Source organism: Haliotis cracherodii, unplaced genomic scaffold (assembly GCF_022045235.1).
Source record: "Haliotis cracherodii isolate W230 unplaced genomic scaffold, xgHalCrac1.p SCAF_14, whole genome shotgun sequence".
Taxonomy (NCBI): Eukaryota; Metazoa; Mollusca; class Gastropoda; order Lepetellida; family Haliotidae; genus Haliotis; species Haliotis cracherodii.
The window spans coordinates 1,075,369-1,219,547 of NW_027266269.1; the positions used below are offsets into that span (position 1 = coordinate 1,075,369).

Below are 144,179 nucleotides of genomic sequence, written 5' to 3' on the forward strand. Positions count from 1 at the left end.
AATTCAGAGTTGGTCAAACATGCTTTTTACTTAACCATGGAACTAAACGTAATACGCTTTTGTTTATATGAACAATTTACAAGGAACAAAACGGTATTCTCTTAAGTATGCGGATACTTTTAACAAGAAGATCAAACGTGTTCAAAGAGCAATGCAGCTCTGGTCATCTACCACCTATCTGATCTTGACTGGGAATAAACGAATTCAAGTGAATGAGGTAGCAGTGTCCCGATGGGAGAAACCAGACATTCACTTTACACATCGGGATTCGAACTGAAACCTAGCGTGACGAGTGAGTATGTGAGTATGGCTTTACGCCGCTTATAGCGATATACCAGCAATATCACGTCGTAGGACACCAGCAATGGGCTTCAAACATTGTACCCATGTCGGGAATCGAGCCCGTGTCTTCAGCGTGACGAGCAAACGCTTAAAGCACTAGGCTGCCCGACCGCCCCGAGTGACAAGTGAACGGCATAGACGTATATCCAACTATGAAACGCAAGTGGAAATGTATTCAAGTTTCCGATTATTTATTGCTAATTGTAAAGCATACACAAACTATTTTAACCAAGACATAAAAAAGATGATAACATTCTGGTCCTTGCTCTGGCATTTTTTAACGAGTCCATAACATACAGCATGTGGCAAAACTAAAATAAAAATATAGCCTTACAAATCCCTATCGTATAAAACACCATCTGCTGTGAAATATACTACTCAAAATTTGATAAGGATCGTAGATATTTTTCTTAATAAAAAAACAAAATAACTGCATAACTGGCAATATTGTGTTCAAGTGAAATCAAAAACGTCTCCAACACACGTGCACGTGCATTTCATGCCATGGGAAATGCGTTTCACATCACAGTTCATGCTTTTGCTACCATTGCACGATTTCCAATCAGGCAACGGTGTCTGATTCATTCTGAAACTGTAAACTCAATTGAGTGTTTACACTACGTTTATCTACGCAATGCCCCCTCAACGTGTAAGGCGTCGCCTGACGACAGAACAACTTGGCAGATGTATTGGAATGCTTGATGCTGGCTATTCACAACGTGACGTTGCCAATGCACTAAACGTCAGCCAGAGACTTGTAAGCAGGGCCTGGTCCCGACAGCAAAATTTTGGTACAGCAGCACACCGACATGGGGGTGGTCGTCAGAGGTCGACAACCCAACAACAAGATCATTTTGTGGCTCTTCAGGCACGACGTCATCCCTTCTGGACAGCAACCAGCCTATGTAACGACCTCCTGAACGCCTCGGGGGTGAATGTGTCCACTCAGACGATACGGAATCGTCTTCACAATGCAGGTCTCTACTCGAGAAGGGCATGTGTCCGAATCCCCCTGACTGTTCGACACCGGCGGGAGCGATTGGAATGGGCTGAAGATCATGTCACTTGGACACGGAACGATTGGGTTCCAGTTCTGTTCACCGATGAGTCCAGGTATTGTTTGGAATTTACAGACAGGAGGCAGCGGGTGTGGCGACGACAACGTGAACGTTTCCATGATGCCAACATAAGTGAACATGACCGTTATGGTGGTGGTTCCATCATGGTCTGGGGTGGAATCAACAGAGATGGAAGGACAGATCTTCATGTCCTGGAGAGAGGAACAATGACGGGGGTGAGGTACCGGGATGAGATCCTCGATGTGTACGTCAGACCCTACGCTGGTGCTGTTGGCCCTGAGTTCATCCTGATGGATGATAACGCCCGTCCTCATCGCGCCAGGGTGGTTGAGCAGTACCTTGAGCAGGAGACAATTGTCCGCATGGATTGGCCAGTGCGCTCGCCGGACTTGAACCTGATTGAGCATGTCTGGAACATGCTGCAGGTTGCCCTTTCACGCCGTAGAGCACAACCCACGACTTTGGCAGAGCTCGGACATGCCCTCGTGGAAGAGTGGAACAACCTTCCCATTGGGAACATCCGGGTGCTTATTGACAGCATATCTCGACGTTGTCAGGCCATCATTGATGCAGGGGGAGGTCATACTCGATATTGACACTTCATCGACTAAGTGTAATGATGGACTATCCCTCATAACTGTGTAATTCTTTCTCTTGTTTGCTGTTAACATACTTTAATGAAATGCCTTTTGGTGTTTACAGATTTCAAACATTCCATATTGATACAAGTTCATGCCGTTCATGAATTTTCATTCATAACATGATTAAACACGTTTCTGAGTCAGATTCATGTCTTTTGTTATGTTTGTGGTAACTTACACATATATCACCTAGTGATCCTTATCAAATTTTGAGTAGTATATATGACATATAGTAAATTGTTTAGTGTTGGTAATGTTACCTTGTATAAACACACAATCAGGGTTAGTTACCCTCAACAGCTATCTCACACACATATTACAAATATAAATGCAAAATTGTAACATAATATGGTAAAGTTCATGTTTGAAACAACCGGGTCTTTGTTCGATGCTGACTCCTCATATATCTGGAAGAATGGATTCAAGGATATTTGTATGTGCTGGCTCAGAGACTGTTATTGAAGTTAATCACTAAATCAATTCCTTGTCATATACCACATACACTTTTGATGGTGAACAAATTGGACAAGTTTGAGTGTTTATGTTCCATGGTCAAATATAAACAGGGATAGTCGGGAAAGAGGGAAATAAATGTGTATGCTAGTGAGTCTACAAACAGTAGGTCTAAGACATGAAACCACGCAATTCACATCAAATGTAGAGCTAATTCTCCAATTAAACATATAATCTGGTGTGTTTGGTAAGTATTAAATGAACATATAATAACACTGTATTAATAATAAATACAATCTTCGAATAGCATCTGGTGACAGTTCAATAACATTGCAGCATATACAGTATGTGGCAAAATCACGTGAAACAAATAATGTTTTATCCTTACAAATCCCTACTTATTAAACATCATATACTGTACAAATAAAACACATAGTAAAGTGTTTAGTAATCGTCCTGTTACATTGGTATGCACAAAAACAGGGTTGATTACCCTGCATATAAATCTAAAACCCTCGGAGAAGCACATCAATTATTTACAAAATATGCATAGCGTAATAAAATTTGGTAAAAAAATTGTTTACATCCGAGTCCTTGCTCGATGGTGAATGCTTATGTATAGTAAAGATTAGCATCATTTGCATGTGTTGAGGTTTTTAACGTTATTGCAATTAATAAACAAAATAACGTATTCTTGTGACAAGAATTTTGGGTGTGTATCGTGGGTGTGTATTTTGGGTGTGTATTGTGCTTGGTAACTAATTGTACGACATTCCTTCATGTCACAAAGTCATCCAATAAAGGTGGTTTACACCGCATAGCTAACTATCCAATTGAAAGTGCCATTACTTGTATGTTGGTAAGCATGAGTAGAACATACAGTGAAAGGATAAATACAGTTGTCCAGTGGTAACAATTAAAAAAAAATGCAGCATAGACAGCACAGTCATCGTTTGTATGTTTTTTTGTCGTTTAACGCTGCTTTTAATAATAGTCCAGTTATATCACAGCGTGTCAGCTTAATGTGTGAGGAGAGCCCGAAGTAATGCACGTCTTAGACGAGAAACCAACAAGCACGTGTACGGTGCTGACAAACCTGGAAACATAAGGTATACATCCGGGATACATCAAGTTGGTAGAATGATGGACAAGTAATTGTAAAACAAACATAATCTCTGGCACAAACGATATAAATACAGGTTTTTTACTACGCATGGCTAATTATCTCATTAAAGGTATTATTTTGTTTGTTGTGGGAGGCATTAGAAGAATGTATTATGAAATAGTAAACACAATTTCAAAATAACACCTGGTGACAGTCCAATAGCATTGCAGTTTATATACAGCATATGACAAAATCACATGACATTAATAAAGACAAATGATTTTTTGACAATCAGGTTCTAGTTCCGTTATTTTATGAACACTTATCGTCATGGCCACACGCAGCCGCCATCATCACCCGTGTCCAGTCACTCCGACCTCGGACGTTGATGTCAAAGGATGGGAGCAGATACTCCACACATAGCTGGAACACATCATCATGGCCACACGCACCCGCCATCATCACCGGTGTCCAGTCACACCGACCTCGGACATTGATGTCAAAGGATGGGAGCAGATACTCCACACATAGCTGGAACACATCATCATGGCCACACACAGCCGCCATCATCACCGGTGTCCAGTCACACCAACCTCGGACACAAACACAGACAACTTGAAATTGTTCAAACTATGTACAATATGTACAATCCATTGTCACTTACGTAATTCAATTCTACTACTACTTCAGAACTATAGAGGGTATGACAATAACACAACTAGTACATCCAGAAGCATTAAGAATCCGATTTTCACAAGAGTAGTCCTTGTTAGAATCTACGATGGTATTCAGTGTTCAGTGTTTTTTTCTAGCATATGCGTTGTATTCTTTTTACCCATTTTGTCATTTGTCTTAGCAACTAAATGTAGGACGACCTTGCATGTTATTAACTGTCTCAAACAGTTATGTACACCTGCATAACCTGCTATTCATTTAGGAATATAATTCCATTGCAGCTACTTTATGCTTATATTGTATTGAACTATATTCGACAAAGTAAACAAAGCAATTATTATGGCAAAACAAATACACCAACGGCAAAGAAGTGACTGTGCTTCACATAAAGTTAAATGAATACATATTTATTGTGAAACTAAATAATGAACAGTTTACACGTGCACACACTTTGAATGAGTTCGTGTTTGTTGGGCCGAGGAGTGATACACAAGTTAGTGTTTTTGTTCATTGAGTGAGTGAGTGAGTATGGTTTTACGCCACTTACAGCAATATACCAGCAATATCACGGCGGGGGACATCAGCAATGGGCTTCACTGTTGTTGTCTTCAAATGTGAACAGCACACAATGCTATTAGGTGCTCATGACATACTTTTGTTATCTGTAAATGAAGGTCTTTCAAGTGTGACCTCACGTCAACAAGGCAACCGTATTCGGTTGGTGCATCTACGTAATCGATACCAAACTGCCAGATTAACAGCTCAAACCGTTCCCAACCGACTGAGGGAGCACAACATCCGCTCCCGACGTCCCAGCGATGCGCCCAATGTTGCTTCCTTACGTCCGAAAGGACAGTATACTGTTCTCAAGTGAGTCCAGGTGTCATATGAACGTCTCTGATGGTCGTACTCGGGTCTACATTCGTCCAGGTGAATGTGCTAGCGACGCTTGCTTTGCTCAATATCATTAGTTTAGGTGTGCAAGTTTAATGGGATGTCCACGCATCACAACTCATGGGGGAACGCAACTCATCAGTATTACTGCCAATTGGAACAGCGTACGCTACCGGGACGACATCATTATGTTCTACCACTTGTGCAAAAACAGGGACGTAACGCCACGGTGCAGCAGGAGAGTGCCGGTCCACATATTGCACGTGTTGTAACATACTTTTTGAGACGGTGAACTATTGACACTGTCATGGCCGTCTGTTTCTGCAGACCTCTGCAACACTGGGCCCAGCTTAGTTGGGCCAATCTTTGGTTGACATTTAGGACAGAATTTCCCAAGGTTGTTTTAAATCATCGGGTCTTTAACGCGCCGCCGCTGCCTCCTCTGTATCAACGCAAATGATATTTATGTGGATTCTGTTGAGGGCGTGTCGCTCTGACTCGTGTTACCAGGTATGGATTTTGTCAATGAATTTGTCATCATAAAACATTGATCAGACGGATGACTTAATAGTGTGCTGTTATTTTCAAAAGCATAACATCTACACCACTTTATATGAAGCACAGTTACTTTTCCCCATTAGTACACATACATGTAGGTGAACTCTTACTTACAGCTAGGTATTGTCCATGAATGACTGTTAAGGGGAAAAAATATCTCAGTGATTCACTCGAGACATAACAGATCTGATACTGTCTCTAATATATTTTAGAAAAAGTGAGCGCAAATTATATTTATGTGGATTCTGTCAAGGGCGTGTCGCTCTTTCTCATTTTATGAGGTATGGGTTTTGTCTATGAATTTGTCGTGATAAAACATTGATGAGACGGATGACTTAATAGTGTGCTGTTATTTTCTATAGCATAACATCTTCACCACTTTAAAAGAAGCACAGTAACTTTTCCCTGTTAGTACACATGCATGTAGGTGAACTCTTACATACAGCTAGGTATTGTCTATGAATGACTGTTAGGGGTAAAAATAACTCAGTGAAACTGTGGATTCACTCAGGACAACGTTCAAAACATAATAGATCGGATATTGTCTTTAATATATTTTAGAAAAAGGGACCAAACCAAATGTTATTACAAGAGTGAATAAATCAATCAAAATAACATTCAAACACAAGTATTATCTAGGAATTAGAGTCGAGGGCACTACTACTTGCAAACAAGCTTCATTACGTGTATTTCAAGACTTCTCCAATAAATACTTGAGAATGTCGTCGTTTTTGCCCCGACGAGCCAGGGTGGTAATACCCTCTCCTGTGTTTGAGACCAGAGACAGATCTGCCTTGTGAAACACCAGTAGCTGGAAGACATCCTCATGTCCACACACAGCCGCCATCATCGCCGGTGTCCAGTTATACCGACCTCGGACATTGACGTCATAGGATGGGAGCAGATACTCCACACACTGTATGTTGCCTCCTCGACAGGCCAGATGTAGTAAACTGTCTCCATATTGGTCTCTCTGAACAAGATCAGGCCTTTGTTGAGAATGTGTATTTAAGTAGAACATTTGTGATGTCACCAGTGAATTCATCAGCTGATTCCATGGTGTGATGCTCTTGCAAGAATGTTCCTCTCGTCCTAACTCCTTGATGATTTCCCTGCATCCTCCCTGAAGAGCCAGAGTATAAACATCATCTCCTGCCCTGTCTGTCAGTGTCACATCTGCTCCTAGGCCTTTAAGATATTTAAAAACAGCAAATTTCCCCTCCACAGCTGCCATTGCCAACGGTGTCCAACCAAAGTTATCTCTCAGGTTAATATCAGAATATGACATGACATGCTTCACCATCTTCAAGTTTCCTTTCTCACAAGCCAGATGGAGGAGACTATCTCCATCATTGTCCACCATGTGGACGTCAGCACCATGGTCCACCAGGAAGTTAACTACATCAGTGTGACCTCCACACACAGCTAGCATCAGTGGCGTGTGACCATTCCCTCCTCGTGTGTTGATATTAAAGTCACCTATAACATGTCTAACAATGTCAATGTTTCCACCTCTACTGGCTGCATGGAGTAAAGTATCATTATCGTAACTAGTGAGTGATGGGTTAGCTCCTTTTGACAGGAGGAGATCTAGTGTATCTTTTTTCCCACTGTAAACTCCTTTCATAACTGGTGTCCAACCTTTGTATCCCCGACAGTTGATGTCACACATTGGCAGTAGATGTTCTACAATGAGAATATTTCCACATTTACATGCCAGGTGAAGTACAGTGTCATTGTAGTCATCAGTCAGTGTGAGATCAGCTCCTTTTGACACAAGCAGGTCGAAAACATCTTTCTTTGCATAGAGAGCCGCCATCATCACTGCTGTCTGGCCATGTTGTCCCCGACTATTAATGTCAAATAATTGCAGTAGCTGTTCTACAATGGACCTATTTCCACCTCCACATGCCAGATGAAGTACAGTGTCGTTGTAGTCATCAGTCAGTGTGAGATCAGCTCCTTTTGACACAAGAAGGTCGAAAACATCCTTCTTTGCATAGAGAGCCGCCATCATCTCTGCTGTCTGGCCATGTTGTCCCCGACTATTGATGTCAAATAATTGCAGTAGCTGTTCTACAATGGACCTATTTCCAACTCCACATGCCAGATGAAGTACAGTGTCGTTGTAGTCATCAGTCAGTGTGAGATCAGCTCCTTTTGACACCAGCAAGTCGACAACATCCTTCTTTGCACACATAGCTGCAACCATTAACGCTGTTCTGTCATACTGTCCCCGACTATTGATGTCAAATAATGTCAGTACATTTTCTAAAATGGACCTGTTTCCACCTTGACATGCCAGATGAAGTACAGTGTCATTGTAGTCATCAGTCAGTGTGAGATCAGCTCCTTTTGACACAAGCAGGTCGAAAACATCTTTCTTTGCATAGAGAGCCGCCATCATCACTGCTGTCTGGCCATGTTGTCCCCGACTATTAATGTCAACTAATTGCAGTAGCTGTTCTACAATGGACCTATTTCCACCTCCACATGCCAGATGAAGTACAGTGTCGTTGTAGTCATCAGTCAGTGTGAGATCAGCTCCTTTTGACACAAGCAGGTCGAAAACATCCTTCTTTGCATAGAGAGCCGCCATCATCACTGCTGTCTGGCCATGTTGTCCCCGACTATTGATGTCAAATAATTGCAGTAGCTGTTCTACAATGGACCTATTTCCACCTCCACATGCCAGATGAAGTACAGTGTCGTTGTAGTCATCAGTCAGTGTGAGATCAGCTCCTTTTGACACCAGCAAGTCGACAACATCCTTCTTTGCACACATAGCTGCAACCATTAACGCTGTTCTGTCATACTGTCCCCGACTATTAATGTCAAATAATTGCAGTAGCTGTTCTACAATGGACCTATTTCCACCTCCACATGCCAGATGAAGCACAGTGTCGTTGTAGTCAGAAGTCAGTGTGAGATCAGCTCCTTTTGACACCAGCAAGTCAACAACATCCTTCTTTGCACACATAGCTGCAACCATTAACGCTGTTCTGTCATACTGTCCCCGACTATTGATGTCAAATAATGTCAGTACATGTTCTAAAATGGACCTGTTTCCACCTTGACATGCCAGATGAAGTACAGTGTCATTGTAGTCATCAGTCAGTGTGAGATCAGCTCCTTTTGACACAAGCAGGTCGAAAATATCCATTTTTGCGAAGAGAGCTGCCCTCATCACTGCTGTCCTGCCATGTTGTCCCCGATTATTAATGTCAAATAATGGCAGTAGATGTTCTACAATGGACCTATTTCCACCTTTACATGCCAGCTGAAGAACACTGTTGTTGTAGTCATCAGTCAGTGTGATATCAGCTTCCTTTGACACAAGCAAGTCAACAACATCCTTCTTTCCATAGAGAGCTGCCCTCATCACTGCTGTACGGCCATGTTGTCCCCGACTATTAATGTCAAACAATGGCAGTAGATGTTCTACAATGGACCTATTTCCACCTCGACATGCCAGGTGAAGTACATTGTCATTGTGGTCATCAGACAGTGTGAGATCAGCTCCCTTTGACACAAGCAGTTTAAGTAAATCCTCCCGTCCATGCAGCACGGATATTATTGTTGGTGTGAAACCCTCTGCTCCTTTACTGTTGATGTCACAAAAAGGAATGAGTTGACGCACAAGGTATATATTTCCCGAGTAGCAGGCATAATGAAACATGTTGTTGCCATGCTCATCTGTCACTGATGTATCAGTCAGGAAGGGTTTGAGTTCAGCAAGGATCGTATCCACTACATCCTGTCTTTCCAAAATAGGATGCATGATAGACATCCGATAGTTCCCCTCCCTCACAGCCCCTGCCAGTCTTGAAGCAATGATGTCATTGTAGGCATCTGATACATAGATGACATGTCTATCCTCATCAGCCTCGCATGCAGGTACTGATTGGGCCTGAACACGTTCGTACAGGAAGTGTATGCTGCAGTGTTGTAATACAAAAGCACAATTGATTTTGCAATAGACAAAGGCACAGGCATCATAGATTGCTGGGTGTGAAAAACTGGTAATGTCTGCTTTGGTAAAAAATGTACCGAAAAATCCCTTCACGCAACTGATAATCTCTGCACGGCCAACACCACTAACTACACTTGAAACTGTGGAGAGATGTTTCTCCAGAGATTGACTGCCTGATTCCAGATGGCAAAGGTTCAGGTTACCTTCACAAAGCAACATCAGGATCAGTGCTGCTGACGTGTTATTCCTTTTTTTTAGCAGATATTCCAGTTCTGCCCTCAGATAGGTTAAAGGTGCCGTAAAAAAACATTCATATTGATCATGTGATTTTGGAAAACTGAAGAACAGTTTGCATGTGAGCGGGTAGCCAAACAGTTGATCCTCAATGCCACATATTTTGTCTAAATCAAAATAACTACTGTTACTGTTATAAGTTTTATGTTTTATAAACATCCGTTTCTTTTCTTGGACTGTGTAGCGACACTCAGTCTGTGTAAGATCAATGACCGAATCTCCTTTGAAAAACACACACTCATTTTCTCCAAAGTGTAATTTTCCAAGCTCAAGATTGTATGATTTTGTGGTAAATATGACACGAACGTTTCCCATGTTTTTCTCTCTATGAGCTGAATGCGAGTTAAGCTTTCCATTAGATTGGAATGGTTTAGAAAAGTTAGATGCCACCTGCTCAAGGTAAGAGTTGAGAATATCTAAAATCCGTCTGAGGTGAGGTGAATCCGTTGATATTCCTACTGTTCCAAATATGTCATCAAATATGAAACACAGAAATTTACCTTGTCTTTCACTACATAACTCGAATTCTGAAATGTTGTTGACAAAATATAGTTCATATCCTTTCTTCTGGTATTCTGACCCCAACATCAGCGCCATTGACGTCTTTCCGTCCCCTGAAGCTCCAGATATTGTCACATATCTAAAGTTCTCTAAACGTTCTTGGACTTTATTGTAGATAGCAGTCTCTTCAAACAATTCTTCTGTCTTCTGGATCTCCCACTCCAGCATACCTGGAAGACAATATGAAGACATTCAGAAAACAAAATAGATAGACAAGGTAATCATAATCTGCACGGTACATTCAACCCCTAGGCTTCCGATCGACACTACTGTCTTTCACAAAACACCAGAGATACATAGAAACAATTACGTTTGAAGTAAAGATAGGGTACTGACTCTCACTTTGCATTGTCCACGTGCGGGTGTCGTGGAATTATTAAAGTTCAGGGCATCAGAAAAATCAAAACATTATGTCAAAAAATCCTCACAACAGACCAACAGTCATCACCGACTCTACTTACGACCTAGTACCACGTGCCTTTAATGCGAGTAACGCCCTTGGACCAAGTGGACAGTCGTCAGTAATATCGTGTTCCTAAATTGAACGGTAATTACCACCGATTTCACAACAGATAAATAACATAATGGTTTGTATGAACTCCCGATCGACACAACTGACTTTTTCACAACACCAGAGAGGCATAGAAACACTATGCACGCATCTCGAAACTCTATTATTGACATGTTTTACTTGAATAAGTCAAGTCCGTGTTTTTTGCAGTTGCCTACAGCAGAACTCGCGAACAAATAGGTTTGAAACAAAGATAGTGTACTGACTTTCACTTTGCATTTTTGTCGTAGTGTGAGTGTCGTGGAGTCATTCAGAGCTTCAGTAATCAACAAAACATTATGTCAAAAGATCGTTACAACAGACTAACAGTCATCGCCGCGTCTAATTACGACCATGCACTTAGTGCTATAAACGCGAGTAGCGCCCTTTGATCAAGTGGACAGTCGTTAGTAATGTCGTCCTCATGTCAACCGTTGCAATATTTTGCCGTTAATCGTTTGTGCTCCGAAAATGAACAAATGGTGTAGCTTAACGGTAATTACAACCAATTTTATAACAGATAAACAACATGCTGACTCGCATGATATTATCACACAGCCAACATGACGAGATGAGTCGATCGTCTCGCGGGCTACCCTCACCTGATCACCTACACCTGACCGTATTTGAAGCTACATGTTCTGTGGAATGAATTTTAGAATCGGCATCTTATCGTTTCTTATAGATAATCTTGGAGAAAGCTGCGAACTTTATTTCCAGGGTGCGCCTCATTGAGAGACCATTCAGAGCTGCGAATGATGTATTCATACGCCACACTTATAACAACATCTTTTCTCAATGAGAAATTCATATAACGAAGATTGAGTGAGTTGTAAATCAGTCACACTCAATGCCGTCAGATACCGTTTTAATTGTAACACATGTATTTCAAAGCGCATTTAACGAACGAAAGCACATGCACAAATATTGTGACGCGGCGTAGTCATAACGTCACATCAGCGGCTTTACAATGACTATGACAATGGTAACTTTCACAATAAATGCAAATATTAATCACATCGATTGCTTATCTATTTAAAGGGGTTCATGACGTTTCAATGATGTTTATGTGTTTAGATTTCCACTTTACTCTGCATGGCACCAGCAGCATTCATTTTAAGAAAAGGGATATCTTAGATCGTTTTTCCTGGTCGGCTGCGTATTTGTTGATGTAAATGCACAAGAGGACGTTTTTTCGCTGTCTCATGGCGTGCGGCCTCAGGCAATAAATACTTAGATTACGTACATTGTGTGAATTGGCGGGTGCTACCGGTAAGGCAGGACGTTGTTACCCTGGTGCTATCACTGATTTTCTGTGGTCCATTCATATGCTTTCAACATCTGGTTGCCCTGTACGCCAAATCGACTCTTTCGGCGGATAATCTAGATTAGTTATTCTTTGGCATTGACAATTTATATTTATCTTTTGTTTATGGAGGCACATTCTGTCCCTCAAACCCCCCGTTTGTGTAATGTAGCGTACATGAACTATATAGCTAGTTGTTTCCTTCATCATATTGTGTGCATGAATTTTCAACTATATATTCACAAGTTCCACAATTTTATCTTTTTCATTTTGATACACTTAATTCCGTTGATTTAAATGAGTCGAATTTGGCGAGTGTTAATATTTTCTTTAAAGTTTTGGTCTTTACTTTTGATCCTTGAATCAGTTTAATATCAGCAGTTTTAATTGGATAGTTTTGTCTAAATGTTATGAACAAAATCCGGATTTTGGGGTCGTGCGTTTGTACGTAGGCAAGACTGATACTGTTTATTTATTGTCTTAACACATACTTTAAGCAGTGTCTTTCTGTCTGTGGTTGTAGCATTCTTTCTTCCATTTTCCACAAGTTGAAGCTGGTATCCACGGAATTGTAAATATGGTAAGTCCTGCAAGCCGTTGGTTGCTTGCAGATATATTTTACCCAAGCATGCCGATATGCCTTGCTAAATTATGTTGAATGCTCATTTTTTTATGACTCGGGTGGGAATATGCATATAAGCATATTGTTTTGTATATGTTAGTTTATAGTATATATTTGTTTCAAGATCACGTCTATGTAATTCACGTCCCTATAGCTTTGAATTATATATATTTATATAACTATATATATAAATCTTACCTCTCTTCATGACACCTTTGCACTCACTTTTCGTTTGATCATTGCTGTTGTAATGTACATTTCCTGAAAAAAATACATGTACAAATAAAAACATGATTCATGTAAATTCCTTGTGAAAAGGAACATTCTTTTGCCTACACTGTTTCATAGTATTGATTGAATTCCCATTTAAATGGCTACAATTATTAACGTAAAAATGAACATGATACATACACGTCACTCCGTGGCCTAGTTATCAACATAGTCATATAATAGTTATTGCGAATTACATAAATGTATTTGTTACACTTACAACAAACAATGTAAGAAGACAATTGTCATTGTAGAAGAGTTGTAATTCTACAGGAATGGATATCAATCCTAACAAAGCTTATTGAATTCTGAACCACTGAAACGTTATGAAAAATTAGACTTTAAAGGGAAACAGATAGAACCTGTGAATAACTACAAATAGTTTGGCACTTTTTCACTCTCAAACTCTCGTGGTTAAAATCACAAATATGTTTTGCAACAAAACCCACAAACCCCTTTGCAGTATCATCCCATGTCAAAAGCATTCAGCTACTGGTGTAGGCTCATTCATATGGGGAGTCACAGGCTAGTACAACATTTACATGTAAGGCTTAAGTCACTGAGTGAGTGTGGTAAAAAAACATTGGGAACCCACTCCACGACCTTACCTTTTCTGATATGTATTAGGTTTCGCATAGTTAAGTCAAGAGATCGATCGTATCAAATTGTTCCTTAGTATTTTAAACAAAGATCTGTGACTGTCTCAACCAAACTGGACACCTATCCCTGGACACTTCACCTAAATGTCAATAGCACTGACATTACAAGTCCTTACTCAATGTCGAGAGATACTTATTATGAATGTGGAATGCCTGTCTGCCTGAATTACGATCACATTTATGCAAGGACATATTGCCGTCGAAATTCTCAATTGCCCAAAACATTCATGACACAACCATGCCTCATGTACCGTCTGGCTTTACCAAGTGTGGAGGAAGAGGACCTCATCGAAATCCTGAGGTGCAATACCTCAAGCCACCCCAAACACAAGAAATAATCATTACCGATTTTGTAACATTTTTTTCTGGTTTCAATAAGTACATCTGAAGCTGTACAGTTTTCAAATGAGAAAGTATGTTCCTTGCAGCTAACAATATGCCAAAGTTCTCAGCAGTCCCGGTTGAATGACAAAGTTCAATTCCAATATCTACCTCAAGAACAAAGGTATAAAAACTTCTGCCTCCCCAATGAATGCACAATACAAATACTACAACTTCGATAGTTGCCCTAAAAGCAATTTTATGTTGGTTCAATGTCATCACTTCCGGTTTATTATTATTTACACGCAACTGTCAAATAGCTGGAACATTGACGATTGAGGCGTTAACAAACATTCAAATAAAACACAAAGAGCTGTAATTGTTACACCCTCAAAACAATTCACATTTACTTCTGATTGATGTCACAATAACTTATAATTACTGAGTAATCCTTCACCTTTGCTAATTGCATGCATTGTCATTTCTAGTTGTAACAAATAACTGGTGTTAAACTAATATTTCAAGTTATCTGGAAGTGACCTTTACATTTGACACAGACATATAGCAAATGACTTGTGTTGATTTATTTTGTAAAAGCATGTATTCAGCAATTGAGAAAGGGTGAGTGAGTAATTTGAGTTTAATGCTGATGTGAGCAGTATTTCATTTGTCACATCATGTAGGTTTGATGGCGGAGGAACGACCGAAGTCTAAGATGTCAGCCTTTTTGTTTAAAGCCCACGAGCATCACAGAAGTGTGCCAGTTCGAAGGACATATATTTATGCAAGTGTAAGTGAGTTAGGGAGTTTGGTTTAATGTTGTATTGAACCGTAACATAAATCATAGGTTTCTGCCGTGCCCAAGGGACTCAACGCTACATTGCAAATTATCGCGCCTCAGACGTTTGTGCCACCCGCGCTCCACCAGTGGTGGTCGAAGATATCTCAAAGCATACTGTCAAATTGAAAGCTATTGATTGTTTGCTTGCGCAGAACAATAGGGATATAATCATTAGCATTGTAACATGTTACTCTCCTGATTACAGTAACGCTAATGCTTTGATTTTGAAGCCAAGAACACATAAAGAAATTATCAATGTCAGCAGAGTTTGTACTCCCATGACATCAATGTGTCTCCTTGTGTTCCCGCGGAATTAAATATTCAGATACATCGTGATTTCATTTCAGCTAACGTGGGATAGGACATTTAGGCAAAAAAAGTAGACAACCAATTGTCCTGCCATCCATGCATATGTATTACTCTATCCCTATGAGTCAGAAGTTCTGCTCGGATTGGCTATCTCAAAAGGTACATAGTAAAGATTCAAATAATTTATCCAAAAGACTGAGAGCACATATGATTCAAGGCAAAATAAGAAATAACATCAGATGTAATATTTGTTGCCGATTCGTCAAATTTAGAAATGTCCTCGCAAGGTCTACAATAACATTTCTAGAAAAAGGCTTGAATGTTGAAACTTTGATTAAACTCATTCTGAGCAAGAGTCGTATGATGCTCTTTGAAATCTTGAAAGAAAGAGTATGTTCTATTGCACCTCAACAGTTGTGAAATGTAAACACCAAACCCTGGAGCGAAAGGAATATTTGTCAGACATAAAGGGAAAGTTGACTGTTAGAACGTTGAGGACATCGCTATTGTCATACAGTTTCGTGGATAGTGTTTATGACACAAATAAGGCGGTCTCACTTGCCTTTTATCAATGGAATGGACCCCACAATAAATATTTTTTCTTTTTCAGAATTTTGTGGCGCTTTTGAATCGAATACCTCAAATACTGTATGTCCTTCCTCGGTTGAACCAAGAAATATGTCTATGCTTGAGGTATTGAGTTTTATGGAGCTTATGCGCCGAAAGTGTATGCATCATTTGTTTGTACATTTAATGTTATTTACCTTTATTGCATCCAACATCTCCGTGAACACGTTCCGCAACATTCATAGTAGATGCACACGGGGCGTTTACATTAAGAGTGTGACGTCCCTCTGTGGTGATCTCGCAGGTCCTCACATTAGCGTCCTCTCTGATAGTTTGCCCTGGAAAAGTCAATGTTACTACCTAATCACCAGGTATACTCACCGCAAAAAGAAACGCGAACATAAAAGATGCGTACGTAAGTTATTAAAAGCTGTGTCAAATGTGTACCAATCAATGACAAAACTAACAGTCAAATCTTACCACAACGTGTTTTTATATTCATCACTATATTCTGCACGTGATTTCCAAACTTTCTATGTTAATCCTGCATGAGGCAGGACGTTACATGTCATGTGTTCATGAGCATCGGTTCACACAAGATACCAATGTGTTCGTTTGAGAATCGAACCAGTCTAATACCTCTTGAATATGAGTAAGTCTTCACATATAAACGAACATCTATGGTATTCGTATTTGTTTTGGCAGTGAGTATATATTGTAATACATGTTTTAACAATCAGTCAGTTAAGACAAATGTTTTATGTTAACACCTCGACATCACAAGCACGGCTAATATACAACGAAGTATGACATAAAAATGACCCCCTTAAATACATATGACACCTTGTACAACACGGGAGTCTTTATGATGCCTAGCTTTAAGAGGTCAGAGCAAAACATCAGAAAACTACAAGTTATATATTTAAATAGAGTCACCTGTTGTGATGTTGGTGAAGGTAGCTTGGGTTTCTTTCATATCAGCTGCTGCCATGTGTTGAAGGTCATGTGTAGACACTGTAAGATCCGCTGCACATTCCGCGCCCTCCTGTCCCTGACATATGTTGCTCGTGTCAGTCTTCCTTCTCTTAACTCCAGTACTGTCTTGTTTATAAGTGCCTTCTTCTTGACTCGAATTCCCTGCCTTTTCAGCAACGCACAATTCGTCTCTGTCGCCGTTTCCAGTAATAGCTGTATGATAATAATAAACAAATAGGGAACACGTTACAACCGGTGGCGAATTATGACAGTCGATGATTTTGACGAAAGATCGGAGTAAAATGGGAAGTTCAAAAGTTGTCGTTTTTAGTGCCGCGATATATCTAATCCTCATTTAACAACTACAGTACTGAAGGTAAACTTTCATTAGGCATTGACAAGGTGAAAGTCAAGTCAAATTCTATTGATGTTAGTTTTCCCTCCACAATGTTACGAAATACATGTGTGAATACATATTATGTCATTGTTACAACATCACTCTGTTGTTATGGTTACCTACTTCGCAGTAAAGCCTCGTCTTCAGGGTTCTCAGGGTCAGTACCAGCTGGAAAAAAAGGAGGAAAATCACATAAGGGCATAACATGCGATAATATTATTAGGAAGTTACTCTAAAAATAATTTTAAAATTTAACGTAACCTATTTTGTGATTCAGTGGAATTAGAGAAAAAAAGGTTTCCAGATTGTGCTGAGTCAGTGGGTAGGCTCATCAAAATAACATCAATTGACAATGGAAGATATCAATGCGCCTAGATTTTCTGTTAAAACAGATTCAATTTGGCGCAAAGGGCGAATAGATGTTGAAATTGTGTGAATGAACCACTGAAAATCAGTGATGACACCAGATGTTCGCAAAAAGGGTGAGGATGTCCTGCCCTACCGGTAGAACCCGTCATTCCATACGAATTGCATAACAAAAGTAAGTATGTGTTTTCTGACGCAACACAGCAGTGCCTCTGCCATGCGACGTCATCCTGTAAACAAACCAGACAATCAAGTGATCGATGAACCAGAAGATCTAGTGACACGAGAGCACCATTACTGATCTTGGTGAAACTAAAGAGTTTTTTAGTGTTCCGTTCTTTTTGCGAGTTTGTGTTCATGGTAGTTGAAAACATACTTAATGCAACTGCTACGACTGTGATGACTGAATGATTTAGCAAGGATAAGAAGTTATGGATGAACAAATTCTTTGTTACAACATAGAGCGACGTAAAATCACAAAAGGAATTTGTTCAACCCTTGCAGGACGAGCTCCCAACATCTGTTCTACGAAGCTGCATCTAACCACTTACACAGTATAACCTCTACCCTGAGCAACTAATACATCAGACGATACAGAACATTACCAAGAAATCTCATAAATCTCCCTGTCAACAGTCTGCACCCTTTGTGATCAGCCTCCTCTACTTTGGAACGGCTAGCCACAAAATCCAGGGACTCTTAAAGAAACAGGCCCACATCTGAGTTTTCAAGATAAGTCATATCAGTCAGAAAACAATAAAAGCCACAGGGAAACCACCATCCAGACACAAGCAAGAACGATCAGGAGCAGTGTACCACATTAATTGCAATTTTTGACAAGCTTACATAGGAAAAACATCTAGGCCTTTCAAAACCCGAATTAAAGAACATCAAAGCTCAGTCTCCAAAGATAACTCTAAATCAGCTCTATCAGACCACATCCGTGACAACTCAAGCCTCAGCATTAAGTGGGATAAAGTCAAAGTCCTCACCACCAACTTTAAAGACTTCAAAATCAGAAACCTACAACAAGCCATCAAGATCAAAAGACTCAAACCGTCAATCAACCGTGACCAAGTCTTTTACGTATCCCCGGTGTACCATCAACTCATCAAAGACCCCAATCAGCCATAATCCTGTGGTTAATAATACTGGCTTCATTCTTTGTTTATGTCACTGACTTCCCCGATATATATATACTGAACAACAAAAGTTCCTGTGACATTGAATAAGATTTAATCCAAAGTTTTTTACCAAATTTGAAACAATTTCGGTTGACAACATATAAAAGACTCCTGTAAGTGTTCAAATGGTTTAATTTGCCAAACATGCCAAAATGTCAATTTACAAATCAATAGCGTGTGTGTCCACCTTTAGTTGCGATGCAAGGAACACATCTTCGTCTCATGGAATGAACCAGGTGTCGCACAAAGTCCTGTGGGATATCTGACCACATCTGCTGGAGCAAGTTTCGAAGTTCCTTGAGTGTCTGTGGAACACGAAGGTTGACGTCGAAGGCGCCGATCCATCTCATCACACATGTGCTTGATTGGTGAGAGATCAGGGGAGCGAGCCGGCCAGTTGATGACATTCGCGTTGTTTTGTTGAAAAGAATCCTGGACAAGTCGATCAATATGAGGCCGGGCCATAATGACGCAAAAAACGGTAGAACAACAGGGCCGATGATCTCTTCGTCCATTTAGATTTCCTTCTACCACTATCAAACGGGTCCTCTCTCTTGCTGTAATCCCACCCCATACCATAACGCTGCCGTCCCCGAACCGATTTTCTTCCATGACACAATGATTGACGTAACGTTCACCTCGACGTCGTTACACTCGAATCCATCCATCGCTGTGGCTGAATTGAAAACGAGACTTGTCAGTAAATAGAACTTGTCCCCACTGCATGGCCGTCCAGCATAGACGTCCTTGATGGTGGTTTCCTGTCAAAATGGCAATATTCCTGCACATCTGAGGCGACGACGTAAGGTTTGTGAAGATATTCGTCAAAGGCCAGGGATGCTTCTTGCAGTCACTGTTGCTGGCTGGAATCGATTTTAAAGGTGTGTTGTTCGAATCCAGTTGTCTTGTCGATTATTGGTTATGCGTGGCCTCTCCGAGGATGGTCTCTGACTGCATTCGTCTGTTGCCAAAGTTGCCATCAACACCAAATGGTGTTTCTGTAGACGTTAAATTGTCTTGCAACATCACGTTGACTACATCCTGCTCCAAGCATACAAATGGCTCGCAGACGCTCATTTTCGGAAAGGCGTGGCATTTCGTATTTTTGAATAATTGCGTAATTTTGTTGTTTTTCTGAGTGGTTGTTGTCAGCACGATGCTAAACAATGCATATGGAATCCCGTTAACGGACATGTTTTTATACCCATTCTTGGAAGGTGAAATGCATTTGGCTTGCATACAAGTCAACTTGTCACTTTTCTGTAGCAGTTGCGTTTTTGTGGCTTCATTCAATACTACAGTGTACTACAATATTGAAAACCAAACTCTGCTTGTTTGACATATTGGTGCCACAGGAACTTTTATTGATGCGTATACTTGTCAACCATACCACTTGCTGTGTTTTATATCATTTGCTTGATAACGATGTTAGAACCAATACCGAAACGTCAAAGTAGGGATATGCATCACCTTTAAATATTTGTTGCTGATGCGTCAGATTTGGTAATGTCCAAATAATGAAACGTTGGAATATGTTAATAGGCTCAATTCAACGAGGATTATAGTGTTTTGAATCAATAAAAGTGTTAATGTATACTAGCATTGATTCTGACATATATTTTTGTTTGTTTTATGTGTAATGTTCTTTGTCAATCTCTTTTTCCAGAATAGACTGACCCTGAGGACGAGGGTTTTCCCCGGGGTAAATGATGTTGCACAATTGAGACTGGAACAGACAATCTAGTGACTGACAAAATGAGCATCAATCTCCGCGAATGGGGAATGACGGTATGCACCTCTTTAAGACAGCGATGCTGATCACCGTTCCGACAAGCATGAGTTGCTGAAGATCAATTATATCCCGGACCTTTACACTGTAGTAGGTTACAACGAGGACCAAGAGATACAACTAACATCAACCGCCAACCTGACCCTTCTCTGTACATCAGCCACTCAAGGAGATAACAGAAATGCATCTTGCTAACTATGATTGTTGTTGTGTTGCATAAACACAGCCTCCATCAAGCACTGTGGGACAATGACATACTAGTATTGAGTACAGTTCTAGAGTTGTAAATATACATGTACGTGCTGGATGTAAGTTGAGGCCTACTGCTGCCATCGCGAACAAAATCGACTAAAGACACAACAACCCACAAGCATAATGTCCTACTAAACTAAGCACACTAAAAGCAGGCCACTGTACGAGTCCAACTACTAATATATTTCAGTGTCAATTTCAAATAGTGATGATGCCTGGTGTTTACGAAAGGTTTTGGGATCAGTTTCCAGAGGGTGGGATGCAGAGTTGGGAATCAAAATGGTGGTGTTTCCCAGGGTCACTTTCCAAGTGGCAGTTACCATGTGTGAAGATATCTAACCCTCTAATGTCATTTGCTACATTACCTGTTGGCCTCCCGGTTGACTTTCTTCTGCAATTAATAAGAACATATCATTAGTTCTGAGAGTAATTAGATAGACACAATCATGGTCATCGAGTGGATAGCAAGTACACTATACGTCCACTGATGTAAAGGTCACAATCAGTAAGTTTATTGTAAGGAATCAGGACTGTCCCATCCACCTTTCAACAAACTCGAATTGTTTTACCATCTCGTGACATTGATGTTATTCAGACGTGTATTGTAAGATAGGTAAAGTTAAACCTATAATAAGAACAGGTCTTTAGGAAAACAACAACAACAGCAATTCTGGCAAGATATCATTCATGTCCACTTTACAAAGGAACAATTGTTGTCATACATATGTAAAATAACAATTATATTTACTGTTTCACTTAAAAAATAGAGGGTATTTAAGCTATGTTTAATATATTGCTTGTATTATTGGCTTTGTTCAAATTTTCACTTGTCGCTTCGAGTACGTGATAATTCCAAATAACCTGTTTTGCGACGTGTAGTAGAACTGAGTTCATGTATTAGAACCCCACCGTCACCATTCTCGACAGTAACAATAACATGTTATCATGACTCGTATATTCACTGCCAGTAAAACATACAAACCGTGTAGGCGTTGCTTAAGCTTACACATGTACTATCTTAGAAATGAAAGTCACGCTTTCAAGAAGATTGTATGAAATGTTGTTTTACTTACCTGTTGTCTGTCTGGCGTCGACGTTTTATGACGACGGTGACGACGATGTTAACAATAATTGCCACAGGGTACATTGTGATGATCACTGCGACGTGTGCCATTGACAGTCCTGTTCTTTCATCCGTTGTCATCTTGACGTTTGTCCTTCTTGATACTGTCGAAATAAACGTTGCAATTACATCACCTTATTAATATATTTTATGTGATAATGACGGTTTTCCTTGTAGTATGTTGTTCTTAATGCTAGATTCCAATGGTGTCTTGATGTACTCATATTGTATAATTATTAATATACTAATTGATGTATGTGTTCGATTTAATACTATGTTCTGATGGCTGACAAATATGTAACAATGAAACCACTGTTAAACTTTTATATGTGTTACATAATACACGTGTGGATGTACTGAAATTCAGTACTCATTCAGGAATATACAACATGCATTTGGGATCGAATGTGCGATAAGACCTAATATGGCTGGGATATTGCTGAGTGAGGCGTTACACAAGAGCAAATAAATGAGATAATATATAATTCAGACTTTTTAGACTAAAAGAAACCACAAACATATTTCTAACACGATGGGTTATAGAAAATGTATATATTATTCTTGCAATTTGCAACACTGAGAAATCATTTCATGAAAATCAGATTTATTTTTGTTGTAATCCGTCAACTTAGAATAGGTGGCTATAAAAATGCCCAGATACACCTGACGAAGAGACGTTAACGATTTAACAAGGTGAAACCTTTCAACATCCCACACCTTCAGTGACCTCACAGAAATCCCCTGTTTGGTTTCCACTGCATCCCTTCGTACACTGTCCATTCTGATGACTGCACACGTTGTCCAGACAGTTCTTGCTACAAGGTTGGTCACATTGAGCAGCATACCATCCGGGGATGCAGCCATCGGAGCACTCTCCTGTTTCCTTGTTACAGTGTGTGAGGTACCTCTGTGGGTTAACTTGACAGTTTGGGGGGCAGCGTTTGTCACAATTCTCCCCATATTTGCCCCACTCGCATGCTGTGACTGCATGAGTCAGTATTGCTGAAACTGTCAGAAATACACATGAAGGAAACTAGGAAGAACTGAACGTGTATAAAATATGCCAACGTGCATGTTTCCTTAATATTATGTGTACAAATATAGCGTATAACTAGCCTGTTCTTTGCTTACATTCAGGCAACCATTACTTACTGGAATGACCGTATCATGAATACATCTTCATTCTTATCACATTCTTACAACAAATAAGTGATGTAAACTCGTTATCTTTACATAAATGTGAACTTTGCTTTAACTATTGTGATTATAGTGATCAATATACAGCATGATAGTTCATTATACTAAGATTTTATTGTATGTGTATATCACTTACTCTACATTGTAAATAACTTCACATATTAAATACACAATGCCTTTTAGAAAGTGGCCAAAGGAAAGAAACGTTATATTTCGGATAGCAAAGGTATGTGGGAGTCGTGCCAATTTACACTTGTCAGAGGGTTGCACAAAGTACGTAATCTGTGCTACAAGTTGACGGACTTTAAAGCTTCAGTAGCTGAATGGGTTAGATCGCTGATTTGGTGTGTTGACGATTAGGAGCCTCACACTTGGAGTGTTGGTTTAAATCCCGACTGGGACTCAACTTTGTACTTTGCTAAAAAAGTGTGATCCCAAATATGACGTTTGTTACAAATATCACATATTATCAACCAGGTTTATTGCCATTCCATCATATCCACAACAGGGTGATCCAGGAATACCACTTTACCACTGACAGTTTTATCATGTTCTTCTCAAGGTTTGTTAATGATAACCACTTTAAAACCGTTGCTCTGTATCACATGTCAACAAACATCATTTGACCAAACATCTGTTAGATCACGGGTCAAAGTGAGAACTGAACACAGCAAATATTCAACTCTCAGTAGCACACGTGTGATCCATCACACGCGATCACAGCCTGGTATATGTCGACGTATGTGACTGTAGGGCACATGGTGCGCTTTCACTGAAAGCATCGGTGTGAAACACAATTCTGTATTGAAAGATTGTACTCACCGAATATCAGAGCTGTGCCTGTCCTCAGCATGGCTTGAAGAGAGATCTGTGTGTTCATATGATGCCTGTTGAGGAAGACAGAAATCCTGACTGTATTTACTCCTTATACTCATAACATTCTTATTCTATTGTTACATTGTTTGATTTCACCGCTTAACATGCCGCAATGTCAATATAACGAATCCTAAACCAGAAAACACTATCAACGGTAAACAATCATCAGAACACAACTGTAGGTACTGATCGAACCAGCGTACATCATTAAGGTCATTAAGGCACTTCAATAACATCACGGAAATTAAACACAAACAAATGTATTCAAACTGTGATTCAATCTGCAGGTACATCGATATTCTTAAATTATGTATAGGTAGTAAGTATACGTGCGAAATGTTCACTAGATTACATTCATGTTTTGCTTCATGGAACTAGACAGTATAGAGGACTCGTGTTAGTACTTTTCTGAATAAAAAAGACCACCTTCTCCACCTCGCCATTTATTCTTACAAACCTAATTTGATATCCCTTTAAGTACTGTCATTCTTCCACTATTACATCCTTCACCAACAAACCATATTCCTGGTATGCTGTTGTTCACGATTGGTCACCACATTGAGTTATATTTAGCCACAATGTTTACAATTATGCATGACAGAAGATAAACATGTAGGCCATCACCAGGAAATCAATAACAAATATATGCTGCGTGCTGTATTGATTCGCCATGCCGCAAAGAGCATATCAGTTCACCGAGCAGTAATACTGAAGTCAAAATGTGATTACTATCATATAGATTCCACGCGTAATTACTCAATTTACAAGATAAGCGATTTGTTATTACTACTTTCTATTAAACTTCACAAGTTTCAGATAACGTTGATACCTAAAATGACTGACTATGGATACATGCAATTGCAGTTGCTTTCAATTGGGTGATCCATCAGACTGTAGGTAGGTGTCATTTATTTGTGTCTACAACAAAATATCATTGTTGGGTGTTGAGAATCTGATGCAGATGGCTGATGGCAGAGTAGGTACCTGAATGATTAGATCGTAAGTGGTCATGGTTTCATATATAAGTAGAATTACTGACATTGTCTCTGTATATACTTAAAGTATGGCGGGTATAGTTATGGTAAACGTATGCACATATACATATAATGGATTATCAATATATAAGTTTATAATATATATAAATATACATGGTGTCCGGAAATGTGGGACATAGGACAATTAAATAACTGTGTAATACTATCATATGTGCAGGACATCGACAAACGTTAGCTTGCCGGTTTGCTCGAGGCTCGAGTCGCAATTTACAACTCAACCAAATTTACAATTCGGAGTAAAGTTTAGGGGTACCGAACTCAGTTTATGACGACAACTAAGGGCTTTTTAGTTTGAAAGAGGAAAAACAGATTGACGATATTACACTGCTGAGGACCAAAGATATTTTGAAAATGATGAAGGGCCCATCCCGTTAGCTACTTCATTGTTTACAGTGTTATATTCGTGTTGGTATATTATCTATAGTGTTTAATCTGTTAATCGCTGTGCACCTCAGAAGTAGAGGAAAGGAAAGTGATAGGGCAGCACTGAGAGAGATGGCCAGCACAACCAGCATGAGAATCCTGTCAGAATCAGCCAGCACAACCAACATGAGAGTCCTGTCAGAATCAGCCAGCACAACCAGCATGAGAATCCTGTCAGACTCAGCCAGCACAACCAACATGAGAGTCATGTCAGAATCAGCAAACACAACCAACATTAGAGAGATGGCCAGCACAACCAGCATGAGAATCCTGTCAGAATCAGCCAGCACAACCAACATGAGAGTCCTGTCAGAATCAGCCAGCACAACCAGCATGAGAATCCTGTCAGACTCAGCCAGCACAACCAACATGAGAGTCCTGTCAGAATCAGCCAGCACAACCAACATGAGAGTCCTGTCAGAATCAGCCAGCACAACCAGCGTGAGAGTCCTGTCAAAATTAGCCAGCACAACCAACATGAGAGTCCTGTCAGAATCAGCAAACACAACCAACATGAGAGAGATGGCCAGCACAACCAACATGAGAGTCATGTCAGAATCAGCTAGCACAACCAACATGAGAGTCCTGTCAGAATCAGCCAGCACAACCAGCATGAGAGTCCTGTCAGAATCAGTCAGCACAGCCAGCGTGGGAGTGTCGGCAGAGACGATCGCCATACCGAATCACTTGTCTGAGCATAGATTAAGGAAGTCACCCGAGGCTAACCCCGTGGGTACTTGGATGTATGTATTTATTTTCTCTCTGTATACACCCTGATATTGATTACCTAACATTAAGTTTTATTTGAGTGGGTTTTGTTTTCAGATTATTCAGATTTGAACGTGAACTATTTATCGTGTGCGGATTTTAGCAATCATTTGGGATACTCCTTTGGTATATGCAACAACCTTTCTTGGTGAATAGTTTCACATCTAAAGATATGGTGGTACTCATATCAAACAATTTGTGTTCTCTCGGTAGAGATTGTCGTTGGCCCCTCACAATGGGAAAATTGTTGTTACTTATTCGGAATTTTAAAACTAGCAAATATTGGGTAAAACCGAGCAGAGCGTTTTACTGTGGACAAGTACATAGGTTGTTAAACTGGTCGGTAATACATGGACTACAGTCGTCCAGCAACTGAAAGAAGTCTTACAGTGACAACTGACATCTGAAGGGTGACAATGCCAGTGCCGTTCCAGGCGCTTCGTAGTTCGTGAAATCCCTGCAGTAAATGTGCGTTATTAAGTTGCATATTATTTTGCAGTTGATTAAATATTACACCGAACAAAATCAGTTACACTTAGTTTAGTTGTTGTTTGTTGTCTATCGCTGCACTCAGCACTATTTCAGTTATATTACAGCGGTCTGTGAATTATCGGATCTTGAACAGACATTCCAGTGATTGCTATCATGAGCATTGATCTTCGCACTTGGAATACACTGACATATATGGCCCAGTCGGCGAGCCTGACCACCAACTGCCGTTAGTCACCTCTTACGTGAAGCATGGATATTATCAAGTAGTTATGTTGGGTGTTTGACAGAATCCTTTTGAACTCTACAGCACTTTAGTAGCTGAACAAAATATGATATAAGCTTGAGCACGCATGAGGCGGGACACACGTTGGAGTATTGATGTCCAAGCACGAGGTCAGATGACCAATAGTGTTTTTTATCGCATGTCATACCATACTGTCTAGTTGTGGTTATAAAAGTTTGACACTATTTGCCTCCAAAGAAATAACAAGCTAGTAAACATGTATGTCTACAAAGGCATGCATTTGGTATTGCTTTTACACTGTTATCTAAAATAACCCTGCCTTGTTATTGTTCAGTGTGAAAAAATGGTGTGAGTTGATCCTGTAGACCTGATCTTTCTACACCGGCATGTGGTGATATTTCAAGGAAGGAATTTAGGTGGCATATCCAGACACCCGTCACAACTTCAGTGTATAATACTATATAATAACTACATAATTTATAAAGCGCTGGTATCCAGTTCGAAGAACTGCTCAAAAGCGCATCATTTGAGTCTACACAAAAAAAGAGAGACATTACATAGCTAGGAAAACACAAAGCCTCAATACTCTAAGAAAGATTTTGTAAAAAGATAGGTTTTCAGTCTTGATCGGAACAAAGTAGGACTGTCAATGTTTGTTATATATCCAATGGCAGCCTATTCTATTGCTCAGGGGCAACTTTGGCGAAACTCCGACCTCCAAAGTCGCCGTTCTAACACCAGGCACAGAGAGTAGGACTGGCAGCTTGATCTGAGAGATCTCCCAGGCACGTACTCTTTAAGAAGCTCGCTGATATAAGTTGGTTTTTGATTGTGTCTCACATTGAACACAATCAGCATCACATTATACTGGATTCTCTCATTGATTTAGAGCCAGTGGAGGTTCCGTAGAATCGGTGTGATATGGTCAAACTTCTTGGATTTAGTAACAAGCCTGGCAGCACAGTTTTGAACTCTTTGAAGTTTAGGCGTGTCCACACTTCTCTCAACAAGATTTGAGAATGAGATTTACGTGAACATTCATTTATACGTCTACACAACGGTAGGCAAGTCTATGATATAGGACTGCAGTCAAATACCGGTAGATATCTCACAGGGATCTAATCTGATCGACGCTGATGCACAGTCCTACTTTCATTTTGATAACTGCAATTCTTTTTATGCATATTCAACATTGATGTTGAGTTATTTCTCAGAACATGTGATGTGGCCGTGGGAAGTGATACAAAGTTTATTCCTGTACAAATCTGTGCTAATTGTTCACTTTCAACACTCAACACATGTGTGAATATATGTATATATGTATGTTTCATGTATGTCCAGCAAATCTAAAAACATTTTATTTCTGTACAAGGTTTTGTTGTTGTTTACCTTTCGCCTGTTCATACCGAGTTCAATATATCAACACGTCACACCTTGAATCATCCATACGTTTTAAGAAAATGTGGACGTATGGACGAACTACAGCCTTGACCAATGACCAATGTCATAATGCAAATGTTGTACATTGATACACAGTCAACCCCACTGAAGTCTTGAAAAGCACAACACAGTCACGCGTTGAGTGAGTCATGGTTTCCCCGGTAATAGCCACTTCTGTACATGTATTAAACCAGTTGAAATGTTTCTAAAAGCAGCTTGACGTCTCGCGTATGGTGTTTTTGTTGCCTCTCTACATTAAATTTAGTCACGCGACGATAACGTCCCTCCCTTCTGAATACAAAATATTTCCGGTACATATTGTCCCTATGAGTGAAACTGGATGAGTTGACATTTATTTTCATTATCGCACAGTTGCACATCCCGATGTGATTATGTCAAGGTGACACAGACTGTGTCATCTACTAGTGTTTGAAGAATGAATCAAATATTCGCATAGTGTCTAACAGTTCCTGACAGCCTCCGTGGTGGTAGAGCGGAAGGTCCGGGGTTCGATCCCCGTCCTCGTCATACCAAAAGACGTTAAAAGATGGTACTTGCTGTTACCCTGTCTTGCGCTCGGCATAAAGGGGCTTAACAAGGAATGGTCGGAGTCAGTACCCTGTTTCTGAGTGGGATTTTCATGTTAAACTGCGTTATGACCAGTATCTCAGTGAGTTTGCACTATCAATTAGTCAGGACTAGTACAAGCAGTCACACACACACACACACACACACACACACACACACACACACACACACACACACACACACACACACACACACACACACACACACACACACACACACAGTGGCACAGGCACACACACAGGCACACACACACACACACAGGCACACACACACACACACACACGCGCGAGCGCGCGCAGGCACGTCGCTGTAAAAGTGCAATAATTTTTCACCGTCTATCATTTCCTGAGATACATGTAGTCATGACGAAATGCTTCCCTTCAGAGACATATATCGCAACAACCAGCCATCACTGCTCACACCATCTTTACTTACGCTTATCAACCCTTCTGCTCTACCCCGCCTCCACTGCTCATCCCACATTACTTTCTACACCCAGCCTTCCCTACTCATACCACCTTCCCTTACTCTACTCAACCCTTCACTTTCTCTTCCTCGCCTTCCCTTCTCATACCACATTTCCTAACTCTACTCAACCCTTCACTTTCTCTTCGCCGCCTTCACTACTCATACCACCTTTCCTTACTCTAATCAGCCCTTCACTTTCTCCACCCCGCCTTCCCTTCTCATACCACCTTTCCTTACTCTACACAACCCTTCACTTTCTCTTCCCCGCCTTCCCTACTCATACCACCTTCCCTTACTCTACTCAACCCTTCACTTTCTCTTCCCCGCCTTCCCTACTCATACCACCTTTCCTTACTCTACTCAACCCTTCACTTTCTCTTCCCCGCCTTCCCTACTCATACCACCTTTCCTTACTCTACACAACCCTTCACTTTCTCTTCCTCACCTTCACTACTCATACCAGCTTCCCTTACTCTACTCAACCCTTCACTTTCTCTTCCTCGCCTTCACTACTCATACCACCTTCCCTTACTCTACTCAACCCTTCACTTTCTCTTCCTCGCCTTCACTACTCATACCACCTTTCCTTACTCTACTCAACCCTTCACTTTCTCTTCGCCGCCTTCACTACTCATACCACCTTTCCTTACTCTACTCAACCCTTCACTTTCTCTTCGCCGCCTTCACTACTCATAACACATTTTCTTACTCTAATCGGTCTTTCACTGCAAACACGAAAATGTCATTTTGCTCCTTATATGGTCATTGGGAGGAACAACGACTAACAATACATTAAAATTAATTAATTGGTGAGCGTCCAGAAAGTGTCAAGAGTTTTTCAAGCGGAAAATAGACGGAAAAACGATGTTTTTTTATCCGCCCTGTTTAACAGCCAATGAGATGGTGCTGGTCCCCTAACGCACGTGATGTCCAAGGCTTCCGTGAGGGAGCATTAGGTTCTTATCTCTGGCAGGCCATGCTCTTGTATCAATCGCCCAGTGCAGCGAGATTTGCTGATAAGTCAGTTTTAGGATATGAAACCTGTTTATGGAATTCCGACACGTGCAAAGATGTCAAACGAACCCATGTTACCAAGTTTATTGCGCTAAAATATCCCGCCGCTATGCACAGTCATCTCTACCGGACAATGGGTTGTGTTTTCTTTTGTTATAACAGTAAATATGTTTAAATGTCAAGTTATACAATGTAGGTATGTCACATGTCCGCGTAACTGAAGTTCATAAGTGTATGAACAACACATCTTTACTATTACTATTTTGTTTCTTATTATGAATTAAATAAACTACAATACGAAAACATAGTACAAACAAATGAGTATAATCTGTGCGTGTGCGTAGGTAACCATAGATGCATGCAACTCACTAATGTAGCCGCTTGTGAATAATCAAGTATTTACTTCTGGGTAAAGGTAGCGATATCATAAACATCAGGTAATATGATACCTCCTGCCATATCACCACCACTGCATACCTGGACCATGCAGACCACCAGTGCCTGTCATTAGTACACATGGTTTTTAGTTATGCTGATGGTCAGCACAGAGCAAGAGGCTCAAAGAGTTGTGTTTGCTCTTTTAAAAGGAAGTGAGGAGAGGAAAAAATGGTAGTTATAGGATATATTCACAGTTTGAATGACGCATATGAAAAGTAAAAATATCTATTCACAGTACAAGCATAATATGTATATGCTCTATTCTATAATGGATTTGGAATTTGCTCGATTCTGATTGGTCAATCAGAGGCTATTGAATCACAATAAACCCCCTCTGATTGAAACAGCTGGATTCACGGCCGCATCACCGCAGAAGCTAATGTTCATAGAATAGTACTATGTTCAGTCATTTTTGGTAGGCATATTTAAATAATCATATCTACCATTACAGGTTACAAAATGCACAGATGCAGTTACTACAATAATCAAAGGATGGATTGCAATACATTTCGTGCAGAAAACACGATGGAAATGTACAAAGGGAATGTATTTACGTTTTGGAGACAACAGAGAGCTTTGAGTGTTGGCACTTTTCTTTATACTACTGTGACGTAATATCTTTTACGTCACAATGAGCGGTAAGACGTCATAATGGTGTCGCGCGATGTAGAGCCAAAGCCTTGCAAAGCTTGCTTTGTTTTCTTTACGGATGCCCACCTCATGTTAGCTTCCCAAGGTGCCGTGCTTATATGCTTTCAATGTCTGTCATATGTTCGAGTGAAGTATTATGGTGTAAACAAACTGTTTGAGTATATACAGCGCCATATTTATTTCGGTGATTCCGTAATTCAGATCGATAACTCACTCAAAACACTGGACTCAACCAATGCCTTTTCACTCAGTATATTTGCTAACACCAAAGAGTTCGTGTTTCATTTAGTCATGGTAGAATGGAGATAAACATACTGTGTTTATATCCTAATTCTGTGCGTTAAATTTATGTTTTCATATAATTGGCATATTTGTATAAGGCCACAAATGTAACCCTTACCTAATACAGGGGTAGAAGACGGACACATATATGTTGAATATGCTTCTTCCAGCTTAAATATTCAAATAACATTTTTGTGTTAACCTCCTGCCCTGAATGTGGACTGTGAAACACTCGTTGCATTCTCTGATATTTTACAAACCGTCAACAAAGTATTACAAAGCCTTACCAAAATAAATCAAGTGTACCAAAAAGAACAATGGTAGGATGTTGAATGTTTAGAGGCAAAACGTAATATGGAGGGGAAACGTCATAATTTCAATTCGAAAACAATATATATCATTTAATAATAGGAGTATTGTTTTTAAGAAGAACAAAATACAAAAGTTACTGAGAAGAAAACAACATGAATATAAATGAACTCAGCTGGAACAATTGGAAACCTCATTTATCAAAACAGTAACCAATTCCAGAAACTATTAAATACTAATAGAATGTATTTATCCTGATCCTGAGAAGCTATAACAAACCACTTCAGGAATATCCACAACACTAAAACAAAGCAAGTCTAGTAAGCTCCAGCTAGCTCTATTCAAATGGATTCTTACATGAGAAGGATGATACGACTGACCTAAACAACTACAAGCGTTTCGCACTTAGCAACTGCTTGGGTAAACTTCTCAAATGAAAAAAAATGGAACACATGGAACACATGAAAAAAAACACCATTACAAGACCACTGTCAGTCTGGATTTAGAAAAGGGATAACGAACATCCGATAATGTATTTGTTCATTAAACATTAATATATTCTACAAAAAGGAAAAAGAAAACAAAATATAAGTTTCTTAGTAGAACTTTCACAGGCCTTTGACTCAGTTGACAGATCACTACTCCAAACAAAGATATTATCAAATAAAATTTGATATAATGTATTTAAAATAATATCATCACTATATCTATTATGGTGTGAAAACTGACAAGGACATTTCACAATACATGAACTCCAACATCGGGGTAAGACAAGTATTAGATATATTCCTCAATGATCTTCCACTTGATATCAAATCTGAAAGTTATAATATACAACTTTATCATACAATGGGTAGGTTTCTCGGCAGGATAAAGCCAACGGATAAAAACGATATCCGTTGGGGTCATATGCGGATAGAGATGCAAATATCAAAGGTCAAGTAGGGACTACTTTCACTGTTTATAAACAAACATGGCGTCGCACTTGTCATTCGGCGATCGAGTCAGAATTAACCATCGGGAATCTGGATAAACTACAGGGATAATTGCTATCATTATCAAAAGAACAGTCTAATATACTGAAAATCTGTGTTTAACTGTGACATAGCTAAGGCATTTTATAAGTTTGGCAACTTTGGAGATATAAATTTCGAATCAATTTGGCGAGGGCACGAGGCCTAACCAAGTGGGATCAGTAGCCATATCTGTGCTTGTAGACCTCTGCGGCTTAAAACCTCCTCCACAAATTAAAATAGTTGGACTTGGCCGAAATATGTTTGAATTGTTACCTTGTTTCGTTTTGTCGCTGTGTGTATATTTGACTACAATTCTTATCGTTATGACAGGACAGACCGACTGTCAACAACATCTGACCGTGGCCGTGACGTCTCATAGTATAGGGTTAGAGTAGCTTCCCTTTGACAAAGGGCAGTTACTCTAGCGGACAGACCGATGGATTGCCGCGAAAGGCAATTAAAAACAATTGTTGTTTTGCGTATATGTTGCTTCGCCTCTGTATAGGAAACCTATTTCAGTTGGAACTATATTGGCTACTGTCACTGTCTGACAGACACATCACTTACCCTGTGACGTAATAATTATCAATGCGCGCATTCCAGGAAAACTCGCAATGTTTCGGTTATGTTTGTGAGAGAGGGAAAGCGATTTTGAAGCACAGAATTAAAGAATGACATTATATGATAAAGAGGTTATCACGCTTGTGTGTTTGGGGATGGTAAATATCCTGTATTAGGAATAAACACTATGTATTTAGCTCGCCAAGGCTCGCTAAATACAATGTTTATTCCTAATGCAGCATATTTACCATCCCCAAACACACAAGCGTGATAACCTCTATTAATGGTTTAAACATTTGTCATTTGTTGTTTCCCGATGACTCAGTACTATTGCTGATTCAAAAACATACTACAAGTGTTATTTGATGGTCGAAGTGTATTTTGAGCAATAAATAACCTGAAGATAAATGGTGACAAAAAATGTGGGTGATACAAAATTACTAGTTACAGATAGATATAATCACTTAGGAATTATATTTGAAACAAATTGTAAACTTAAAAATAGTGCTAAATCTCTCCTGAAAAAAAAGGTCCTAAGGCCTACCACGAGCTCCAGTATCCGGTCCATTCTTAACCCAGATATACCTACAAGTCTTACTTGCACATTTTTCAAAACATTATTCGGACCAGTAATCCTATATAATAGTGAAATCTGGGCTATAGAATCAATCCTCCTGAACAACTCTGATTCACTCATTGATTCTCGAGAAACTGCAGCTCCGATTTTGTAAATCCATGACTGTAGGACTAGCAAAGCATGTCTACCGCCAACTGGGCGTCGACAGATATTTTGCAAATCTTTTCAAGTTCTTAATTAAAGTGTTCCAGTGAGTTGATGCATTTCACGAGGTAAGGCCCGTACACCCATACAGGTACAATAACAGCAGTCGTGGTGAATAGGTAACACTGCTCATAAACTGACATGCATGGATTGCTCCTTGTTGCGTTGGTATGTCGCTGACAGTTCTTGAGGTTCCGTTTCAATGTTTCGTAGTGCATACCGCTTCTCCAATACAATACACCTGTCTTGCCTTTAGATTGTCGTTTATATACATGAAACCACCATCAGGGCGTGGGAAGAAATCTCGAATGTGATGCACATGACTTCAGCAAATTATATATCTAAATGATTTCGCATATGCCTGAGTGTACAAGGGTGCTCTGAATCCATTTTCGACCTCTTCCATAATCAAATTCGAGTGAGTGAGTGAGTGAGTGAGTGAGTGAGTGAGTGAGTGAGTGAGCGTTCAAAGTTATATAGACATATAGCCCGTCCACACAACGTCCCATGTAGTTGATGTCAGTGACACGCAATCAGACATATAGCCTGTCTACACAATGTCCCTTGTAGTTATTGTACAGTAATACGCAATCAGACATATAGCCTGTGAACACAACGTCTAAAGTAGTTTTTGTACAGTGACACGCAATCAGACATATAGCCTGTGTACACAACGTCTCATGTAGTTGTTGTAGAGTGACACGCAATCAGACATATAGCCTGTCCACACAACGTCTAATGTAGTTTTTGTACAGTGACACGCAATCAGACATATAGCCTGTGTACACAACGTCGCAGGTAGTTGTTGTAGAGTGACACGCAATAGGACATACAGCCTGTGTACACAACGTCCCATGTAGCTGTTGTACAGTGACACGCAAACTGACATATAGCCTGTCTACACAACGTCTTATATAGTTGTTGTACAGTGACACGCAATCAGACATATAGGCTGCCCATACAGCGTTTTATCTAGTTGTTGTAGAGTGACACGCAATCAGACATATAGCCTGTGTACACAACGTCTCATGTAGTTGTTGTACAGTGACACGCAATCAGACATATAGCCTGTGAACACAACGTCTCATGTAGTTGTTGTTCAGTGACACGCAATCAGACATATAGCCTGCCCAGACAACGTCCCATGTTTGATGTTGTACCGTGACACGAAATCAGACACATTACATATGTTGATGTGACTATAAACCTTAACTCATTCAATCCTAGTGGCATAAGAGCAGAGGTTATTGCAATCACGATGAGTGTGACACACAATGATAGGACCATTACGGTTAGAGAAACAGTGATTACCTGTCGTCGAAAGACGTCAGTTGTCAAGGGAAGCAGCAGTTTACAGACAACTCCCTCAAGTAGTTAGATACACACAGCTGACTGTGTATCTTCTGGACATCACACCTGTCCCTTTTTATAACACCTGCACATGAAGAAGGGTACAGCGGCAGTCACGTGATATGAAGCCCGGGAGGAGAACGGTTATTGTGACATTCAAATAGTGATGCAATTGGCTAATACTCATCCTGTGTCACAACGGCCCAGAGTCTAGCAGTTTCCCAGGTCCTCTTGTGTTTGTGGTTATTTATGTTTCGAAATTTAGACAACAAGGTCAACTTAAGCTATGGAGATGCCAAAGGGCGTCATACAGTGATTGCACAACAGCTGTTTGATCAGTGTTATATATTCAAGGAATTTGTTCACTCTTTGGTAATGAAGGACGCTTCTAGATTTTTGTAAATCAGTGTTGTGCTATTGACTCTGCTTTAAGGACAGCTTTTGAGGATTATAAAATATGTTCTTGTAGCTTTTTCTTTCCATACAACAATCTGTCAATATCAATATCTTAGGGAAACGCTAAGTACGTATTTGAATATTAACAATATCTTAATGGCAATTAAATCATAGAACCTTGGTTCTCTTCTCAGAAATTGTTAATTTTAATCCAATAAACCCCCAAGTGCTAGTGCCAATGCGCCGTTGAATGTAAAACAACTAATTGATGTTATTCTATTGTGTTGTACTGTGTGTGTACTGTGTGCGAAGATGCACCATGTTAGACAAATATTGGCTTTATTAAAGTAGATACACGAGTTTAGACATAAGGTGTAGATTAAGTTATGAACATCCATGAGGTTAAACAAAATATAACTGCGTTGATGTATTGGCACGATATTACACAAAGGTTGGATGTAATGATGCTAGACATAATCTGAGGTTACATAATTAGAGGTGCAACTGTGACTATGTGCTCATGCTATGCCACATTGTGTGGTTGTAGCAGTACTACAGTGTCGACACCAGATGCCTCCACAGTAATATCAAGCTTACTGGTCTGTTTCAATGGGCTTAGGTGTGTTATGGTTGTGATGCTCTTCTCTTACCAGCACGCACTCGCCGTTGAATCAACGTAACTAATGCGACCAGTGAACACATGGTGAACCAACAACCATGACCCAACCTAAGTTTGTTAAGTACTGGCTTCAACACTATCAGCGCTAATTACTGTAAAGTGTTGACTTTCATTGTCTTTTGCTAATCACCGATCAGCGCCAATCATCTGTTGGCTTCCCTTGTTCGTTTCTTACCTCTGTTATTTTCCACCTTTTGTTATCTTATTAGTTTTGTTGTCCTTACATGTACATACATGCTCTCTGCCTCATGGCATTCATTCACCTCATGAAGGAGTAAGCATGCACTCTGAAACGTTGTGTTCATCTTAATAAAGAAGTTGACATACATGCATTTTCTTCCTGATGTGTATCACTTCTAAATGTCTTTCAAAGACCTAACAAGGGCGATGTACTGAGGTCGTCATGACAACATGATAATACAGTCGTTGGTTATACAAGTAATTATCCTTGGACAATGACAATACGACTTTGAGGAAACATGTTGACTATTGCCAGAACATGAGGCATTACATGTTAAACTAGTGATGAGAAGTGAAACTAGCGATCAGTATTCAACCTTATGAAGTCGGGGACATGTGGTAAGATGGGCTGCAACTGTACAAAGTTAATTACTTTGAAGTCTTGGAACACTGTCACGCGTTGAGTCATGGTTTCCCGAGGAATAGCCACTTTTTCTACATGTATTAAACCAGTTAAAAAATGTTTCTATAAGCATCTTGACGTGTGGCGTATGGTGTGTAGTAGCAGGTTCTTTGTTGTCTCTCTACATTCACTTTAGTCACGTGACGACAACGTCCCTCTCTTTTGAATAGAAATAGTTCCGGCATAGTTTGTCCCTTTGTGTGAAACTAGATCAGTTTACATTTCTTTTCATGGCCTACTTGAATATCACCAGTAATGTTGTTTATCGCATAGTTGCACATCCCGTTTTGGTTATGTCAAGGGGACACAGACTTCAGAGACATATCACAACACTAACACATATGGGTGTATGTGTATGGGCACTGTCTTCAACTCACCTCCCCTAACATTACGATTTGATAGTGATTCATGACGTGCTCATGATAGAGTCGGAATCGTACAATTGACGCTGCTTGTAGCAGATATTCCTTTTGAATATGAAACGGTTTTGTCGCTTTTTTATTGACTCTGTGTTCAACAATAGTGATGTTATATCACAGCGAGACAGATTACTGATGGAAGGCAGAACACACCGAATCTGGTTTTCGAAGCAACCGTTGAAGAGTTGCAGGGAGAAGAGCACATGTACAATATGTCCTTGCATTGGCTGACTTGTGCATTTGTCATGAAGTGAGACGCGATCTCTTTTGATAACCAATCCGTATACATTAAATATCAGTTATGAAGTTGTGTTGTCTCCCGTGGCAGCCGATCAATGTATATACATTCAAGATCTGGGGTGTACACAGTCGTGGTCTCATGAGGTGAACGACCAAGTCATGTTTTTTCCTTAGGCGTGCTCTTATGTGGGATCCACTTAATGTGTAGACATTCAACATCAGTTGTCTAATCAGCCGTGGTCTCAATCGACAGCCGATCAAAGTCTATACATTTACCTCAGTTATGTAGTCAGACGTGGTATCACGTGGCAGAGCGGGCACGTGTTTCCACGTCGTCTAATGGTGGCACAATTCGCTATGTAGAGTTGCGTCCCTTAGGCACGCCATAAACTTACGGTCGTGGGTTCGAATCCCGTTACGCCTAGATTATGTGTGTATGGTTGTCAGCACCATACCCGACACGAGGACTCACCAAAGTGGAAAACGTCCAAGAAATGCACCTCTTCCAGTCCTATTACTCTATTAACATAATATCATCATTTACGTCTTCTGTGATGCATTCGTGAATGAGCTTGTCACCCTCACCCCACCTTGTATTCACAAGGTTTTAATTCCAATTTATATCAGTTGCACCGAGTGACATACTGACATTCTAGTTGATAAGACAACATAACATGTATTGTCATTGACAACTGGGGAACAAGGAAACTGAAAGCATTGAAAACGTTGTCGTTTATAACCTACTATAGGTAGCTATATATAGCTACTGAAAAGTAACACATACTGATTTGGCATTCGTCTGTTCATTGTTTTTTCATAACACATCCTGTTTGGTCATTCGGCTGTCAATTGTTTTATCATAAGGAATACTACTTGTCCATTCGTCTATTCATTGTTTTATCATAACACATACTACTTGGTCATTCGTCTGTCCATTGTCTTATCATAACACATATTTCTTGTCCATTCGTCTGTTCATTGTTTTATCATAACACATACTGCTTGGTCATTCGTCTGTTCATTGTCTTATCATAACACATACTGCTTGGTCATTCGTCTGTCCATTGTCTTATCATAACACATACTGCTTGGTCATTCGTCTGTCCATTGTCTTATCATAACACATATTTCTTGTCCATTCGTCTGTTCATTGTCTTATCATAACACATACTACTTGTTCATTCGTATGTTCATTGTTTTGTCATAACTCATACTACTTGGCCATTCGTCTGTTCATTGTTTTATCATAAGGCATACTACTTGGCCATTCGTTTGTTCATTGTCTTATCATATCAATACTACTTGGTCATCGTCTCTTAATTGTTCTATCATAACACATCCTGCTTGGTCATTCGTTTGTTCATTGTTCTATCATAACACATACTGCTTGGTAGAGAAGGCTGGGAACCCATGATAGCAGATCAGTTTACTGTGTTACTACTAAGTGTTCCCTTTTTCATTCCCATATCTCAAGATTGTACAAATCATCTGAAAATAATGTTCACCTCTATATGTGTATGTACAGACTGTTCTCTCGTTAGTTACTCACGTTGCTGACTGCATTTCCCAGCTTGCTACTGCTGAAAGGCGGTGTGTCAGACTACCAGTGTTGCCCTCCCTGCAAGCGTTACCGGCTCCCCGTCTACCGGGTATATGTGCATGTACTGTGTTCCCTGTCTTTACGGGTCTCTGCCGATGACATGCAATCTTACCTACTGTGTTTTGAACAGGGGCATGTCTCAGAGCTCGGGTTTCCTAATTGTCGGGGTCGGACAGTCAGTTTGACAGTGATAATAGCTTGCTGTTCATTGGCTTGGGACGGCTTAACCAGCTTATTGCCGATGTATTTTTTCGCACTCAGTTTCAGAAGATCTGTAAAGTGTGCAAGAGTTGGGCTAAAGCGGTAGTGGATTGACCTCCGGCTATACATTTAGGCAGATGTGTAGAATACTAAAGTTGCTATCTGATGGTGTGAATTTAACTGCAAATATTAAACTAGTTTTATAAGAAGACACTGCTAAACTTTGTTTTAAATTTTGTTATGCGTTAAGAAACGCAAATTCGGGCACTGTTTATCATACGCCGATAAAAGTAGTGTGTTACGATTTTACGTTATGTTTTTGTTTATTTTATGTAAGAGCTTTATGGAAACTGTGGGCAAGCATAATATTGACTTATATCCGAGGGACGTTTATATATATATATATATATATATATGTGATATATCGTGATTATCTTTCACTTTGCGAGGACTATAAGAAAAGCGAAGAAAGATCCGTTTGTATGGATTCATGAGAATAATCAGATACGTTTCGAACAAATGGATACATGGTTGTTTTGATATTCATTTTTACCAATTCTTTGATATATGAAGTCAGGTGTTTAACATTCTTTGATCATTTATTTCTTAAACAAATGTGAACCAATTGATTATAAAAACGAGAGGAGTACTTCGTAAATCGTTTATGGCTAGCTATATCTTTATCTGTGGTTACATGCGTGACATACATGTCTTCAGACAATTACATCATCAACATTAAATAAAGTGTGTTATATCGTTGCCTGTGGTTACATACGTGAACAAAATGATTTCAAACAATAACATCATCAACAATAAATAAAGTATTTCATATCTTTATCTGTGGTTACATGCGTGAAAATCATGTCTTCAGACAATATCATCCTCAACATTAAATAAAATATTGTATGTCTTTATCTGTGGTTACATACATGAACAAAATGTCTTCAGACAATATCATCCTCAAAATTGAATAAAATATGTTATATCTTTATCTGTGGTTACATACATGAACAAAATGTCTTCAGACAATATCATCCTAAATATCAAACAAAATATTTTATATATTTGTCTGTGGTTAAATACATGAACAAAATGTCTTCAGACAATATCATCCTAAATATTAAATAAAGTATTTTATATATTTGTCTGTGATTACATACATGAACAAAATATCCTCAGACAATAAGATCATCAGCATTAAATAAAATATGTTACATCTTTATCTATGGTACCATACATGAACAAAATGTCTTCAGACAATAACATCATTAACATTAAATAAAATATTTTATATCTTTATCTGTGGTTACAAACGCGAACAGAATGCACATATGTACATTTTTGGAATGACATAAAGATATACAGTATCGTATCTACACATAGTAAGTGTTTCGTCATATGCAGTATAAATAAAAATGTGTGAGGTATTAAGATAGCATGATACTATTTATAGTGCAATATATAGATACACGCATATTATCATACAGAGAGTAATATTGTAGTATTGGGTCATTATTTGTGCATTATACTGTTAATTAAGAAGGAGACATTAAAACTCACATTCCTTTTTCTTAATGTGACAACTTAACACCCAGATACAACAGTACACAAGACGACGGATTATCAGATATAACATCCATTGTTATGAAAACTCACATCACTGTTTCAGGTACACACCAGACCACTTCGTCATTAGTTACTGTGCAAAAAACAGTGCAAACACTTTCTATCATTCAGCATTGGTATTAGTCAGATTATTGCAGCCAACACAATTAACATTGCACCATACCCGTTAAATATATCTATGGAACTGAATTTACCAACCCAAACTCGATGGATAACGACTACCATCGGAAGGCCCTGTGTAATGTGACGTCTGAATGGTCACGGCATTACCAATTGATCACAAAATAGAACCAGGTGTAATGTAACGGCTAAATGATCGTGACATCACCAAGCGACAGCGAAGTGGAACAAGATTTAATGTTACGTCTGAATGACGTTCCCAAAAGTGTTGGGTGGGTTTGAGTAGGCAGCGCTTCCTTTGAGAAGTCCCTTCGATGTCTGGGCTGCGTGTAGAGGGAGCGAGAGCCCTGAGCTTATGATGAACCTCACAGCCTGACTTCCATAATCTCTGAAACCCTCTTTGATGCATTTTGTATTTGAATTTGTAAATAATAAAACTACTGATAAAAAATGTGTGCATTGATATATGCTAGCCTCCATACAAAAGGTGTAAGCTCAAAACACTAAGGTCATTACACAAATCAAAGGGTCAGGGTGAAACTCGTTTTTCACTCTCAGCTTCCTTGGGAGTATTCAACGCAAGGTTAAGGATCTGAATCCTACCTGTATAGTTTAGGCACATATCTGATACCATTTTAGGAACAGAAACCTTGAGGTGTTATGTTAATATTTGAGAATAAAAGAGAAATATATCAAGTCTTTGTCCTAACATTTCAAGACCTCGCAATATCTTCTAGTGTCTAGGAACCTATGAACTAAATCGACTGTGTACTTGGTTACGTTCGAAAGCCAAAGTTAATTGGAGAAACATTGTCATAAGTTGTATTACCTACACGAGCAAACATATCAGTGTTCATAAAAAACATACGTGCCCTAGGGTCATATCACGTCACGAGGCGACATTGTATTGTATCCATCCGAACTGCATTGTTGACGTCATTTGAATCTTCTTCTGATGTGAGTCACACAAAAAAAAACGACGTCAGAAGCTGAAGGTTGTTGCCGTCATTCGACAAATTGTAGACATCTTCTTCGATAACAAATAGGACGCTCGGGAAATATTGGAATTTAGACACCCGTGTCGTAAACATGAACACTCATATGATATCCTCTATATACATTATATGTTATACATTTTGTCAAAAAAATATCTTAATTTTTCCTCATTAAATGATTATACTATTATACACAGGAAACATAGTTAGTTATACTAATTCTAAGTTATAAAACTTTTTTTATCCTCATACAATTATTCTGTTTTTGCAGCTAAAAAAATTGAATATAAACATTACCTGATACAAAGAACTGTTACATAAACATTAAGATAATGTCATTCGTTGTTGGTGATGTCGCACATCTTTTTTTGTGTCGTTGTAACAGCAATAGAATCGCATAGTCGATGGTTACATATAACCGGAATATGATCTTTGAAATACAAATGAGAAGACGTTTTTACGCGCGTGTTTTGGGATGACAAGTATCCAGAATGAAAAATAGTCATTGAAAGTAGTACCTACCATATCTGTCATCTGTCGAAAAACCTAACCAATATATGATAAAGTATATCACAGACTTACAGTGATATATATGAAATGCGATTAGTCAACAACTGGTGATATATAGCTTACGACTGTTTTGGGGTCATCTTCAAACACATCACGCAGGAGGTGGGTGTAGGACTGTGTGTCACTGGCGGAACTCTGGGATGTATCAGGATCGCTGCCTGGAAGATCCCGTGACATGTCAGTGTAGGACTGGTTATCTCCGGCAGAAGTCTGTGTTGCACCACCGTCTGCAACATCCTGTGACATGTCAGTGTAGGACTGGTTATCTCCGGCAGAAGTCTGTGTTGCACCACCGTCTGCAACATCCTGAGACATTGGAATGTAGGACTTGTTCTCACTGGCAGAACTCAGGGTTGCACTACCGTCTGCAACATCTTGTGACATATCAGTGTAAGAATGGTTGTGGCCAGCAGAAATCTGGGTTGCACCACTGTCTGCAACATCCTGAGACATTGGAATGTAGGACTGGTTATCTCCGGCAGAACTCAGGGATGTATCAGTGTTCCTGTCTGCTACTACACCTGCTGTAGGAAAGCATTCCGCCAAAACAGGCATGGCAAGTCTGTGTCCGCGTTCCTCTTGGTTCGTTGACGGAACACAGGGCATGTTTGTATCTTCATCTCTGATCAGCCAATATCTGTCTATGGCCTGGCATTCTATATCTTCATCTCTGATCTTCCAATATCTGTGTGTGGCCTGGTATTCTACAGAATATATATCATCCTGAACTCCTTCATCGTTGTGTTGAACAATTGATGAGTGTTGTGCTCTGCAGTAGGAGAGATGAAAGATGCATGTCAACACAAGTTTCGAGTATAATGAATACATCATAATACTATTCAGCCCCAGCATAAAACGTACTCTCAAAATCCACTAAAAGAAATACGCATATATCCGTCTCCGATATACGTACCTTTTAGTTCTCCAACGTTTGATTGCAGACAGACATGCAAGAATCACAATCACAATGACCACTGCTGTAAGGCCAGTTGCCAGTCCTATTGACGTGTTCATCTCACTTTCATCTGGAAAGTGAAAACCTTCTAAGTGTAACTGATTCCAACTTTTCTCCTAAATACGTTCAAATCAGCGCAGGTAAAGTTGATGCATTAACGTGGAATTGGTGCATATGTTGGTACGAATGTCATAAGTACAAAGCAACTTTGATTATTGTGACAAGGAAACAACAACTCAACTTATACGCCTGGCTTAAGCGTAAAAAATACATAATTACTCAATCATAACCTAAACATACACTTACATACATATTAATCAATAGTTTCCTTTCGGAGAAAACGCAAAGGACAACTATTTGATTTCCTTACATCAAGATTAACTCACCTTGACATGACTGGCAATCGTCCACAGTGCAACTGTTCCTGCAGATGGATGTGCATTTATGTCCGGTTGTGTTGCAGCCTTTGAAACACATTCCTGTCATCTGGTCACACTTTCCACCAAGACAGAATTCACACGTGTTTTTACACGATTTTCCATAGTATCCAGTGGTACATCCATAAACACAAGTTCCATAGCTTGTATGACATGTGTGGTTAATACAGTTGTCAGGGCATGGTATACAGTTTCTTCCAAAATGATGAGATGCACACCCATCTGCACAGTCGCCTGTATCGTTACATCTCCCATTCCTACAGTTAGTATTACACCGTGAGGCGCAGTGTGGCCCAAACCAGCCATCTACACACCCATCTACACAGTCACCTGCATCATTGCATCCCCTATTCCTACAGTTAATATTACACTGTAAGGAGCAGTATGGCCCAAACCAACCATGTACACACCCATCTGTACATTCACCTGTATCGTCGCATCGCCCATTCCGACAGTTAATATTACACTTCAAGGAGCACTGTGGCCCAAACCAGCCATCTACACATCCGTGCAGACAGTCACCGCCGTACTGATTGCATTCTACTGTGTCATTAATTACAGGTCGTGTGTCTGCAGTGCTATTGTCTAACATCATTGGGCTCAATCCACAGTTTGTACTGCATTCCTTCTCACAGGCAGCACCATAAAAGCCAGGTATACAGCCACGCAGACATCCGAATTGACACGTGTCCCTACAGTGTTCACATAAATACTCGCAGTTCGGTCCAAAATATTGTGGGAAACACTCCTCACACATCCCTGTATAGCCATTGCATGTCTTACATCTACTTGAACATTGTTTGCAGTCAGATCCATAGTAGGAACTACTGCATCCTGACACACAGGTTGAACTAAGCTGGCAGTACCCTCCACCACAACCACCAACACAAGCTGCACAGTTACCTCCTGGACTGTCACATGGTATGTTGCACCTACCGCCCTGATACCCTGGGACACAACCGTCTGTGCACACTTCTGTGCCACCGCTCACAGATTTACATTTCTTATTTTTACAGTTCCTGCTGCAAAGAGACTTACACTTCAGGTCGAAATAACCACTCTCACACTCGGTCACACAACTGCCAGTGTCGCTATCACAGTCTCGGCAGTGTTGGTCTTCACTGCAAATGGCAGCTGGAAAATATACAAAGAATACATCATGAAATTAAGACAGGTATCAAGGATCTGAATCTCTACCAAGTCAACCCTAGAAGGTCAACATATATAGAGCTGACCTGGATATGTTCATTGTTTTTTAAAATGATTATAACACATTAATAACATGGCTCGAACAAGTCTTAAAAGGTTAAGATTTGAAACATTTAACTTCTATCAGAATGTTTACCTGTAGATATGATCAGGTAAGCAATGCGCACTATCACCAGCAAAGACATTTTTGTACCTGTAATAAAGAAGATATCATGAAATATAAGAAGAGAGACATCTGTTACACACATTAATGTTAAGATGCTAGTTAAAGAAGTAGTTCACCTACGTAATTTTCAACTCACTTGTTCGATCAACGCAGCCGAAGTGAGCGATGAGTTCATCAGCCGGCTGTATGAATCTAACGAAGTTTCTTTGTGATGATCTAACTTATAAAATGTTGTATTTCCTCATTACACGGAAAAATAAAATTAAAACAAAATGAAGAGCAAACAAAATCACATACACACTGTGTTTGAATGTCAGTAAAAGGAAATAAAAACAAAATATCCTTGGTAACATGAATGTGAGTAATTAGGTCATCATCACATAAAAAGCGCAAATCAACACGGCAATAGATAGAGCTTTTTCATAGACGCTTGTTATAATGCTGAAATTGTTCCTGTTAATGTTTCTACTGGGTGACTAATACCGTTTTTTATAATAAACGCAACTGACCACACATCGTCATCCTGATGTTGTCAAATGCTTGATGACGTCATACGAGAATCTCAACGACTTTCTTAAAATCTCAAAAGCGTTTTCGAGTTGAATTTAGTTGACATATATAGTAATACATCAGGTCATCACCACATTACAAATACAAATCAACCAACAAAGTTATTCACTTGAAATGTGTCCTGTTAGAGCGATTTCACTTTTTATAAAAGTGAAAATGTTTATGTTAATGTTTCTACTGGGTGACTAATGACGTTTTTGTCCGCCATCTGCATTAATGGAACTTACCACATATTGTCGCTTTGATGTCGTAAACCGCCTGATGACCTTATACGAATCTCCTTTACTTCCCCTGTACAGCCTTTTCCAACTGAATTCAGATGACTGGTGGTTGTCAGCCGACTTTTGACATACAAACTCATTTCCCTCTCTCTCTGTTCCGCTGATAAGTGTGTCACTTTGCTAACAACGTTTCAGCTGCCGTGTCAAAGGATTGTGACTTCCAATATATATGCCATTTCTATGTGTGCATTTTGATTCAGGTTCGGAAAACCTGCTTCATCATTCCCCCGGGATTCCACGGAAGTCAAGCATGTTCCATGAGACAAGTCGTCCTGTTCACCTCGGTACTGTTGGGAGAATATCTTTAGTCTGCTTACATTTTACTCGCTTTGATCTTAATTGAAAGGAAACAGCTGGTAATCAGTGAAATATTTAGTTTATCCATTCAGATCAGTTAGGGGGCGGTCGGGTATCTTAGTAAGCGTTCCCTCGTCACGCCAAAGACCCCGGTTCGAATCCCGACATGGGTACAATGTGTGAAGCCCATTTATGGTGTCCCCCGCCGTAATATTGCTAGAATATTGCTAAAAGCGGCGTAAAACCATACTCACTCGCTAACTCAGATAAGTTATATATTTTGATATGGATTACTTTCAACATGAGATCCAAGTAACAGTAGGGATATGGCCCAATTGCATCCGACATCATTCTTGTCAAATTTGGAAAGTCCTGCGCGTGTCTACCATGCAATTGTTTAAAAGCTTCACTGGGGCCTTGAATGTTGTATATAGGACATTATTTACAGTGGCTTTTACATCGGGAAAGACTGTGCGGACGTTGATACACTTAAAGTTCACACGGCAACTGTGGAGGAAGTATTCTGCTCCAAAGTACAACTGTGTCAGTGATTAAACATGGTTGTGTTATTGTAGAAAACACAATATAGAGGGTGGATACAGGGCGAAATGGCTGAGTTATGATGTACATTCATACAAATGCGATGTAGTCATACAGGCAGCACATATATAATGTGTGTTATATGCTAAATTCATAATTTAAACTACAATGAAAACGCACCCAGCACACATTGGATTGCAACTGATAGCGAGTATAGCGTATATATGTTACAGTCAATGTCAATTGTCAGGCAATATGCATTTTAACTGATAATTGCAGTCAATATGTACATTGCCTCATAATTGACATTGACTGTATAGTCAAGTTAATCTGTTTATTTGACCTCCAACAAGTTCCAGAAGAAATACCTTGTTTGATAAACATGCTTAGTATTTTTTTGCCTCAATGGTATATCAAAGTCTGGAAAATTCAATTTGTAACAAATGTTATGTTTGGGATAACACTTTCTAAGGCAAGATTCTAGTACTTTTCTGGGTAAATCCCCATCTGGGAGTGAGGCGCCTAATCGCCAGCACACAAAGTTAGAGACCTAACTCTCTCAGCCACTGGTCATGGGAGCCGTGACATTTACGCTCGTCAGTGTGGGACACAAAGTACGTGACCTGCACTACCAGTTGTCGAACTTACTTTTTTGTGGAAGCCTCGGGGGCAGAGTGGGTTCGATCACTGACTTTGTGTGCATCATAAATAAAGGATAAAATCAGGAAAATGTTGGACAATTCGGTCGCCACAGACAATAAGTTGTACCAGATCCCATGTAAGGCCATGTACATAGTGTGTATGCCTTTTGTTAAATAAATACATCATGCCTGACAAGCAAATACTTCTTTGTTTCTGTTCAATTACTTCCTAGAATAACCCGTTCGTCTGAAATTTGATAACGAATGAATAAAAGTAGAAAGTAACAACTTATTAATAACTTAAGGACTAAAATTTAAAAAAATATAATTACCGCTAACCAAAATTACGTCAGCTAGGGCAAATTTATGTTCATGATTTGTCCTATTAAGGAGATAACCGTACAGCGTGTCCTATTCAGAGGTTGTTTTCCTGTAGATTTCGTCGCAATACTTTGAATATGAAACCGAGTGCGCAACCACCATGACAAAATGAATCGCGAATTCGTTATTGTTAGCTAATATTTTGAGCTTTATATTCAATGTTTGCAGTGGGATGTCTTTCCGTACAAGGGAAACACCACTACTAGCCATTAAACAAAATATGCTGCTGGTTCATCTGAAAACGTTTCGTTTTAAATTGTAATATTTACTGCCTTCATTTCAAGTATGTGCGACGATGTGAATTTGACCGTCGCTGCATTGAATTAATGTTTAGTTCCACATCGCACGTCACTCTTATGACGTCACATCTCTCCTTGCGACAGAGCTGTACAAAAACGCCAGAGTGTACAAACTGCCTGGCTCCTGAACCCTGTAATGCCACCTCTTGGTCGACTCTGTGGTATCAAAAAGAGTGGTTATTGTGATTTCGTACTTCCGAATGATCAATCAGAATCAGGTAATGACGATATTAAGGATACCATATTATCAACACATGTCACGAACATATTATGGTTCATTTCGAAAGTACGTCCTACATTTCTATTGATTTATACATTCATTTCATGTATAACGCACTGACACACTGACTACCAGCTAATGCTTCCGTCTGAAACGATACAGATTGACACAAATACATGCAAGTCGTGCAAGTTTGAATCTAAGTTTCAAGTTACGAATGCCGTGTGTGACTGTCTGTTTTTATTTGTGATATATGCAGAAGCAATTATCTCTGTATCACGTGACAGTCAGGGGATTGTGGACATTTCAGTGGAGGTTGAAACAGGAAAAAGACAACACGCGCCTTGGTGTCAGCGAGAGCTGCCCAAATACACAGGTACAAGGTCAAACAGTATCCTCCATCGATGTGAAACTACGGACCGGACTTCCTGCTCATGGCCTAGTTACTTGAGGCAATGCCACCCCTTTTACCAGGCGCACCTTCAAAGTAGTTTAGTATACACAACTGTTCACAGCAGAAATAAACATGCACAAGATCAACAGGACATGGTTTCAACAATAAAACAATTGTAGCTTGTATTGTTCGTGAAGTTGGTTTTGCTTTTATTATATAAACACAGTTGATACATTACAACGGTTCGTCATGTGTTTAGGATTACAATGGTGATATAAATGAAATAACATTTGCCACTTCACAAAGGAAGGCGGGTTTAACTGCATTCCCCTGATTTATGTCCACTCATCTGTGCACTATTACATCATGCGAGAACTACCATCCTATGTCACATGACCAGAATGCAGTGATATGGACGTTGTTGTCTGAACTCAACCATTGAAATACATGTTATGGACGGTTACAGTTACTGTTCTACGAGGTGTGCTTCAACATGGACAGTTAGATATATCCTTTATACTGATTATGTATTTAGTTATCTATTGCTATACTTTCTGTCTCAAGTTGTACACAATGTTGGATAGCTCTTAAACTCGTACCAGGCACCTTTTGATCCATACTCAATGCTTGTGTGCCAAAGGTGGTTTGCGTGGAATGGCCATTGTTATGTTTTTTTTATTTCCTCAGTGTCTACGACGTGGGGCTACATGACCTACTGATCAACTATGTGAGAAAAGCTGTATTCCCGGAGAATAAACGATATATAAGTGAATGAGTGAGCGAGTTTGGTTTTACGCCGCTTTTAACAATATTCCAGGCATATCACGGCGGAAGACACTAGCAATTGTACCCATGTTGAGACGAGAGTACGCTTTAGCCACAAGGCTACCTGATCATCCCATCCTATATATGATCTACACTACGTTAATGCATACTATGCTTTTGTACGTAGGTGAGGTGAGGTGAGGTGAGGTGAGGTGAGGTGAGGTGAGGTAAGGTGAGATGAGGTGGCGTCGAACGTCGTATTCGTGAATAATGCACTTATATAGCGACACTTATGTGTGCCTGTGTCTTTGTTACACACCAGTTGGATAAAACCCGTTGGAGATAAGTGGTATCAAACATATGTGTAATATAGAATTCGAAAGCCTTGATTTGCTACTCCATTGTGATGACCTGACGGACTACTTTCCTAATTCATCCATAGGTTTATCATGCTTCGGTCGAATTCAGATACGCCAGTGTCGAAACTGTATGGTGTTAGCATGTTTCATAAATGTCCTCTGATCTTATACATTTATCAGGGTATGGATGTCCTCATATCTGTGATACCTACAGAAGCCCATGTATTACTGTGTCATCCTGTAGTCATGAGACTATCCACATGCCAGTGTCGAGCGAGACAGGATCTAACAGCACCTGCCTTGGTTTCAGTTCAACCTACCCAACTAACACACGTGCATAGTTAAGCTGATAAATGTGAAACTGCAGAACCGACTTCCTGCTTTTTAGTCTGTTAGACAAGCACAGGTACAGGTACCCCGCCCGTACTTAGCCTTTAATACAACACTATGCAGATTAATGCAATCAGACTAATGCTCCGATTAAGTATACAGCATTATCAAGTCTTTGACAGATGGTAACAAACATTATCAGGCAGAGCACTCTTTTATACGCGACATTTAAATCGTTGCTTTTGTCAGCGTATTGTGTTGATGCATTCGGTTATTAGTTACCTCTCAACATTCATTTAGTTCATGCGACGAGGAATCCATCTGAATACAAACACCTCCGGCATAGATTGCCCCGTTTAGTAAAGCAACTCTTTAAATAGAATAGTTCACATTTATTCATTGAATTTCACAAACGTTGCTGTTTATCGTCTTTCGTTTTTCGTAAATTTCTGTCTCGTCTTCTGTCATGAGGCGCCGCAGGGATAGAACCAATGACATTGCACTCTTTGAGTTTACGCCCGACCACTACACCACGGAGGTGGCTGAAGATTACAGCTGGCGGCACGAATCAGAATGTGCAGCAGGGACACACACACGTCTATTACATGCAGATTGTCTCCCATTTCCATATTGTTTAATAGCTTTTAACACGCCACTGTTTATGATTGTATGACGCTTCAGTACCTTCCTCAGACAGTCATGCTGGTTTGAAAGAGCTTGTACATTGAGTTAATCACCCCCTTTGTAGAACCCTTTCTCTATCATTCTCCTCACTCCCCACTGATATCCAAGCCGTTTTTAGGAAACCATCACGCATGTCTATTCATGTCTGGGAGAGGAGCTAACTCGAAGAGGAAGAGAAAGAAGGCTCGTGGGAAAGGGATGTACAGCGAACATGCAACTGTCACACGGAAGCCCAATCTTACGAGTGGTTCAGTGAACAGAGAACATTGGATTAACCCACGTTCAAACAACGTGACCTGGATACGTTATATATATATGGGACACTCCAAATCGCTCTTCCTCCCCACACTGGTAACGATTATATGTGGTTATCAACGGGAACTGTAGGCGAATACGTCATCGGAGAAGTTGTTAAATGATGTTTGCTTCATAAAGGACATGCAACAACAACACGGGATTAACCACACAATGATAGTGCCAGGGCGCTGTAGCTCACCTCACCTATGTAGTAAAAACAGTTACTGTCACCAGTGCTACTCAAGTATTCTGTATACTGGGGGAAACATATAAAAAAGTAACTAACTTTCTAAAGCTGCACAAATTGGTAGTATCAAACAAATGTGTGGCATCGAATTATCGAAAGTTGATTTGCTACTCCATCGTGATGACCTGACTGCCTACTTTCCTAATTTATTCATACGTGTCTCGTGCTTCAGTTGAATTCAGATACGCCAGTGTCGAAACTGTGCTTTGGTAATGTGGTCCTGGGCACAGCGCACAGACCACAAATCAGGTGAAGTAATGCAACGTCGGTCTCGGAGAGTAGTTGGATGGGTGACCATGTTAATCAGCTTGACTCCTGAGAGTTCGGTCCTGCCCCACGCTGAAGCACATGTACCACAGGTAAGTGTTCGAAATGTGCTTCTGTTCACCCAGCAGTGAGTGGGTACCCGGTAGGATGAGATGGTAATGTGGCTGTTAACCTTCTAGCGCTTCACAGGCAGCTTGGGCTGTATACTCCCCAGGGAGCTGAGAATGAAAATCGAATGCTCACTGAACTATTGACCGGGGTAATAATAGTGTAGTGCTATGAGCTTCCACTAAGTATCCCTTGTTATAATTCATTCACCGAACGTTTTCGCCAACCGTCTGTAACACATATTTTTGTCAACCTGCCTTTACATTAAGTGATGTCTGGGAGAGCAATTGACTCGAGGAGGCAGAGGACGAACTCCCGCTGTGGGATAAACATGTACAGTAAGCATGAACGGGCGATACCAACGTTGAACCCTGGTCCTGCTGTATGAGGGATCAGGTCAACACAGGTCATTGGACAAGGTCCACACGTAGAAACACGTTCAAACATCTGATCGCATGGCCAGGATATGTTAGATACACAGGGTCATCCCAGGTTTCATGCTCACACTAAATCACTAAAGAGAGAGAGAGAGAGAGAGAGAGAGAGAGAGAGAAAGAGAGAGAGAGAGAGAGACAGACAGACAGACAGAGACAGACAGACATACACACACAGAGACAGACATACAGACAGATACAGAGACAGCCACTGGTAACAATTGCCATCAGCATTGCTATTTACATATTTTATATACTACAGAAAAAGTTCTTAGCAAAAATGAAACCATAATGTCCATAATGTTTCTAAATATTGTTGCCGTGTGCGCCATGGATATATCATAACGCAGAGATGGTCAAACATGACATTAAAACAAATTACTTACCTTTTGCTTAACCTGGGAACTAAACGTAATACGTTATTTTTAATATATACGAATTACAAGGAATTACAAGGAACAATACGGTATTCTCTTAAGTATGCGAATACGTTTAACAAGAAGATCAAAATTGTTCAAAGGGTAATGCGACTCTGGTCATCTGACACCTCTCTGATCTTGACTGGGAATAAACGAATTCAAGTGAATGAGGAAGCAGTGTCCTGATGAGAGAAACCAGACATGCAGTTCACACTGAAACCTTGCTTGACGAGTGAGTGAGTGAGATTTTACGCCCCTTTTAGCAATACACCAGCAATATCACGGGACACCAGAAATGGGCTTCACACACTGTACCCATGTCGGGAATCGAGCCCGTGTCTTCGGTGTGACATGCAAACGCTTTAAGCACTAGGCTACCCAAGTGACGAGTGAATTGCATACACGTAGATCAAACTATAATGACATGAAACGCAAGAGGAAATGTATTCAAGTTTCCAATTATTTATTGCTAGTTGTAAAGTATACACAAACTGTTGTCACCAAGACATAAAAAAAGATAATAACATTCTGGTCCTTGATCTGGCATATTGTAACGATTCCATAACATACAGCATATGGCAAAACTAAATTGAAATATGGACTTTACAAATCCCTTCGTGCTCGTGGTTTTCGGCCGCGTCATACCAAAAGACGTAGAAAGATGATACTTGTTGTTACCATCTCTGGCGCTCGGCATTAAGGGGCTAAAGCAAGGAATAGTCAGTATACTGTGTCTGAGTGGGGTATTAATGTTAAACTGCGGCATGGTATCTCAGTGGGCTAGCACTAAAAATCGGCAAAAGTCCGGACTAGTACGCAGCCACTCACGAACGTGCATGCACGTCGCTATATAAATGCAAAAATCGTGGACGCGCTGTTAAACCCATTTTCACATCATCTCAATAAACGTATTATGCTACTTTTGATATGAACGATTTACAAGGAGCAAAACGGTATTCTCTTAAGTATGTGATACATTTAAGATCAAACTTGTTCAAAGAGCAATGCGACTCTGGTCATGTAACACCTCTGTGATCTTGACCGGGAATAAACGAATTCAAGTGAATGAGGTAGCAGTGTCCTGATAGATTCGAACTCAAACCTTGCGTGACGAGTGAGTGAGTGAGTTTGGTTTTACGCCGCTTTTAACAATATTCCAGCAATATCACGGCCTGAAATGGTCTTCACACATTGTACCCATGTCGAGAATCGAACCCGTGTCTTCGGCGTGACGAGCAAACGCTTTAAACACTCGGCTACCCAACCGCCCCGAGTGACGATTGAACTATGATGACATGAAACGCAAGAGGAAATGTATTCAAGTGTTCAATTATTTATTGCTGATTGTAAAGCATACACAAACTGTTGTAACTAAGACATAAAAAAAGATGATAACAATCTGGTCCTTGCTCTGGCATATTGTAATGATTCCATAACATACAGCATATGACAAAGATTAAATGTAATATGGACTTTACAAATCCCTTCGTATCAAACACCATGTACTGTGAAATATATGACATATAGTAAAGTGTTTAGCGTTGGTTCTGTTACCTAAGGCTACACCTTAAATACAAATACAAACTGATTCATATTTTCAAATGACAGTATCCAACACATTTTGAACAGGGAACTAAAGATATATGCTTGTGAGTCTTAAAAACAGTAGGAATTAGAAATTCAAACACGCAATTCACATCAAAAGACTTGTTATAACCTTTATTTTCTGGAAAAACTCATTCAAACTATAAAGAAATCAAATCTAAGGTTCAGAATGAATACACGATTATACATGATGTTAGAAATAGAAAGATTTTATACTCATGTCACAAAGTCATCCAATAAAAGTAGTTTACACTGCACAGCTAACTATTCAATTAAAAGTGTCATTAGTTGTAAGTTGGTAAGCATGGGTAGAACACACAGTGAAAGGGTAAATACAAATGTACAGTGGTAACAATTAAAAGCATTGCTCCATATACAGCATATGACAAAGTAAGTATACACTATAGTATGAATTAGGTAGAGTTAGTGAGTGAGTTGGGCTTAACGCCACGTTTAACAATATTCCCGTTATATCACGGCGTGTCAGCTTAATGTGGGAGGAAAGCCCGAAGTAGTGCAGGTCTTATACGTGAAACCCACGGGCACGTGTACGGTGCTGACAAACCTAGAAACATAAGGCATTTCTCTGGGATACATCAAGTGGGTGCTGACAATCCTAGAAACATAAGGCATTTCTCTGGGATACATCAAGTGGGTGCTGACAATCCTAGAAACATAAGGCATTTCTCTGGGATACATCAAGTGGGTGCTGACAAACCTAGAAACATAAGGCATTTATCTGGGATACATCAAGTGGGTGCTGACAATCCTAGAAACATAAGGCATTTCTCTGGGATACATCAAGTGGGTGCTGACAAAACTAGAAACATAAGGCATTTATTCGGGATACATCAAGTTGGTAGAATGATTGACAATTAATTGTAAAACATCATGTATCACAAAGGAACTAAATAAAGGTTATTTACTCCGAAAAGGTTACTGTACAATAACAAGTATAATTTAGTATGTTGTGGGAAGAGATAGAAGAAAGTATTATGAAATAGTTAACACAATTTCCAAATAACATCTGGTGATAGTTAAATGACATTGCAGTATATACAGTATGTGGCAAAATCACATAAAATAAAATAAGGACGCTGTACTTATTACTATTGTTGTTTATCGGGAAGAACGGGTTTAAGACTAGTTGCATGTTCTGGTTCAGTTAACAACATTTCTTGTCATATGTCACATACAAAGGGGACGAGGTTGAGTAGCTATGTTTCATCATCAAATCTAAATTGAAAAGTCGGTAAACATGTTGATTCTCCATTCTGTTTTAAACACAAGTTACACCAACAATACAACAAACAAAAACAGTTCACAGTTTAAATGAGATAAAGTATTCCACATTTTCCGAACAGGGATATAAAATGCACATGATAGGAAGTCTTGAAAGCTGTAGAACTAAGCCATTAAAACATGCTTTTCACAACAACAAAATAGATCCGATAAAAGACCTGTGATGAGTTTTCTGTGAAAATCAGTAACAATATGAATACTGGATTCAAGGACAGAATATATACAGAGGAAAGTGCTTTGATATACATGTATTTGTTTCATGGATACATCAAATGTGTCAAAAAAAGGAACTACATTAGGTTATTTACACTGCATAGCTTATCATTCAATTAACCGTATCATTAAGAGTGTTTGGGGCAATACAATAAAATATATAGTGAAATAATGAATACAATTTTCAGATAGCATCTGGTAGCAGTTCAATAACATTGCAATATATACAGTATGTGGCAAAATCACATGAAATAAAAACATCCTAAGAGAAGAACATGATTTAATTACAAAAAATACCTAGAATACCGTAACACGATACGGTAAAGATAATGTGTTTGTAACATCCGGCTCCTTGCTCGAGGTTGAATGCTTATATATGGAACAGAGTAGCTTTCTACTATATTTATTGTTGATTCTGTTAACGACATTGGAGTTAATAAGTAATACCACTTCTTGTGATGCGTCCGACAAACTTAAAACAATGAACAAATGGGACGAGGTTGAGTAGTTATTTGTCTATGACCAAATCTAAATGTGGAAAGTAGGAAATATTTTGAATCTTCATTCAGTTTTAAATAAGAGCACCACCATCAAGGAGGGAAAAAGATGATGAAGCAAAATATAAATAAAATAGAACGTAATACAACCTGCAATTCTTAAACTGTCAATAAATCGCAAGAAATCCGTCCTTGTTATGCACAGAAACAGGGTCAGTTACCATGTAAGGCAATCTGACCTCCAGGAGAAGCATTTTGATTCATGACAACATTGACATGATATTGTCATTGGCAAAACATGTATACAAATCAAATATTACGCACAAAGTCAATACATGATTACACATGATGTTAGGCACAGAACGTTTCTTTACATGGCTTGGTATTATTATTTGATTCTAGCACATAAGCTATCTTTTTCGGAATAACGGAATCTGATACACCTGCTTCTGGTATACATCATATGACTGTGTGGAGTGCTGGGCGATTAACTCAAAGTCATAAAGACGCCAAATAAAGATTATTTACATTGCATCCCTTTACAGGTACCATGTGGTGTGTTTTTGGAATTATTGGTAGAACATATAGTGAAATGATAAATACAATTGTCCAGTGGTAACAATTCAGTAACATTGTGAATACAGCATATGACAAAATCATCTATAGTCATGAATGCTGGGTATTCACCATCAAGAATGAGTAAACTGTCTGGTGGTGGCCCTGGTACCTTGAACAGTGACTCCTCCACGGAAGCTGTATTTCACACATTGTGATACAGCTGCTTCTTTTATACATGTGCCACGTGTATGCTTTTGTGATGTTATGTGTCATTGCAATACAGCTGTTTCTGTTATACATGTGCCAGGTGTAATGCTTCTCAGATATTATGTGTCATTGCAATACAGCTGCTCCTGTTATGCATGTGCCACGTGTAATGCTTTCGTGATGTTATGTGTCATTGCAATACAGCTGCTTCTGTTATACATTTGCCAGGTGTAATGCTTCTCTGATATTATGTGTCATTGCAATACAGCTGCTCCTGTTATGCATGTGCCACGTGTAATGCTTTCGTGATGTTATGTGTCATTGCAATACAGCTGCTTCTGTTATACATTTGCCAGGTGTAATGCTTTTGTGATATTATGTGTCATTGCAATACAGATTAGGCTTCACAGTATATACAATATTTAGACTTATACATTTTTTTTCCAAGTACAAAAAAAACACAACAACGTTGTTGACTGCATGTCCTGCTTGACTGTGTTGATTTTTCCATCACAAGGGATAAATATTTCAAATCATCATCGCTTAAGGATCTTTTTACCAATATTAGTCCTCATTTAATTATTGCATTTTTAAAAGAAATTGAACTGATAAATAAATTTTGATGTACATAATTGTTTCTTAATTGGATAGTGTCTAATTGTGAACTGAGATTGTCATTGGTTGTGCCCTTGACGGGGGTTAAAGTACTGTAAAATTATTGTCCCCCTGAGAGGGCATAGTAAGTCCATATCATTTGAAGTCTGTTATTCCTATCATAGTTTTAATCGTAGCATATATGTTCTTTTAAATTCAGCTAAATTCCCTAATCGTCGCCAACACCTGAAGGGATGATGTAAATCCAGCTGGGGTCCATGCAGGTAGCAAAAGTACTGTAAGTTCCCATGGTCCCCAGTATGGTGATCTACCTTCAGTTGTTGGAGATCATAGCCTGTTTTTATAATGTATTGTTATGTATTGTACTATCAATTGTATGATTCCATACTAGTTTTAAATATTTCTCTGTGATAACTCTAGTATTTTACTGCCCATCGTTGGCAGGTTTTTATACGTTTTCAAAGTATTTCTGATATTTAACCTTTGATAGTCACGATATGGCTGAAATATTGCCGATGTGACTTAAAACTTAACTCACTCACTCGAACACTAACACAGACAACTTGAGAGTGTTCAAACTATGTTCAATATGTACAATACACTGCCACTAGCGTAATTCAATTCTACTACTACTTCAAAACTATAGAGGGCATGACAATAACACAACTAGTACATCCAGAAGCATTAAACATTCGATTGTCACAAGAGTGGTCCTTGTTAGAATGTACGATGGTATCCAGTGTTCAGTGTTCGTCCTGCAATTGTTCTAGCGCATGCGCCGTACACTTTTTACCCGACAACAGCATGAGACACTTGTTTCTGCGATGCATCAGTTGTCATTTGTCTTGGCAACTAAATGTAGGACGACCTTCCATGTTAATATCTGTCTCAAACAGTTATGTTCACAGCAGAACTTGCTATTCATTTATGAATATAATTTCATTGCAGCTACTTTATGCTGATATTGTCTTTGAAATATATTCCACAAAGTATACAAAGCATTTATTATTATGGCAAAACGAATATACTAACGGAGAAGAAGTGACTGGGCTTCATACAGATCAATAAATATTTATTTATTCTGAAATTAAATAATACATATTCATGAATACTTTTAGAGGGTGATTCATAGTTTACGCATGCACACACTTGGAATGTTTTCGTGTTTTTGGGGCCGGGGAGTGATACACAAGTTAGTTTCATTTTCAGTGAGTGAATGAGTGAGTATGGTTTAACGCCACATATAGCAATATTCCAGCAATATAACGGCGGGGGACATCAGAAATGGGCTTCACTATTGTTGCTTTCAAATGTGAACAGCACACAATGCTATTGGTGCTACTGACACACTTTTGTTATCCGTAAATGAAGGTCGTTCACGTGGGACCTCACGTCAGCAAGGCAACCGTATTCGGTTGGTGCATCTACGTAATCGATACCAAACTGCCAGATTAACAGCTCAAACCGTTCCCAACCGGTTGAGCGAGCACAACCTCCGCTCCTGCCGTCCCAGCGATGCGCCCAATGTTGCTTCCGAACGTCCGAAAGGACAGTATACTGTTCACAAGTGAGTCCAGGTTTCATATGGACGTCTCTTATGGTCGTACACGGGTCTACATGCGTTGAGGTGAACGTGATAGCGACGTTTGCTTTGCTCAATGTCGTTAGTTTAGGTGTGCAAGGGTAATGGGATGTCGACGCATCACAACTCATGGAGAACGCAACTCATCAGTGTTACTGCCAATTGGAACCGTGTACGCGACCGGGAGGACATCATTATGTTCTGCCCTTTGTGCAAATACAGGACGTAACGCCACGTTGACGCAGGAACGTGCCGGTCTACACATTGCACGTGTTGTATCATACTTTTTGAGACGGTATACCATTGACACTGTCATGGCCGTCTGTTTCTGCAGACCACTGCAACAGTGGGCCCAGCTTAGTTGGGCCAATCTTTGGTTGACATTTAGGACAGCATTCCCAAGGTTGGTTTAAATCATCGGGTGTCTTTAACGCGCCGCCGCTGCCTCCTCTGTATCAACGCAAATGATATTTATGTGGATTCTGTTGAGAGCGTGTCGCTCTGTCTCGTGTTACCAGGTATGGGTTTTGTCTATGAATTTGTCGTGATAAAACATTGATCAGACGGATGACTTAATAGTGTGCTGTTATTTTCAATAGCATAACATCTACACCACTTTATATGAAGCACAGTTTCTTTTCCCAATTTGTAGACATACATGAAGGTGACAACTCTTACTTACAGATAGGTATTGTCTATGAATGACTGTTAGGGGTAAACATAACTTAGTGAAACTGTAGATTCACTCAGGACAACGTTCATAACATAATAGATCTGATATTGTCTTTAATATATTTTAGAAAAGGGGACCAAACCAAATGTTATGACAAGAGTGAATAAATCAATCAAAATAGCATTCAAACCCATTATATTAATGAAATAAGTATTATCTAGGAATGGGTCAAGCTATTAAGCTTCATCACGTGTATTTCAATACTTCTCCAATAAGTACTGGACAATGGCGTCGTTGTTGCCCCGACGAGCCAGGGTGGTGATACCTTCTCCTGTGTTTGAGACCAGAGACAGATCTGCCTTGTGAGACACCAGTAGCTGGAAGACATCCTCATGTCCACACACAGCCGCCATCATCACCTGTGTCCAGCCATACCGACCTCGGACATTGATGTCATAGGATGGGAGCAGATACTCCACACATTGTTTGTTGCCTCCTCGACATGCCAGATGTAGTAAACTGTCTCCAAATCGGTCTGTCTGAACAAGGTCAGGACTTTGTTGAGAATATGTCTTTAAGTAGAACATTTGTGATTTCACAAGTGACTTCATCAGTTTATTCCATGGTGTGATGCTCTTGTCTGAATGTTCCTCTCGTCCTAACTCCTTGATGATTCCCCTGCATCCTCCCTGGAGGGCCAGAGTATACACATCATCTCCTGCCCTGTCCGTCAGTGTTACATCTGCTCCTAGGCCTTTAAGATATTTAAAAACAGCAAAGTTTCCCTCCACAGCTGCCATTGCCAACGGTGTCCAACCTATGTTATCTCTCAGGTTAATATCAGAATATGACATGACATGCTTCACCATCTTCAAGTTTCCTGCCTCACAAGCCAAATGGAGGAGACCATCTCCATCATTGTCCACCATGTTGACGTCAGCACCATGTTCCACCAAGAAGTCAACTACATCAGTGTGACCTCCACACACAGCTCGCATCAGTGGCGTGTGACCATTCCCTCCTCGTGTGTTGATGTCAAAGTCACCAATAACATGTCTGACAATGTCAATGTTTCCACCTCTACTGGCTGCATGGAGTAAAGTATCATTGTCATCGCCAGTGAGTGATGGGTTAGCTCCCTTAGACAGGAGGAGATCAAGTGTATCCTTTTTGCCACTGAAAGCTCCTTTCATTACTGGTGTCCAACCTTCGTACCCCCGACAGTCGATGTCACACATTGGTAGTAGATGTTCTACAATGAGAATATTTCCACTTTCACATGCCAGATGAAGTACAGTGTCCTTGTAGTCATCAGTCAGTTTAAGATCAGCTCCTTTTGACACCAGCAGGTCGAAAGTATCCTTCTTTGCGCACACAGCTGCCCCCATCACTGCTGTCCAGCTATGTTGTCCCCGACTATTAATGTCAAACAATGGCAGTAGATATTCTACAATGGACCTATTTCCACCTTTACTTGACAGGTGAAGTACATTGTTGTTGTAGTCATCAGTCAGTGTGAGATCAGCTCCTTTTGACACAAGCAGGTCGAAAGTATCCTTCTTTGCGGAGAGAGCTGCCCTCATCACTGCTGTCCAGCCATGTTGTCCCCGACTATTAATGTCAAACAATGGCAGTAGATGTTCTACAATGGACCTGTTTCCCCCTTGACATGCCAGGTGAAGTACATTGTCATTGTAGTCATCAGTCAGTGTGAGATCAGCTCCTTTTGACACAAGCAGGTCGAAAACATCCTTTGCGCGCACAGCTGCCTTCATCACTGCTGTCGAGCCATGTTGTCCCTGACTATTGATGTCAAACAATGGCAGTAGCTGTTCTACAATGGACCTATTTCCACCTTGACATGCCAGGTGAAGTACAGTGTCATTGTGGTCATCAGTCAGTGTGAGATCAGCTCCTTTTGAAAAAAGCAGGTTGAAAACATCATTCTTTGCACATAGTGCGGCCCCCATTACTCCGGTCCAGCCATGTCGTCCCCGACTATTAATGTCAAACAATGGCAGAAGTTGTTCTACAATTGATCTATTACCACCTTGACATGCCAGGTGAAGTACAGTGTTATTGTTGTCATCAGCCAGTGTGAGATCAGCTCCCTTTGACACAAGCAGGTTGAAAACATCCTTCTTTGCACATAGTGCGGCCCCCATCACTCCTGTCCAGCCATGTCGTCCCCGACTATTAATGTCAAACAATGGCATTAGTTGTTCTACAACTGACATATTACCACCTTGACATGCCAGGTGAAGTACAGTGTTATTGTTGTCATCAGCCAGTGTGAGATCAGCTCCTTTTGACACAAGCAGGTTGAAAACATCCTTCTTTGCACATAGTGCGGCCCCCATTACTCCTGTCAAGCCATGTCGTCCCCGACTATTAATGTCAAACAATGGCAGAAGTTGTTCTACAATTGATCTATTACCACCTTGACATGCCATGTGAAGTACAGTGTTATTGTTGTCATCAGTCAGTGTGAGATCAGCTCCCTTTGACACAAGCAGGTCGAGAGTATCCTTCTCTTCATAGAGAGCTGCCTCCATCACTGCTGTCCAGCCATCTCGTCCCCGACTATTAATGTCAAACAATGGCATTAGCTGTTCTACAACTGATATATTACCACCTTGACATGCCAGGTGAAGTATAGTGTCAGCGTAGTCATCAGTCAGTGTGAGGTCAGCTCCCTTTGAAAAAAGCAGGTTGAAAACATCCTTCTTTGCACATAGTGCGGCCCCCATTACTCCTGTCAAGCCATGTCGTCCCCGACTATTAATGTCAAACAATGGCATTAGTTGTTCTACAACTGATATATTACCACCTTGACATGCCAGGTGAAGTACAGTGTTATTGTTGTCATCAGCCAGTGTGAGATCAGCTCCTTTTGACACAAGCAGGTTGAAAACATCATTCTTTGCACATAGTGCGGCCCCCATCACTGCTGTCCAGCCATGTCGTCCCCGACCATTAATGTCAAACAATGGGATTAGCTGTTCTACAACTGATATATTACCACCTTGACATGCCAGGTGAAGTACAGTGTCATTGTTGTCATCAGTCAGTGTAAGATCAGCTCCTTTTGACACAAGCAGGTTAAGTAAATCCTCCAGTCCAAGCAGCGCGGATATGCCTGTTGGCGTCAAACCATCTGCTCCTTTTCTGTTGATGTCACAAAAAGGAACAAGTTTACATACAAGGTACACATTTCCTGAGTAGCAGGCATAATGAAACATGTTGTTGCCATGTTCATCTGTCATTGATGTATCAGTCATGAATTGTTTAAGTTCATCAATTACCTTATCCACTATATCCTGTCGTTCAAAAATAGGATGCATGATAGACATCCGGTAGTTCCCTTGCTTTATAGCCCCAGCCAGTCTTGAAGCAATGATGTCATTGTAGACATCTGAAACATAGATGACATGCCTGTCTTCATCAATCTCACATGCAGGTACTGTTTGGGCCTGAACACGTTGGTATAGGAATCTTATACTGCAGTTATTCAATACCAAAGCAGGATTGATTTTGTAAAGGACAAAGGCACAGGCGTCATAGATTGATGGGTGGGAAAATCTGGTAATGTCTCCTTTGGTAAAATATGTGCCGAAAAAATCCCTCACACAAGTGATAACCTTTGAACGGTTAAGATTAGTAACAACATTTGAAACTATGGAGAGATGATCCTCCAGGACTGGATTACTTGACTTGATCTCCAACTGGCGCATGTTCAGTTGACCGTCACAAAGCAACATCAGGATCAGGGCAGCTGACTCGTTGTTCATTTTTAAGAGCAAAACGTTCAGTTCTTTCCTGAGATATGGTAAAGGCGTCCAAGGCGTTGTTTTATATCGTTTATGAGATTTAAGAAAAATGATAAAAAGCTTGCATGTGAGCGGGAAGCCAAACATGTTATCCTTAATGCCATAGATTTCCTCTAAATCACAATCATTTATTTCATATTTCATATTATCCTTATGTTTTAGAAACATTTGCCTCTTTTCGCCCTCTTCATACCCTGTCTGTGTAAGGTCAATGACTGAAGCTCCTTTGAAAAACATATAATAATCTTGATCTTTCAGGTGAGGAATTCCCTGCTTAAGGTTGTATGATTTTGTAGTGAATATGATGAATGTGTATCCCATATTTTTCTCTGGATTAGTTAAAGTAGATTTTGCACGCTTTGCACTTGTTTGATACGTTTCAGAAACAGTAGACGTCGTATGCTCCAGGCAAGAGTTGAGACAGCCTAAAATCCGTCTGAGGTGAGGTGAATCCGTTGACATTCCAACCGTTCCAAATATGTCATCAAATATGAAACACTGATCTTTGTCTTGACTTACAACACTCAATTTAAATTCTGAAATGTCGTCTACAAAATATAGTTCATACCCTTTCTTCTGGTATTCTGACCCCAACATCAGCGCCATTGACGTCTTTCCTTCCCCTGATGCACCAGATATTGTCACATGTCTAAACCTTTCTAAACGTTCCTTCACTTTGTGGTAGAGAGCAGTCTCTACAAACACCTGTTCTGTCTCCCTCTGTAGGATGTCTGTAAGGCAATATTCAGAAAATAAAATAGATGGACAAAGTAATCATATATTTTTACACACCAACTGTGCAACTCTACAAAGTCTTCTCTACACCTGAATAATCTACTCCTGATCGACATTTCTGTTGTTTTTTTACAAAACACCAGAGGTGCATAGAAACACCTTGTGTACACCTAAAAACTGTGTTATTGACATGTTTTACTTGAATAAGCCAAGTCCGTGAGTTTATTGCCGTTGTCTATAGCAGGACTCGCGAACAATTTCGTTGAAATAAAGATAGTGTCTTGACTCTGACCTTGCATTGTCCTGGTGTGTGTTTGTCATTGAATTATCAAGGTTCAGAGTAACAGTAAAAAACAGAATATTATGTCAAAGATCCTCGAAACAGACTAACTTTCTTCACCGAGTCTGCTTACAACCTTGAACTAGGTGGTTTAAGTAGCGCTCTTGGGCCTAGTGGACAGTTGTTAGTAATGTCGTCCTCATGTCAGGCAAAGCAATAATTTGTCGATAGTCATTCGTGCTCCTTAATTGAACAGTAATAACAACCGATTTAAAGATAGATAAACATTTTGCTGGTTCGTATGAAATCACACAGCAAACGTGACGTCACAAAATCGTTTAGCGGGCTTCCCTCACGGCTTACCTTCACTGAACTGAGTTTGAAGCTGACTTTTCACTGAATGCAGATGTTTCTAACTTGGTGATGTTTGTGTATATAACTGCTATAGTGAACATGATTTTAGAATCGGCATCTCATCATTTCTTATAAACAATCTAGGAGAAAGCTCCGCACTTTATTTCTAGGGAGCACCTTGAAGAAACATTATATGGTCGTATCATCAGCTAAGAATTTTGTTGTTATAAGCCATCCATTGGCCATCCATAAGCCATCTATGAGCCATCCATAAACCATCCATAGGCCATCCATAAGTCATCAATAAGCCATATGTTGGGCATTGAAACAGTTTTTGTATGTTTTTGTATGTTTTACCAAGTTTGAATTTACCAGGTTTGGGTTTGCCAGACTTTTCACCAAGTTTCAGTTTCTCGGTTTTGGTTTGTGCTGTTTAGGATTTGGGCCAGTATTTTGGAAACCACGTTTTGTTTGGAAGTTGATAGCTGCGGTTATCGACAAACTTTGACTTTTGTGGGGATTTGAGACACCAAAATTTTGTTAGTATGAACGGAGAATACTTTGTTTGTAGCCAATACATATTATTCTACTGTTTACATGTTGTAAAAAGGTAAATTTTGTATATTTTATCGGCGAAAGATCTGCATCTTGTAAAGGCTTAAAATCCGGAAAATCCCACAATAATATCTATTCTATGTAAACAATGTTGTCTGTATTATGGTGTTACAATATGGTATTTTATGCTATTTTCACATTTATGTATTAATTCTTTTGTAGATTAATTTAATTTGGTTGGAATTTTAAACTTTTTAGGCTTTGTTTATTTTATTACAGCTTGTACCAGTCAATGTACCAGTTTCAGTCATTCAGTCAAAGTCAACTTTGTAAACCTGTGAACATTATGACAGTCGGTCTGTCAGTCAAGTATGTACAGTCAAGACAGTCGGTCAACCACAATGTGTTGTCAAGGTTGAATTGTTCAACCAAATTGTTTGAATGATGATTTGGAGTAATGTGAAAATTGTGACATTTGTCCTTCTCTCTGTGGTCAGTTGGAATTGTGACATGGTTCGAAAAATGTGTTTAACAGCTGCGGTTGTTGAACAAATGGCTGCGTACAGAAATATTGCCTTAAATTTCATTCCCTACAACACCATCCATAAGCAATCTATGAGCCACCAATAAGCCATCCATAAGTCATCTATGAGACATCCATAAGCAATCAATAAGCCATCCATAAGTCATCTATGAGACATCCATAAGCAATCAATAAGCAATCTGTGAGCCATCCATAAACCATCCATAAGCCACCCATAACCCAGCTATGAAGCATCCATAGGCCATTTAGGAACCACCCATTAGCCATCCATAAGCCACCCATAAGCCACCCATAAGCCACCCATAAGCCACCCATAAATCATCCATCAGCCATCCATAAGCCATTCATGAGCCACCCATAAGCCATCCATAAGCCACTCATGAACCAACAATAAGTCATCCATAAGCCATTTATAAGCCACCCATAAACCATCCATAAGCCATCTATGAGCCACCCATGAACCACCAATAAGCCATCCAAAAGCCATCCATAAGCCATCTATGAACCATACATAAGCCATCAATAAGCAATCCATAAGCAATCTATGAGCCACCCATAAGCCATCCATATGTCATATATGAGCCATCCATAAGTCATCTATGAGCCATCCATAAGCCATCAATAAGCCATCCATAAGCAATATATGAGCCACCCATAAGCAATATATGAGCCACCAATAAGCCATCCATAAGTCATCTATGAACCATCCATAAGCAACATATAAGCCACCCATAAGCCATCCATAAGTCATCTATGACCCATCCATAAGCCATCCATAAACCATCTTTGAAGCATCCATAAGAAATCTATGAGCCACCCATAAGTCATCCATAAGCCACCCATATGTCATCCATAAGCCGTCTATGAGCTATCGATAAGCCACCCATAAGCCATCTACTAGCAATACATAAGCCATCCATAAGCCATTCATGAGCCATCCATATGCCATCCACAAACCATCAATAAGCCATCCATAAGCCATCTATGAGCCATCAGCCATCCATAAGCCATCCATAAGCCACCTATGAGCCATCCATAAGCCATCCATAAGTCATCCAGGAGCCATTTATGAGCCATTTATGAGCCATTTATGAGCCATATTTTTTCCACGTTGCATTTATATAGTATGCACATTTTAAGTGAGTTATAAATACATTACTACACTCGTTCCGGTGAGATACCGATTGTATTACAACAAGTGTTATTCAAAGCATATCTAATGAGCAAAAGCGACGTTTTGAAATACGCCAGCTGCTTTCGCTCGTTAGATTCAATTTGAAATGCACAAGTGGTAGTAAGCACGACATCTATCGGGGACTCGTTTACTGGCCCATGCATCTACATATATCGTTCATATATCATACACGTGTTGTGTATATTGGGAATGTCTCTATAGATGTGCTGCTGTACACAGGTTTAGGTATCTATATATATTCATACATCGTTCATATTGAGGTGAGATTCACCAGTGTACAGCTGCACATGTATAGAGACATTCACAATATACACAACATTGTTCCACATGTTTCAGTTTTATCAAACCGCCTCCGTGGCCCAGTGGTAGTGCGTCTGCCCGGAGACCGGAAGGATTAGGGTTCGATAAACGTCCGCGTCCAAAAGACATTAACAGAGGTTAACCTGCCTGGCGTATGGTATTAAGTTGCAAAAACAAGGACTGGTCGGCTCGGAGTCAGAACATTGTGTCTATTGGGAATTTATGTTAAACTGTGGGATCTCAGGACCTTACTCTGCATGGTTTAGTCAAGAAATTGGTGATAGTAATTCTTTTGAGTATTGTTAAACAAAGATTACATGACTGTCTCTGCCAAACTCGGCATCTATCACTGGACACTTCGTACATGCCAATACTACTCGCAAAACAAATTTGCATTAAATATTGAGAAATGCTTGTCATCATCTGAAGCCTCTTGTATTACAAAATAATTATCTCCAGATTCCGATGGAACACCTTCAGACTCATAACGGAATGTGGAATACATTCGAAGACCCCTACTTGAGGAACGTCTGTGCCTGTACAGCCATGATGGGAATGTGAACCTTATAGAGGAAGAATAACATGTGTTATTAGTGTTACCCACCCACAGCTGTGACGTGAATATCTCTATTGTCCACTGGTTGCATAACAAACTCTTCAATATATTGGCCTATTTCTATCCAAAGTTCCCCAAATCTGTAGCTCTGACTTTTCAAGTACAAACTATTAAGATGTTCCTAGATAATGATGCACGCATTAAATGTATCATGTATACTTTTATGTTATGGGCTGGAGGCCTTGAATAATGATTGAACTCTGTCTGTCTGTCTAATTTAAAATCAAGTTTATTCAAGAGCATTATTGCCATCGAACAGTCCTCAATGGCCCAAAACATTCCCAAGAGAACCTTGTCTAATGAACCGTTTCACTTTACTAAGGGTGGAGGAAGAGAAACTCACCGATATCATAATGTTTAAAATGACTTAACTTACCCTAAACACATGGCATGGGCATTCCCGGTTTTGTAACACATTCTGGTTTGAATATGTACATGTCCATTGTGATACAGTTTTAGAACAGGAAAGTATGTGCCTGCCGCAAGCACGATGCCAACTTTCTCTGGTCTCCCGGTTTAATGACATGCCTTCGGGTTTTGAAAGTGTTTGCCCAATGCAATATAACTTCGAAAGTTAAGTCCTATATCAAACTCAAGAACAAAGGTATTTGCACTTCTGGATTAACGCTGTGCCTGTCCAATGCAATAACTCAAATAAACCACAAACAACTTTGATAGTTAATATCTTACTTCAGTCTCACATACTCAGATGTATCCACCTTAAGCAACATAGATAGCTTGTTACACCCTCAAAACAATTCACATTTACTTCTGATTGATGGCACAATAACGTATAAATGCACTTGCGTCTTCCCGCCCATTTTTAAAATGTCCTTGAATGTAGGCGGGAATAAGCAACCACCAACTCATTAGTGTACATACGAGTTCACAAGTAACATGTTGTTCCGTGTAACCCCAGCTGCTGCTACATTACTTATGACACATATACCGCCATCATCATCTAAGTCTCTACACCTACGGGTACATTGTGGTTAAGGCGTTCGCTCGTCACGCCAAAGACTCGGGGTGGATTCCCCACAAGTGTACAATGTGTGAAGCCTATTTCTGGTATCCCCCGCCGTGAAATTGCTGGAATATTGATAAAAGCGGCACAAATTCACACTCACTCACTCACTCTCAATACAACTGCAGTATTGAAGGCATTAGGCATTTACAAGGTGAAATTCAAGTCAAATATGTGGGAATACATGCAACGTCATTGTCACAACATCACCCTGCTGTTATGGTTACCTACTTGACAGTAAAGGCTCGCCTTCAGGATTCTCAGGATCAGTACCAGCTGGAAAAAAAAGAAAAAAGGAAAATCACATAAGGGCATAACATGCGATAATATTATTAGTAAAATGATGTAAAAATAATGTTAGTTTGATGTAACCAATCTTGTGATTCAGTGGAATTAGAAAAAAAAGTTTTCAGGTGGTGCTGAGTCAGTGGGTAGGCTCATCAATATAACATAAACTGACAATGGAAGAGAATAAAGCGCCTAGATCGTCTGCCAAAACAGATTCAGTTTGGCGGAAAGGGCAAATAGATGTTGCAATTGTGTGAATGGACCACTGAAAATCAGTGATGACACCAGATGTTCGCCAACAAGGGTGAGCATGTTCTGCCCTACAGGTAGAACCTGCCATTCCTATATATTGCATAATAAAAGTAAGTATGTAGTTCCTGACGCAACACAGCAGTACCCCTGCCATGCGACGTCAGCCTGTAAACAAACCGGACAATCAAGTGATCGATGAACAAGAAAATCTAGTGACACGAGAGTATCATTACTGATCTTGTTGAAAGTAAAGAGTTTATTATTGTTAGGACCTTTCTTTTTGCGAGTTTGTGTTCATGATAGTTGAAAACATGCTTAATGCAACTGTTACAACTGCTGTGACTCAAATATTTAGTAAGGATAAGAACTTATGGATGAACAACTTCTTTGTTACGATAAAGAGCGACGTCTAATCAAGAAAGGAATTATTTCAACCCTAGCGAGACGAGCTCACAACATTTGTTCTACAAAGCAACGACATTTGTTCTACGAAGCAGCATCTAACCACTGAACTAAGCCACCTCAAACAAGTATGTCCACAATATAACCTCTGCCCTGAGCAACTAGTACAACAGACGATACAGAACATCACCAAGAAATCTCAGAAATCCCCACGTCAACAGTCTGCACCCGATGTGATCAGCCTCCCCTTCTTTGGAACAGTTAGCCATACAATCCAGATATTCTTAAAGAAACACGCCAACATTGATGTAGTTTTCAAGATAAGTCATACCATTCAGAACACAATAAAAGTCACAGGGAAACCACCATCCAGCCACAAGCTAGAACCATCCGGAGCAGTGTACCACATTCATTGCTTACTTACTTACTTACTTTGGAGATTTAACGTGCGCTTTCCGACTGATGCGTATTTCGCACACGGGCCCGGCCAGGCCATTTAATGTGTTTCCGAAAGGGGCGAGGATGGTCTGTGCAACCCAAGAGGGGGCTTTAGGGGTTGCTTATATAAAATTTGGGAATTTTGAGATTTGGAATAGATGCCGATGGGGTTGGGGAGGAGAACTAAGGGAGATGGGTATGGTGGATGATTGTTTGTTTATGTGATTTTGATTTGGTAGGTTATTATGGTTTTAGATGCGTTTTATTAGTTCCGTTTTGATTAAGAATACGCCTAAGGCCTTGAAGTTTTCTAGTTTATTTTGTGGGTTTAGTATTGCTTCTAGAGTGAGAGCCTTGTTTAGATTGAGGGTGGTTTGTAATGCGGTTCGATGTGTTAGGTAGTGTGTGCAGTGGATGAGTGCGTGTTCTGGGGTTTCTGGTTGTTTGCAGTGTGGGCAGTTACCTGTAGTGTGTTTTTTTTAATTTTTTAGGTGGTTATTTAGGTTGGTGTGTCCTGTTTGGAGTTTAGTGATTACTCTGTCGATTTTTTTTGATGGATGGAGAATTTTTGGTTTGGTTAGTGGTTTGCTGAGCACTCTTTTGATTTGGCTATTTGAGTTTAGATATAGGTTATGCCATTTTTTTGTGATTTTTTGTTTGTTTACACTTTTAATTTCTGATTTTGAGATGGGTAAGTTTCAGCTTATTTCTGGGATTTTGAGGGATAGTTTAGCTGCTTTATCGGCGTTTTCATTACCGTATATTCCTACGTGGGCGGGTATCCACAAGAAGGTTATTTGTTTGCCTGCTTTAGTTAGGTCGTTGGAGCTTTTAAGTATTTGATTTATTAATTTAGGTCGGTTTTTGGTATTTTTGTTTTGTAGGGCTTGTAGTCCACTTAGGGAGTCAGTAAGTATTAGGGTTTTTTGGTGTTTTTTGGATTCTTGATTGTGGAGGGCTGAGGCCATGCCCATTAGTTCTGCCGTGAATATTGATTGGTTATTTGGGAGTCGGAAGGATTGTGTGGTTTTAGTTGGTTGTGTGGTATGGACTCCGAAACCCGTGTGTTTGGAGGTCGGATCTGAGGATCCGTCCGTGTAAATGTGACACCAATTTGGCCAATTTTTGTGTATGTATGCTAGTGTGGTAGTTTTAGCTATGTTTGGGTCGGTTTGTTTATTTATTTGGCTAGATAGTGTTGTGTCTATTTTGGGTATTTTAAGTTTAGGGGTGAAGATATTTGATTGTTTGCAGTTTTGTTTAAGATTTTTAATTTGGTGTTCATTTAGGTAGTTTGTTATTCTTTGGGATATTGGGGTAAGTAAGGGGTGTTTACGAGCTAGAGCTTGGTTTTTAGGGCTGATGTTTTGGTTTATTAAGTTTTGGATGAGAGGGTTTGATTGGGACGCGGCCCAGAAATTTAAGCTTAGCTGTTCCCTGCGTAGACTTAGTGGCATTTCTCCTGTTAAGGCCTGAAGTGAGGTGTAGGAGGTGCCATGTTGGGTGCGTGTCATGAGTTTGAGAGCCTGATATTGTATTGAGTCAAGTTTTTTAGATAGAGAGTTGTTTAGGGTGTTGTATATGGCGCAGCCGTAGTCTAGTTTTGATCTAATTAGTGATATGTAGAGAGAGAGGAGAGTATCTTTGGAGGCTCCCCAGTTAGAGCCAGTTAGGCATCTTAGGGTGTTTAGGTCTTTACTGCATTTAGTTGTTAGGTTTTGGATGTGAGCATCCCAGGTGAGATGTTCATCGAAAATAAGTCCTAAGAATTTGGTTTGTTTTTGAAATTTGATTGTTTGATTGTTTAGCTGGAGGATTGGGGAGGCGGGTTTCATGTTTTTATGTTTGAATAGTATTCCTGTTGTTTTTTCTGAGTTAAGGGAGAAGCCCCATTTGTCAGCCCATTGTTGTATTATATTAAGAGATTTTTGGAGTAGATTTTTGGCCATTTTCATGCTTTTAGTGCGGATCCAGATGGCTCCATCATCCGCGAATTTTGATGTGTTTACTTTAGGGGATAGACCCTCGAATAGATCGTTTATCATTATATTGAAGAGGGTGGGGCTGAGGATACTGCCCTGTGGAGTGCCATTTTCTAGGGGACATTGGTCCGATAGAGTTTGGTCTATACCCACGGTTATTTAACGATTGTTTAGGAAGTCCTGGATGTAGTTTATTATCTGACCTTTGAGTCCTATTTTTTTAAGTTTTTGTATTAGCCCATCGTGCCATACCATGTCGAAAGCTTTAGAGAAGTCTAAGAAGATGCCTGTGGTATATTGTTTATTTAGTTGTCCTGTCTTAATATCTTGTTCTAGTCGGGCGAGGTTATCTAAGGTTGAGCGGCCAGGAGTGAAACCGCTTTGATCTGGGTTTATGGTGTTATTTTGGGTTAAGTAATGTTGTAATCTATTTTTAGCCATTGATTCCATTACTTTACATAAGATTGAAGTTAGGGATATTGGTCTATATGAGTTAGCTTGATTAGCTGGTTTATTAGGTTTAGGGATTGGTATGACTAGGGCCTGTTTCCAGGGAGTAGGAACCTGTCCGTTTAGGTAGATGAGATTGTATAGTTTGAGTAGTGCCTGGAGTAGTTTTAGGGGGAGTTTTTTAATTATTTGGTAAGAGGTTAGGTCTAATCCTGGAGCTGTGCCCTTTTTCCTGTTTTGGATTACGTAGAGGAGCTCCTCCATTGTGTAGGGTTGATTTATTTCTAGATTGTTATTGTTTGGTTCTTTTGTGGGTTTGTTTTCTGTTTTAAGTTTATCTTGGAATTTTTGGCTGAAGTTGCTGTTACTGCTAACGGCCGAAAAGTGGTTGGCGAGATTATTTGCTTTTCGGGCGGGGTTGGTTGAGTTGTTAATGTTAGGGTTTTTTTTATGTCGTTTTAAGCCTCTAATGGCGTGGATTTTGCGCCAGACCGTTCTGGCATCTGTACGGTTATTTATACCTTCGCAGAATTTTTTCCAGTCTCTACTTTTGGCTATTTGGACTAGTTTTTGAACCTGGTGGTTTAGTTCGTGGGCTATGTTTAAATATTTGTAGTCGCGTTTTGCTTTATTGAAGGCTGATTTACGTTTTCGTCTAGTCTGTTCTATTTCCTCATTCCACCATGGTACCGTCGGTTTGCCTGTCTTAGATGTTTTGAAGGGGATGGAGGTTTTGGCTGCGTTTATTATATAGTCTGTTAGGTTTTTACAATAGGTTTCTGGATCCTTATTTTCTATTTCGTTTAAGTTAGCTTCGTTGCAGATATCTTGGAATTGGTCCCAGTTAGCTTTATTGTAATGGAATGTTGGTTCTTGGTTTTCTGTTTGGATTGGTACGTTTGTATTTCCTATGGTTATGTTTATGGGGAAGTGGTCACTACCTAGCGGGACGTCGTGCACTCCCCATTGAGTGCTTTGGCCTAGATCTGCGGTGCATATGGTTAGGTCGATAGCTGACATTTTTTGGTTTATCTTATCGTACCTCGTGGGTTGGTTGCTATTAAGGAGTACTAGGTCGTTTGTTTCTATCCATTCGGAGATTAATTTGCCATGATTATCTATTTTATCATCTATGCTCCATGTAGGATGGTGAGCGTTAAAGTCTCCTAGGAATATAGTAGATTTATCGCTTATTTTGAGTAGTTTGTTTAGATCCTCAGGTTGGACTTTTTGTTCCGCCCAGTGGTAAATATTTATGATGTTTATGTTTCGGTTATTTAATGTGATTTTAATGCCGTTGGCTTCTAGGTTTGGCGTGTCTATTTTTATTTCTTCGTAATTTATATCTTCCCTGATAAATATGATTAGTTCTCCTGCGGCTCTTCTTCTTTTCGGTTTAGCTCTGTCAGTTCTAATTGAGTTGTAGTTAGGTAGTGTGAATTTCGATTTTTTTTGAGAATTTGGTTTCCTGTATACAAGCAATGTGAGGGCCTTTATTTAGTTTAAATTTAGTTTTTAGTTCATGGCCGTGGGAGGTGAGTCCGTTGGCGTTCCACTGAAAAATATAAGGTGAGGTTATTTAGGTTTGGGGTGTTGGCTGGTTGGGAAGTTTGGTTTGTTTTAGTTGGAGTAGTGTCTATTGTTTCCTCAGTAGTGGAGAAATCTTCGTCATGGGTTGGATTAGGTTTAGCTGGTTGAGTTTCCATGGGGGAGGCTTGTGATGTGGAGGGTTGTGAAGGTGTTGGCGGGGTGGGTGTAGCTGATGTTTTCTTAGTGTTTGTGTTTTGTTGTTGTGCTTGCTTGTGGGAGAGTGTTGTTGCCATATGGGCTGTAGGGTGCTTGGATGAGGGTCGTGTTGTGGTGGTCATTTTGAGGTTTGTTTTGCATGCGGGGGTTGATGTTTTTGCTATGTGAGATGTGGGAGGGTTCGTGGTTGGTTGAGTGGCTGCTTGTGTGTGTGTGAGGTGGGTGCGGTTTCTCGGAAGGGGTCCCAGACAGAGCTGTCGGTTATGGGTGTGGTGTTTGTTTGTGGGATGGTGTTTGGGTGTGGTGTAGGGAGGAGTGGTTTAGGTGCAGGTGTAGCAAATTTTCGTGTTTGGATTTTAGCCGTTTCTATGTTTATGTGTTTGTTGGCCTGCTGGGTGAGTGTGTGTCTGTGTGGGCATTGGTTTGAAAGTGAGGTGTGTTGGGTGGATTTGCAGTGGATGCACCAGGGTGTGCATGTGCCTGGGCAGTCTGTTTGTGCGCATTTTTTACATTTAGTTTTAGGGTATGTGCATTGGGAAGCACTGTGGTTGTATTTGAGGCACTTTGAACATTGCTTAACCTGCTTTATATAGGGTTTGACTTCTAAGTTGGTGTGGGCTCCGAAAGATATGTGTTTGGGGGCTTCAGGGAATTTAGCGTTTTTTTTAAAGTTGATTATGACAATGGAGGTTGGGACCGTTTTTCCGTTTCTAGTTGAGGTTATTCTGCGCGTGCTGGTGATTAGGGGTTGAGGGTTTTGGTCTTGGTTTATGTTAGCTTCTAGAGAGTATAATTGTAAGTCCTCAGTTGTTTCCCTTGGGTTAACCCTAATTACGCCTCGTGTATATTGTTGCCAATTAGGTGTTTGTTTGATTACCGTGACGTGGACTATTTGAGTTATTTTATTTGCTGCGTTGTAAGATTCTCGGTTAGGAAAGATTATCTGGTATCCTTTGTTGGCTTTTTTAATATTGTTGTAATTTATTTTTTGTCTTTTGAACCAAAGTCCTATTTTGTCTGCCGAAAGTTCTAGTGAGAGAGTGGTGCCTGAGCCCTCTGAGAAGAAGTAGAGGGCGAAGGTGGTGAGGAAGGCGGCCGGGGAGGGTGTTGGCGATGGAGGTGGAGTGGATGTGTCGAGTTTGCGTTTTTTGGTGTTTTGTGGTGGCGAGTTAGCTGGTTTGGTTGGGGTGGTGTATGTCGTGTTTTCGCCATACTCGGCCGGGACGATGTTTTTGAGTGACCTCCCAGAAGTGTTGTGCGCTTCCGCAGGCGTGGGTGAGTAAGGAGCTGGAATGTCTGCGAGTGTGGCGTTGCGGGTGTCAGTCATATTGTTTGGGTGTTGTGTTGGAGAGCGTGTGTTGTGGTGAGTGGTGGTGGAGTGTTTTGGGGAGATGAGTTGGTTTGTTGTTTTTACTTGGTGAGTTGTGTTTAGGACAAGCTTACATAGGAAAAACATCTAGGCCCCTCAAAACCCGAATTAAAGAACATAAAAGCTCAGTCTCTCATGACTCTAAATCAGCTCTATCAGACCACATCCGTGACAACCAAAGCCACAGCATTAAGTGGGATAAAGCCAAAGACCTCACCACCAACTTAAAAGACATCAAAATCAGAAAACTACAAGAAGCCATCAACATCAAAAGATTCCAACCGTCAATCAACCGTGACCAAGGTTATTAACATAACCCCGGCGTACCATCAACTCATCAAAGACCTTAAACAGCCATAATCCACTTGTTAATATTACTGGCTTCATTCTTTGTTTATGTCACTGACTTCACTGATGATTGTCGTTACTACCCTTGTGTGTACATAACAGGCTTTTCCACTCCAGTATAACTACATCTGATATCTACTCTACTGTATAAACATTGCCTTCTACCTGTATATATACTTGTCAACCATACTCTGTATAGCAATTGCTTGATAACGATGTGAGAACCAATGCCGAAACGCCGCTCTTAATTGTAATAAAGAAGTTGTTCATCCATAAATTATTATCGTTACTTAGCACTCCAATTTTTGAATGCCTATCAAAGAAGACTCACATATTGACAGAAATCTGACTACTGTTTTGGGTGAGTTGACGTCACGTAATGACTGGTACAGTCAAAGTAGGGATATGCATCGAGTTTAAATATTTGTTAATGATGTGTCAAAGTTGGAAATGTCCAAATAATGAAACGTTGGATTATGTCAATAGGCTTAATTCAACGAGGATTAAAGTGTTTTTGAATTAATACAAGTGTTAATGTATACTAGTATTGATTCTGACATATACTTTTTGTTTTATGTGTACTGTTCTTTGTCAATCTTTTTTTCCAGAATAGACTGACCCTGCGGACGAGGGTTTTCCCCGGGGCTAAATGATGTTGGTCTGTGCATAATTCAGACTGGAACAGACAATCTAGTGACTGACAATATGAGCATCGATCTCCGCAAATGGGGAACGATGGTATGTACCTTATAAGTCAGCGATGCTGATCACCGGTACGACAAGCAGGTCTTGCTGAAGACCAATTTTATCCCGGACCTTTACAGTAGTAGGCTATGACAAGCATGTGTTGCTGAAGACCAATTATATCCCGGACCTTTACAGTAGTAGGTTACGACAAGCATGTGTTGCTGAAGACCAATTTTATCCCGGACCTTTACACAGTAGTAGGTTACAACAAGCATGTGTTGCTGAAGACCAATTATATCCCGGACCTTTACAGTAGTAGGCTATGACAAGCATGTGTTGCTGAAGACCAATTATATCCCGGACCTTTACAGTAGTAGGTTACGACAAGCATGTGTTGATGAAGACCAATTTTATCCCGGACCTTTACACAGTAGTAGGTTACAACAAGCATGTGTTGCTGAAGACCAATTATATCCCGGACCTTTACAGTAGTAGGTTACAACAAGCATGTGTTGCTGAAGACCAATTATATCCCGGACCTTTACAGTAGTAGGTTACAACAAGCATGTGTTAATGAAGACCAATTATATCCCGGACCTTTACAGTAGTAGGTTACAACAAGCATGTGTTGCTGAAGACCAATTATATCCCGGACCTTTACAGTAGTAGGTTACAACAAGAATGTGTTGATGAAGACCAATTATATCCCGGACCTTTACAGAAGTAGGTTACGACAAGCATGTGTTGCTAAAGACCAATTATACCCCGGACCTTTACAGTAGTAGGTTACAACAAGCATGTGTTGCTGAAGACCAATTATATCCCGGACCTTTACAGTAGTAGGTTACAACAAGCATGTGTTAATGAAGACCAATTATATGCCGAACCTTTACACAGTAGTAGGTTACAACAAGCATGTGTTAATGAAGACCAATTATATCCCGGACCTTTACAGTAGTAGGTTACAACAAGCATGTGTTAATGAAGACCAATTATATCCCGGACCTTTACAGTAGTAGGTTACAACAAGCATGTGTTGCTGAAGACCAATTATATCCCGGACCTTTACAGAAGTAGGTTACAACAAGCATGTGTTGATGAAGACCAATTGTATCCCGGACCTTTACAGTAGTAGGTTACAACAAGCATGTGTTGCTGAAGACCAATTTTATCCCGGACCTTTACACAGTAGTAGGTTACAACGAGGAACGAAGAGATACAACTAACATCAACTGACAACCCGACCCTACTCTGTACATCAGCAACTCAAGGAGATAACAGAAATGCATCTTGCTAACTATGATGTTGGTTGTGTTGCATAAAACAAGCCTCCATCTATCATTGTGGGACAATTACATGTTAAGTACAGTTCTAGAGTTGTAGATATACATGTATGTGCTAGATGTAAGTTTAGGCCTACTGTTGTCATTGTGAACAAAATCGACCGAAGACAACCCATAAACATAATATCCTACTAAAATAGGCTCACTTAATGCAGGCCATTGTACGAGTCCAACTACTAATATATTTCTGAGTCAATTGTGATGATGATGCCTGGTGTTTGTGAAAGGTTTTGGGATCAGTTTCCCAGAGGGCGGGATGCGGAGTTGGGAATCAAAATGGTGGTGTTTCCCAGGGTCAGTTACCCAGTGGCAGTTATCATGTGTGAAGATATCTAACCCTCTAATGTGCTGTTTCCCAGGGTCAATTACCCAGTGGCAGTTACCATGTGTGAAGATATCTAACCCTCTAATGTCGTTTGCTACATTACCTTTTGGCCTCCTGTTTGACTTTCCTCTGCAATTAATAAGAACATATCATTAGTTCTGTGAGTAATTTGATAGACACAATCATGGTAATCAAGTGGATAGCAAGTACACTATACCTCCACTGATGTAAAGGTCACAAGCAGTAAGTTCATTGTAAGGAATCACAACTGTCCCATCCACCTTTCCACAAACTCGAATTGTTTTACCATCTCGTGACATTAAGGGTATTCAGACGTTTTACAATAAACGTCTGAATACCCTTAATGTCACGAGATGGTAAAACAATTCGAGTCAATTCGAGAGATGTAAAGTTAAAACTATTATGAGAACAACTTTTTAGGAAAAAAACCCAACAGCATCAATTAGACACCGCTGGCAAGATGTCATATATGTCCACTTTACTGAGGAACAATTATTGCCACACGTATGTAAAAGAACAATTATTATTACTGGTTCACTTGAAAAAATAGAAGGCATTTAAGCTGTGTTTAATATATTGCTTATATTATTGGCGTTGTTCAAATTTTCACTTGTGGCATTGAGTATGTGATAATTTCAAATGATAACCTGTTTTGCGAAATGTAGTAGAACTGAGTACATGTATTAGAACTCCACCGTCACCAGTCTCGACAGTAACAATAACATTTCATCATGACTCGTATTTTCACTGCAACAAAAACATAACAAACCATGTAGGCTTTGCTTAAGCTAACACATATACTTTCTCAGAAATGAAAGTCACGCTTTCAAGAAGATTATATGCAATGTTGTTTAACTAACCTGTTGTCACTCTGTCGTCGACGTTTTATGACGCCGGCTACGACGATGATAGCAATAATTGCCACAAGGGAGAGTGTGATGATCACTGCGACGTGTGCCGTTGACAGTCCTGTTGTTTCATCTGTTGTCACCTTGACGTCTGTCTTTCTTGATACTGTCGAAATAAACGTTGTCTACGTACAACTGTACAATAACATCACCTTATTAGTATAATTTATGTGATAAATGGCGGTTTTCCTTGTAGTATGTTATTCTTAATGCTATTGTTATTCTAAAGGTTATAACGGTTCTTGATGTAATAATATTGTATAATTATTGATATACTAATTGATGTACTTATGGCTGACAAATACGTAACAATGAAACCACTGTTAAACGTTTATATATGTTACATTATACACGTGTGGATGTACTGAAATGAGTACTCATTCAGGAACATGCCACATCCATTTGGGATCCAATGTGCTATAAGATCTAAGATGGCTGGGATATTGCTGAGTGAGGCGTTATACAAAAACAAAGAAATGAGATAATAAATAATTCAGACTTTTTAGACTAAAAGAAACCACAAACATATTTCTAACATGATGGGTGGCATTGAATTTATATTTTATTTTTGCCAAATGCAATGCCCAACAGTTGTTGCACTGAGGAATCATTGCATGAACATCAGGATTTCTATTGTGCCATCCCTCAACTTATATGTGGTGCAAATGAAACACAATATTTAAGAATCCCAGATACACCAGGTGAAGCCATGTTTTTGAAGTAAGAATGTGAAACCGGTTAGCATCCCACACCTTCAGGGACCTCACAGAAATCCCCTGTTTGGTTTCCACTGCATCCCAATGTGCAGTGTCCATTCCCATGATTGCAGACGTTGTCCAGACAGTTCTTGCTGCAATGTTGGTTACATTGAGCATCATACCATCCAGTGATGCAGCCATCTGAACACTCTCCTGTTTCCTTGTTACAGTGTGTGAGGTTCCTCTGTGGGTTAACTTGACAGTTTTTGGGGCAACGTTTGTCACAATCGTCACCATATTTGCCCCACTCACACGCCGTGACTGCATGAGTCAGTATTGCTGAAAATGTCAGAAATACACATGAAGGAAACTAGGAAGAACTGAACGTGTATAAAATATGCCAACGTGCATGTTTCCTTAATATTATGTGTACAGACATAGCATATAACTAGCCTGTTCTTTGCCTACTTTCAGGCAACCATTACTTACTGGAATGACCGTATCATGAATACATCTTCTTTCTCATCACATTCTTACAACAACTAATTGATGTAAACTCGTTATATTTACATAAATGTGAACTTTGCTTCAACTATTATGATGATAGTGATCAATATACAGCATGATAGTTCATTATTCTAAAATGTTATTGTGTGTGTAAACCACTTACTATAAATTGTAAATAACTTCACATATTAAATGCAAAATGCCATTTAGAAAGTGGTCACAAGTAAGAGACGTTATATTTGGCAAAGATATGTTGGAGTCGTGCCAATTTACACTTGTCACAGGGGTGCGCAAAGTACGTAATCTGTACTACAAGTTGGCATACTTTCATTTGTTTAGGCAGCTTCAGTAGTTGAGCGTGTTAGATCGCTGATTTTGTGCGCTGACGATTATGAGCATGACACTGGGAGTGAGAGTTCAAATCCAGGCTAGGACTCAACTTTGTACTTTGCTAAAAAAAAGGTGTTATCCCAAATACGACGTTTGTTACAAATATCACATTTAATCAACCAGATTTATTGCCATTCCATCATATCCAGAACAGGGTGATCCAGGAGTACCACTTTACCACTGAAAGTTTTATCATGTACATATAAAGGTTTGTTAAAGATCACCACTTTAAAAGGTAATATCTCACATCGTATGCATCTGTTGAAATAGTCAAATACAGTATTGCGTGATTCAGGCTTAATGAACAAACGTCCATTGCTCTGTTTCACATGCCAACACACAACATTTGACCAATCATCTGTCAGATCACGGGTCAAAGTGAGAACTGAAACGTCAAATAATCAACTCTCAGTAGCACACGTGTGATCCATCAGACGCGATCACAGCCTGGTGCAATGGTCCAATGTTCCCAGTAAGTGTCTGGATGGTTGCTAAGGGAAGATTGTATCACCATTCAGTAAAATAAGTTCATGTAGAGTTGTCGGAAAGACATAGCTGCAGCTCGTTCAACACGGGTTAGATAGGGTTGGTTGAGGCCCGGTGACAGGTGACTCCATGCAGACAATGGCATCCTGATCTACGTTGGCACCAACGATGAGGTTAAATGTTTAAGATTTGAAATATTCGACTTATGTGACTGTTGGACACATGGTGCTCATCAAGTGAACGCATCGGCGTGAAACACAATTCTGTACTGAAAGGATGTACTCACCGAATATCAGAGCTGTGCCTGTCCTCAGCATGGCTTGAAGAGATATCTGTGTGTTCATATGATGCCTGTTGATAAAGACAGAAATCCTGACTGTATTTACTTCTTATACTCACAAAGTTCTTATTCTATTGATACATTGTTAGATTTCACCGCTTATAATGCAACAATGTCAATATGAATGAATAAATCATAAATCGGAAAACACTGTCAACGGTGAACAATCATTAGAACCAGCGTACATCATTAATGTCACATGCAGTTCAATTACATCACGGAAATTAAGCTCAAACAAATGTATTTTAAACAAAACTGTAATTCAATCTACAGGCACATCGATATTCTAAAAGTATGTCTGGGCCGTAAGTTTAGGTGCGAAATGTTTCGAAATGTTGACTGTGCTCCACGACAGTACAGGAGACTCGTTTTAGTACTTCTGCGAAATAAAAAGGACCACACACTCCACGTCGCCATTTATTCTTACAAACTTAATTTGATATCCCATTAAGTACTGTCATTCGTCCACTGTTACATCCTTCACCAACAAACCATATTCCTGGTATGCTGTTTTACACGATTGGTCAACACTTTGAGTTATATTTTGACACATGTTAACAGTTATGCATGACAGAAGATAAACATGTAGGCCATCGCCTGGAAATCAATAACAAATACATATTGTGTGCTGTATTGATTCGCCATGCAGCAAAGCGCATTACAGTTCACCGAGCAGAACAATATTGTAGTAAAAATGTGATTACTATCATAAAGATTCCACGAGTAATTACTCACTTTACACCATAAGCGATTTGTTATTACTACTTACACTTCACCAGTCTGTGATAACGTTGATACCTATAATGACTGATTATGGATACATGTAATTGCAGTTGCTTCCAATTGGGTGATGCATCAGACTGTTTGTAGGTGTCATGTATCTGTGTCTACAACAACATATTGTTGTTGGATGTTGAGAATCTGATGCAGATGGCTGATGGCGGAGTAGGTACCTGAATGACTAGACCGTAAGTTGTCATGGTTGCCAATATAAGTAGAATGATTGATATTGTCTCTGCATACACTTAAAGTATGGCGGGTATAGTTATGGTAAACGTATGCACATATACATATAATGGGTTATCAATATATAAGTATATACTATATCTATAAATATATATGGTGTCATATATATGTGGGACATAAGACAATTAAATAACTGTGTAATACTATCATATGTGCAGGACATTTGACAAACATTATCTTGCCGGTTTGCTCGAGGCTCGAGTCGCAATTTACAACTCAACCAAATGTACAATTCGGAGCTAAGTTTAGAGGTACCGAACTCGGTTTATGACGACAACTAAGGGCTCCGAAAAATCGTAGTTTGAAAGAGGAAAAACAGATTGACGATATTACACTGCTGAGGACCAAAGACATTTGAAAATGATAAAGGGCTCATCCCGTTAGCTACTTCATTATTTACAGTGTTATATTCATGTTGGTATATTATCTATAGTGTTTATTCTGTTAATCGATGTGCAGCTCAGAAGTAGATGTAGAAGTAATGAATTATCCAGTAGACGAAAGGAAAGTGATAGGGCAGAACTGCGAGAGATGGCCGCACAACCAGCCTGACAGTCCTGTCAGAATCAGCCAGCACAACCAACATGATAGTCCTGTCAGAATCAGCCAGCACAACCAGCACGAGAATCCTTTCGGAATCAGCCAGCACAACCAGCGTGAGAGTCCTGTCAGAATCAGCCAGCACAACTAACGTGCGAGTCCTGTCAGAATCAGCCAGCACAACCAACATGAGAGTCCTGTCAGTATCAGCCAGCACAACTAGCGTGCGAGTCCTGTCAGAATCAGCCAGCACAACTACATGTAGCGTGCGAGTCCTGTCAGAATCAGCCAACACAACCAACATGAGAGTCCTGTCAGAATCAGCCAGCACAACTAGCGTGCGAGTCTTGTTAGAATTAGCCAGCACAACCAGCGTGCGAGTCCTGTCAGAATCAGCCAGCACAACCAACATGAGAGTCCTGTCAGAATCAGCCAGCACAACTAGCGTGCGAGTCCTGTCACAGCAAAAAAAGTGTAGGTTTCCGTCTTCCGGAAACCTTCCGGATACCTTCCGGATACCTACCCATTTTGGATCCGGCCCGGATACCTTCAGGAAACCTTCCGGAAACCTTCCCCCAAAAATGTCAAAATTTGGGGGGTGCATTTTGTTCACTTAAGTGTGAAACACATAAAAAAATTATCGTGAAAATACCAAGAAATTTGAAGGTTGCTGAAGGCATCTGGTAGGTTTCCGGAAGGTTTCCGGAAGGTATCCGGATGCAATTTTTCTTTATGTCTTGTTTATGGTAAATAATGTTAGCCTGTGCATAACAGATAGCTGTTGTAATATTCTGTGTTACTTTAATGGTAAATATCCTCCTAAAACATTTTTGGAGAAGACAATTGTTCAATTTCATATATTGTTCTTTTCAGATGTTAATGGTATTTAATGAACAAACATCAGTTCTCGTATAATGATATCCTTAAATTTCATGCCCAGACTTCCAGTTTGTACTGAGAAAAAGAAAAAGACAATGTGCTCACTTGGGCCTTTGGTCCTAGTGAGATGATAATAAGACTATTTGTAACGGTACATGTGCTTGTTATATCAAAAATGCTAACTTCATTGAAATTTGCCTCACCCTAGTTTTATGGTACTACAGTGAGCTCTTCCTCAGTTACTGTGAATTCTTTTATTAAAAGAGATTGAGAGTTAATTTGACACTGGAGTTGTAACCACTGCTCATATATGTGTATTCAAATAATATAACAACTACGTGCTTAATACTTCACTAATATCTCCAGAAATAGGCATTTTAGTTATAATTGCAGAAATACTTTATGAGTGACCCCTTCACTATTGCCTTTATCTTACACTTCAACCCTTCATGAGTTATCACTTTTGAGTGTGAATTTGACCTTCAATATCAGCGATAAATATTTCAAAAACTTGTCAAAGAGCTATCCAGCACATAAACTAAATATGCAGTCCTTTGGTAGAATTCAACATATCATTGACAAAAATATGAAAATAATATACCAGTATATGTATAATAGTTACTAAGATTTCTGCAGAAAAGGCAATTTAGGGGAAAATGTAGTATATATAGGTCACACACGACCTTTTTCCAACTTCGACCCCTGCCCAAAGGAAGAGTTAGACCACAAACAAACTTGTTGTCTGGTTGTGGCTTTGACCTTTGACATAACAGATCAATGTGTCATCAGACGTTCTCAGAGCTAAGGAAACACGTGTTATTTATTCCTGAGATGCCCAAGCAATGCATGGTTTCATAAGATAAGTGTGGCTATTAAACTGAGGCAAAATCATGAAACATCCCCATTTACACAGCTGGCAAATAAAACATAAGCAGTAATCAAATTTCTTTTATTCATATGCCTATAGTATATCACACATTGAACAGCGTTCATGTGATGGTTCCTGATGCAGTATGCAATTTCATCCTATTCTTCAAAACTCATAATAGAGTGTGATAACTGTTCGCTTGACAGTACCTACGGATAATGTTCACTAGTTCAGAGAACTTACTTTCCCTCAATCCTCCTTTTCTTTCTATATTGCCATGGATGAACAGGAACCAGGATGAGGGTATGCCAGTTAGACTATCTCTGCTGCATTGTGTTAATAGAATTGAGAACTTTCCATTCGGTGTTTGGGTCCACATTGACAATAAGTCCCATTTATCATTCCTTTCAAGTGTTTACCACATGGCTCAAGACAAGAATTTCTTGAATGTCCTGGAAGGATCCCACTCCAGCTTGGCATTGGTTGGTCTTCTCACATTAGCCAGACCAGCCTTTGTGTGTCCCAGTACCATTTGGCATACAACTTATCGGTCAGCCTCCATTGAAATAACAGGACCCTCGTCATCCCTGTCTGCAAATCACCTCTGATATTTGAAGGGGTGCACTCTCTGTTAAGTACTCCCTTGTCTGGTCCTTCCAGATTGTCCACCTGGAGTACTCATCCAGGGATCTCAAGCAGGACTTCAGTTTCTGCAGCATAATGTACAAAGATTTTAGCAATCAAAAGGAATTGTTGCCACATGTACTTACAGATAGAAGGCAGCAAAATCACTTAAGTTATCATATGTGAGTCTTGTTATATGCCAAACATTTAAGAAAATCACATCTCAAATCTCAACCAGACAAACCAGTGATTAATGTTATGAACTCGGTCCAGACAAACCGATATTAACTGTTATGGACAATATCCCACATCATTGTGGTATGATTACATGCGATCAATGAGCCTACTCGATCACTACCTGATCTATTAATTAGGCTTGTATGGCAAGCATAGACTGCTGGGAATATTTTTAAGAGATGTCATTCAGTGATTGTTTCAACTCGTCAACATGGGAAAATATATAATTACAATCCTTGTCATATAGCCAATCTATTGCTGGATGCAGTGTTAAATAAGTGAGTTGGGTTTAACACTGCTTTGAACAGTATTCCAGATATATCACTGCCTGTTAGCTTGATGTGGGAAGAAAGCCCTAAGTGATGCAGGTATTTGATGAATCCCACAAGCATGTGTATAACGCTGACAAACCTAGCAACATAATCGGGGAGAACCAGGATTTGAACCCATGACTATAGGTTTCTGCTAAGCCCAAGATATGCAACTCTGCACAGCAAATTGTAGTGCCTAAGATAATAGGACATCTGTGCCCACAGCGATAAGGAACAAATATTTGCAAAATAACCATATGAACCAAACAGAATAATTTCAAAATATTTATCACTCACTGTTGCTCTTCTCTTGTTTCTCATTGCTTCTCTTCTATGGTCTTTCTTTGCATTGATGCTGCACAGATGACTGTCTCTTTTATTCATCCGGACATTCTACAAACATAAGTTGCATTCACATCACAGAAATGTCCAAACTGTATATGTTGTACATTTGATTCAAATGAAAAGACCCCAGTTAGACTTAGAATTGCCCTAATTATAATAATTCATGTAAAAAATTCAAAGATGACATTTATCCCAATTAACAAATGTCAAAACAGTATTTTGACAACAAAGTCAGGGTCATTCAACACATACATTACATAGGGAATAACTTGTTCAACAATGCAGAAAGATCCTCACCCAGTCAATATCATTCTATGAATTGTTGCTTAATTTTCTTGAAATGCATATTAATGCAATGCAGTATTTACTTTTATTTCTAGGCTATTTGTTTGTTTTTTCCATGGCACTGTTTTGACAGAGATCTAACCTTGATATGATACTTTGTTCAGACATGATATGAATAAGATAATACTTCAATATTTCCAAGGAAATTTGGGTTACATTGTAAAAGCACAGAGAAACAAGTATAAGATTCATGATTTAAGTTAAATACACTCATACATACACACAAACACAACGACAAAACAACATCCAAACACTAATCAACTAATGAATCGGGTGGTCAGACTAGGTTGTCATCATACTCTGAGGGCATGGATCTGCCGATACTAGATTGCCTGGTCCATGTTCAATTATTTACAGGCCGCCATCACAGCGCTAGAATATTGTGATTGTGATGTTTCACATTGCATTGAAATATACCATGATGAATACATGTAGTTTGTAATTATCACACACAAAAATACTCACTCAGTACCTCGTATCCTCCCTGAGGATGTCTGTGAACCTCCCCACAAACCCTGAACATGCTGAAACAGAAAACAACTAACTTGTCTTAATCCTTTCAAAGTTTCAGTGTGAATTTGTTAAAGATTGATAAGCCGCCATTATTCATTGTAATCCATATCTCACTTTCAGGGGCACTCGTGAAGAGCAACCTCCTCGTGGTGAGTGCTGGGTAGCGCTAATAGCTCTTCCCCTGTGTGGAACCGGGGTAGAATATTTCCACAGCACCCCATTGCTGGTCGTAAAAGGCGACCGAATTGGGCAACCTGTTTGCCGTGGGTTGCGCCCCTGTGTCGGTGGAGGAAGGGAGTCTGGTGGTTGAGGGCACTGGAGCCAGGAACAGGTGTTCCTTTTGCCCAACACACCACTTTGACCCTGACTTCACCTAGACGGGTGCTAGAATGGGCCCGATTCTATCAATCGGCTGGTCACGCCATGCCCTGTGCATGGAATGCTTGATTATTTACAACTGTCATCTCAGACCATTTTTTATCAGGATATCTGATGACCTTGATTATATACATTTCAAATTTTGCCTAGAGTCCTATGCCAGAAGGCGGTGGCTCATGGGCCAATCTGGTGATATAGACCTCTGAATTCTGTGTTTTTATAGGAAATTGCCATGGGCCGAACCAGCCTGACATTTCTCCTTTTATTAACAACAGCTATCCATGTCTCTATTTCTGGAGTATAACATCCCTGTAACCCTGATGTTGCAGGCTGGCTTCCACTGCAACATCGTCCTCGTTGACACTCGATGGCGGGTGGGGAGCAGGGGTGCCGAAAACTATTATTATACCATGGCTACCATTACATCTACTGGTTCATCTAAAGCAAACAAAAGAAGGCACCTTTCTTCATCATCTGATGAAGAATTATCTCAAATATTTCCTGAATCTTGGCCAAGATTCTTAGTGATTTCAACTGTTGATGAAAGTCCTCTAAAACTCAACCCGTTTGCGATCTCAAAGGGCATACAAAGTGCCTGTGGTGAGGTTACAAATGTAACACGTCTCAGTGGTGGATCCATCCTTGTAGAATGTGCACGGAGACAGCAATCTGTCAATCTGCTTGGTCTTCAGCAGTTTGTAAACACACAGGTTGTTGTCTCAGCGCACAAGACGCTGAACTCAAGTAGGGACATCGTTCGTGATCGAGCTCGCTGTCTGTCAGACATGACAGAAGGAGAGATAGCAGACGAACTTAAAAATCAAGGTGTCACCGCAGTTAAGCGGTTTACGAGAAAAACTCAAGATGGAACCATTGTCAATACCCAAACCTACCTTTTTACTTTTTCTGTGACAACTCTTCCAAAGTTCATAAAAGCTGGTTACTTTAATATCGGAGTGGAGGTTTATGTTCCAAATCCACTCCGATGTTACAAGTGTCAAAAATTCGGTCACGGGGCCAAAACTTGCACTAACAAGGCAAGGTGCTTCCGTTGCAGTGAAACTCACGAGAGTTCAGAATGCACAAATGAGATCAGGTGTGCAAACTGCAACGGGGAACACCTATCCTCATCAAAATCCTGTCCTGCTTTTGATCGGGAAACAAAAATTTTAAGAATCAAACATACTAACAACATCTCCTACACTGAAGCTAAAAAGTTACTACTTCCATCTCAAACACCGTCTACTAAAAGTTATTCAGCTGCTGTCTCTTCCCCAGTGCAACTTCCCAAGGTAACTACGGTATCCACACACTGCCAGACTTCTATCTCCTGGTTAAAAGATGATCTCATTACACTTGAGGACTCCATTCAGATATCTCAGGACCTCCCACAGATATCATCATCTGCCACCCAAACTGAGACCATTCACACCCCACCTACTGAACCAATTGTAGCTGTAGCTGAAACACGTCAGGGCAATGCCCATTTATCAAATAAAGCGAAAAAGCAAATGAGGAGAAAGGCCAAAACACTCCAACACTTGGAGATGCCTTCTCCTGTGACAACCACTGTAGAGGTTCATAATCTGTTTGAGCCTCTGGAGATGGACGTCACTCCCACACAACCAGTCCATGAGAGTGGACGTACCTCCCGCTCAAGATCCCCAGTTGAGCCGCCATGAGCTGCTCAAGTCACATCATTCAATGGAATTGCAGAGGACTCCGACATAATTATAATGATCTACAACTTTTACTACAAGATTTTAAACCATCAGCTCTTTGTCTTCAGGAAACCTACTTGAAAAACACCGATCACACCGACATCAGACAATATAGTTCTTATCACTTCTTTTCCCCCCCAGGGGCTAAGGCCACTGGAGGTTCTTCAGTGTTGGTGAGACAGGGTATCCACCACAGTACTGTTACTCTTGATACTCCTCTCCAAGCCATTGCTGTCCGAATAACTTTACACATTGTTTTTACTTTGTGTTCTCTATATATCCCTCCATCTTCGTCTATTCAGCAAACTGATCTCCAAGCACTATACGACCAACTGCCTAAGCCTTGTATCATAATGGGTGATTTGAATGGCCATAATCCATTATGGGGTAGTGATCATACCAGCACTAAGGGGAAGAGTATAGAAGATTTTATTTCTAACAATGCTTTATGCCTTTTTAATGATGACTCCAGGACATATTTACATCCCGGTACAGGTACATACTCTTCCCTCGATTTGTCGATTACAGACTCTTATCTGTTGAATGAATTTGAGTGGTCAGTCCACGATGACCTCTGTGGAAGTGACCACTTTCCAACCATTCTGAAAACGGTTAACCCTTCTGGTATTCAGCCATCATCACGATGAAACTTTACTAAAGCAAACTGGCCTTTGTTTGAATTACTGTCCTCCAACAAATTAACTCCTAATTTGTTTATCAACACTCCTGATCCTATTCAGATCTTCTCTGATGAGCTTCACAAAATTGCTGATGAATGTATTCCGAAGTCCTCTGCAAATCCACACATCCGTAAACCATGGTTTAACAATGACTGCAAGCAAGCAAGGAAGGCACGGAAAAAGGCTGAACACTATTTCCGTCGCCATCCAAAGGTCCATAATTTGAATAAATTCAAAATGTTAAATGCTAAAGCGCGACGTACTTTTAAGCAAAATAAACGCCAATCGTGGCAAACTTATGTCTCAAAAATCAATTCACGTACTCCAATGTATAAAGTTTGGAACATGATTCAGAAAATTAAAGGTAAGGGTTCCAAATCCAGCATCCGCCATCTCCAAAATGGGGATGTACTACTAACTGATAAATCTGATATTGCAAACAAACTTGGTGAAACTTTGGCTAAACATTCTTCCTCAACTAACTATGATCCTAAATTCCAAAAATATCAAAAACAGCAAGAAAAGAAAACTATTAATTTCAATTCAGATAACGGGGAAGATTATAATGAACTTTTCTCTATTCATGAACTCCATACAGCCCTTGAACAAGCCCATGATACGGCTGCCGGAGCTGATAACATTCATTATCAACTACTGAAACACTTACCAGAATCTTGTTTAGTAACATTATTGTCTCTTTTTGATCAAATTTGGACGTCTGGGAACTTTCCTCCTTCATGGCGTGATGCTGTAGTTATTCCAATACCTAAACCTGGGCGAGATCATACAGACCCTTCAAATTATCGACCGATATCACTTACAAGCTGCGTCTGCAAAACCATGGAACGCATGATTAATAATCGATTAGTTTGGTACTTAGAAACCAACAATCTCATTACTAACATACAATGTGGTTTCCGGAAAAACAGAAGTACCATCGATCATTTGGTTCGATTAGAATCATTTGTTAAAAATGCAATAATAAATAAACAACATGCAGTGTCTATCTTTTTCGATCTAGAAAAAGCATATGACACTGCATGGAAACATGGTATTTTAAAAGATTTACACGATTTTGGATTACGTGGCCGTTTGCCGCAATTCATATCTGAGTTTTTAACCGACAGGCAATTTCAAGTCCGCGTGGGTTCTACCCTGTCTGATCAATATCATCAGGATCAGGGTTCCCACAAGGCAGTATTTTGTCTGTCACTTTATTTAGTATTAAAATTAATAGCCTTTCAAAGGTTTTAAGCAATTCAATTGATGGTTCACTGTTTGTTGATGATTTTAATATTTCATGCTGTGGTAAAAATATGAATACTGTCGAAAGGCAACTGCAATTGTGTCTAAATAAAATTCATAAATGGGCATTAGAAAATGGTTTTAAATTTTCAAAATCTAAAACAAACTGCATCCACTTTTGCAGAAAATACAAACCTCATAAAGACCCAGAACTAGTTTTAGCTGGCAATCCTATTAAAGTTGTAAAGGAGGCCAAGTTTTTGGGCATCATTTTCGATCACCATTTAACCTTCTTACCGCATATAAAGTATTTGAAAAATAAATGTCTGAAAGCACTTGACTTGCTGAAAGTTGTTTCAAATTCCAAGTGTGGAGGGGATCAGAAAACCCTCCTCCAACTTTACAGAGCACTTATCCGATCTAAACTGGATTATGGCTCCATCATTTATGGTGGAGCCTGTAAAAGTAATTTAAAATTATTGGATACAATTCATCATCAAGGTCTGAGGCTTTGCCTTGGTGCCTTCAGGACTTCACCCATCTATAGTCTGTATGTGGAGGCTGATGAGCCATCCCTAAAAAAACGTCACATAAAATTGTCTTTACAATATGTCTCTAAATTATATTCTAATCACTCGAATCCAGCATATGACTGTGTTTTTAATCCCCTTTACGAAAATCTCTATAACAAAAAATCATCTCTTATTCCACCACTTGGAATAAGAATACAATACCATATTTATGCTGCTAAAATAAATCTTGACACTATAGCCCCTACTCAGCTTTTGTCTTCTCCGCCATGGCAGTTAGTGAAACCAGTGGTGGACCTAACCTTAACTAAACAAAAGAAATCTGAAACAAACCTGCTGGTTTATCAACAACAATATAATGAATTAAGAAATTCATATGATACTTACAAATCAATCTTTACAGATGGATCCAAGGATGGTGACACCGTTGCCAGTGCCACTGTCATTGGATCCAAGACTATCTCATCCAGATTACCTGATAACTGTTCTATTTTCACAGCAGAAGCCAATGCCATTCTCGTAGCTCTCAACTATATTAGTACACAGTCAAAATATCAGAGGTTTATTATATTTTCTGATTCTCTTTCGTGCCTGCAGGCTATTCATAATATGTCACATCAACATCCACTTTTACTCGAAATTATTGAATTGTATAATTCTCTAGCTACTGGCCAATACGACATCGTTTTTTGTTGGTTACCCAGCCATGTCGGAATTGTTGGTAACACCATGGCCGATACTGCTGCAAAAGCAGCTCTCAACAAATCTGTGACACCACTTCTTGTTCCATACACTGATTACAGGCCCGTAACTGGATCATATATACGAGATCTGATGCAAAAGAAGTGGGACACCCAAGTAGGTATCAATAAATTACACGAAATCAAACCAAATATTGGTTACACCTACTTGGGTTGTCAGTCCAGATTTGAAGAGGTCATTCTGCGGCGATGTCGTATTGGCCATTGCCGTTTCACCAACGAATATTTGTTGAAAGGTGAGGATCCTCCGTTCTGCATCCCTTGTGATGAAAGAATCTCGGTCAAGCATGTCCTGCTTGACTGTATTGATTTTTCCATCACAAGGGATAAATATTTCAAAGTGTCATCTATAAAGGATCTATTTAATCAAATCAGTGCTCATTTAATCATCGGTTTTTTAAAAGAAATAGAATTACTAGATAAATTTTGATTATAATATGTATAGTTTATATTAATGAATTTTAATTTTGTGGAATGAAATCATAACTGAGATTGTTGGTGGCCGTATCTTCACAGGGGGTTGAAGTATCGTAAAACAATTGTCCCCCTGGGACGGTACGTAAGTCCAGTATCATTCAACGTATCATTTCCTTTCTCTGTGCTTTTAATCGTAGTATTTTTGTTGATTTTAACTCTTTGGCTAATCTGTCTGATAATCGCCAGTGGCCAGAGGGATGGTGTAAATCCTGCTGGGGTACCATGTAGGTAGCAGAAGTACCGTAAGTCCCCATGGTCCCTAGTATGGTGGCCTAACTTTGGTTGCTGGCGATCTACAGCCCGTTTTTATATTGTATCGTTTGTATTGTATCTGATTATTTATTGCTCTAAAACTAGTTTTAAAATTATAATCTGTGATATATTGCTGGTTGTTGTACTGTCCTTCGATGACAGCTTTTAATATATAATATAAATGCCTAACTTGTTCAACCTAGTTCACATCGCTATATGGCTGAAATATTGCCGATGCGATGTAAAATTTAACTCACTCACTCACTCACTCACTTTCAGGTGGTTCAGGTGGCAACACATGATTGGAATTGAATGCCACGTTTTGTATGACATGCACTTTTCCAGATTTATACCCTTAGTAACTAACCCTTATCATCAAATCCCAGCGTTATGTTGAGAATAAGGACACGACCCTTAAAAGTCCTACACCTGTAACTCTTATGCAAGCAAGCCCAAATCCCATGTCACAACAAACACTTGATCATAATAATAACAAAAGGTTTCCGAAAACAACAAAACTAAAAGGCCCTTGACGTTTACAGTAGTAACATGGAGATCAGGAAAATATCTAAATCAATCCATTCCATACGATCTCTGTATAGAAATCATGGAACATTAAGTCTCGAAGCCCTGCTACGTACCTGGTATCTGCAAGCTGCTCTTCCTTCGGCTGTCAATCGAGTTTTCGAAATACTTGACGTCCTCGTTGTGAATGGCTCAGATGGATTTAGACCGGGATTTCCGTGTTAGAGGTGATTGAGAACAATGTATCGATAGACGAGGTAGGCATATCGCAATCAAGCATCACGGTGTACATCGATTACACGAGGTTTGAGTGTTTGTTTACATTTGTGTTCCAAAATGGCGCCCTCGGTCATACAGGGAATTATGGGTAGACTTGCTTGTCCCGGAATAACACGAGTTGGTCACGAATGACGAGCGGTCATTTCTGAAGCAGTTACGGAAAGAGATGAGGTTGGCCGATTACAGTTCATACAGGCCATATTGGGAGCCGCGGGGATTTCGACAGTGTGTATTAGGAAGTATACCTACGTGGTGTATGGAATATGTGTTTGCCTACCATGCCTAGATAAGGCAGTGTGACAAGGGATATCCCAGCGGACGTAATATTCCTACAGCAGAAATGTTTCACAACCTCGTCAAAATTGGCGATTGCAGCTGATGTCATGCAGGGAGCTGAAGACGTGACATATTCAGACAGAGACCATATTACATATAGACTGTTACATGGTCTCTGATTCAGGTAAGGAATTTGTGAATAATATTGATCACGTATTAAAGTTATTTATAATCTGTAAGCCACTTATTCAGTTTTATATATGTTATTAAATGTGTGATTTTATTTTTGTAGGATAAGCAATCTACCTAACTTATGTTAATCCTTGCTAATGTATATGATGTAGAAATATGTTTGCCTTCTTATATTCCTTTAACTTAATACTCTAATGTGACTCATTTTCTTAGTTCATATCGTACCGTCAAAGCAATCTGTGGTACTCATCAATCTGTGAGAATGGTTAATAGACTAAACTTACTTTTGCAGGTGTCAAGAATCAAGAACAGATTAAATGACAGAAGTTTTGCAACAGTGAACATAGTGAAGTGGAAGATAAGACATTTGAAAGGTATGGATATTTTCACTTGAATTTGTTGAAGAATACCATGGTGAAAACTTTATCATGTTGAGAATTTTGGCGGTGGGGTAGCCTAGTGGTTGAAGTGCTGAAGACCAAGGTTTGATTCTTGTCATGGGTACAATGTGTGAAGTCTATGTCAGGTGTCCCTTGCTTTGGTATTGCTGGAATATTGCTAAAAACAGCGTAAAACCATACCCACTCATGTGGGGATTCCGGGTTGGAATTGGTCCCCATCAACCCATGCTAGTTTTAAGAGAGGGTTATACTATATAGCGAAAACGGCACCTCGCCTGCTATTGCCCGGTGAAAACAGCACCTTGTTATTTATATTACCTTGGTACTGAACATGCCCGAATACATGAAATTAAACTCGCATGGTCACTTGTAAACACAAATAAATGAGAAATGGTCAAAAAGGTTTACATTAGAAACTAGCCTCTACTCGCTGACACTGATTTGGAGATGCAACTGAACTTATTGTGAAAATATAACATGCTTTGATTACTTTGAAGTAACATAAATGAAATTAAACTTGCAAACACAAATAATTGTGAAATGTTAATCACCTAAAAACAGTTCATATTAGAAATTAGCCTCTACTCAAATTTATTCATGATTCTAATTGGGAGGTGCAACTAAACTTATCATTGAAAGATCACTTGCTTTGAAGATTTAAGTAGCTTTACTCAGATTAGCTCAATGTCAAGCTGAAACTGGACTACAGGTATACTATATATTTCATATTTATGTTAGTAAGTAGGAAATGAATAGTAATTTTATAGAACTTTCATATATATCTCCCCTTTCTGCCAACAACATCACAACATCTCCAGATAACAGACAACGACCATTAGTAGCCCTTTTTGCCTAAACAAGGTGCTGTTTTCGCCTCACCCATAAGCGATAACTTAATAGATCGGGTGATCAGGCTCGGTGACCTGGTTCATGGCATCTGAGAGTGACCATCTGACAGCGTGGATTGTTGTTCACAATATCAATCACTGGATTGTCTAGAATCTTGGGCCTACCTTCAGAACACAGTACCACTGAAATTAGCTTCCTACTCCAGTTTACTCGCCGACTCTGATTTGCAGACGCAGCTAACTTATTGTGAATATATTATACGCTTTGAAGTTTAAAGTACTCAATGTCAAGCTGAAACTGTATTTAAAAATCCTAACATGGTGCTGTCAGATCACAATTATTCACAGAGGCCTTTCGATGTATCATTTGAACATGTTGAAAGGTTTTACAAGAGATTTTTGTCAGTAATAACTGATGCTATTTCTGCCCTTACATTACAACAAATAAATCAACCAATATGGAACTATTTTATTGATATGTGGCAACAAACATACTTCAGGCTGTAAATTTTACAAATGGGTCAATATCTATGTCATCTTGTTTCTCCTAATGTCTGTGCAGGTGCTCGCTACAATTTCGGAACTTCTTTACATCTACAAACAGAAAATACTAGAACAGTTTGCTACTACAAATCAAATACTGTATGGGTTTAACTGAAAGTGTCGCCACAACTGAAAATCTTCAAATACCTGTATTTGGCTATAAATTTGACTATGGTTTCTGTCAAATTATCTATTCCTGCCTCAGGTAAGGATGCAGTGATTTATTTAAGTGCACACATGTATCACAGATATACTCCTGAAGTCTATGAAAGTTATTTACAAGTGATACACATAAGGATTTAAAGGAGGACATGTATTGATGTCAACTTCTTTATTATGAGGATCACAACATTTCGGAGTATATATTTACTCCTTCATTAGGTTGATATTCACGATTCTGCTCCAATTGCTTAGATCAATGCCCACATTGTCAATCACTGGGTCGTCTGGTACAGACTCGATTATTTACAGATCACTCTCATATGGCTGGAATATTGCTGAGTGTGGCGTTAAACAACTAACACAACATGTTTCTACTACCTGCCGTTGTGGATACCATTTTGAGAATCCTACACATTACATCTTTTCATGTCATAACTATTGCCATCTTCTAAATAATATGTACTACTACATGTGTTTTGAACATATTTATTTCCAAATGTAATGGATTTGCAAACAATCTGATTGCCTATCTATATGCTTATCAAATACACAAAAAGTATTAATTACAATAAAGTTCAATACTATCAGTTAAGCAATAATGTAGTTATTAAATTGTAAGTAGATAATTCAAGTATGAAACCATATTGATTAAATCTAACATATTCTGACAAAAATGCATGTATCGATGAATTCTTTCAATGTTTTCCTGTACATAATTTTCAACATTACCATATTAAGCCATTTTATATCATATTAATACATATTATTTCAAATAATCGCGTAATTTGGACACACAGATATAAAGCAACCCAATACTTGCTGTAACAGGCGACTATGCTTGTCTAAAGAGTTGACTAACGGGATCGGGTGGCGGTCAGGCTCGGTGACTTGGTTGAAGCATGTCATTGATCCCAATTGTGTGGGTCGATGCTCATGATGTCAATCACTGGACTGTCTGGTCAAGACTCGATTATTTACATATAACCGGAATATCGCTGAGTGCGGCATAAAACAACAAACCAAACCAAATCATAAAAAGCGCCACAAGTCGGGATGGGTCATTTGAGATTAGCAAGTTTTATGTGAACTTAAATCACTACAACCTGATCTGAGTCGTGAAAAGATATGACTTTGATTCAGTGAAAATTTGCATCATGATAGTTTCAACTGTAGGCACGGTTAATCTAAACAGTTAATCTGATTTGTGTACAGTTTATGTTTATTAATTGTTAAATGTCTTTGTGTTCAAATAAGCTTTGCCTCTTCACCAACCCTATTCCTCTTTTGGAATAAATAGTGTCTAATTCAAATAGAATCACTACTAATCATCCTAGTGAACAAAACAAAGAAATGGACATCAAAACTGTCCGTATTATATATCAGATATATCATAAAGTAGAAAAAAACTGTTATCCAGCAAGAGACATTTCCTTGGTCCCCAGGAGCATGTTACATAGTAAACTGACTTGATAGGTTGAATAGCAGTCAGCGTGGTAGTAAAGGCACAACTGGCTAAGCCGTCACTACTCAATTAAGTAATAAACAGACAATTGCAAGTGCTAATACCCAACCGACACTAATTGCCCTGTTAATCCCTAGCCCACAATGAGTTGACATGGAGTTCATTTTGCTAATTAGCTTTTTTAAGAGTAGCAAGGTAATAAACATCAAAGGTGGGGCAGGCTTTGATCATGTGTTCTGTAGAAAAGATGATGTCACTTGTTTTATGTTTATTTAGGATTAGTTACATCCCTTGATGCTACCAAGGCAGCCCTTGAGATAATCAGACAGTTTGGCTGGACACAAACAGCTGTCTCCCTTGTAGCACACTATGTGTCAGACAAGGACTTTGACCACTCTGTGCAGATGCATATCAATGCATAAAGAACATTGGGTAGATGATTCAATAATGTCATACAAGTCAAAGTTGGGTTTCACTGTATTTAGAAACAGAAGATGGATCCAAAACTGTATAACAGTAATCATGATTAATTTAAAGGGGCACTGATCTAACGCAATTCCCCGGGACTGGTTGTTGCCTTTGTTATTGTTTTTTCCCAGTGAGTACCCGGATGTATAGCAGAAATCTAGACTAGTTTGCGACCTCTGCTGCGCCATTCGTAAGCGCATTAGTCACTTTTATGGGTAGTAATAAGGGCGTATGGTCACATTGATCAACAAAATGAAATACAGTTTTCGAGATAATAAGGAAATGTAGGTATCTTTGCGGGTAGCATGGGTAATGGTGACGAAATTTTGATAAGTCACTTGCTTGGTAATTTTGCGATTTTCGTTTACACTATTTTGACTTGCAACACAAAGTAAATATTTCACCTGAGGCATTGCTTTTCTTTATAGTGTGTATATTTTTTTACTGTCAAAATGTGTAACATTTTCAAACTTATTAAACGCCTAAATATTCAGTTATTTTACAAAGTGACTGAAAAACATTTCCATCTGTATTATAATAACGAATTCCAAACATTTTGATGTTTAATGTCATCACCAAGAGACTGAAAATGTTACGTTGAAAAGTACATTTCTATGTTGTTTGGCTTCTAATCCAACATAATAATCTGTTGTGATGTTGTTAGGCCCTTTTGATCGTCTTAATCAATTTTAGTCAATCTGAAGAATTTCCCAACCAAGACGTAGAGGAACAAGAACGAATCGGTTCAATGCTACAGCGAATGAATGAAAACAAAATGCAAATACCATAATTACAACCTACCAAATTACTGTGTATACATTTTGGGCAGCTTCCTTGTTTGAGGAATGTATCCGTGAATATCCACACAAAGGAACAATATCCCACTCGTCTGCAGCTGTACAAAGAAACTTATTCGATGTCACGTGTCTCTGTAACAATCAAATATTTTTAAAGATATATATCGTTTCGGGATATTATAACCCGTGTTCCTTTCTCAACTGATCACTTAGATTGTTTCAGGTGTTTCACCTAGGTGTCAAGTCTCAAGGGTCGGCTGAGAAAGCCCACGTGACAACTATTTTCATAACATCCACGGTTCCTAAAAAAGCCATTGAGTGATAGATAACAATGAGCAATCAATCAACGTATTATTAGTTAACCCTTTGAACAAAGTATGTTGTTTTCACATCGACACTTCACGCCATGATATGAGTGTATTCCCTTTGTTTTAGTAAACCTAGACATGTAAACACTCCCTTTTGACATATCCACTGTGCAAGATAGCAGTGATTAATCAATCAACGTATTTTCTGTTAATCCTTTGATGACTAGGAACGATCCGTTGATATACAAAAAAAGTAAATGAACTGATCATTCACCTCTTGCTGGGCTGCCACGTGCATATTACATAACACACATTTCACCTCACTTCAAACCTGGCACTCGTGAAGAGCAACCTCCTCGTGGTGAGTGCTGGATAACGCTAATAGCTCTTCCCCCGTGTGGACTCGGGGTAGAATTTGTCCACAGCACCCCATTGCTGGTCGTAAAAGGCGACCGAATTGGGCAACCCGTTTGCCGTGGGTTGCGCCCCTGTGTCGGCGGAGGACGGGATTCTGGTGGTTGAGGGCGCTGGAGCCAGGAACCGGTGTTCCTTTTGCCCAACACACCACTTCGACCCTTACTTCGCCTAGACGGGTGGTAGAATTGGCCCGATTCTATCAATCGGCTGGTCACGCCATGCCCTGCGCATGGAATACATTCATGTTGAAATAGTTCAGCTTTTTTGATTGCTGTCCTTGAATGTTGTTAACCAAAATGTTATGATATAAATTTTTGCCTAGAGTCCTATGCCAGAAGGCGGTGGCTCATGGGCCAATCTGGTGTTGTTGACCTCCAAATTCAATATGCATCCATTTTCTTGTCATGGGCAGAACCAGCCTGGCATTTATTTTGGTATACAAATATTGCTATTTGTGTCATATTCACTGGCGTATAACAACCCTGTATCCCTGGTGTTTGCATCCTGGAGATCCGATGCAATTTAACACTGTCCTTGTTGTCACTCCATGGTGGGTGGGGAGCAGGGTTGCTGAAAACTTTCCTTTCAATATGGCTCTCAATCATCCTGGTTCTAAACGGAGACATTTAGATACAAGTACATCTGATGAAACTGATACACATGTTGATTCCTGGGCTCGATTCCTTGTGGTCGAAGCTGCAGATCATGAACTAATTAAATTAAACCCCTTTGCTATATCTAAAGCTGTTCATGGCTATTGTGGGGAGGTGAAAAATGTGACGCGTTTGCATAGTGGATCTCTTTTGGTGGAATGTATGCGAAAGCAGCAATCAATCAATTTGATGTCAATATCTCAGTTTGCTAATGTGAAGGTTACTGTTTCTCCTCACCAGACTCTGAACTCTTGCCGTGGCATTGTCCGTGACCGGACACGTTCCTTATCGGAAATGTCAGAGGAGGAAATTGTGGCTGAACTAAAAAGTCAAGGAGTTCAGGGGGTCAAACGCTTTACCAGAAAGGATGATAAATCCAATATTGTTCCTACGAACACGTATTTATTCACGTTTGCCCTTTCATCTATTCCCAATTCAATTAAAGCTCGTTATGTCATCATCGGAGTGGAGGTGTATGTCCCCAATCCACTCCGATGTTATAAATGTCAAAAATTTGGACATGGTTCCAAAACTTGCACGCGTTCCATGGTCTGTCATCGTTGTAGTGACAACCATGACAGTACAGATTGTAACCACGATCTGAAATGTGCAAACTGTGCTGGCCAACACATGGCCTCTTCTAAATTCTGCCCTGTTTATCAAACAGAAATGAAAATTCTAAAATTAAAGTGCGAAAGAAATATCAGTTTTGCAGACGCAAGAAAGCTTGTTACCAATCAGTCAACACCCACTTCCACTTTAAATTTTTCTGCTGCTGTAGCTGAATCTGTTACAATTTCTTCCTCTGTTCTGTGTCAGACTGAGTTGACATGGGTCAAGTCTGATCGACCTGTCCAAACTTCGTCTGTCACTCAGCCAGTCGTATCTGACCATCAACCAGCTTCATCATCCTCTACCTCTCCAGCTGAGACTCAGACAATTTCTGTGGAACCAGCAATGACGCAACAAAAGTTATCGAAAAAAGAAAGAAAAAGGTTAGACAGAAATCAAAAGTCAAACAAAAAACAAACGCTTGATACCCCCTCTTCTGAGGAGGTATCTCTCCACAATCCCTTTGGTGCTCTTGACATGGATGTGACGCCATCGTCAAACAGTAGCCGTAGGAGCTCTTGTTCCTCACGTTCGCGTGAGAGATCACCCATTGAACCACCATGAATCAGTCATCAAATATATTACAATGGAACTGTAGAGGACTTAGGAATAACTATAATGACTTACAACTCTTGATTCAAGATTTCAAACCATCTGCGATATGTTTACAAGAAACATACTACAAAGATACTGATCAATTTGATATACGAGGTTATACCTCTTATAATGTCTTTTCACCTCCTTGTGCTAAAGCCACTGGGGGTTCCTCAATTCTAATGAAACACGGCGTTATCCATAGCCCTGTTCAACTTACTACTCCCCTTCAGGCTGTTGCAATCCGTGTAACTTTGCACATTGTTTTTACATTGTGCTCCCTATATATTCCACCATCTTCTTCTCTTCGACAGTCTGAACTTCAAGCTCTCTATGATCAACTCCCCAAACCCTGTATTATTATGGGCGATCTGAATGGGCACAATCCACTCTGGGGTAGTGTTCAGACAAATAATAAGGGGAAACTTTTGGAAGATTTCATTTCCAACAATGACTTATGTATCTATAACGATGGTTCAAACACATATCTACATCCCGGTACGGGTACCTACTCTGCTCTGGATTTATCACTCACTCACTCTGATTTATTATACGAATTTGAATGGTCCGTCCACGAAGACCTCTGTGGCAGTGATCATTTCCCAACTATTTTAAAATCTGTCTTACCCTCAGATGTTCCTCCTTCAACAAGATGGAACTTCACTAAGGCCAACTGGACTTTATTTGAAATGCTTGCATCCAATAAATTAAAACCTGCTCTATTTATTGATGCGACTGATCCTGTACAATTATTTTCAGATGAATTAAACAAAATTGCAGATGAATGTATTCCTAAGTCCTCAACAAATCCACACATCCTTAAACCATGGTTCAATAATGACTGCAAACAAGCTAGGAAGGCACGGAAAAAGGCTGAACACTATTTCCGTCGCCATCCCATGGTTCATAATTTGAATAAATATAAAATCTTAAATGCTAAAGCCAGGCGTACGTTTAAACAAAATAAACGGCAATCTTGGCAACATTATGTTTCCAAGATAAACTCGCGAACGCCCATGTCCAAGGTATGGAACATGATACAAAAAATTAAAGGTAAGGGTTCTAAATGTAGCGTCCACCATCTTAAGAATGGGGATGAACTACTAACTAATAAATCGGATATTGCAAATAAACTAGGTGAAACGTTAGCTAAACATTCTTCTTCCTCAAATTATGTCCCTCAATTCCAAAAATTTCAAAAACAGCAGGAACAGAAAACAATACATTTTAAATCGGATAATGGGGAAGATTATAATGAAATATTTTCGATCCATGAACTTCATACCGCTCTTGGACAAGCTCATGATACTGCTACAGGAGCTGATAATGTACACTATCAACTCCTAAAGCACTTACCAGAACCGTGTTTAGAAACCCTTTTGTTGATTTTTGATGATATATGGACAACAGGTAAGTTTCCTTCTTCCTGGCGTGATGCCATAGTAATACACATACCGAAACCTGGACGGGATCACAGTGATCCCTCAAATTATAGACCCATTTCATTGACCAGTTGCGTTTGCAAAACCATGGAACGCATGGTCAACAATAGATTAACATGGTACTTGGAATCAAATAATTTACTTACAAATATCCAGTGTGGCTTTCGAAAGAATCGCAGTACCGTTGACCATTTAGTACGGTTAGAATCATTTGTGAAAAATGCAATCATTAATAACCAGCATGCGGTGTCTATCTTTTTCGATTTAGAGAAAGCGTATGACACAACGTGGAAACACGGGATTTTAAAGGATTTACATGATTTTGGATTGAGAGGCCATTTGCCTGAATTTATATCCAAGTTTTTAACTGGCAGACAATTTCAGATCCGCGTGGGTTCTACCCTGTCTGATCATTATCATCAGGATCAGGGTGTCCAACAAGGCAGTATTTTGTCTGTCACTTTATTTAGTATAAAAATAAATAGTCTTTCAAAGGTTTTAAGTGATTCAGTAGATGGATCACTTTTCGTGGATGATTTTAATGTTTCTTGTCGAGGTAAAAATATGCATACAATAGAGAGGCAGTTACAAATCTGTCTCAATAAAATTCATAAATGGTCACTCGAAAACGGGTTTAAATTTTCGAAATCAAAAACTAATTGTATACATTTCTGCAGAAAATATAAGCCGCATAAGGACCCTGACCTACATTTAGATGGCACCCCTATCAAAATTGTTAAAGAGGCCAAGTTCTTGGGCCTTATTTTTGATAGTCATTTAACTTTCCTTCCGCATATTAATTACCTGAAAGCTAAATGCCTGAAGGCACTCGATTTGTTGAAAGTAGTTTCTCATTCTAAGTGGGGAGGGGATCAAACAACTCTCTTACACTTGTACAGGTCATTGATCCGTTCCAAACTCGATTATGGCTCCATCGTCTACGGTGGAGCCTGCAAAAGTAACTTAAAAAAACTGGATACTGTCCATCATCAGGGCCTAAGGCTTTGCCTTGGAGCCTTTCGGACGTCTCCAATTCACAGTCTGTATGTAGAAGCAGATGAACCTTCTCTTAAACATCGCCGTCTGAAATTATCGTTACAATATGTTACTAAATTATATTCAAATCAGTCAAATCCAGCTTTTAATTGCGTCTTTAATAATCTTTTCAAAGATATTTATGATAAAAAATCGTGTGTTGTTCCACCACTTGGAATCAGAATCCAGTCTGACATGTCTGCCGCAAATATTAAACTGCAAGATATAGCTCCTTTTCAACTGTTTACATCACCTCCTTGGCAAATGGTAAGGCCAGAGGTAGATCTGTCCTTAACAAAATTAAAGAAATCCGATACTAACCAATTAATTTATCAACAAGAATACAATCAATTAAGAACCACTTACGACACTTATAAATCTATATTTACAGATGGATCCAAGGATGGTGGCACAGTTGCTAGTGCCACCGTCATTGGATCCAGAACATTATCTTCATGATTACCTGATTGCAGTTCCATATTCACAGCAGAGGCAAACGCCATTTTTACAGCACTAAAATATATCAGTCATCAATCTAAACATACACAATTCATTATTTTCTCTGATTCACTTTCATGCCTTCAGGCAATTAAAAATATGTCATCTAAACATCCACTTTTAATCCAAATTCTCGAAATATTAAATGATCTTGCTACTGGCCAATATGACATCGTCTTTTGTTGGTTACCAAGCCATGTTGGCATCACTGGTAACACAATGGCCGATGCTGCTGCTAAAGCAGCACTCACCAAATCTGTGACACCACTTCTCATACCCTACACTGATTATAAACCTGCAATTAGATCTTACATTCGTCATCTGATGCAAAAGAAGTGGGACACCCAAGTAGGTATCAATAAATTACATGAAATTAAACCAACTATCGGTTACACCTACTTGGGCTGTCAGTCCAGATTTGAGGAGGTCATAATGCGACGATGTCGTATTGGCCACAGTAGATATACAAATGAGTATATATTAAAAGGTGAGGATCCTCCGTTTTGTGTCCCTTGTGATGAGAGAATCACGGTCAAGCATGTCCTGCTTGACTGTATTGATTTTTCCATCACAAGGGATAAATATTTCCAGGTCAAAACTATAAAGGATCTTTTTAATACTATAAGTACTCATTTAGTTATTGGTTTTTTAAAAGAAATCGAACTTTATCATAAATTCTGTTAATCTGTTTTGTGTATAATAACTTTTTAAAAATTAGTAGAATGAATTTATATCTGAGATTGTTAGTGGCAGTATCCTTGAAGGGGGTTAAAGTACTGTAAAATTATTGTCCCCCTGAGAGGGTATCGTAAGTCCCTGACATTCACAGAATATTTCCATTTACTACGCTTTTAAACGTAGAATTTCTGTCATTTTAATTGTGGCTAAAATTATGTACAATCGCCAACGACTGAAGGGATGATGTAAATCCTGCTAGGGTCCATGCAGGTAGCAAAGGTACTGTAAGTCCCCATGGTCCCTAGTATGGTGATCTACCTTCAGTTGCTGGAGATCTATAGCCTGTTTTTAAAATGTAATGTATATGTATAGTGCTATTGATTTTATTATTACATACTAGTTTTAAATTTAATTGCTGTGATACGTCTGGTTGTTTTACTGTCCCTCGTTGGCAGGTTTTTACATACGTTTCATTATATGTATTATATTTAACTTTTGATAGTCACAATATGGCTGAAATATTGCCGATGTGACTTAAAATTTTAACTCACTCACTCACTTCAAACCTGGATTTAGATTGAATAATTACCCCAGACACAATAAATGCCAAATGGGAACCTTTGTCAGGTAATCTAAGTGGTGCTACCACTAATTGTACCTGTAATAAATTCATTAACTGAGCATCAAGTGAATGACGACAAATACACAAGTGTAGGGTTATACCAGAAAACGTGGATGACAACAAGTGAGTAGTAATCGTATTATCGACGCAATCCGAAATCCGAAAATGGTTTCACTGCATTGATACTTTTTTTATTATTAAACTATAACCATCTGGTGTATTTCCAAATGACGACATCCGATGAGCTCCGCCGTTTTTTTTGTCTGTATGTTTAGGCTGAAGAAATTAATTAACATGCGCCTTTTGTCGAAATCTGTAAAGATCACGGTTAAACTAATCAGTGTTCAAAAATGCGTAAAACAAATATTGCCTCCAGCCTCCAAGTTTATTTAGCTGTCCTTGCAGACGGTAGCCCAGTCTCTGGTCACGCTCAGTTGCGTTGCGTATCATCCGGGTACTCACGGGGAGAAAACAATAACAAAGGCAACAACCAGTCCGGGGAATTGCGTTAGATCAGTGCCCCTTTAAACTTTGCCAGACCAATATTTTTGGCAGACTTGCATGTTATTGTTAATCTTCATTAAGTTATTCTTAAAAAAATATGATAATGATTTTAGTCAAGTATATTGCCATGAATATTTTAATTCAGATCAGAACAAACGGGGAGGGTCACCCAAAAAATGTGAGAGTCTCTAGGGGAGGGACCGGTCATGTAAAAAGGGTTATGGAAAAATGGACAATAAAATATAAAGTGTTTGCATTTACTTTCGGGGAGGGTAGTGTCAGAAATGAATGAGAACATACCGGTAATACATGACCGGCCCCTTTAATGTAATATACATAGTTTTTAGTTGATGGTTCAGGTTGTGCTTTTCAGTTGAATTTCTTTTCACTGACTATGTCGTACTACCAATAACGGTAGATATTAAATATCCATAATAACTTAGATAAATACTTCTACAGTCTCATCCTAATTTGTTAAAATTTGAATTTCAATATAGCTTCCAATAATGAATGAATGATTTTGGTGAGAATATCTATTGTCTGAAATCCTAATGTACTTTCTTTTGTATTTGGTGTGCTAGGGTAGCCTAGTGGGTAAAACGATCTCTGAAACCCGGGTTCGATTCACCACTTGGGTACAATGTTTGAAGCCCATAGCTGCAATATTGTTAACGAGCTGCATGAAACAATACCAACTCACTCGCTGATTATGTTGTATTTTGAGATCACTTACATGACCTGTCTGATTGAAAGTTTTGATTATTATGAATAGTTCTGTTTTTATGTATAAGAACCTATGTAACTTAGTTTTGCATTGTCTTGTTTACCCTTCCTTATATTTTGATGTAATGCAAACATTCAAGCAAAATTCAGGTGAACCGTGTGGTGCTTAAGGTATTGTTTTAGAAGACCGGATACATTTTTGTATTTTCTGAACACTTTTCTGTTTGCAATGGCTTATTTACATGTTCAAAGATTGGTTAAATTTCAGTTGCAAGATAAATTGTCAGTACCCCACTGTTCGAGAAAACAACTTTTTACATTTGTAAATATGTGTTTCATAATTTTTGAATAACAAGTTTCTAAAGATGTTATGAATTGTTTCAGGACTTGGATTTCACAATCTGACACCAGCTACATTTAAGAAGATCTTGCTCAGACATGTCAGACAAGGGACTTGCCGGATGATGAACAATCCTCCCGATAAAACAACCAACAAATTCACTTCAGAAAGTGATGATTGTGAATGAATAATGCCACATCAGTGTGACTGTAGGTGGTTTTATTATGACACTAATCAAGTCTGAATGAATTGATGCCAAAGCACTGTGACTATGTCCAGGTTGTGTACACCGACGCTGACTATACAAATCTGAATGACTTTTGTGGTTTACTGCAGAAATATAATTGACTTTACATATTCTTCTTCCATGAAATTCTTCTGAGATTTGTCTAATTTGTTTATTTAGAAAATTGCATTGAAGAGTCTGTTCTGTAAGTTCTTGCAAACACCACTGGTTACTTTATGATAGTTCCTTTTCTTGCTTGATCAAATTTCAATTTGTGATATGTACCAATAAAATGTCATATAATCAATAAATATGATTTTTTTTCCAAAAACATTATTTGTTTTGCTTCATAAGCATAAATAAATATGATACTGATCAGCCATAACATAGGTGCTGAACAAATATAAAATATACTAATGCCCTGAATGTTTTCCTACTATGAATACAGCTCACTTAACAAAAGTTGTAGTTCCACGCTAGTAATAAAATGACATTGATATTTTTTTCTGTGCTTTTTTTAGGTGTTTTTTATGGATGCCATTAGTCTTATGCACCAATTTTGGACAATTGTATTGTGTTTCGTACTCCCTTGAAACTACACTGTCCAGATATAACAAGTTGCATCCGGATACCTTCTGGAAACCTTCCGGAAACCTTCCGGAAACCTACCAGATGCCTTCAGCAACCTTCAAATTTCTTGGTATTTTCAAGATATTTTTTTATGTGTTTCACACTTAAGTGAACCAAATGCACCCCCCAAATTTTGACATTTTTTTTGGAAGGTTTCCAGAAGGTATCCGGGCCGGTTCCAAAATGGGGAGGGAATCCGGAAGACGGAAACCTACACTTTTTTTGCTGTGTGTCAGAATCAGCCAGCACAACCAGCGTGAGAGTCCTGTCAGAATCAGTCAGCAACACCAACGTGAGATTCCTGTCATAAACAGCCAGCACAACCAGCGTGAGAGTCCTGTCAGAATCAGTCAGCAACACCAGCGTGAGATTCCTGTCATAAACAGCCAGCACAACCAGCGTGAGAGTCCTGTCAGAATCACCTATCTGGGCACAGATTAAAGAAGTCCCCTGAGGCTAGCCCCGTGGGTAGTTGGATGTATGTATGTATTTTGTATCTGTATACACCCTGATATTGACTACCTAACATTTAGTTTTATTTAAGTGGGTTTTGTTGTCAGATTATTCAGATTTGAACGTGAACTATTTATCGTGTGCGGATTTTAGCAATTATTTGGGATATTCCTTTGGTATATGCAACAACCTTACTTGGTGAATAGTTTAACATCTAAAGATATGGTGGTACTCATATCAAACAGAGGATGAGTTGTGTAACTTAAACAATCTGTGTTCTTTCGGTAGAGATTGTCGTCGGCCTCTCACAACGGGAAAATTGTTGTTACTTATTCGGAATTTTAAAACTAGCAAATACTGGGAAAAACCGAGCAGAGTCTTTTACCGTGGACAAGTTCATAGGTTGTTAAACTGGTCGGTAATACATGGACTACAGCCGTCCTGCAACTAGAAGAAGTCTTACAATGACGACTGGCAGACGAAGGGTGACAATGCCAGTGTTGTTCCAGGAGCTTCGAAGTTCGTGAAACCCCTGCAGTAAATGTGCATTATTAAGTTGCATATTATTTTGCAGTTGATTAAATATTACACCGAACAAAATCAGTTATACTTAGTCTAGTTGTTGTTTGTTGTCTATCGCTGCACTCAGTACTATTTCAGCTATATGACTGCGGTCTGCGAATAATCGGATCGGGACCAGACATTTCAGTGATTGCCATCATGAGCATTGATCTTTGCACTTGGAATACACTGACATGTATGACCCAGTCGGCGAGCCTGACCACCAACTGCCGTTAGTCACCTCTTACGACAAGCATGGATATTATCAAGTAGTTACGTTGGGTGTATGGCAGAATCCATTTGAACTCTACAGCACTTTAGCTGCTGAGCCAAATATGATATAAGTTTGAGCACGCATGAGGCGGGGCACACGTTGGTGTATTGATGTCCAAGCACGAGGTCAGATGACCAACAGTGTTTATTAGCGCATGTCATACCATACTGTCTAGTTGTGGTTCTAAACGTTTGACACTATTTGCCTCCAAAGAAATAACAAGCTAGTAAACATGTATGTCTTCAAAGGCGTGCATTTGGTATTGCTTTTACACTGTTATCTAAAATAACCCTGCCTTTTTATTGTTCAGTGTGAAAAAATGGTGTGAGTTGATCCTGTAGACCTGATCATTCTACACCGGCATGTGGTGATATTTCAAGGAAGGAATTTAGGTGGCACATCCAGACACCCGTCACAACTTCAGTGTTTAGACGTGTCCACACTTCTCTCAACAAGATTTGAGAATGAGATTTACGTGAAAATGCATTTATACGTCTACACATCGGTAGACAAGTCCATGATATAGGACTGCAATCAAAGACCGGTAGATATCTCACAGGGATCTAATCTGATCGACGTCGATGCAAAGTCCTACTTTTATTTTGAAAACTGCAATTCTTTTTTTTGCATATTCAACATTAATGTGGAGTTATTTCTCAGAACATGTGATGTGGCCGTTGGAAGTGATACAAAGTTTATTCCTGTACACATCTGTGCTAATTGTTCACTTTCACCACTCAACACGTTTGAATATATGTAAATATATGTTTCATGTATGTCCAGCAAATCTAAAAACATTTTTTTCTGTACAAGGTTTGGTTGTTGTTTACCTTTCGCCTGTTTATACCGAGTTCAATATATAAACACGTCACACCTTGATTCATCGATACGTTTTAAGAAAAAGTGGACGTATGGACGTACTGCAGCCTTGTTGTGCAAATGTTGTACATTGATACACAGTCAACCCCATTGAAGTCTTGAAAAGCACAACACAGTCACGCGTCGAGTGAGTCATGGTTTCCCCGGTAATAGCACCTTCTGTACATGTATTAAACCAGTTGAAATGTTTCTAAAAGCAGCTTGACGTCTGACGTATGGTGTTTTTGTTGCCTCTCTACGTTAAATTTAGTAATGCGACGATAACGTCCCTCCCTTCTGAATACAAATATTTCCGGCACATATTGTCCCTATGAGTGAAACTAGATGAGTTGACATTTCTTTTCATTATCGCACAGCTGCACATCACGATGTGATTATGTCAAGGTAACACAGACTGTGTCAACTACTAGTGTTTGAAGAATGAATCAGATATTTGCATAGTGTCTATCAGTTCCTGACCGCCTCCGTGGTTGTAGAGCGACCGCCTTAGGAGCGGAAGGTCCGGGGTTCGATCCCAGGCCTCGTCATACCAAAAGACGTTAAAAGATGGTACTTGTTGTTACCCTGTCTGGCGCTCGGCATAAAGGGGCTAAACAAGGACTGGTCGGAGTCAGTACCCTGTTTCTGAGTGGGGTTTTCATGTTAAACTGCGGTATGGTATCTCAGTGAGTTAGCACTATCAATTAGTCAGGACTAGTACAAGCAGCCACGCACGCACGCATGCACACACGCACGCACGCACGCACGCACGCACGCATGCACGCGCGCAGGCACGTCGCTGTAAAAGTGCAATAACTTTTCACCGTCTATCATTTCCTGAGATACATGTAGTCATGACGAGTTGCTTCCCTTCAGAGACATATATCGCAACAACCAGCCATCGCTGCTCACACCATCTTTCCTTACTCTACTCAACCCTTCACTTTCTCTTCGCCGCCTTCCCTACTCATACCACCTTTCCTTACTCTACCCAACCCTTCACCTTCTCTTCCCCGCCTTCCCTACTCATACCACCTTTCCTTACTCTACTCAGCCCTTCACCTTCTCTTCCCCGCCTTCCCTACTCATACCACCTTTCCTTACTCTACTCAACCCTTCACTTTCTCTTCCCCGCCCTCCCTACTCATACCACCTTTCCTTACTCTACTCAAACCTACACTTTCTCTTCCCCGCCTTCCCTACTCATACCACCTTTCCTTACTCTACTCAACCATTCACCTTCTCTTCCCCGCCCTCCCTACTCATACCACCTTTCCTTACTCTACTCAACCATTCACCTTCTCTTCCCCGCCTTCCCTACTAATACCACCTTTCCTTACTCTACTCAACCATTCACCTTCTCTTCCCCGCCTTCCCTACTCATACCACCTTTCCTTACTCTACTCAACCATTCACCTTCTCTTCCCCGCCTTCCCTACTCATACCACCTTTCCTTACTCTACTCAACCCTTCACCTTCTCTTCCCCGCCTTCCCTACTCATACCACCTTTCCTTACTCTACTCAACCATTCACTTTCTCTTCCCCGCCCTCCCTACTCATACCACCTTTCCTTACTCTACTCAAACCTACACTTTCTCTTCCCCGCCTTCCCTACTCATACCACCTTTCCTTACTCTACTCAACCATTCACCTTCTCTTCCCCGCCCTCCCTACTCATACCACCTTTCCTTACTCTACTCAACCATTCACCTTCTCTTCCCCGCCTTCCCTACTAATACCACCTTTCCTTACTCTACTCAGCCATTCACCTTCTCTTCCCCGCCTTCCCTACTCATACCACCTTTCCTTACTCTACTCAACCCTTCACCTTCTCTTCCCCGCCTTCCCTACTCATACCACATTTCCTTACTCTACTCAGCCCTTCACCTTCTCTTCCCCGCCTTCCCTACTCATACCACCTTTCCTTACTCTACTCAACCCTTCACTTTCTCTTCCCCGCCTTCCCTACTCATACCACCTTTCCTTACTCTACTCAACCCTTCACTTTCTCTTCCCCGCCTTCCCTACTCATACCACCTTTCCTTACTCTACTCAACCCTTCACTTTCTCTTCCCCGCCTTCCCTTCTCATACCACCTTTCCTTACTCTACTCAACCCTTCACTTTCTCTTCCTCGCCTTCTCTACTCATACCACCTTTCCTTACTCTACTCAACCCTACACTTTCTCTTCCCCGCCCTCCCTACTCATACCACCTTTCCTTACTCTACTCAACCCTACACTTTCTCTTTCCCGCCCTCCCTACTCATACCACCTTTCCTTACTCTACTCAACCCTTCACTTTCTCTTCCCCGCCCTCCCTACTCATACCACCTTTCCTTACTCTACTCAACCCTACACTTTCTCTTCCCCGCCTTCCCTACTAATACCACCTTTCCTTACTCTACTCAACCATTCACCTTCTCTTCCCCGCCTTCCCTACTCATACCACCTTTCCTTACTCTACTCAACCATTCACCTTCTCTTCCCCGCCTTCCCTACTCATACCACCTTTCCTTACTCTACTCAACCCTTCACCTTCTCTTCCCCGCCTTCCCTACTCATACCACATTTCCTTACTCTACTCAGCCCTTCACCTTCTCTTCCCCGCCTTCCCTACTCATACCACCTTTCCTTACTCTACTCAACCCTTCACTTTCTCTTCCCCGCCTTCCCTTCTCATACCACCTTTCCTTACTCTACTCAACCCTTCACTTTCTCTTCCTCGCCTTCTCTACTCATACCACCTTTCCTTACTCTACTCAACCCTACACTTTCTCTTCCCCGCCCTCCCTACTCATACCACCTTTCCTTACTCTACTCAACCCTACACTTTCTCTTTCCCGCCCTCCCTACTCATACCACCTTTCCTTACTCTACTCAACCCTTCACTTTCTCTTCCCCGCCCTCCCTACTCATACCACCTTTCCTTACTCTACTCAACCCTACACTTTCTCTTCCCCGCCTTCCCTACTCATACCACCTTTCCTTACTCTACTCAACCATTCACCTTCTCTTCCCCGCCTTCCCTACTCATACCACCTTTCCTTACTCTACTCAACCATTCACCTTCTCTTCCCCGCCTTCCCTTCTCATACCACCTTTCCTTACTCTACTCAACCCTACACTTTCTCTTCCCCGCCTTCTCTACTCATACCACCTTCCCTTACTCTACTCAACCCTTCACTTTCTCTTCCTCGCCTCCACTACCTCATACCACCTTTCCTTACTCTACTCAACCCTTCACTTTCTCTTCCTCGCCTTCACTACTCATACCACCTTTCCTTACTCTACTCAACCCTACACTTTCTCTTCCCCGCCCTCCCTACTCATACCACCTTCCCTTACTCTACTCAACCCTTCACTTTCTCTTCCTCGCCTTCCCTACTCATACCACCTTTCCTTACTCTACTCAACCCTTCACTTTCTCTTCCTCGCCTTCACTACTCATACCACCTTTCCTTACTCTACTCAACCCTACACTTTCTCTTCCTCGCCTTCACTACTCATACCACCTTTCCTTACTCTACTCAACCCTACACTTTCTCTTCCCCGCCCTCCCTACTCATACCACCTTTCCTTACTCTACTCAACCCTTCACTTTCTCTTCCTCGCCTTCCCTACTCATACCACCTTTCCTTACTCTACTCAACCCTTCACCTTCTCTTCGCCGCCTTCCCTACTCATACCACCTTTCCTTACTCTACTCGACCCTTCACTTTCTCTTCGCCGCCTTCCCTACTCATACCACCTTTCCTTACTCTACTCGACCCTTCACTTTCTCTTCGCCGCCTTCCCTACTCATACCACCTTCCCTTACTCTACTCAACCCTTCACTTTCTCTTCGCCGCCTTCCCTACTCATACCACCTTTCCTTACTCTACTCAACCCTTCACTTTCTCTTCGCCGCCTTCCCTACTCATACCACCTTTCCTTACTCTACTCAACCCTTCACTTTCTCTTCGCCGCCTTCACTACTCATACCACCTTTCCTTACTCTACTCAGCCCTTCACTTTCTCTTCGCCGCCTTCACTACTCATAACACATTTTCTTACTCTAATCGGTCTTTCACTGCAAACACGAAAACGTCGTTTTGCTCCTTATATGGTCATTGGGAGGAACAACGACTAACAATACATTAACATTAATTAATTGGTGAGCGTCCAGAAAGTGTCCGGAGTTTTTCAAGCGCAAAATGGACCGAAAAACGATGGGTTTTTTTATCCGCCCTGTTTAACAGCCAATGAGATGGTGCTGGTCCCATAACGCACGTGATGCCCAAGGCTTCCGTGAGGGAGCATTAGGTTCGTATCTCTGGCAGGCCATGCTCTTGTATCAATCGGCAGTGCAGCGAGATTTGCCGATAAGTCAGTTTTAGGACATGAAACCTGTTTATGGAATTCCGACACGTGCAACGATGTCAAACGAACCCATGTTACCAAGTTTATTGCGCTAAAATATCCCGCCGCTATGCACAGTCATCTCTATCGGACAATGGGTTGTGTTTTCTTTTGTTATAAAAGTAAATATGTTTAAATGTCAAGTTATACAATGTAGGTATGTCACATGTCCGCGTAACTGAAGTTCATAAGTGTATGAACGACACATCTTTAGTATTACTTGTTTTGTTTCTTATTATGAATTAAATAAACTACAATAAGAAAACAAATGATTTTAATCTGTGCGTGTGGGTAGGTAACTATAGATGCATGCATCTCTCTAACGTAACCGCTTGTGAATAATCAAGTATTCACTTCTGGGTAAAAGGTAGCGATATCATAAACATCAGGTAATATGATACCTCCTGCCATATCACCATCATTGCATACCTGGACCATGCAGACCACCAGTGCCTGTCATTAGAACACATGGTTTTTATTTATGCTGATGGTCAGCACAGAGCAAGAGGCTCAAAGAGTTGTGTTTGCTTTTTTAAAAGGAAGTGAGGAGAGGAAAGAATGGTAGTTATAGGATATATTCACAGTGTGAATGACGCATATGAAAGTAAAAATGTCTATTTACAGTACAAACATACTATGTATATGTTCTATTCTATCATGGATTTGGAATTTGCTCGATTCTGATTGGTCAATCAGAGGCTATTAAATCACAATAAACCCCCTCTGATTGAAACAGCTGGTTTGACGGCCGCATCACCACAGAAGCTAATATTCATAGAATAGTACTATTTTCAGTCATTGTCGGTAGACATATTTAAATAATCATATCTACCATTACAGGGTACAAAATGCACAGATGCAGTTACAAATATAATCAAAGGATGGATGGCAATACATTTCGTGCAGAAAACACATTAGAAATGTACAAAGGGAATGTATTTACGTTTTGGAGACAACAGAGAGCTTGGAATTTTGGCTCTTTTCTTTATACCACTGTGACGTAATATATTTTGCGTTACAATGAGCGGTAAGACGTCATAATGGTGTCGTGCGATGTAGAGCCAAAGCCTTGCAAAGCTTGCTTTGTTTTCTATACGGATGCCCACCTCATGCTAGCTTACCAAGTTGCCGTGCTTATATGCTTTCAATGACTGTCATATGTTCGAGTGAAGTATTATCGTTTAAACAAACTGTTTGAGTATATACAGCGCCATATTTTTTTCGGTGCTTCCGTAATTCAGATCGATAACTCACTCAAAACACTGGACTCAACCCATGCCGCTTCACTCAGTTTATTTGCTAACACCAAAGTGTTCTTGTTTTTTTCAGTCATGGTAGAATGGAGATAAACATACTGTGTTTATCTCCTAATTCTGTGCGTTAAGTTTATGTTTCCATATAATTGGCGTATTTGTATAAGGCCACACATGTAACCCTTACTTAATACAGGGGTAGAAGACGGTCACATATATGTTGAATATGCTACTTCCAGCTTAAATATTCAAGTAACATTTTTTGTTAACCTCCTGCCCTGAATGTGAATGTGAAACACTCATTGCAATCTTTGATATTTACAAACCGTCAACAAAGTATTACAAAGCCTTACCAAAATAAATCAAATGTACCAAAAATAACAATGGTAGGATGTTGAATGTTTAGAGGCAAAACGTAGTATGGCGGGGAAATGTCATAATTTCAATTTGAAAACAACATATCATTTAATAATAGGGTATTTTTTTAAGAAGAACAAATACAAAAAATACTCAGAAGAAAACAACATGTATATAAATGAACTCACCTGGAACAACTGGAAACCTTATTCATCAAAACAGTAACCAATTCCAGAAACTATTAAATACTATTAGCATTTATTTATCCTGATCCTGAGAAGCTATAACAAACCACTTCAGGAATAACCACAACACTAAAACAAAGCAAAACGAGGTAAGGCCCGTACACCCATACGGGTACAATAACAGCAGTCATGGTGAATAGGTAACACTGCTCATAAACTGACATGCATGGTTTGCCCCCTGTTGCGTCGGTATGTCGCTGATAGTTCTTGAGGTTCCGTTTCAATGTTTCGCAGTGCATCCCGCTTCTCAAATACAATTCATCTCTCCTGCCTTTAGATTGCCGTTGTATACATGAAACCACCATCAGGGCGTGGGAAAAAATCTCGAATGTGATGCACATGACTTCAGCAAATTATATATCTAAATGAAATTCGCATATGCCGGAGTGTACCAGGGTGTTCTAAATCCATTTTCGACCTCTTTCCTAATCAATTTTTCCAATGGTTTGCTTGTACGAACGCCCTCAAAAGTTCGGCCAGCTCGCCGCTACGAAACTGACGTGTGCCAGAGCATCCTTGGGTTGTTCTTACCACTTTTCCGACCTTGACCTCGCACCGCGATTTGCCTTCATACGAATACCAAAAAATAAAAAATGTCGCCTTCGTGCCCAAAGCCAATAAAACACCTGGCTGTAGAGGCCGTGGATAACGTTAGTGCTAAGGGCACATCTTGGTTAAATGGCTCCTGGTCGAATCTATGTATTATCGATTGGATCGTCTTGACATGGTGCCGCCATTTTATTTGAAACAATTGCTTGTGATATGAGAGGTGGAATCTGATTGGTCAATCGGAGGGACATAGAAGGGTCATAACTCGTAAAAATCATTGATGACGCTACGGTCGAGTCTGGAAACTCCAGCATAGTTTGGCAAGGGTGGAAACTTGACTTTTAAGTCAGTTAACGCCTTTGCCTCGGGAAAATGTAAAAAAAATAATATATGAATAAACGAATAGGATGGGTATACCAACTCAATCTAGTCCTAGAGAAAAACACAATATGAAGTCTAAATTAAACTCTCTTCTCAAGGAAACTCCTCAGATGCTAATGCAACCAAAGTCCCAGGAAACAACTCTAAGACATACAAGGTAGTTAAAAATTAGATACAATTAGAACCTTATCTCAGACACTTGGAACTCCCACCCACTACATCAGAGATTGTGCTCTGTGTGTTCAGCCAACGGGCTGTGTGGAGCAAGGAGTGGGGAAAACCTTGTTTGTTTATAGTAGTAACCTGAAACACGTTCTGGCTAGTTCCCACTGAGGACAATTTCTGGAGGATGGGAGGTATCATACAAATAACTCGATAACACTTTTACTGCTTCTGTGAGATCCTAAAGATTGGCACTTTTCTTGCATTGGCCTAGGCTATTTTAACACTTCAGGGGTTTGAACATGCGCATTGTGTGTAGGACAAGAAAGCAACGCAAGTGATTAAGTTAATAATAGTAATTATTATATAAATAAAAGTAATTATTTAGAAAATAAGAATTAATTGCTCGTCGTTCGAATGTGTTCAATATATTTAGTTGTTTGTTTGAATGTTTGTTGTTAAACACCGCATGCAACATTATTCCAGCTTTGTGATGGTGGTTTGTAAATAATCGAGTCATGACAAGACAATCCAGTTATTGACATCGAGAGCATCGACCTACGCAATTGGGACACGATGGCATGCTTCAACCAAGTCAGTGAGCATGACCACCCGTTCCTGTCAGTCGCCTCTAAGAAGGGTTTCTGAAGGCCTATTCTAACCCGGATTGTCATGGGTACATTTTGAATAATGAACAATGGAATTGTGTATATGTTCAGAATACGTGTGTATAAGTAGATAGATAATATATCGGTACACGACAATTAAATCGGTTCGACTGCATATGGTTTAATGGTGACCTATTTTACAAGTCCATAGTTCAATACATGTTCTAAAGGTTAAACCATTTATCTTAGTGGTAAAATAGCAGGTTTGAAAATAAACACTTCCGACATTGTTCGTACGTTTTTTTCTTTGGGTGAGAGAACTACTGACAGTAGTGACTGGTATCTGGTGGATGCCAACAGGTGTCGAGTCGCTGTCTCAGATGGCTCAAATTGCATAACTCTAAAGATCACTACAGCAATACAGACTCTGCCCCTGAACAACATCATTTTCCCTTCCGTCCAGTCCTTACTGTAATACGCCTAGATGTTCAACAGGTTCCGGCTGAAATTTCCACCCAACTGGGACTCCTTTTATCAAAATAATATATACTCAGAGACTAAGCTTTAGCCTCACTGTGAAGTACAACTATCCAAAAGATCCAATGCTAGTCTAGACTCTCCATGTCTCCATCGATATATATGTATATCAAAAGACAATTACGTTGTTTTATAGAGTCAGAGTGTCTGTGAGTATATGCGCTATTTTTTTTGCGCAGTACACACATATACTGATTAATTAACGTTGTAATACAATGTAAATGTATGTCTATATGTGTACACCAGTTTAATCTTGTGATCTTTATTCGTACTTTTGGCTCTTAAAAATTGTCTACAGGAGATCATGGGGTATAGACTAATGGTTACATAACACCAGAAAGCAAGGTCCAAATTCAAGTCATGATTTCATGGATCTTCTGGTATTTTGGGAAAAAATATCGCAATATGGCTGAATATGGCTAAACGTGGTATTAACCCGATTACTCGCACATTTATTCCATTTTCTTTATGCACTTTCTACAATCATCTATGCTAAACTAATCATAAGAAATTATATCTAGATATCCATAAGAAGATATATCTCTATTCATCTAAACGTCAATACATTTATGTCACCATGTAAATGTATTAAGCAGCTCCGGCACTCTTACTTAAAGAGGAATGCTTATCTTCTGTATTGAATAGATATCTATATAATATCTATATGCAATATGATAAAGAGGAGCCAAGGGTGTTTCACAATTTGCCAAATATTGGGCTGTTTTGGATATATTTGTTTCAGGCATTTCTAGAAAAATCTGGTATATTCTTAGTCTCTGTAACAATTGCAAACTAATACAAATTTAATGATACAACTGATCTTACATTTATGTGTGTGGCAATACCCTTAGGTTGAAAAAAATAATCACCATAACCTCTATACGTCTCTCCATGTTTAATATGAATACATAAAACGTGTGTGTGTAATTATCTGAAAGAATAATAATCACAATAATATTGATAATAAGATTATGACAATAGTAAGCCCATGAACATATTGCGTGAGTGAGTGAGTGAGTGAGTGAGTGAGTGAGTGAGGTTGTTGAACAATGACACGCAATCAGACATATAGCCTGTCTACACAACGTCCCATTCAGTTGTTGTACAGTGACACGCAATCAGATATATAGTCCCCTCTACACAACGCCCCTTGTCGTTGTTGTACAGTGACACGCAATCAGGCACATGACATATGTTGATGTGACTATAAACCTTAACTCATTCAATTATAATGGCATAAGAGCAGAGGATTAGTGTGAGACGCAATGATAGGACCATTACTATTAGAGAAACAGCAATTACCTGTCGACGAGGGACGTCAGTTGTCAAGGGAAGCAGCAGTTTACACACAACTCCCTCAAGTAGTCAGGTACACACAGCTGACTGGGTATCTTCTGGAAATCACGCCTGCCCTTCTTTTTAACACCTGCAAAACGGCAGTCACGTGATATGAAGCCCGGACAGAGAACGGTTATTGTGACATTTAAATAGTGATGCAAGTGGCTAATACTCGTCCTGTGTCATAACGGCCCAGAGTCCAGCAGTTACCCAGGTCCTCTTGTGTTTAGACAACAAGGTCAACTTAAGCTATGGAGATGCCAAAGGGCGTCATACGGCGATTGCACAACAGCTGTTTGATCAGTGTTAAACATTCAAGGAATTCGAGGACGCTTCTACATTTGTGTAAATCAGTGTCGTGCTATTGACTCTGCTTTAAGAAAAGCTTTTGGAGGATTATAAGATATGTTCTTGTTGCTTTTTTTCCATACAACAATCTGTCAATATCAATATATTAGGGAAACGCTCAGTACGTATTTGAATATTAACAATATCTCAATGGCAATTAAATCATAGAACCTTGGCTCTCTTCTTAGAAATTGTTAATTTTAATCCAATAGTTCCTGAAGTGCTAGCGCCAGTGCGCCGTTGAATGTAAAACAACTCATTATTCTATTGTAATGTATTGACGAACGTGCACAGTATTGGCTATATTGAAGTTGATACATGAGGTTAGACATAATGTGGATGCCGTGATGAACATGCATGAGGTTAGACAAACTATAACTGTGTTGATGTATGTGCACGATATTACACAAATGTTGGATGTATTGATGCTAGACATAATCTGAGGTTATATAATTAGAGGTCCAACTGTGACTATGTGCTCATGCTTTGCCACATTGTGTGGTTGTAGCAGTACTATAGTGTCGACACCAGATGCCTCTATAGTAATATCAAGCTAACTTGTGTGTCCCAATGCCCTTAGGTGTGTCATGGGTGTGATGCTCTTCTCAACGTAACTAATGTGAACCAACAAACATGACCCAACCTGACTTTGTTAATACTGGCTTCAACACTATCAAGTTCACACATAGCAACAGGCATTATTTTACTGGAAAGTGTTGGCTTTCATTGTCTATTGATATAACCTATCAGCGCCAATCATCTGTTGGCTTCCCTTTTTCGTTTCTAACCTCTATTATGTTCCACTTTGTGTTATCTTGTTACTTGTGTTGTCCTTGTATGTACATACATGCTCTCTGCCTCATGACATTCATTCACCTGATGAAGGAGTAAGCATGTTCTCCGAAACGTTGTGTTCATCTTAATAAAGAAGGTGACATACATACATTTTCTTCCTTGTGTGTATCACTTCTAAATGCCTTTCAAAGAACTAACAAGGGTGATGTATTGAGGTCGTCATGACAGCATCATAATACGGTCGCTGGTTATACAAGTAATTATCCTTGGACAATGGCAATATGACTTTGAGGAAACGTGTTGATTATTGCCAGAACATGGGGCATTACATGTTAAATTAGTGATGAGAAGTGAAACTAGCGATCAGTATTCAACCTTATGAAGTCGGGGACATGTGGTAAGATGGGCTGCAACACTACACAGTCAATTACATTAAAGTCTTGAAAAACAGTCACGCGTTGAGTGAGTCCGGTTTCCCGGGAATAGCCACTTCTCTACATGTATTGAACCAGTTGAAATGTTTCTATACGCAGCTTGACGTGCGGCGTATGGTGCTGTTGTAGCAGGTTCTTTGTTGCCTCTCTACGTTCACTTTAGTCACGCGACGATGACGACCCTCTCTTCTGAATACAAATATTTCCGGCATAGTTTGTCCCTTTGAGTGAAACTAGATCAGTTCACACTTCTTTTCATGGTCCACTTGAATATCACCAGCAATGGTGTTTATCGCACAGCTGCAAATCTCGTTTTGATTATGTCAAGGTCACACAGACTGCGTCATCTACCAGTGTTTGAATATTGTATCAAATTCCTGAATGTAAGCTGTCTGCAATTCCTGTATGGCTGCAGAAGACTGCAGTGTTGGGGAGTCTTCGCATTCCCCGAAAAAATCTAGGTGGGTTTGACTAGGCAGCGCTTCCTGGGATAAGTCCCATTCGCTGTCTGGGCTGAGTGTAGATGGGCAAGGGCCCTGAGTTGATGATAAGCTGAACCAGCCTGACTGTGCCAGGATCACCCAAACCCGTTTTCCGGGTTAATAAATAATGATAATAATATTAATAATAATGTGTGTGATTTTGTCACAGAGGTCCATTCTTGACCGGTGTACACGTTGAGCGAAGATAAATAAATATGTCAAGGACAAAAGCTATGGTAAGATTTCATGTAAAATAAATGAATGAACTGACGCATGGAACATACACCATCAGAACAACTGTTATGGAAGACAAATGCGGCGTGATTCATTCGTAGGACATTTTGAGGCAAATCTGTTTTGTTTTTTAAGACATGCCACTGTTTTTTTGTTTTTTTTAAGACGCGTTATTATGCTATTATACGCCTCCCCTGTTCAAACCCATTCCTTCCCTGATCAAACCACTTCCCTACCCCCTTCCGCAACACACACACCACCCCCCCCCCCCTTCCAACCAACAATACAACACCCACCCAATGCTAGTACCCCACACTTAGCATACCCCGACACTTACCTGTGTTCTCCCAAACACACGGGCACGGTCGTCTTGCCTACACAAAACAGACAACAAGGTTGGTTTACAACTTTCAAAGATCTATAAATCAATCAATTGCAACCGGGTCAGTCATTCCTCGGGAATGCAACATAGGTGCACCTACTTTGTGTAGGGGTAGCAGTATGTGTCAATCAGGGAATAATGTGTCTATTTAGCAGAACTAGTTTGCCAGTAGCGTGAACTAACTTAATAGGAATTAATATGACTTCAGAATACATGAATAGTTTGTTTGTGTTTTTCTGTTTTCTGTTTTCTGTTATTAGGGGAAAACGTCAACTACCTTGCGCCCCTTTAGGACATTGTACATATTTCCGAGAAATGACATGACACGCTAGGCTTGATCACATGATAGTTCAGTGAATAGGTGCAGTTTCGCTGATGTTTTATGAATCAATATTGTGCAGAGTTTGCGATCGAAAAATTGGATTTTCCTGGACGTGTGCGGTGGGCGTATATTGTTGATCTTGTACAGAAAGGCTTCCATACAACTTTACCATGCAATGGAAGCTCGTCGTCCCAGACTTTACCCTTAAAAAGAGCAATAACATAACGGACCCGTGAAGATCCGGGATAGAATAGGTCTTCAGCAACCCATGCTTGCTGTGAAAGGCGACTATGCTTGTAAGAGGCGACTAACGGGATCGGGTGGTCAGGGTCGCTGACTTGGTTGAAGCATGTCATCGATCCCATTTGCGTGGATCGATGCTCATGATATCAATCACTGGATGGTTTGGGCCAGACTCGTATTTGTTTACAGACCGCCGTCATATAGCTGGAATATTCCTGAGTGCGGCGTTAAAAAAATCAACCAACCAATCCTGTGATTATACATTCCATCCAAACCCAATGACTGCTTAATTTGCGCAAACTCAACTGTTTGCTGGCTTCGTACAAGCACTGAGGTGGCATATTATGCAGGAAAGTCGGCAATATCACTTCCTCTTCTTTGATGCAACAAATAATAATCGATCGATGTGATCTGAGATATTAAATAAATGCCAGATACGCAATGAGGTTAAGATTCCTCTGTTCGGATACAAGAAAAAGTAAAATCTTGAATTGTTTCTCGAGTGAGTGAGTGAGTGAGTGAGTTTAGTTTTACGCCGCTTTTAACAGTATTCCAGTTATATCACGGCGTGTCAGCTTAATGTGGGAGGAAAGCCCGAAGTGATGCAGGTCTCAGACGGTGCTGACAAACCTAGAAATATGATCGGGGTGAAGCGGGATTCGAACCCACAACCATAGGTTTCTGGCGTGCCCAAGGGACGCAACTCTGCACAGCGAATCGCGGCACCTTAGACGATTGGGCCACCCGTGCCCCTAATTGTTTCTCGAGATGTGTAATACCAGTTTAGGCCTCAATAAACAAATAACATATCATATAAATACATGCACCACAGGTCGCATTGTGATGGTTAACAAATAATGACCTTATATAAGTCGCCACAATTAGCTGTGCCATGTCGCGTCCCTTGGACACACCAGAAACCAATGCTCGTCGTCCCAATGCTGGTTCAACGCTATTATGTGTCTTGGTTTGTCAGCTCCATTCCCGTGATCTTGGGTTTCACCAAAGTGATAAACGTTTGAGAACTGCATCACTTCGGACTTACCTCCCACATTAAGATGACACGCCATGACATAACTTGAATACTTTTGAAAGCGACGTCAAGCCCAACTCACTCACTCACTCATTATTTACAATTCGTGAACTGTGTTAAACATGTTTTTATATTCCCTCAAAACGAGCATACGAATAAACAACGTCGGAACACATGTGCCGTGACAGTAATATGTAACGTCATGTCTGGACTTGCAACGAGAGCGTTGAAGGAATATCTGCAATAATTATGTTCCCCTGATAAATACGCGTAACTGTTGGTTTTGTGTGTAGAAAACGCAAACGCTGGGACACGGGTGGCCCAGTCATCTAAGGCGCCGCGATTCGTTGTGCAGATTTGCGTCCCTTGGTCACGTCAGAAACCTTTGATTGCGGGTTCGAATCCCGGTTCGCCCTAGTTATGTTTCTAGGTTTGTCAGCACCATACCCGTGCTCGTGGGTTTCACCGAAGTGTTAAACGTCTGAGACCTGTATCACTTCGGGCTTTCCTCCCACATTAAACTGACATGCTGTGATATAACTGTAATACTGTTAAAAGCGGCGTTAAACCAAACTCACTCACTCACTCACTACATAAAGCTCACACGCCGCGATATAACTGGAATATTGTTGAAAGTGGCGTTCGACTCACTCGCTCAAAGCAAACGCACGAGCTTTAGTCCTGTGAATACAGAAAGGGTGAAGATCATTTTGAAGGCAAGAATTCTGAGCCCGAGGTGCAGTTGGGTAGCCAGGTGATTAAAGGGTTCGCATGTCACGTCAAAGGACGGTGTTCGACCCACCCACACACCAACACACCGACTTACATGGGTACAATGTTTGACGCCTATTTCTGGTGTCCCCCGCTGGGATATTGCTGGAATATTGCTAAAAGCGGCGGAAAACCATACGCATCCACTCACTCACTCCGGGGAATATTCTGGTCGTAGTTCAGTGCACGTTTGCCGCAGTCATTGCCCAACATGTTTTTTTTTTACAGATCCACTCTTCCCTGCATTCAGCAAATACAACATACCCTCATTTATGACTCCCTGAACACCAGCATGCTTTAAAGCCTTAATGTAGTCAGGTCTTATGAGGTTGTCAATATGACTCAGTTTACTGTAGTTTTAAAATACCCTGTAAATTTAAACGTATACATGAGAATTATGGTGATTATTGTGTCTATATCCTTGTATTATTTTCAGTTGTAAATTTTAAGATTCACCACACATGACAAGTGTGTCCTTGTCAATTAGCATAATTTGCTCTGATAAAAATATAAACAAAACTCAACTAAAATGATTGGGAATATTATTATGTACACGAAAGTAGTATTGCATTCCAGATGTACATTCCATTTGTGCTACACTCCAGCTGTATCACAAGGATACGTTTATGAATAACTATCAAAACGTGATGATATCAGGTGCTCACGGAAAGGCCTACCACATATTTCGCCCCCTCATTAAAACATCCAAAGGCAAGTCAAAACAGGGAATTGCGACACTGATGCGTCAAATTAGGAAAAGTCCTCCACATATCCACCATGAGACTTTCTGAAAGCTTTAATAAGGCCTTGAATGCTTTGAACAAAAGTAATATGGCATATAATTCATCTGCATAACAATAAGAGCATGGAAGAAGAAGTTGTTAGCTGGACTGAGGACAAAGACTCAAACTCCACCATGATTACTTCATGACAAAATCAGAATAAATTTGTATTTATTCAACTTTTATGAAGCACAGTTACTTATTCCCGTTAATAAAGTTTCTGAGGAAATTTGGAAAAGATGAACGATGGGCGCTTCTTTCTTTCCTGTCAGGTGAGCTAAATATCATACAACTACTACAAACTTATGCCATGATTTTTCTTTGGTGCAACATCCTATTCGGTTGTCTGTTGTCTGCGATAGCTACAGATTCTTTAGTTGATAAATACACATCATGTAATGTTCTGTGGTGCAAAGTTACATGAATGATTCAAGTCACCATGTCAGTGTGCCCCTACAAGTACAGGGTGGCAGAGTTTTCCGCTCTGATAGGGAAGGACAATGTTTTATTCATGGCGCCTTGATACAACCCAGCAGGTAAACATTATGCGTATCACAAGCGATATGCTGACGGGCTTATCCTACAGCACAATGGGTCGATGCGACTACCTTTCTGACGTTAAGTGGGCGTTATTTACAACTAGTTTTACAAATATTTCCGTGTTCTCTTTTATTCAGTTATTCTGTCAAACTTAAATGAGTGTACCGAACACCCCACTTATAATATACGACACTCAAAACAACTATCAACTCCGTTTTCAAACATGTCAGTGGACATTTAAAGGTGTACTTATATACACGAGGCTTGACAACCAGCTGGGCATCTGTTTTAACTTATCACCGTAAAAATGTGTTGGGCCGGGTACAGGATAGCTTCTTTGTCAGGACAGGACAAGGTGACCTGTTCTTTCATTGCACGGACACAAGGTAGACGGAGTTTATCTGTTGAGTCTCGCCACGTTGAGATGCGGGGTTCCCATTGTTTTATTGTTTTACACTCGCCGTGCTCGGTGACGCCAACCTTCAGTAACAATGGAACTCTGGCAGGAACAATTCTAGTGACATCATGTACCCATTAACAGATAACTAGTAGAAGCATTTCTGTGCCAGATTATATATGTTGAGAACAGTTTCTGACTGAGCGGGTTAGGATTAACAAAAATGTTTAACCAGGTGAAATATGATGGGGTTATGTAAATTAGTCGCTTGGGTCCGATAAATTCTAACCCAGGCCATTTAAATGTATGTTGTTGTTGAGTTGATGATTAATGACACTATTGTGCGTTTGTACCGGATGAACTGTGTGTTGTGTTCCTTCAACAAATGATTAAATCAAACTCGCAGTAGAACGACACAGGCATTGTTCCACCCGGAAATACTACCTATTGTGTTATGGTTTCAAATCTACGCATATTCGTAGCCCCTTGTGCATGTTAACGCATTTGATATTGTTGACTTTATTAAAACGTTTAATTGCCTAGATACACGATGGAAATATAGGATATACATATTTTTAATGAAAGACAAGTGAGGCAAATCTAATTGCACCTGTGAAGATCCGGGTGAGAATAGGTCTTCAGCAACCCATGCTTGCCGTAAAAAAGTCGAAACGGGATCGGGTGGTCAGACTCGCTGACTTGGTTGATGCATGTCATCGTAACGCAATTGTGTAGATCGATGCTCATGTTGTAAATCACTGGATTGTCTGCTCCAGACCCGATTGTTTCCAGATCGCCGTCATATAGCGGCGTTAAACAACCAATCAAACAACCAATCCTGTGATTATACTTTCCATCCAAACCCAATTACTGCTTAACTTGTGCAAACACAGCTGTTTGCTATCTTCGTATAAGCACTGGGTTGGCATATCATACAGGGATGTCGGCAATATCATGCCTATCATGACGTCATCGATGGCGAGAAGGGCCCCGCCATTGTGTTCCTGTGACCGCTGATTGTATGTTACCTATTTTATGTTGTATGTGTTCCTGTGACCGCTGATTGTATGTAACATATTTTATGTTGTATGTGTTCCTGTGACCGCTGGTTATATGTAACCTATTCTATGTTGTATGTGTTCCTGTGACCGCTGATTGTATGTAGCATATTTTATGTTGTATGTGTTCCTGTGACCGCTGGTTATATGTAACCTATTTTATGTTGTATGTGTTCCTGTGACCGCTGGTTATATGTAACCTATTTTATGTTGCATGTATTCCTGTGACCACTGATTATAAATACAACTGTTCACTGTCTCTTGAGCTATCAATTCTTTTTTTGTAAGCACCAGGTCTCCCTCGCTGTTGATATCGTTGTATTGCCAGCACATTCCCGTTGGATTTATCAGTGGTGATATTTTTGTTAGTCTGCCCTTGTTTAGCTGACCCTGTTTCCAAAGTATATAGCACTATACTACAAGAACAACGTTAAAAACATGTGACGTATTTATGTTGAGTATCACATTGATGATGATGTCGTGAACGTTGATGCCACTACCCTATAAAGTACACGTCTTTACTACCATCTGATATGCATATGTCTATTAGCAATGGTGTTATGAAACCAAAGTCGTTGTTATCATTCAACGTGTATACAATACTACTTGTATTCTATAAACAAGTGTCTCAGTCACGAGAGACGAGAAGCATCATGGCTCCAGCATCTTGCTGAAAGTAGACTTGTGTCGCTTTAAGTCAGTGGCGAGTGTGTTTGTATTAATATGCTTTATATGTGCAAGGAGTGCACACTAATTCTTAATTTCCTTAAAAGGCTGAACAAGATCAGGTGCAATCTTAACTCAAAGCCTTCTTACAATCGCGTTGAGATGGGTTTGTGCGAGTGGAATAGGACAACTGATTGTAGTAAGATCGATTGTTCTGTGCAAGTGGGCCCAGGTGTGATATATTTTGTACATTATAGTAATAAACTTTCGACACTGCACACATACTGTTGTTTGTTACTAGTTATCTATAAACTGTGGTAAAATACAGGTGTGTATCCATTAAACCAACACAACTTATGTAACTGCTGTATGGTGCGTCTATTTACTTGCTATGCAGGGGGATGTGACCAACACAACTAATGTAACTGCTGTGTGGTGCGTCTACTTACTTGCTATGCAGGGTGATTTGACCAACACGACTAATGTAACTGCTGTGTGGTGCGTCTACTTACTTGCTATGCAGGGGGATGTGACCAACACAACTAATGTAACTGCTGTGTGGTGCGTCTACTTACTTGCTATGCAGGGGGATGTGACCAACACAACTAATGTAACTGCTGTGTGGTGCGTCTACTTACTTGCTATGCAGGGTGATTTGACCAACACGACTAATGTAACTGCTGTGTGGTGCGTCTACTTACTTGCTATGCAGGGGGATGTGACCAACACAACTAATGTAACTGCTGTGTGGTGCGTCTACTTACTTGCTATGCAGGGGGATGTGACCAACACAACTAATGTAACTGCTGTGTGGTGCGTCTACTTACTTGCTATGGAGGGTGATGTGACCAACACAACTAATGTAACTGGTGTGTGGTGCGTCTAGTTACTTGCTATGCAGGGGGATGTGACCAACACAACTAATGTAACTGCTGTGTGGTGCGTCTACTTACTTGCTATGCAGGGGGATGTGACCAACACAACTAATGTAACTGCTGTGTGGTGCGTCTACTTACTTGCTATGCAGGGTGATGTGACCAACACAACTAATGTAACTGCTGTGTGGTGCGTCTACTTACTTGCTATGCAGGGTGATGTGACCAACACAACTAATGTAACTGCTGTGTGGTGCGTCTACTTACTTGCTATGCAAGGGGATGTGACCAACACAACTAATGTAACTGCTGTGTGGTGCGTCTACTTACTTGCTATGCAGGGTGATGTGACCAACACAACTAATGTAACTGCTGTGTGGTGCGTCTACTTACTTTCTATGCAGGGTGATGTGACCAACACAACTAATGTAACTGCTGTGTGGTACTTCTACTTACTTGCTATGCAGGGGGATGTGACCAACACAACTAATGTAACTGCTGTGTGGTGCGTCTACTTACTTGCTATGCAGGGTGATGTGACCATCACAACTAATGTAACTGCTGTGTGGTGCGTCTACTTACTTGCTATGCAGGGTGATGTGACCAACACAACTAATGTAACTGCTGTGTGGTGCGTCTATTTACTTGCTATGCAGGGGGATGTGACCAACACAACTAATGTAACTGCTGTGTGGTGCGTCTACTTACTTGCTATGCAGGGGGATGTGACCAACACAACTTATGTAATTGCTGTGTGGTGCGTCTATTTACTTGCTATGAAGGGTGATGTGACCAACAAAGTAACTTAAGAAGAGAATACACTCCAATGTATTCTAGCCCTATACGGGTAGGAAGTTCATTCTGGAAACAAAAGTGAGAACTATTTGGCACAGTCTTCAACGATGTTCCTGATAGTTAATGCATTGCACATGTGTACAGACATTGTCACAACTGTGTCTCGATGCCGGTCTGCTCTCGTATATGTTCATATGTAATGTGACAATAAAGGTTGATGCGAGTCTCGACCACAATATCCAGTGGTTGACATCATGAACATCGGTATATCGGTAACGATGACACGCATCCACCAAGTCATGGAGCAGGATAATTAGATCTCGTTAGTCGCCTCCTCCGACGAGCATGGGTTCTTGAGGCCAGTTCAAACAATCATCAATCACCCGTCTTATATATGACGGCGGTCAAGTCTTGACCAGACAATCCAGCTATTGACATCATGAGCATCGATCAACGCAATTGGGACACGATGACATGCATCAACCAGGTCAGCGAGTCTGACCACCCAATCGCGTTAGTCGCCTCTTATGACAAACATAGTCGCCTTTTACAGAAAGCATGGGTTGCTGAATAGCTATTCTACCCTGGATCTTCACGGGTCATGAATGGTATGTACAGTTTAAGTAAGTGAGTGAGTGAGTGAGTTGGGTTTAACGCCACTTTTAACAATATTCCAGTTATATCGCGGTGTGTCAGCTTAATGTGGGAGGAAAGCCCGAAGTGACGTTTACCACTTCGGTGAAACCCACGAGCACGGGTATGGTGCTGATAAACCTAGAAACATAATCGGGGCGAAACGGGATTCGAACCCACGCAACTCTGCACAGCGAATCGCGGCGCCTTAGACGCCTGGGCCACCCCTGCCCCCTACAGTTTAAGGGTATAGTCTGGGACAAGGAGCTTCTATCACTCGGTATAGCTGTATGGAAGCCTTTCTGTACAAGATCAACAATATATGCCCACCGCACACGTCCAGGATAATCCAAGGTTCGATCCCAAACTCTGCACAATATTGATTCATGTAACATCATCATCTATTCACTGAACTACAGTCACAGCATCCAAGGTGATTCTGGGTAGGAATATAGGTCTCCAGCAACCATTCCGCAAAAGGCGATTTAACAGAATCGGGTAGTTAGGTTCGCTGACTTTGTTGATCTTAATATTCTGTTGATGGATGCTCATGATTTTAGTCTCTGAGATATCTGGTCCAGACTCGATTATTTACAGAGACGCCGTCATACACCTGGAATATTGTTTAGTGTGGCGGTAAATAACACACAAACAGAACTGTCACAGCCACCCTTTCCCACCTCGCGTTCGCTCTCAGCTCTCAACTAACAGCTAATCTAGCCTGCGTCTATATGCACTATTTATCTGGGCATGTGTAGAGGCCATGTTACCACGTGATCAAGCCTGGCATATCATGTCATTTCTCGGAAATATGTACAATGTCCTTAAGAGGTGCAAGGTAGTTGAAATTTTCCCCTAACGAAAGAAAACAGAAAAACACAAACAAATGTTTCACGTATTCTGAAGTCATATTCATTCCTATTAAGTTAGTTCATGTTACGGTCAAACTAGTTGTGGTAAATAGACACATTATTCCCTGACTAACACATACTGCTTCCCCTAAAAATAGCAGGTGCACCCATGTTGCATTCCCGAGGAATGAGGCTTGACAAGTCGGACTGACCTGGTTGTAATTGATTGATTTATTGATCTTTGAAAGTTGTAAACCGACCTGGTTATGTGTTTTGTGCAGGCAAGACGACAGTGCCTGTGTGTTTGGGGGAGAACAGGTAAGTGTCGGGGTATGCTAAGTGTGGGGTGCTAGCGTTTGGTTGGTGTTGTATAGTTGGTGGGAAGGCGGATGGGTGGGGGTAGGGGTGGGGGTGGGGTGGGGGTGATTGGGTTGGGGGTAGGGAGGGGTCGGTTGAAGGGGGTAGGGTAGTAGTTTGATCAGGGGAGGCGTATAAAAGCATAATAACGTGTCTTAAAAAATACAAAAAACAGTAGCATGTCTTAAAAAACAACCAGATTTGCCTCAACATGTCCTACGTAAGAATCACGCCGCATTTGTCTTTCATAACAGTTGATCTGATGATGTATATTCCATGCGTCAAGTTCATTCATGTATTATACCTGAAATCTTACCTTAACTTTTGTCTCCGCTCAACGTGTACACCGGTTAAGAATGGACCTCTGTGACAACATCACACACATTATTATTATTAGTAGTAGTATTGTTATTATTATTATTATTATTATTATTATTATTAATATAATCATTATTTATTAACCCGGAAAAGGGGTTTGGGTGATCCTGGCACAGTCAGGATCTGGTTTGAGGGACACAGTGATGTCTGGAAGTATCTTAAATAGTTGGGTGTACGTAACAAGGGAGTTGTGTGGACTGCTACCTGCATTTGACAATCAACACAACTCGACGCCAGGTAAAAACTGTTTCCTTCAATGTTTTGTTTGTAGCGCAGCGTGAGTCACTAATAGTGGCTGCAACATCCTTTGCACTTTTCTGCCTGAGAAGGAAATATTCGCTAACTTTTCTGTTGTTTTATCTGAATGCCGAATAAATCCATTACATTGCTCAGATGCTCATCTTAATGATACACGTTTAATTGATGGTTCATGCATGCTATATAATACCGCGAACATCAGTATCCAAGCCACCGTACACCAACATGTAAGTTACTGCAGCAATAAAAAACAAAAATTCAGGAAGTGATTACGCACAATGAAAAAAAAGTCGTATCTTGTAGTTATTAGTACCGAAATCACAAGTACATGTATTTGCCTACTCTAAAATTCAGTAAAGTGGAACAACAATTTTACCATTGCAACCGGCCATTGAATCTCTACAGAGCGAAGACAAACTATTTAAGTTACACAAGTCATCCACTGTTTGTTATGAGTATCACTATATATTTAGATGTGAAACTCTTCACCAAGAAAGGTTATTGCATATACCAAAGAACTATCTCCAATGATCGATAAAATCCCCACCCGATAAATAGTTTACGTTTAAATCTGAATAATCTGAAAACAAAACCCACTCGAATAAAACAAAATGTTCGGTAATTAATATCAGGGTGTATACAGAGACAAAATAAATAAATACATCCAAGTTCCCATGGAGTTAGCCTCGGGGTGACTTCTTTAATCTGCACCCACATAGGTGATTCGGTATGGCGATCGTCTCTGCCGACACTCACGCTGGTTGTGCTGACTGATTCTGACAGGAATCTCACGCTGGTTGTGCTAGCTGATTCTGACAGGACTCTCACGCTGGTTGTGCCGGCTGGATTTGACAGGACTCTCACGCTGGTTGTGCTGGCTGATTCTGACAGGACTCTCACGTTGGTTATGCTGGCTGATTCTGACAGGACTCTCACGCTGGTTGTGCTGGCTGATTCTGACAGGACTCTCACGTTGGTTATGCTGGCTGATTCTGACAGGACTCTCACGTTGGTTGTGCTGGCTGATTCTGACAGGACTCTCACGTTGGTTGTGCTGGCTGATTCTGACAGGACTCTCGCGTTGGTTGTGCTGGCTGATTCTGACAGGACTCTCACGTTGGTTATGCTGGCTGATTCTGACAGGACTCTCACGTTGGTTATGCTGGCTGATTCTGACAGGACTCTCACGCTGGTTGGTTCTGCGGCCATCTCTCTCAGTTCTGGCCTATCACTTTCCTTTCATCCACTGGCTTATTCCTTACTTCCACATTTACTTCTGAGGTGCACAGCGATTAACAGAATAAACACTACAGATAATATACCAACACGAATATAACACTGTAAATAATGAAGTAGCTGACGGGGTAAGCCCTTCACCATTTTCAAAATATCTTTAGTCGCCAGCAGTGTAATGTCGTCAGTCTGTTTTTTTCTCTTTCAAACTACGATTTTTCGGAGCTCTTAGTTGTCCTTATAAACCAGATTCGGTTCCTCTAAACTTAACTCCGAATGTAAATTTGGTTGAGTTGTAAATTGCGCCTCGAGCCTCGAGCCTCGAGCAAACCGGCAAGCTAACGTTTGTAGATGTCCTGCACATTTGATAGTAAGACACATTTATTTAATTTCCCTATGTCCCACATTTTCCGGACACTTATATATTGATAACCCATTAAATGTGTATGGGCATACGTTTACCAGAACTATACCCGCCAGTGTATGCAGAGACAATATCAGTAATTCTACTTATATACGAAACCATGACGACTCACGGTCTAATCATTCAGGTACCTACTCCGCCATCTGCATTAGATTCTCAACACTGAACAACAATATTTTGTTGTAGACACAGATACCTGACACCTACCTACAGTCTAATGCATCAACCAATTTAAAGCAACTACAATTGCATGTATCCCAAATCAGTCATTATAGGTATCAACGTTATCAGAAACTTGTGATGTTTAATAGAAAGTAGTAACAACAAATCGCTTATCTTGTAAAGTGAGTAATTACTGGTGGTATCTTTATGATAGTATTCACATTTTTACTCCAATATTTTCTGCTCGATGAACTGATATGCGCTTTACGGCATGGTGAATCAATTCAGCACAACATACTTTTGTTATTGATTTCCTGGCTATGGTCTACTTGTTCATCTTCTGTCATACATAATTGTAAACTTGTGGCTAAATATGACTAAATATAATGTGGTGACCAATCGTGAACAACGGCATACCAGGAATATGGTTTGTTGGTGAAGGATGTAATAATGGAAGCATGACAGTACTTAATGGGATGTTAGGTTTTAGGTTTATAAGAATATATGGCGAATCGGAGCAGGTGGTCCTTTTTATTTTGCAGAAGTACTAAAGCGAGTCCTCCATACTGTCGTGGAGCACAGTCAAAATGTTGGAACATTTCGCACCTAAACTTACGGCCCAGACATAATTTTAGAATATTGATGTACCTTTAGATTGAATCACAGTTTTGTTTAAATTGCATTTGTTTGAGCTCAATATCTGTGATATAATTGAACAGCATGTGACATTATTGATGTACGCTGATTTGATCAGAACCTATAGTTGTGTTCTAATGATTGTTCACCGCTGACAGTGTTTTCTGGTTTATGATTCGTTCATACTGACATTGTGGCATGTTATAATTAAGCGGTGAAATCAGACAATGTATCAATAGAATAAGAACTTTATGAGTATAAGAAGTAAATACAGCCAGGATTTTTGTCTTCCTCAACAGGCATCATATGAACCCACGGATATTTCTTCAGCCATGCTGGGGACAGGCACAGCTCTGATATTCGGTGAGTACATCCTTTCAGTACAGAATTGTGTTTCATAATGATTCTTTCACTGAGCACCATGTGTCATACAGTCACAGAAGTCGATTATTTTAAATCTGAAACATTTAACCTCATCGTTGATGCCAACGTAGATCAGGATGCCATTGTCTGCATGGAGTGGTCAGCCCTGTCACCGGGCCTCAACCAACACAATCTAACACGTGTGGAACGAGCTGCAGCTACGTCTTTCCGACAACTCTATATGAACTTATGCTACTGAATGGTGATACAATCTCCCCTTAGCAACCATCAAGACACTTACTAGGAACAGCTGTGATCGTGTCTGAAACTATGATTCATTATGACTCACCCCGCCCCGTTATTTAACCCATCGACTGTTGACAATCACACTTCCACAACATGAGGCCCTTGACAATACTTGACAGACACATATACAATAGTGTAGGCAAGACAAGACAGGTGCTATATGTATGTTGTTAATTTCTTGTTTTCATTCGGAAGTCAACGTGCATTACGACTCACTATGACTCCCACACCCCCATATATAACCGAGCTTGAATGCCGAGGTTCTAATCCCACCACGGGACTCAAAAATGTTATGGCCGCTAGATTGTCGCTTAACGTTTGGCTGAACACGTTCATATTACATTTGACTAAATGAGTCTCAGTACCCTTCTATGCGGGTCGGGACGCGCCTCCTGTTCACGGGAAAGTATGTAGCAGGGCGTGGAGTAATGTAACGTAGCGCAATCATTAATACACTATGTAGCTTTCGGTCATGGGAGCCGTGCAACGTTACGCTTGTCAGAGGGTTACACAAGTAGCCGATCTTGACTACCAGTTGTCGGACATTAATTTTTGTTGAAGCTAAGGTGGCTAAATTATTAATGAGATCGCTGATTTTGTGTGCTGGCGATCAGGTGCCACACTCTGGCAGTGTGGGTTTGAATCCCGGATGTACTTTTCTCCAAAAGCGTTATCCAAACTATAACTTTGTTACATGTTGACCATGTCATCAGCTACTTATATACATTGAGTTGATCACGCCATCAACAACTGACTTACCGGGAGCTGATCATGCCATCCACAACTGATTTACCGGGAGCTGATCATGCCATCTACCACTGATTTATAGGGAGTTGATCATGCCATCAACCACTGACTTACCAGGAGTTTATCATGTCATCAACCACTGATTTGCTGGGAATAGATCATGTCAACAACCACTGATTTACCAGGAGATGATGATGCCATCAACAACTGATTTATAGGGAGTTGATCATTTCATCAGCCACTGATTTACCAGGAGTTGGTCATGTCATCAGCCACGGATTTACTGAGAGTTGGTCATGCCATGAACCACTGATTTACTGAGAGTTGATCATGTCATCAACAACTGATTTACCGAGAGTTGATCATGCCATCAACAACTGATTTACCGAGAGTTGATCATGCCATCAACAACTGTTTTACCGAGAGTTGGTCATGCCATCAACAACTGATTTACCGAGAGTTGATCATGTCACCAGCAACTGATTTACCGAGAGTTGATCATGTCATCAGCAACTGATTTACAGAGAGTTGATCATGTCATCAACAACTGATTCACTGAGAGTTGGTCATGCCATCAACAACTGATTTACCGAGAGTTGATCATGTCATCAGCAACTGATTTACCGAGAGTTGATCATGTCATCAACAACTGATTTACCGAGAGTTGATCATGCCATCAACAACTGTTTTACCGAGTGTTGGTCATGCCATCAACAACTGATTTAACGAGAGTTGTTCATGCCATCAACCAATGTTTACCTAGAGTTCCCTTTTCCTGGTAAGCATTTAGATCCAGGGTCAATGAGGCGCTATCAAAAGCAATTGAATTTATTATCTTAATTCTGTTCATGTCAGTTCCTACTGGTATATTGTGTAAACAGCACTTGATCCTTTTGTCTCTTGTCTCTGTGTACGTCTCTATTGAACCATATTTCGACGAACTTCCACCATTTTCTATCACCCACAGGCTGCTATGATTCAGTGCACATCGCTGCATGTGTAGATGTTCGCGATTCCAATTCGGTCTCAAGCAAGTGATTTCAGGGATTTCAATCCAGGCCAAGTCAATCCTGGATGTGTTCAAGCTATTCATCACTGATTCATCTGGAGTTGTTCATTCGAATATCCCCGGGTTTGCATGCAATTGCCAGCCACCAGCCACATATTGAACTAAAAGTGCTTATACTATCAACCACTGACGTATGTGTTTGTGTTCATGCTATCAAACACCGAATTACCTGGACATTCGTATGTCATCAACCACGGACGTGTCTGAAACTGCTCATGCTAACAACCACTGACGTGTGTGTTTGTGTTCATGATATCAACCACTGAGATCCAGGAGTAGAATCGAGTACTTACAGGCCGCCGTGAACCAGCATTCACCTGTAGTCTGGTGATCAACATTGCTAACAACTGACACGAAATTGTTTGTCATATGTGTTACCTTTTGAAACGTCGGTGTGAGAAGCCATGTTGATCACAAGTACTTGCATAGTACACAGATACAGTAGTATGAATGTTGTGAATGTGTGACTGTGCCCTTTTCTTTGACTTCATGAATGCCCTGTCAGCACAATACATATTCAGCGCACGTCGATGAATGTGTAGATGTTCACGATTCCAATTACAGTCTCATGTAAGTGATTTTAAGGATCTCAATCTGCCACTGGCGGAGAGTCGTGTCACATGACTGATTATATAGCAGTGCATACACTTCAAGTTGACACTCCACATATATGAAGCGTGATCTAGGCCAAGGCATTCCTTAGGTATGGGTAGAGTGGCCCAGTGGGGTGGAAGGTAGTCAGCAATTGACGAATGAAAAAACACAGCGTGGAGCAGTGTCATAGATTATGTCTGACAGTAAACTATGTTTGTCCCTGACTGAAGCTAGCCCTCTCCCTAACAATAAAACGTCACTGGAAGCCTGGGCTGTCTGTATTGATACACTGTGCAGGGACGCATTTGACTGTTTTGTCACTTTGTACCTGGATATGTGGGGATAGTCAGCAGTGTGGATTGAGCTGGGTAGGTGTGTGTTGTGTGTGTGTCCGAGCTGAGGAGGCACGGGGCTGTCGGAAATCTAAGGTGGGAGAGTATGCGTTTAAGTGTGTGTGTGTATGTGTGTGTGTGTGTGTGTGTGTGTGAGGGGGGGGTGGGGGAGGGGGGGGGGGGGGTGGACGCGTGGTTCTTTTTGAGAGCTGCGGGTGTCTTCGGTGAGTGGCGGGGTTGACTGATGTGGTGCGGGGCTTAAAATTATGGTCCTGTAAATGCATCCTGTAGACTTCAGCTGTGATGTTATTTAATTTGCATCTGGATTTCGTTTACAAGGATGTAAGTCACTGTTCAATGATTTACACTCGTTACTTGTAGTAGACATAATGCACCACCGTGTTTAGATACTAGATATAAAGACGAATGGACACTTGAGAAATATTGTTTAGTCACGATTAGTCAGATTTAATCACATTTTTTTCAAAAATACAAAAGCACTCTTGGACAATCAGTAAATTATAATAAACGATCTTAAGTTGAAATGAATAAAAAAATAATATTCACAAACGTATCTACATTGTATGCATATATATGCGTGTTAAAAGTATTTTGAACTGAACAACAGAGCGTATCAAATGTCACATTTAGAGAGGATAAATCTGCAGATAACATAGCTTGACCCTTGTCAGATTATGGAAGAACACTTGTCAGAAAAAAGGGAGAGATCTGGCTTGCGTTGCTGTATTCTGTCAATGTACTGTCACCATCCTTCTCAGAGCACCACAAAGTATTGAGTTCAACGAACAGCTTATAAGTGTATCAAGTGAACATTTTCTGTTTTTGATAATTGACACCATTGCATGCATGTAAACCACTTCAATAGAATAAACAAGTCGTGAAATTGTGGTGCATACTAGTACATTCAGGATGTTTCTCTTCCCAACAGGCTTCATATGAACAAGTAGATAACTCTTCAAGCCATGCTGAGGCCAAGCACAGTTCTGTGTTTCAGTGAGTTCATCCTTTCAGCACAAAAGTATGCTTCAATACGATGCATTGACTAAATGAGCAGCAAGTAAATGTCCCGGTTATCGCGAGTTTCGTTCAGTAACGTAAGTGAGAAGGTGTACTACAAGAAAACCACATGACCAATTATGAATATGGTCCATTTGAACCATCACCTAACTATGACAAAACATTCAACAGTAAATACTGTTGCTTTATCACCCTGTATTGTATATAATGACATGACAATAAATATGGTCCATATTCTGTTATTTAAGATTTGCAGTAAATGTTTTGCATTCAATAAAATGAAAACACAACCTCGTGTTATTTCACAGCCGTTTTAGTATATGAAGGCAAGTGTAAATTTACATCAACATACGCAATACATGTGCAAAGATGATTTGTTTAAAAGATGCGATAAGAAAATGCATTACTCAATGGCATGGTCAGTGATAGATAGTTATTGTACATGTTTCTGCATGTGAGCAAACAGCTCTATGATTGTTTTACGCATCAAATATTTACACTATTGTTTCACGTTTACACAGTGTCACAACTTGAGGTGCGTTTCTTCAATATAACTTCTGGGTTTCTTCCTTACTTTCATTCATCTTTATTTTGTCACATTTTCAGCATTTCTGATTCATGCAGTCGCAGCATGCGAGTGGGGCAAACATGGTGAGAATTGTGACAAACGCTGCTCCGAAAACTGCCAGGTTAACCCACAGAGGAACCTCACACACTGTAACAAGGAAACTGGAGAGTGCTCCGATGGCTGCATCACAGGATGGTATGCTACTCAATGCGACCAACTGTGCAGCAAGAACTGTCTGGACAACGTCTGCAATCATGGGAATGGACACTGCACAATTGGATGCAGTGGAAACCAAATAGGGGATTTCTGTGAGGTCACTGAAGGTGTGGGATGCTCACTGGTTTCCCATTGTTAATTTAAAAAACATGGCTTCATCAGGTGTATCTGCGATTCTCAAATATTTTGTTTGATTGGCACCACATATGAGTAGAGGGATGGCACAATATAAATCCTGATTTTCATGCAATGATTCAGTGCAAACAACTGTTGGGCATGGCATTTTGCTAAAATAAAAAAATCATAAACACCCATCGTATTAGAAATATGTTTTTGGTTTCATGTAGTATAGCATTTTTGTATAAGCCTCACTCAGCAATACTCCTGCCATATTAGGTCTTATAGCACATTTGATCCCAACTGGATGTGGTATGTTCCTAAATGAGTACTCATCCATACAAAATAAGTTTGTACTATGTAACAAAAACGAAATTTTAACAGTGGTTTCATTGTTACGTATATGTCAAACACTAGTACATAAAATCTACCTAATTGAACGAACACATACATCAATTAGTATTTTCAGAATTATACAAAGCTAAACGTTATAACAACATTGGAATTTTGAATTCAGAACATACTACAAGTAAAACCTCCATTTATCACAGAAACTATATTAACAAGATGACTCAATTTTGCGCTTGTACATAGGCAACGTTTATTTCGACAGACGTCAAGGTCAAAACAGATGAAACAACAGGACTGTCAACGGCACACGTCGCAGTGATCATCACAATCCCCCTTGTGGCCATTATTGTTATCATTGTCGTAACCGTCGTCATAAAACGTCGACGCAAGACAGACAACAGGTAAGTTAAACAACATTTCATATAATCTTCATGAAAGCGTGACATGCATTTCTAAGATCCGTTCTGTGTACTCTTACACAAAGCCGACATGGTTTAAAAGAAGATGACTCTTTGATAGTACTAACTCTAGGGTGTAAAAATACAAATACAAGTTATGTTTTTGTTTCAGTGAAAATACGAGTCATGGTGAAATGTTATTGTTACTGTCGAGAATGGTGATGTGGGGTTCTAATACATGTACTCAGTTCTACGACATTTCGCAAAACAGGTTATCATTTGGAATGATTTCGTATCGATGCAACAAGTGAAAATTTGAACAACGCCAACAACATAAGCAATATATTGAACACAGATTAAATACCCTCTATTTTTTTCAAGTGAACCAGTATTATTATTGATTTTTTACATACATATGACAACAATTGTTTCTTTGTAAAGTGGATATGAATAACATCTTGCCAGCGCTGTCTAATTGCTGTTGTTTTTTGTTCTTTTTCCTAAAGAGATGTTCCCATAATAGGTTTATTTTTTC

General features: G+C 40.0%; 3 protein-coding genes across 3 annotated transcripts; all 3 read right to left on the minus strand.

Annotated features, from left to right (window-relative positions):
- Positions 1-5,196: 5,196 nt before the first annotated feature.
- LOC139460952 (serine/threonine-protein phosphatase 6 regulatory ankyrin repeat subunit B-like) lies at positions 5,197-36,153 on the minus strand. The gene is made up of 8 exons (XM_071242427.1): positions 36,021-36,153; positions 24,126-24,190; positions 22,824-23,108; positions 22,057-22,210; positions 21,349-21,374; positions 17,516-17,560; positions 13,252-13,314; positions 5,197-10,745 (listed from the first exon to the last, which is right to left on the minus strand). The coding sequence occupies exons 2-8, from the start codon at positions 24,181-24,183 to the stop codon at positions 6,439-6,441; spliced, it is 4,938 nt and encodes a 1,645-aa protein (XP_071098528.1). The 5' UTR covers positions 24,184-24,190; positions 36,021-36,153; the 3' UTR covers positions 5,197-6,438.
- Positions 36,154-43,581: 7,428 nt separating this feature from the next.
- On the minus strand, positions 43,582-46,334 carry LOC139461296 (multiple epidermal growth factor-like domains protein 10). Its single transcript, XM_071242923.1, has 6 exons — positions 46,286-46,334; positions 45,367-46,074; positions 44,890-45,270; positions 44,462-44,573; positions 44,245-44,317; positions 43,582-44,196 (listed from the first exon to the last, which is right to left on the minus strand). The coding sequence occupies exons 1-6, from the start codon at positions 46,332-46,334 to the stop codon at positions 43,582-43,584; spliced, it is 1,938 nt and encodes a 645-aa protein (XP_071099024.1).
- Positions 46,335-61,356: 15,022 nt separating this feature from the next.
- LOC139460903 (serine/threonine-protein phosphatase 6 regulatory ankyrin repeat subunit A-like) lies at positions 61,357-101,253 on the minus strand. The gene is made up of 7 exons (XM_071242377.1): positions 101,203-101,253; positions 83,460-83,524; positions 81,845-82,129; positions 81,045-81,198; positions 80,267-80,292; positions 70,765-70,809; positions 61,357-65,661 (listed from the first exon to the last, which is right to left on the minus strand). The coding sequence occupies exons 2-7, from the start codon at positions 83,515-83,517 to the stop codon at positions 61,358-61,360; spliced, it is 4,872 nt and encodes a 1,623-aa protein (XP_071098478.1). The 5' UTR covers positions 83,518-83,524; positions 101,203-101,253; the 3' UTR covers position 61,357.
- Positions 101,254-144,179: the final 42,926 nt, after the last annotated feature.

What these genes read in the sequence shown, in the direction of transcription:
- LOC139460952 (XM_071242427.1), bottom strand. Translation starts at nt 24,183, where the DNA reads ATGAACACACAGATCTCTCTTCAAGCCATGCTGAGGACAGGCACAGCT. An exon ending in AGGCACAGCTCTGATATTCG is followed by an intron (nt 23,109 to 24,125) that starts GTGAGTACAATC and finishes TGACAGTTTCAG; the next exon opens with CAATACTGACTCATGCAGTC. An exon ending in TTTCTGTGAGGTCACTGAAG is followed by an intron (nt 22,211 to 22,823) that starts GTGTGGGATGTT and finishes TTATTTCGACAG; the next exon opens with TATCAAGAAGGACAAACGTC.
- LOC139461296 (XM_071242923.1), bottom strand. Translation starts at nt 46,334, where the DNA reads ATGTCTTTGCTGGTGATAGTGCGCATTGCTTACCTGATCATATCTACA. An exon ending in TGGGCGATGCGACGATACAG is followed by an intron (nt 45,271 to 45,366) that starts GTGAATGTACAG and finishes GCAATGATGCAG; the next exon opens with GTGACTGTGTAGATGGGTGT. An exon ending in AAACGTTGGAGAACTAAAAG is followed by an intron (nt 44,318 to 44,461) that starts GTACGTATATCG and finishes CTCCTACTGCAG; the next exon opens with AGCACAACACTCATCAATTG.
- LOC139460903 (XM_071242377.1), bottom strand. Translation starts at nt 83,517, where the DNA reads ATGAACACACAGATATCTCTTCAAGCCATGCTGAGGACAGGCACAGCT. An exon ending in AGGCACAGCTCTGATATTCG is followed by an intron (nt 82,130 to 83,459) that starts GTGAGTACATCC and finishes TGACATTTTCAG; the next exon opens with CAATACTGACTCATGCAGTC. An exon ending in TTTCTGTGAGGTCCCTGAAG is followed by an intron (nt 81,199 to 81,844) that starts GTGTGGGATGCT and finishes TTATTTCGACAG; the next exon opens with TATCAAGAAAGACAGACGTC.